The 112,783-nt window shown below is 41.2% G+C and overlaps 5 protein-coding genes, 2 long non-coding RNA genes and 2 other non-coding genes across 20 annotated transcripts; 5 read left to right on the plus strand and 4 right to left on the minus strand.

Moving 5' to 3' along the window:
* Positions 1 to 3,915: 3,915 nt before the first annotated feature.
* LOC115783907 (flocculation protein FLO11-like) lies at positions 3,916 to 18,465 on the plus strand. Of its 2 annotated transcripts, XM_030734897.1 has the most exons (6): positions 3,916 to 4,720; positions 5,731 to 5,898; positions 11,359 to 11,483; positions 11,786 to 14,180; positions 14,220 to 15,062; positions 17,011 to 18,465. In XM_030734897.1, exons 1-6 carry the CDS (start codon positions 4,268 to 4,270, stop codon positions 17,491 to 17,493), a joined length of 4,467 nt encoding a protein of 1,488 aa, XP_030590757.1. In that variant the 5' UTR covers positions 3,916 to 4,267; the 3' UTR covers positions 17,494 to 18,465. The 2 variants fall into 2 exon arrangements, with proteins under 2 accessions (XP_030590757.1, XP_030590756.1); XM_030734896.1 differs by having other exon boundaries at positions 11,786 to 15,062.
* Positions 18,466 to 47,562: 29,097 nt separating this feature from the next.
* Positions 47,563 to 68,069, minus strand: LOC115783890 (sphingosine kinase 1-like). Of its 2 annotated transcripts, XM_030734863.1 has the most exons (6): positions 67,592 to 68,069; positions 58,667 to 58,816; positions 55,606 to 55,700; positions 55,038 to 55,153; positions 51,937 to 52,847; positions 47,563 to 51,186 (listed from the first exon to the last, which is right to left on the minus strand). In XM_030734863.1, the coding sequence occupies exons 1-5, from the start codon at positions 68,016 to 68,018 to the stop codon at positions 51,947 to 51,949; spliced, it is 1,689 nt and encodes a 562-aa protein (XP_030590723.1). In that variant the 5' UTR covers positions 68,019 to 68,069; the 3' UTR covers positions 47,563 to 51,186; positions 51,937 to 51,946. The 2 variants fall into 2 exon arrangements, with proteins under 2 accessions (XP_030590723.1, XP_030590721.1); XM_030734861.1 differs by lacking the exon at positions 47,563 to 51,186 and having other exon boundaries at positions 51,215 to 52,847.
* A 998-nt stretch (positions 68,070 to 69,067) lies between these two features.
* Positions 69,068 to 70,919, plus strand: LOC115785204 (uncharacterized). Its single transcript, XR_004020331.1, has 5 exons — positions 69,068 to 69,316; positions 69,702 to 69,769; positions 69,946 to 70,006; positions 70,195 to 70,252; positions 70,456 to 70,919. It is a non-coding gene; the product is annotated as an uncharacterized LOC115785204 (long non-coding RNA).
* On the plus strand, positions 70,048 to 70,121 carry LOC115785311 (small nucleolar RNA SNORD49). Its single transcript, XR_004020347.1, has one exon. It is a non-coding gene; the product is annotated as a small nucleolar RNA SNORD49 (small nucleolar RNA).
* Positions 70,287 to 70,356, plus strand: LOC115785310 (small nucleolar RNA R38). The gene has a single exon (XR_004020346.1). It is a non-coding gene; the product is annotated as a small nucleolar RNA R38 (small nucleolar RNA).
* fbf1 (Fas binding factor 1) lies at positions 70,610 to 85,036 on the minus strand. Of its 10 annotated transcripts, none has more exons than XM_030736707.1 (33): positions 84,921 to 85,036; positions 84,512 to 84,566; positions 84,341 to 84,371; positions 84,175 to 84,219; positions 84,033 to 84,073; positions 83,890 to 83,932; positions 83,753 to 83,803; positions 83,530 to 83,671; positions 83,322 to 83,402; positions 83,160 to 83,207; positions 80,838 to 80,963; positions 80,613 to 80,742; positions 80,270 to 80,409; positions 80,084 to 80,177; positions 79,534 to 79,998; positions 79,375 to 79,440; positions 79,212 to 79,282; positions 78,661 to 79,002; positions 78,477 to 78,526; positions 78,348 to 78,398; positions 78,127 to 78,252; positions 77,921 to 78,021; positions 77,584 to 77,790; positions 77,329 to 77,436; positions 77,033 to 77,172; positions 76,800 to 76,918; positions 76,025 to 76,147; positions 75,753 to 75,929; positions 75,387 to 75,563; positions 75,169 to 75,306; positions 74,989 to 75,088; positions 74,788 to 74,903; positions 70,610 to 70,770 (listed from the first exon to the last, which is right to left on the minus strand). In XM_030736707.1, the coding sequence occupies exons 4-33, from the start codon at positions 84,205 to 84,207 to the stop codon at positions 70,687 to 70,689; spliced, it is 3,690 nt and encodes a 1,229-aa protein (XP_030592567.1). In that variant the 5' UTR covers positions 84,208 to 84,219; positions 84,341 to 84,371; positions 84,512 to 84,566; positions 84,921 to 85,036; the 3' UTR covers positions 70,610 to 70,686. The 10 variants fall into 10 exon arrangements, with proteins under 10 accessions (XP_030592567.1, XP_030592564.1, XP_030592559.1 ...); XM_030736704.1 differs by having other exon boundaries at positions 78,348 to 78,395; positions 84,033 to 84,078; XM_030736699.1 differs by having other exon boundaries at positions 84,033 to 84,078.
* Positions 85,037 to 87,580: 2,544 nt separating this feature from the next.
* LOC115784585 (uncharacterized) lies at positions 87,581 to 88,264 on the minus strand. Its single transcript, XR_004020282.1, has 3 exons — positions 88,242 to 88,264; positions 88,071 to 88,122; positions 87,581 to 87,909 (listed from the first exon to the last, which is right to left on the minus strand). It is a non-coding gene; the product is annotated as an uncharacterized LOC115784585 (long non-coding RNA).
* A 3,778-nt stretch (positions 88,265 to 92,042) lies between these two features.
* On the minus strand, positions 92,043 to 97,650 carry LOC115784781 (cytoglobin-1-like). Its single transcript, XM_030736126.1, has 4 exons — positions 97,527 to 97,650; positions 97,292 to 97,434; positions 93,979 to 94,210; positions 92,043 to 93,046 (listed from the first exon to the last, which is right to left on the minus strand). Exons 2-4 carry the CDS (start codon positions 97,432 to 97,434, stop codon positions 92,882 to 92,884), a joined length of 540 nt encoding a protein of 179 aa, XP_030591986.1. The 5' UTR covers positions 97,527 to 97,650; the 3' UTR covers positions 92,043 to 92,881.
* Positions 97,651 to 100,740: 3,090 nt separating this feature from the next.
* prpsap2 (phosphoribosyl pyrophosphate synthetase-associated protein 2) lies at positions 100,741 to 111,823 on the plus strand. Its single transcript, XM_030736030.1, has 10 exons — positions 100,741 to 101,176; positions 101,442 to 101,494; positions 102,704 to 102,770; positions 102,867 to 103,039; positions 103,129 to 103,244; positions 103,358 to 103,413; positions 103,647 to 103,792; positions 106,843 to 106,913; positions 108,411 to 108,557; positions 110,041 to 111,823. Exons 1-10 carry the CDS (start codon positions 101,094 to 101,096, stop codon positions 110,197 to 110,199), a joined length of 1,071 nt encoding a protein of 356 aa, XP_030591890.1. The 5' UTR covers positions 100,741 to 101,093; the 3' UTR covers positions 110,200 to 111,823.
* Positions 111,824 to 112,783: the final 960 nt, after the last annotated feature.

Raw genomic sequence — 112,783 nt, forward strand, 5'->3', positions numbered from 1 at the left:
GGATGAACCAGATTATTGATGAAAGATGAAGAGGCATTGTGAGGGAGAAGTGTGTCAGCCTTGCAGATGAGACTGGTGGCCAAAGAGCAAACGGTTGGGCAAGGTGTGTGAGCTCTGACAACAGTGCTATTCACAGGTGTGAACAGCGAAACAGGTGAACCAGTTTGACTGACTTACTGGCCTCTGGCTGGTTAGGCCATGAAGGCAGAACTGGTCAGACATCCTGCAAACCAGAAAAACTGTTGATTAAACTAATGGGTCAACTGCAGCCAGTCAGTAAGTAAAAGCTGAGATGAGTCAACATAAGTCACCTTTACACGTGTCATCCAACTGACAGTCAGGTATGATGAAAGCTTGGAATATAAAGCACATGGTTTCTTTAGTGACCCAACCGAGCCATAACAAGAAGTGTGATAATACAGCTGTTTTGCTTCAAGTTGCCTTTTTAAATCAGTGTCTAGGATTAAATCACACCTTTTAAAACAACAACAAACAAACAAACAATGCCAGCCAGCTTAATCTAGGGTAAAACTTAACACCTGTTTCAGCATTTTATTTCCAAAAGCACCTGTGTTTCTTTGCTGGAGTCCCCTGCACTGAATCCATCTTTATATGAAAACACTGTCATAGAAGTGGGAATGCAGTCTAGTATTGATATCATAAAAATAAGCAGCAGCCTGTAAGCTTCTAAGGAAGGGGGGGGAAAGGGAGCGATAAGACAGGCAAGCATTTCACAGTGAATGGCTCTAAAATGATGTATTGACTGATGAATCGGTAAGGGAGAAAGAATTATACTGCAGAATTATATGGTGAATCATGGTGTCAAAAATATTCACGTCTGCAGGCTTTTTTTTGTACTATACTCTTTGGTTTCAATCCACCACGACCCACAGGAAGTGGGGACATGCTCTAATCCTCTGGTTTGCATCCTTGTGGAGAAGGATTCATAAGCTGACTGTGACTGTCTTCCACAGTCACCTGACCTCAGCCACACTGAACAAGAAGACAGATGAGCATTTCACAGTAGGTGACTTTCTGAACACTGTCAAATCATGCAGGCGTAATATCAGGCTTTACACAAGCCTGGAGAGTCCATGTCAGTTAAAGTGCTGCAACAAGAGAAGACCAAATCAAGACTTTATGCTTCAATCGTTGACTCAGGCTGTAAAGCAGATATTATTATTTATAATAAAAGAGTTGGTATTTAATTCAGAGCAAAATCAAAACATTCAATTCAATTTAATTTATAGTGTGTCAAATCTCAACAAGCAGCTGCCTCAAGGCACTTTATACTGTAAGGTAAAGACCCTACAATAATTACAGGGAAAACCCAATGACATATAGCCACTGATCAGACTTTTAGACTTTACTGTATAGTCATGTGAAAAACTAAACTCAAACCTCCATCCATCCATCCATCCATCCATCCATCCATCCATTTTCTTCTGCTTATCCAAGGCTGGGCTGCCGGGGTAGCAGCCCAAGCAGAAAAGCTCAGACCTTGCTCTCCCCAGCCACCTCTTTCAGCTCATCTCGAGTAGCACTGAGGTGTTCACAGGCCAGAAATAATCCCTCCAGCGTGTCCTGGGTCTGTCCCGGGGCCTCCTCCCTGTAGGACGTGCCAGGGAACACCTCACCCCAGGAGGCACCCTAGTCACATGCTCGAAGATCATTTCTGTTGCTTCTATCCGCAATCTTGTTCTTTCAGTCACTACCCAAAGCAGGATTTACGTATGAGGACATAATAAAGATGTCTTAAAATGAGGTAAATGCAACTTGATGTCAAAAATGACATGACACATTACACTGTGTCATTTATTTAGAATTTTTTTTTGGTTTGGAGCATTCAGGAGTGTGTTAGCATTATGCCAAAGAGGAAAGAGATTAACAGTGATCTTAGAGAACCAATTGTTGCTGCCTATCAATCTGGGAAGGGAAGCCAATCATTCTATGGGGGGAAAACTGTTCACAAGTGGAATACATTCGAAACAGTTGCCGATCATCCCAGAAGTGGATGTCCCAGCAAATCCATCACAAGGTCAGACCGTTCACCACTCAGAGAAACTGCAAAAAGACCCAAGAGCTACATCTCTGCCTCTACAGGCCTCAGTTAGCATGTTAAATGTTAAAGTTCATGACAGCAGAATTATAAAAAGACTGAACGAGTATGACTTGTTTGGAAGGGTTGCAGGCAGAAAGCCTCTTTTCTCTAAAAAGAATGTGACAGCACGGCTTAGGCTTACAAAGCTGCATCTGAACAAACCACAAGACATGTGGAACAATGTCCTCTGGACGGATGAGACCAAAGTGGAATGTTTGGCTATAATACACAGCACCACGTTTGGAGAAAACCAAACACAGCGCATCAGCACAAACACTTCATACCAGCTGTCAGCACGGTGGTGGAGGGGGGATGATTTGGGCTTGTTATGCAGCCACACAACCTGGTCGCCTTGCAGTCATTGAGTTGTCCATGAACTCCTCTGTATACCAAATTATTCTGGAGTCAAATGTGAATGTGAGGCCATCTGTCTGACAGCCAAAACTTGGCTGAAATTGGGTCATGAAACAGGACAATGACTTCAAGCTCAGCAGCAAATCTACAGCAGAACGGCTGAGAACGAAAAGAATCAAGGTGCTGCAATGACCCAGTCAACAGTCAGACCTCAACTTCAGGTCAATGAATTGAAGCAGCATTATTGCTCCCAAAGGTGGTTTCTAGAAGCTACTAAATCATGGAGGTGCAGTTGGTTATTAGTTAATCCATCTCTCATTTTTAGCTCATCTTAGTTCATTCAAACAAAATAAAACTTTTGAGAACCAAACATTTGGACAAGTTGGAGAACTGAGAATTAGTGAATGCTGGGATAATCTTTATGGGTAGTAATGCTGCAGCTCTATCTACAAATCACTGGTGAATTCTTTACAGTACAGCCCCAATCCACCAACACTGGATCCAACTTTTGGCCTGGGAATGTTGTGATGTTGTGTTGTGTGTTGTGTGTGTGGAGATCTAGATTGAGCACCCGCATCAGCCCTTCTCTGGAGGTGAAGAAAAATGGTAATAGTGAAGTTCCTGCAGCAAACTAACACCAGGGTCAACCTTCAGCTTTGACTGCAATGTCTCTTTGTTTTCTTACACAGTAATTATATCACATGCATCTGTATAGATGAAACTAGGCTGCCCTGTCACTCTAACCTAATGACAGTAAGGTATTATCTTTCTGGTGACAGTTGAAGCTCAAGTAATTAAAATATAAAATATAAACGATATGTATCTTGAAAACCCCGAGGCAGTACATTTGATATGCTGTTTTTGTTAAGACTTGTTCTTGCGTTGTGTAATGTGTGATTAAGTATGCCATGCGTAAATCTAAATGTTTTAATTATCATATGTTGGAATTTATTTGGAACACTTATTCAACATCTTGTGCCGCTGCAACACACGACTGCAGAGGTCAGAAACATGGTGCACCAGTGAGAAGAAGCTGCACTTTGTGGTTGAAGACACATCAGCAGACTATGCTGTAGTTATTTAGAAAAGAAACAAAACACTGAAAGGTGCATGCATCTGTTCCCCCTCCAGGTAATTTTATATCTTATTAATCCCGCTTTGATCTCTCCATCTTGTTTTTGCCTTTCTTTAAAATAATTATGTGCTTCAATTTGATCTTTTCAATTCACAACTTGGGGCTTTTCCATCCTGGCAGGAAGTTTAAAAAAAAAAAAAAAAAAAAAAAAGCATGACAGAACAAGTAAAACAGCTTTGTATGACCTGCTGATGATTTTCACATGAGATGAATGATTTAATGAACAGATGATGGATGGCCTTCTTTCTGCAGGCAGCGCAAAATTTCATAAAACTGAAAAGCCTTACGCGTCACGTGACAAAGGTCTGCCCTGAGCCTGGAAGCGTGTGGGTAGGTGTGTTTTGCCTGTCAGGGTCACACCTGTCGGGCGGTGCCGCCGGCGGCGTGTCACTCATTTACTCTCGCTCCTTCTTGCCGGTTAGTGACAATGGCTCAGTGTTAACGCATTATGGCCGACCAGCGGAACTATAGAGCCGACTGGAACGGGCGACGAGATTAAAGATGTTTACCAAACCTCGAGCTAAACTGCTCAGCTCTATTGAATATACACGAGGAATTAAAACATATATGCGCGTCTTTCTTCAGCACAAAGTCTGGAGAAGTTTAGGGGAACTTTCTCGTAAAAACTTGGCGGTTTACTAAAGTTTTACTGTTGTGAAATATTTTGGTCTTGCGCTATGGCTCTGTCCCAGCTTCAGTGCCTGGATGATAACCACGTGAACCCGCGGACGCACGAGTCCAAGCCTGATTTCTTCTACTGTGAAGATCAGCGGCTCGCGCTGGAGGCTCTCATGCGGGATGGTCGCGAGGCGTTCTTGAAGTACCTGGAGGCTCGCGGCCTCCGGGGTTTCCTCTCGGATCCGGAGCTGGAAACTCTCATAGGCGCGATCGAACCTTATGACCCCGGCTCGGAGCTGTTCTCGGAGGATGTCGAAGACGAGCAGACCCCGCTGTCACTTCACTACTGGCCGGAGCTGTCGGACACATCCATCCCGCAGATGGACCTAGGCTGGCCCGACAGCGGTTCGTACCGGGGGGTGACGCGCACTACAGTGTACACGCAGCCGCCGCTGGATGGTCATGCTCACATTAAAGAGGTTGTCAGAAAAATGATTGCACAGGCGCAAAAGGTAGGTGGGCCACTGCGGAGTCATTATGCTTCAGCCACATCAGGTTCTACATCTCAAATGACACTCTTTGATTATTATATTGTGCGTTAAATACACGAAAAAGACCAGTGCATCCGAAAACCGGAGAAAAATGCACTGTGTTTAACTTAGACAACTTAATTTACTTATCAGTATTTATGTGTATGCGCTTTATGGTTTCTAGATGACTCGTGTGTTGCTTCATCCTACAAAGCTGGCCTATGTTTACCCGTCTGAGTTCATTTAATGACCGAGTAAAGATCCGAAAATGTTGGTTTCCAGCCATCGTAACGTTTTTCTTTAATCAGTCCTGAGATGAATGACCCCTAATTCTGGCATAGAGTCTAAATGAGCAGCCATGGGATTTTGTCAGTACGGTCAGAGTACAGACTGCTGACCAAATGAGACAATAAAGAGTAAAGTGCAGCTTGATTAAAGGGCATTATCAGGCGCTGGAAGAAGCGCTGTAACCATGCCAGAAGCACTGGAGTATGTGTGCTAGGCGGGGTGTTTTGCATGGGTATCCTGCAGGGTTCATGCCTATCAGTCAGTGTTTGCGTCTGTTTATGCGACTGACTCATCTGGAGCCAAAAACTTATGACATGTCTTATTTCTGGGCATCACTTCTCAGTGACGTGTTATTAGCCCGAAACGAGCTTGGATCATTTTCCTCAAGCGCTTCAGACAGAAAATGAGTTATAGGTTGTACAAGTAGCTGTGAGTGCTGGGAGAACTTTTGCTCTGCATGGGAAACAACATATTTTACTCAGACCCGAAGAACAACTCGAGTCTTATTTGTTTTGGCAGAAAATGGTAAAAACGTGTAATGTATGCACACACAAAGTATGCTCACAGTAACCTAAGGCTGAGGCTTTTATCCTGCCACACTGTAATAAGGTGCGTGTGCTCACAAATTCTTTGGCTCATTTTCATGCATGAACTATGTCGGGGTATCTGAGGCTGATCTGGGTTCTGTGTCTGTGTTTCTCCAGGTGATCGCAGTGGTGATGGATGTCTTCACTGACGTGGACATCTTCAGGGATTTGCTAGATGCTGGTTTCAAAAGGAGGGTTTCTGTCTACGTCCTGCTGGAAAGCACAACACTACCTCATTTCTTGGCCATGTGTCAGAGGGCCAACATGCATGCAGGACACCTCAAGGTGAGCCGGTACCATCCACTTCATCATTTTGCATAGAAATTTGAATCTTATCAACGATAAATTCTAACTAAAGCTAAAAACAGTCGTAAAAGTCAGTGGTTTAGTTTTCCCAAAGCACGCTGTTGGACAGGCATCACCATTCAACGCTCCAACGAGGCAATAAAAGGTGATTGTGACTTGAATGATAAGGAGATGGAAAGTGAAATTTCATTGTGGAATGTGTAAGGTCAAAGTATGACAGGATAAATGTTTCACTGATGAACTGAAACTCTTTGGCCTATGGTCAGAAGTGCACGTGTGCTGAAACCTTTGATGCAAAACAGAAACTTTGGCTGTGTTTTGAGCCTGAACTAACTCTGCACGCTGATGATGTTGAACACAAGAACAGATTATCTTGTGAAAGAAGCAATTGAAGTCAAGAGACTTTTGTTAGGCATGGATAAACAGAAGCACATGCCTGCTTTGTCCCTTTTGCCTCTCTGTCTCCCTTTCACTCTCACACACACACACACACACACACACACACACACACACACACACACTAGAGTTCACACAAACACCAGCAGATCCACCCAGCTGGTACTGTAATGCAGATAAATCCTGTTCTGCCTACCTTGATTGTTACATATCGCAACTAACTAGCTGCCATCAGAATACAGATAAAAACAGATCTTGGTCGTGTTTGGACATGTACAAAGGGAGTTGCGTGGAATATAAAAATGCATTTTCCGTGAACTGTATTCTTGGGCCTAAATCTTTTGAATAAAGCTGCCAAAACAAACTCAAGTCAACCAAAACAAACAACAGTTTCTCGTGAGGTGTGATCATTTCCCAAGAACAGTTTATGATAGATTATTGGTTAAAGTCTAGTTGTGTATGATTTGTGGTGTCACATATTACTCCACTGGGTAGTGTCTTGTAATAGCTTAGACAGTATTAGATGGTGCTATTGTTGCATTTGGACACAGTTTTTTAAGGTGGTTGACAGACAGACTGTTGCAAATATGCTTTTATTTTACATGTTTTTGTCCCCAGAGTCAGTACAGAATTAGGGGGGAACAGGGCCTGTTTCCTGTAATAATCTACAGACGGACCTGAAATAGTCAGAACTATGGCAGACTTTAAAGCCATTGTAAAGGATTGAGAAAATGGTCTCGCTCATTGTGATTGCTTTTGAAGTTGCTCTTGTTCTTGATAATGGATGCTATGAGATACGGGCCAGAGGTTTGTGCTCACTCACCTCGACTGAATGTCAGTTGTATTTGTTGCAGTTCTGCTCCCCTCTTGGCCAAGTTTCTCTTCAAAAAGAGATCTTTAATCTCAATGAGACTTTTTTTTTTTCACCTGGATAAATAAAGGATATGGATGTAGGCTGTCTTTGTTCTCTAGCTTCAGGTAATCATACCTACTCCATCACCTCTGTGGAGGCCATATCGTCTGTAGCATTAGTCATACCTTATTGACTCGGGCTGTGTCTTTGGGAATCCCTGTAATGCAGCAGAAATAATTTGGCAATGTGTTATGGATAAGAATCAAAATATCCAAAGTGGCACGCACGCATAAGGATCACGCAGATTAGGAAAGACACACACAGCCACACTTGCCACTTTATGCCTTGGAGTAACTAAAGTTAAACACAAACACTTGACAGACTTTCACAACCATCTGGATTTGAATTGCTAACACAAAGGCAAGAAAGCTCCACAGACTAGCAGCAGTGTTTGCATTATAGACATAAGCACATGACACGATAATGATAAGTGTAAGTGGCTGCCCAGTATAGTAAGGTTTTCTGTCTGTCTCATACCCATTCCATTTGCTTCCCTTTAAAATTAAATGGCATTTCATTATGTTGTACTGAGGCAGTCCTTTTTCTTTCTTTCTTTCTTTTTTTGGTTTAGGGCAAGATTTGTAAGCACTGAGAATCTCTCTTTAGCAACTACACTGCTTCACAGTACACACTTAGTCTGAAGCTGGCCTGCTAAATTAAATATTTGATAGCACACTGGCTCCGTATTAAGAAAAGACATTCAGAGCCACGGTTTCTTCTAATATTTATGGAGAGGCAAGAGCATCTCCTTCGGGTTGGTCACTCTCTGGTTTTAGCCAACAGCGCCTCAGGTATTGTACACCTGAGAGAGAGTTTTAAAATGACATGCAAAGCTGCCATTCTGTTTAATCCACAGCGACTCTGCAGCTAGTAAAAGACTGTGTTGTTCAGAGATGGATCCAATATTTTAGTAGCACACGATGATGTTTGTTTGACAGCTGGCATGCTTTTTTTTTTCTTAGTTAGGTTCTGCTGTGAAGAGCACTGGGGGGGCTCTCTCCCTGATGTGTCCTATACTGCTGCTTTTATACAGGCAGGCAGCCTTTGGAGCAGAGCTTATTACACCAAGGAAAACTACATAGCCATTTATGACATTAATGGTCCTCTGTGCACCAGTGTGTCTCGAATAGATGCTCATCTCTGTGGAAAATCTGATAGGCCAGGAGACGAGGGAAGAGCAACAATGAGCAGCTAACCCAAAATCTCCAAAAGCGACAAGTCTGTCAGGAAGAAGAGTGAGAGGGTGACTGGCAGGAAACAGGTGATAGCTTGGGAATTTACTGCAAGCTGTAAGTGACAAGATGCAGAGGGTGGAGGGGTGGATGGGCAGGATGGGAGGAGGAGCAGATGGGTGGTGCGATAAGTTGCTGTGTGAGTGAGAGTAAAAAGAATCTGGCACCTCAGTAGGCAATAAGGTAGCAAATTCTTCTTACTCATTAGTTATTCAAGGAGGTTTCTAGGAAAATCTCCAGCTGCCACTCTTCAACCTGACAGAGCTCACTTTAAGTAGTTTAACAAACTGTGCACATTCACAGTACAGAGACATTGCTGTCTGTTGAAACTACAATGCACTCTGCAGTGGTTTTATTTCCACATAAAATACATTGAATGACAGCTTAAATGCTCATCAACACAGAGTTGGGGCCAAATACACACATTAATGCATTTTGCTCATTTATTTAATCAGTTAACCACAGGAATGGACTGAGGAAAGGTGAAAGTTTAGGGTGTGCCCAAAGGAATGAGGAAAACAAGTGTTTCTACTGTGAGACAAAGCATGCCAGGAAAAAAAAAGAAGCTGCTGTATCAGGAAGAAAGTGCTTAATGTTTTGGCTGCATCGATTTTCAGACAGACTCGGCGCTCAAAAGTTGTCGAGACATCCTGAAGGCCCGGCTGAAAATCCCCAGATCAGACAGCGTAAGTCTACGCTTACATCAACCAAAGTACTGGTGTGTCAAGGTGACTCGAGGGTCTGTTACGCACCTTACTGGGCTTATAGAGCTTACATATGTTTACGACTGAGTGAGGACCAAGAAGCACCGCACACCTTTCTACCATTTTTCCAGAGCTAATCAGTACTACATCCTAATTATGTGTTACTGAAGCTCACAGTGCAAATATCAATCATCAAATACCCAACAAAAAAAAGTGTGTGTGTTGTCTATTGGATGCATGTAGCGGAGACATTGAAACAGTACATGTTTGTTGGCTTGCTAACTTCTGTATATGTGCAGCTTTTCGTACTGTGGGGTTTATATAGACTTTATTATTCAGTCCCCATAAAAATATTTGCAACATTTAACAATGTAAAGTCGGAGTGAGTCAGACTTTATGATATCAGTTTATGACTGCAAATCCTGCGTTGCACCATTCAGTTATTATCACGAACCTTATAGTTGTTAAACATAAGCATTGCAACATAATAATATAATATACAGTATGTTTGGTGTATAGTTATGAACAGGCTTTTCATAGAGGTTATATTTGCACACTTATGTGCACAGTGACTGCATAGGCTTAGGTGATATCTGTTGCTTTAGCTTCTTACTTTGCTGCACTGGGGCGTACAGTAGATGATCATGTATGTCAGGATTCATCAGTTACCGGCGTTAGCTGGAAGAAATGCTAATTTGTTTAACTCATTATTTAGCGTAAACCAGCAGTTTGCTGTTAGATTCCACACACAGACGTGTCATTATATCTGCTCGTTAAGTGATAACGTAGCAACCCTGTTTCCAGGTTGGCTCAGTGTCATAGCGTGCATTACAGCCCACGGGCTCACCGTGTCCCAGACACCAGATATTTGAACAGAAAGGAGTCTCAGATTTCAGTGTGGATGTTAAACTTAGCATGAGAACTTTTGTGTAGCGAGTAATGCAAACTATGCTGCAGCATCCCAGCAAACATGATTTACATGATGGCAAAAATGAAGCGTACACGTACAGATGTCAACATTGTTTCATGTAGAACAGAGGTCGTGTCAGACCATCTCTTACAAAGTGAGAAATATAGAATGAAGGAATTAAATGCATTTGTCTTAGTTTTTTCTTTTTAAACAAAGGCAGCTAGTATGGTTAGTACACGGTTGTGAAGAGACTTCCATGCGGCATCTTCTCCATGTGCAGAGACTAGTATCACCAAAACCTTTAGAGTTTTGTATACCTCAGTTCTGTTTAATTTGTTGCATGGACTCTTACGGTTTTCCCCTTTGGTGTCAGCAATGTCAGCATCATAAAGTCAGGAATGATATTAATTAAATGTGATGCCAATTAGCTCAGTAGGATCAGTGGTGAGCAGTTTGAGTCACCACTGAAGTGTGTGTGTATATATACACATACACTGATAAGGCATAACATTATGATCACTGACTGGTGAAGTGAATAACACTGATTAACTCTTCTTTATGGCACCTGTTAGTGGGTGGGATATATTAGGGAGCAATTGAACATTTTTTTCTCAAAGTTGACGCGTTAGAAGCAGGAAAAATGGGAGTGTAAGGAGTAATGAGTTTAGCAAAGGCCAAATTCTGATGGGCTAGACGACTGGATCAGAGCATCTCCAAAACCGCAGCTCTTGTGGGGTGTTCCCGGTGTGCAGACATCAGTATGTATCAAAAGGGCTTCGAGGAAGAAACAGAGGTGAACCAGTGATAGGGTCATGGGCAGCCAAGGCTCACTGATGCACGTGGGGAGTGAAGGCAGACAGAAAACATTTTCCAACACGGGCAGCGAATATTGGCTCTCAAATCAAGTAAAGACAAGACAGAGATTATAATGTTGGTTATGTAAGATTTAATCAGAGTGTTTACACTGGATGTAGTTTGTGTGATTGCTCAGACATTTGAGCATGTGGAGCAACTACTTTAGCTTAATCACAGTAAGTACTGCTAACACTGTACGTATGTTTTAGGGATTATTATGAAGTGCAAAAATTCCTGACAAGCAGTTGCGGGTTACAAAAAAGTCTACATTGGCTACATTTCAGCTGCAAATATTTGGCTGACATAATGTGAATCACTGTCTGGTCACACTTTTTTTGCAGCCCTTTAGTATATAATGCAGCAATAAAAGCACTTCTGGGTCTTTAATAGGGAGAAATATGATAAATTGAGTGTGTATTTGTGTTTCAGCACCTTCGTGTACGCTGCACAGGAGGAGCAGAGTTCTACACGAGGTCCTGCACCAAGGTCAGAGGGCGAATGGGTCACAAATTCATGTTCATTGATGGAGACAAAGCTGTGTCTGGCTCATACAGGTCAGTGTACATTATGCGTGTGAGAAGGAGGCAGACTGTGAAAGAAACAGATTATCGCCATGTGCCCCACCTGCTTTTGTAACTGACAACTTGGCATGAGAAATAAATAAACATTGCATTCTCTGCATAGCAGACCAACAGGTTCTAAATGTTTACGGTCTACAAGATTAATATACTCATAACGTACAGTTGCTCACTCATTACTTGGCCTCAAGTGCAGTTTGTTTTGGGGTATCGTGGTGCAGTTAAAATGAGTCTAAATTTGCATTGTTTATTTATTTATGCATTTACTTTTTGAATAGTTTTACTTGGATGGCCTCGCGTCTGGATAGGAATCTCATCACGGTGGTCACGGGCCAGGCTGTGGATGGCTTCGACCAACTGTTTCGCCTCCTCTATGTGACCTCCAGTTCTGTTGACCTCCGACAGATCGTCACAGAGCCTGAGCCTGAGCCGGAGCCCCTCCCGCAGCCAGCCACTGTGGCGCCCCTTTCTGCTGCTGTCGCGAGGAAGCTGTACAACCCCAAATATGCCCTGGTTGCTTTGACCAACCCCAGCCCCACACCCACCCCTGTTAACCAAGAAAGCCCCAAAGAACCCCAAAATCCAGAAAACTCCAAGAAGAAGAGGCGAGGTAAGGCGAGTAACGAGGCCATTCAGGAAGCTCCTCCGCTCCATCCTGGACTAACAAATCTAGAAAAAGCATGCTTAATCGCATACCTACCCACATGGCCGGAACCTGACCCCCCAAGTGATGTAATAGGGTTCATTAACATTCGGGATGCCAACAAACCGACTCAAGTCCACTTGCAGCGTTCAGAGAGGTTTGAAACCAGCCAGGCGATCAGGTTTAGCAGTCCTTTCAGCAAAGTAAAGGAAACCCAGCCAGAAGTTGCCAATCCCACACAGCTAACTCCTAAACAAGAGGAGGTGAATACTCTCCAGCCAGCACAAGATAAATCCAAGGCTGATGAGGTCACAGTCAAAGCCCAGGAAGCACAACTCAGTGATGTCAAAAGTAAAGAAGAGGCATCTGAACAGAAATCACCTGCATCTGGGCAAACGTCTGACCTGGATACAGACACAGCTAATTCTGTCAGCGTGGGGAATAAATATGATTCAGACACAGCCACTAACCCAAACACAGGCCTTGATACAGCTCCTGTTAGTGCACATGAACTTCCCCAATCCAGCAGCAACACATCCGCTCCTAAAGAGGGGAAGACTTCCCACAAGGCACAACCCGTCTCCACAAACAGTCACGCTGAGTCAGACTCGCTCCCAAATTTAAACACTGAAAAAGAAGCAGTACCTGCAAGTAGTTTAAACACACAAAGTTATGTTGTGTACAGGGCAGACACCCCGATGCTGAACGGCACACACGCCTCTCAGCTTCCTGACTCCCCGGAATTAAACACAGAACAAGACACAAAAGAAAAGACTGCACCATCACATGCAGATTCACACACACAAGCTGTTCACAAGCAACCACAAATCTCTACTGAAGTGGCTTCTAACATCCAGACTCCACCTATCCACAGCAACATTTCCACCTCCCCGGTTTCTGCCACGCAGTCTAAAAATAACCACATCCCTGTTACTACAGTGCACTCAAGCACATCTACTAGTGCTTCTGTTCCCTCCACCAGCTCATCTTCCCTTCCTCCTCTTACTTCTTCCTTTACGACACTAAATCCTCCTCTCCCTGCATCCTCTTCTTTGACCCCAGCTCCTCCCGTCCCTAAACCTCGTACTGTCCACCTAGTTATCAGTGACAGCAACATCGGCAATGGGCAGAAGCTGCCAGAGATATGTCTTGTTAAGAAGCCCAAGGCCAGCACAGGGCAACTATTGGCCCACAGTGCGCTTGATGTAGCAACTGTTGAGCAGACATTTCTGGTGAAAGAGTGCCAAACTATCCCTGAGCTGCAGGACGACAGTGCCAGTAAGACAGGGGCACAAAAGGACACTGAGAACACAGGAAATCATAAAGAAACTCCAAAGCAAGCCTCTGAATCCCAAGAGACGAGTATGGAAGCAGATGGGCGAGCTGATGATGGAGCGGGATCCCAAATGGTCACTGGAAACCAACTACAAGCGGAGTCAGATGTTTTGATTAATGATGCACCAAAGGCAGCCAGTCTGGAAATTCCAAAAGATGTTGACCTCAAGATTTCAAAAGATTGCAGGATTACTGAGAAGATGGACATAGACTGTGTAGCCGCAATACAGGCAGATACAACGGGCCCTGAAAGAACTCTGACAGGCTCTGAATTTGATGACGTTCCAAACCAGCAAGATGAAAATGTGACAAAGTGCAGAACGTTTCTCGCAAAAGCACATGAACCACAGAAGATATCATATTCTAAATTGACTCCACAGGATATGGGTCAGCTAGAGGCTCTGAAAGCTCCGGTGTTCTGTACCTCAAGCCGCCTGCACGTATCTGGCGATGGCGGACACACATCTGCTGCAGACATGCGCAGTCAGCAAGATAAACAAGCAAAATTCACACGTGAAGACTGTACAGACAGTATGCTAAATACTACAAAGCATAACACGCACGGCACCTTTCAAGAGCAAATTCCTACAGCACGAGTAGGCACGCACACGCCTGAGAAAGCCCTGCGTTTACACCTCACCGAAACACACCTGCCAGACTTCCGTTCACAAACACCTGAGTGCAAATCGCAGTTGCTCACAGTACAAACTCCCACTCCTGATGGATTTCCTCCTCTCACACCCACCCTGGATTCACCATCACACGCATCAGACTTCCGAACGCCTACCTCTGACGTTTGTGATGGTTATATCTCCTCGAGAGAGGACTCCACTCTCTCCGCCACCTCTGATGAGTATTATGAATGTAGTGATTTGCCTTTTAATGAGCCTGTTTTTGACCATATGGCTTATTGTAACCATGATACGATAGACGATCATGTTAGCTTCACACACACAAACATTCTGAATGCTCCTGCCACTGGCATCAGTCCTGCATACATAAATTACAGCTCTGGGGATCCTGCATTAGGTAGTAAACACAGTGAAACACAGACCTTAACTGGGCCTTCTAGAGTCTCCTCTTCCTCTTTACTCGGGAAGAAAGTGAAAATGAGGGAGGTGGAGAACACCACAAATGAAGAAAATGGGAGTGAAGGGGACAAACACGGGAGGAAACTGAGTGGTGCTGAGAGGAGGGAAGAGCAAGAGTCCCTGCGGAGAGGCAGCGAGGAAACTAACAGAATAGTGGACTGTTTTAAGCGAGATGCAGATTCTCCCGAAACAGGAGGAAAAGGCAGAGAGGTCCAGGCACCTGCGAGAAAGGTGACGCTGAGCCAATCAGCTGCAGACAGACTGGTTGATGGAGGAACGACTGCAGGAGAGTCAACCAAAAAGAGAAAAAAGACAAAGCAATCGTCCACAGGTGACCTTAAGCCGGCAACAGTTTCTTCTGAAGGAGGGAGACTGGACAAAGAGTCTTCAGGGATGGAGAAGGCCTCAAACCAGGTGGAAATAAGACACAGGGGTACAGACAGGAGAGAGAGCCCTCAGTCATCCAGAAAGACAGAGGGGCAGAAGGTATGAGCACCAGTCAAAATAACATTTAAAGCCACCATGTTTCTTTATTTTGCTAGTTTTCATCACAAAAAAACAAAATGCCATTTATTAATTGAAATGAAGATAACGCATTTTCTCTCCTTTAGGTGTCTCTCTGATAAACGCCATTAAAACAACATATACTAGCTCAGCTGATGACCTTGAGAAGCCCTGCTGGGCACATTTATTTATCTTTGGGCTAGTTGTAGTTGTATCACCGTGTTTCCAGTTTCTGTACTAAGCTAAGCTAAGCAGCTGAAACTATTTTGTATTCAAACATGAAAGTGGTATCAAGCTTCTCATCTGACTCTTGGTAAACAGATCTGTATCTGCCAACATCCTAAATCCCACGAAGAACCTCACCAGTGTGTATTCATGGATGCCCAAATGTATTTTATAACTAAATGAGGGCAAAATGTTTTTTTTAGTAGATCCCAAGCCTTGACTCCTTGTTAACTTCCCTGATGGAAAAACACTTTGAGAATGCCAAAAAAATGTGGGTGTGATCTTAGCTTGTAGAAGCACGTGTCCAATATCTCCAAGCCTGCCTTTTATCATCTGAAAGAAAACAAATCTGCAGTTATAGATGCTTCCTGTCTCAGACTCTGAATAGTCTTTTTTTTTTAATGCTTTTATTTTCAATAGAAAGTATTACACTTTTCCTGCTGCGATAAAGCAGGTGTTAAATAAATGTATTCACAATGCTGCAGGCAGAGTCTTAAATAAAACCAAAAGGTTTAATTTTTTTTTTTAAACATCCTTCTTATTTCTTCACCTCCAAGTCAAATAATATCTTTTGCAGTGCTTCTTGCTGCCTTTAAGTCGATGAATGAGAGCCTCTTTACACGCTGTTCACTTCTAAATTTTAAATCATCATTTGGTTTTATGGTCCCACTCTAAGCTACTACTTCTACACCAGCGTCTTCTTTTGAAAGGAGACTAAACGCATCTCTCTTTTTGTGTGATCAGTGGGCAAAACTTTTATTTCAGGATCACTGTTATTATGGTTATTCCTGTATTTTTCATCCTCTAGAGTGATACCTTCTCATGTATAATGCCCTTTTTTCCCTCCTTTTTTGAAGCACATTACTGTCTACGCCTGTCATATGAAATGTGCTATATAAAGAAGCCTGACATGAGTCGAGTTTGTAACAAGCTGAAATAGCGCATTTCTCAAAGTCTCTTTTTATCCCTTATGAGCAGTTTAAAAAAAAAAAAAAAAAATCAAGGTTCACAAAAGTTTAGTAAAATTAAATGTGAAAGTTTTCATAACACACAGTATTGTGCAAAACTCTTGAGCCACTCCTTCTTTCTTTACAGTGTTGGATTCATCACTCCCTAACACCTGTTGCCACTGATTTTCACTGTTGTGTAGTTTCTCCTTGTTTCCCTTCCTTAAGAAGGGCTCCTTGGCCTTCTCTCTCTCTCTGTTTGCATGTTGATCTGTTAGTTACGCACCAGCAGAGCAGCACTAAGCTGAAACACAACAATGCTTGTTCATTATTGAACGCTGAGTGTGAATAAAGGTGGCGTTTTTAAAAATGAAGTGCCATGCGTGTTCACACTGATACAGTATTAAAGAAGGGTTAAAAGATTAATAGTTTCACATTTATTGCTGTTTAACTCACTCTCTCTTGCCCTGAATCCACTGCCTTTCATCTCACAATAGTCAGTCTGAGTCAGAGTGGTGTTGTTTGCATGTTTTAACTCATTTCACTCATGTAATATTAATGAAAGTGAAAATAACACAGATTTGCACCCTCTCTTTTCCATTTGCAACAAAGCTTTTGTGACGCTTGCTAATGCATGTGTGAGTTTAAGAATTCTACACTGCATTATAGATAAGTTGCCCCACATATAATAGAATAAATATGAGAAACTGTTTCAGGCATCTCTTGTTTTTTATTGTTTTTTTTTTTTTTTCCTGCAGCTTTCACACTCTCCTCCCAAACCTCAGAGAGTTCAGCAGCGTAGTGGGTCCTCCTCCCCTTCCAGACCGCCAGTGTCCCCTCAAAACACATTAGACATGCAGTCTTTGGGGCCGCTTCCTTGGGGGAAATGTCAGCGGAACCAGACAGAAAGCAAAGTGCTTCAACATAGTCAAAATTTCTCGGATACTATGTCATCTCCTCACAAACCGCCAACCACACCACCCCAGCTAGGGGCTGCGGGTCCCATGGGGTTTGTAGCTGGGTGGAAGCAGGTCTCCCACAGCCAGCAAACCCAGGCTCCAGCAGCACAGACAGCATCAGCACAGGAGGCACATGGACAGGAAGGAATGAATCCATTTGGTTTCACTCTCAGCAGGCTGTACAATCTTAAGGGCATGAAGGGCAAAGTGAACAAGACTGCAGCACAAAGCAAAAGAGGAAGCGTGACCGCTCCGGTGCAGGAACGTAACAGCGCCAGCTGATGCCGTACCCTCGGTCATCGTGTCATTTTAATGTTACTGTATTAGGTCAAAGAAAAGGAAAGTTTAAGTGTGAAACCTCTCCTGTGCCAGCTTCATACCAAAAGTGTTGTTACCTCTTTCTTGACTCCTCGTTTTGCATCGCTCATTTCTAGCTCTGCTGTTTTGAAGAAAAAGTCGAGAATATCTCGCGTGATCTTATCTGCGATGTTCAAATTCACACCATAGATGTTGCTGTTCAAGCTAGAGCCATCAAACTTCACACACTTGTTCACTGACTTTACTGTAACTATAACAGCACTTTGACAACCTCTGGGCCTCACAGCTGAATGAGTGTTTTGTAAAAAAAAACAAAAACAAAAACAAAATTGTGTTTCTGACGATTGTATTTTAAAATCTGTATTTTTTTTTTTATTAACAGCATAAATTGCTGACCCTGGTCTTACATCAGGTCTTTCATTTACTGTGCTGCACATATACAGCAGATAAAGCGAAAGAAAAGCTAACTGGATGACTGTCGTGTGTTTTTCAAAACTAACATGCTGATTTAACATCATATTTTCTTTTTAAAAGCAATGGAAATTACCTCTGTGTTTGCTCTGCCAACATTCGTTTTCACTTTCACTCACTTTGGGGTGGTGCAGCGTAATTACAGCATAACCTGTGATTAAATGTTTTATAGTTTGAGTAACGGTGACTCATTAAAATGGACTTTAATAGTGTTTAAAACAGGTCCCATCACATGTTTGATGAAAGCAGACTTTTAATATTATTTAAATATGGACACTTACATCACATATATATCACAGGCTGCCGCTCCAGCTGTTCTACAGCATTACTTTACATTTTGTATGCAGAAAAGTAAATGTTTACATTTTTGTGACCAGTTTCTTTGCCTCCAGTTGGGGTAGCATTTGTCTCAAATTTGCAATATTTTTTGTTGTCCTCTGTGTGTCTGCCCATTCAAAAAGAGGATCCATGATTAAAGAAATAAAAAACAGAAACAGAATAGTAATTTTATTTGGGTCATTTGGTATTCTTGTGGTGCACGCTGAAAGGCTGAAGAGCAGAGTCAAGTTATTTCTTTTTTCCTCGATTCACACCAAACGTTTTCTTACATTCTTAAAGTTTTTGGCCTGGAAGACAAAATGACTGGAAAATGATCACAAATGGTCTTTTTTTTAAAAAATCTATTAATATTCAGATTGGCAGCAAAGAAAAGGAAGGGGAGGGGTTATGTGGCTCACATGAAAATCTGCTCCTGAGATAAAAATGTGTGGGTTTTTTTTAGTGTATGAAACATGAGGTATGCTTTATTTTAAGTCTTCTTTCTGGTATAGGCATGCAAGTGATGCATCAAACTGCTGGCTCACATGAATTTGCATGTTTTAGTGATGAAGAATGGAAAGTGAAAAGATATCTCTTTATTGCAGGTGTGCAAACACACTAACACATAACCATGCAAGGTTTCACATACTGCAAATCGCTGAGGATGTCAGCTGTGAGAAATCCAGGGTGTGGCTTGTCTCCACACATTTGTTGACTCATATTTTTGGCGAAATAAGACCAAAGCATTTGTAAAGTTTGCGGCTCAAAAAATAATGCTGTAAAAAAAGTGTCCCATAAGCAAATTCTAGCAACAGAAAGTGTTATACATTACAAAAACCGGGAGTAAAAATATATCATCATCTTGACATGCGATATGCTTTAAAAATAGTTTTCTGGGTCATGCATCTGGATGTGGAATGAGTCATACACAATCAAAAGCCATGTGACACAGGGGTGGTGGGGATTGAGATGCAGAAAGCAAAAACTGCAGGAGAGAAACAGAAATTCCATCCTTATGTGAAGTGACTGGGGGCAAATGGCAAGGAACAGAAAAAAAAACGAAAAAATCATGAAGCGGGAAGAGATCGGAAGGCTGAGATTGAAGAGGATGAGCTTCACTGCCTTCCATGTGCCACTTGTGTTGTTGTACACGTGACAGCCACACTCTTGAAAAATGACACATCTACAGTTGTGAATAAGAATGTTTTCACAGGATTTTTTGTCCTGTGAAAAAAATAAGTACACCTCATGATTCAATAGCTTGCAGGACCACCTGAAGCAGCAATAACTTTATCAGTTTCTCACATCATTGTGGACAAAATCTTGGCTCGCTCTTCATCACAAGGATGCTTCAGTTCATTGAGGTTTGCAGGCATTGATATATGGACACCTTTTTTTAAAAGTCCCACCCCAACATTTCAGTCAGGTTAAAGTCTGGACTTTGATTGGACCACTGCATCGCCGATTCTTTTCTTTTTCAGCCATTCTGTTGTAGATTAGCTGCTGTGCTTGGGATCACAGTCCTGTTGCAATACTCAATTTGGACCAAGCTTTAGCTGTAGGACAGATGGCCTCAAACTTGACTAGAATACTTTGGTATACAGAGGAGTTCATGGTCGACTCATGGACTGCAAGGTGCTTAGGTCCTGTGGCTGCATAACAAGCCCAAATCATCACCCCTCCACCACCGTGCTGACAGCTGGTATGAGCTGCAAATATGTTAATCAGAATCAGAATCAAACTTTATTGGCCAAGTATACTACGCATAAAAAGCTGCAGTATCTAGCTACAGTAGAAGATACAACTACAAAACAATGACTTTCAGTTACATTCGCCTTTCTTTGCTGCCCTCTATTCATACAGACATGCTATTTAGTTGTTGGTTCTTGCTGCACTTTGCTAAAGCAGGACTTTCATAAATTTTGTGCCAATCAAATTTCACACTTATCTGAATACAACATGAAGTCTATCTATACTTAATTTTTTCCATTTTTGCCAAACAATTCAGACACCTTTCCATTATATTTTAATATATCATTCATGTCCTCCAATTATAACTTTTTTTGTTTTATAATTTAAAAACCTTATCATTGCAAGTCCTATACTGATATCATTCTCCCTCCTGTTCCAGCCTCGACTGCCTCTCTACACGGCATCCTTTTGTATTTGGCTTTGTGAAAAAATTTTTAATTTTTTTTTTTTCACAAAACAACTTATTCACAGATAACACCTGCTGGTTCCCACACTGTAAACAAAAATACAAAAATACAATGAGAGGATTTCATGTATCAGTGACATAAAGCAAATAAGGAAATGGGTATGAGCTGCAGTGATGAGAAAATGACATCTTAAGGCGCTATCTTTCTAATTTGAGGCAAAATATGTGCAGACGTGTGTGCGTGCACTCACCCACCCACACACACACACTCACCCACCCACACACACACACACACACACGCACACACACACAGTCATACCTTATATTGTGCAAAGTACAGGTCTAAGGTTAAAATACTGAGTGCAACAGCAGTTAAAAGGTGTCTAATGGCACAGAAGGGGTCCATGAGGTAACAGTCAGATCCAATAGAATAATTATGGCAGGAGAAATAAAAATTGGTTTGAGCAGCGGATTTCAGAAGGTGGAGTTGGACTTGATACAATACTATATAAGAGAATGTGTAGAAGTGCAGTTTGAAACTGAAATGTTGTTTGTGTAGTAATTTAACTGTTCAAGAGAATGATGGCTTGTGGGAAGAAGCTGCTTTGTAGCCTGGATGTCCTGATCCTCATCTGGCTAAAACGCCGGCCTGAGGGAAGGAGCTGGAGCACATGATGTCCAGGGTGAGATGGGTCAGTGAAGATCTTCTCTGCCCGCTTCCTGGTTCTAGAGGCGTGCAGATCCAGCAGTGAAGGCAACTTAACCCCAATTGTCCTCTCTGCAGACCTGATGATGCGCTGTAGTCTATGGAGGTCATGCTTGGTGGCAGAGCTGCTCCACACTGTGATGAATGTGATGATGACAGACTCTATGATTGCTGTGTAGAACCACACCATCAGCTCCTGGGGTAGGTTGAACTTCCTCAGCTGACGCAGGAAGTGCATCCTCTGCTGGGCTCTCTTGATGACGGAGCTAATGTTGCTGTCCCACTTCAGGTCCCTGGTAATTATTGTACCCAGAAACTTACAGGACTCCACTGCCATCAGAGTTCTATTCAGGATGGTAAGTGCTGACAGGGCTGGAGGGCTCTTCCTAAAGTCCACTATCATCTCCATTGTTTTTTTTGTGTTCAGCACCAGGTTACTGTGGCTGCTCCACAGGACCACCTCATCAACCACCCGTCTGTAGGCAGACTCATCACCATCACGGATGAGACCAATGACTGTAGTGTCGTCTGCAAACTTCAAGATCTTGACCGAAGGGTCTGTGGAGGTACAGTTGTTTGTATACAGAGAAAAGAGCAGTGGTGAGAGGACACAGCCCTGCGGCGCACCTGTACTGATAGTCTGGGTGTTTGAGGTGAATTTTCCTGACCTCACCTGCTGCTCTCTGCCAGTGAGGAAGTTGGTGATCCACTGGCAGGTCGGACTTGGCACGCCGAGTTGGAGTCATTTGTTATGTAGTTGTCCTGGGATGATTGTATTAAAAGCTGAACTAAAATCTAAAAATAAAATTCTTACATATGTTCCTAAGCGCTGAAGCTGTTGAAGAATAAACTGAAATGCCATATTCACTGTGTCATCCACTGATCAGTTTGCCCAATATGCAAATTGCAGGGGGTCTAGCAGAGGTTCTGTGATGTTCTAAAAGAGGTATTAACCAGCTAAACTGGGCTGTTCCTATTCCTGTACCAAGTAATACCATTTTTTCAAAGCCATTAACGTGTCTCAGTAACACATAAGGTGTTCTTTGGTGGCAGTGACACAGTGAGTTACAGCATTAAGTGAGAAGGGGCTGTCAATCCCAGCTCTTTTTTTTTGTGCCTTTTGCAGTCTTTTCCAAGGTAGTCCTCAGTGTCGGGGTCATCTGTGCAGCCGGCAGGAGATGGACCCAAAATTCAGGACTCAGAAGACTGAGCGTGAACTCAGAAACAACTTTAATGTTGAGCTCTTGCCAAAATACAAAATAATGCAGGTCACGAACAAACAGAAAACACAGAACTAGGAGGGACACAGCCACGAGGGAGACTGAGACAACAAATACAAACACAGGATAACGAGAGGATGGGAAACAGGTGGGAGGACAACTGAAACCAGTCACAGATGGTGAGACAGGATACGCAGAACTAAACACAAAGCACTGGTGACAAAAGACTATCAAAATAAGACTCATACATACTAACTTCAAGCAGAGACAGAAGACCAACAAACACAGAGATAAGATGGGAGGAACAGAATGGGAATACAAAAAGAAATGGACAAACCTTTCCTAACCTAAGGCACGAAAGCAAACACAACACCAAACACAAAAACACACCTCAGAACAGGAGCATAAAACAAAGATAAATCAAGAATACAAAACTAGAGAAAAACTAACCTCCAAAAAACTTAGGGACCATGACATTTAGTGCCTAAACATAAACAGCAAGTGAGAAAAACAATGAAACACAAAGATCCAAACAGGATGCAAACAAAGGCCTCCCGGCTCATAAACCAAATAACTTAAAACAGGACTGTTATCTCTTGGTGACTAATATTGCTGCATGCAGCAGGTCAAAGCACCAAAGCCAAAACACAGCTTGTGCATAATGGTAAGATGCAGGTGGCATTTGATAAAACAGTATTATACAACGCTCTGGGCTGAGAATGTGTTGGCAAAACTGAAACATTAAATATTGGAGTTATGTCAATCAAATGAAAAAGTTGAACACTTTAAACTCTTAGAAGGCAGACGTGCTTAAACACGCATGAAGCATGCATGTAGCATCTGTTATGTCATCTGCTTGTAAAGTTAGGTGATCAGAGTTTGTGTTTGCTGCTTGTTGCTATCTTGACTGAAGCCAGAAAATTAGGATCTAGGCAAGTGGGTGGATCCTGGGTTTGGATGGTTCAGGCATGCAGCAACCCCCCAAGGGGAAAAAAGGGGAAGAAAAACGCACTGATGACGTAAATGTGTGTTGGGCACATAACCTATACAGTCAGCGTTAAGTGCAGCGTTACCTCGGATCAATTCAGTATTAATTATATAGCGCCAAATCACAACAAGCAGCCGCATAAATGCGCTTTTTTGTGGGTAAAGACCCTACTATAATACAGAGAAAACCCAACAGTCAAAACGACCCCCTATGAGCACTTGGCGACAGTGGGAAGGAAAAACTCCCTTTTAACAGGAAGAAACCTCCAGCAGAACCAGGCTCAGGGAGGGGCAGTCATCTGCCACGACCGGTTGGGCTGAGGGGAGAGGAAAAAAGACATGCTGTGGAAGAGAGCCAGAGATTAACAACAATTAATGATTAAATGCAGAGTGGAGTATAAACAAAGTAAATAAAGTGAATGAAAAGAAACAGTGCATTATGGGAACCCCCCAGCAGCCTAGGCCTATTGCAGCATAACTAAGGGATGGTTCAGGATCACCTGATCCAGCCCTAACTATAAGCTTGATCAAAAAGGAAAGTTTTAAGCCTAATCTTAAAAATAGAGAGGGTGTCTGTCTCCCGAATCCAAGCTGGGAGCTGGTTCCACAGAAGAGGGGCCTGAAAGCTGAAGGCTCTGCCTCCCATTCTACTCTTAAGTATCCTAGGAACCACAAGTAAGCCAGCAGTCTGAGAGCAAAGTGCTCTATTTGGGTGATATAAGACTATGAGGTCTTTAAGATATGATGGGGCCGGATTATTCAAGACCTTGTATGTGAGGAGAAGGATTTAAAATGTTATACTAGATCTAAAAGGGAGCCAATGAAGAGAAGCCAGTATGGGAAAAATCTGCTCTCTCTTTCTAGTCCCTGTCAGTACTCTAGCTGCAGCATTTTGGATCAGCTGAAGGCTTTTCAGGGAGCTTTTAGGACAGCCTGATAATAATGAATTACAATAGTCCAGCCTAGAAGTAATAAATGCATGAATTAGCTTTTCAGCATCACTCTGAGAAAGAATGTTTCTAATTTAAGAAATATTGCACAAATGCAAAAAAGCGGTCCTACATATTTGTTTAATATGTGCATTGAACCTACACATTGTAAGACTTTTTTACCTCTCTGCCCATCCTAAAGATAATGACATAATAATGATGTTAGTGACACACACACACACACACACACACACACACACACACACACACACACACACACACACACACACAACAGAGGTGTCATGATGATGGTTTTGTTTTTGTAGATGATTTTAAGATTGGGATGGCTCAGTCCCAGAATAGCACAGCATGCACAATCAAACACACAATTTAAATAGAAACCATCCTCCTGGCTATTTATATGGAGATGAGAGCCTTGGTTACACAGCAAACACACACACACACACACACACACACACACAGGCAAGAGCATAGAACTCAGTGTAACATCATCCATTCAGCTGATCACTCCAAACTCATCATAAATGATAATGCCAGCCATCCACTCAGAGGTTGCAATACAGACAACAATGACACATCAGACTCACACACACACACACACACACACACACACACACACACACACACACACACACACACACACACACACACACACACACACACACAGCACTGACTCAAAACTCTTTTGGGTCACTGCTTTGTGGCCAGCCCTTTGGGCCGTTCAACTGCCAAGCGGCTAACTCTCACACACACACGCAAATGTGAGTATTGTTTGCCCTGGCGTGCAGATGCACACGTATGAGAAAGGCTTGTGTCTGTGCTCACAGTAAGGTGAAGGTGAACTGAGTGTTTATTCAAGACATCCTCTGATGCTGACAGTTTCTGACACTTGACATGAGTAATTCTGTAATTAGTGCCTTTCTGTGCTCACCCCATCCTCTGTGTAATGAAGTGTCCCTTTAGCCGATTTGGACTCGACTGGAGACACACGTGTCATTTTATGATGTAAGATGAAGAGGTTAAGCGTCACTTCTTCCCGGTTTCTTTATTCCGGTCTGGAATCACTTGTGTAAATGAAGAGAAAAATAAAGCTCTGGTTCTTTCAAAAGCTGGAGAAAAGTTAATATTATCTTTTTGGAGCAGCAGCAGATGATGACATACCGACGTCTGATCATGAAATATGTTTGTTGAAAATGTTTCACTTGATAGGAAAGACTGAACAGACATACAGCTGTGGTCAGAAATTTCCATACACTCATCGAGGCCATGAATGTCACGGTGGAGTGAGTGTACAGCATACATCTTTAATGACTTTAAAAACATGAACTGGGTGCACATGGACTTTATTTAGGATTTTCTCTACTCCACGCAGGGTCAACAGTATACATACAGGCTCAAATAAATTATATGTGCTGCTCCAAAATAATTAAAATCAACACTTTTTAATGAGTTTCACTTGTTTTGGTATTAATGAAATTAATTAACAGCAGGTGCACAGTGCAACAAGATCAGTGACTGCGTGGTCCATCATTTTGTCCACTGCATTGAAATGCAGCGCAACACTAGTGCAACAATGAGGCAACTCCCAAAACAGGAATGGTTTCTCAGGTGGACAATTGCGTTGTCCAGGTCCACCACTGGTGCCCTGTGGTTTTCATAGATGAGAGCCCTGAGCGTGTGACAGATGTGAAAGGGTCTGGAGAAGCTGTGGAGAACGTTATGCTGCAGGGGCTTCTTTCTTGGTCGGCACCCTTTCAGTGATGAGGAGGAGAGTGATGCTGGTGCTCCAGCAGTTTCCAGTTCATGGCAGGCTTGAGCCTTGTTGGTTCCTGGGTTGTTCCTGAACATCCTGACTAATTTCCTCTCATCTGAGAGACAGTTTAGGTCGTCTTCCAGACCTTGGCAAATTGGTAACACATCTGCATAATTTGTGCTTGTGTACAATTGTTTGAACTGATGATCTTGGAATCTGCAGTTGTTTAGAAATGGCTCCAAGAGACTTTCCCAACTTGTGCAGATCTACTATTCTCCTTAGATCTTACTGAGTTCCTTGTATTGGTCAATAATGACTGCAATCAAACAAATCCTTCTTATGCTGGCAAAGAGAAACTACCAGTTAGAATAGTATGAAACTGAATAAGCTTTATTGCCATTGCACCAGAAGTACAATGAAATTGAATTTTCATCCCTGAGTATAAAAATATATAATTATATAACATAGACTTTAAAAGAAATGCAAACATGCAATCATAAGTAAAAGAAAAAGCACACACGCACACACACACACACACACACACACACACATACAATGGTAAAAGGCCCTTCAGCACTACTTTAAAAAAGATTGAAGTGAGTATATGTATACGTTTGACCCTGTGTGGATTAAAGAAATTCCCAAATAAATTTAAATTTGTGCACCCTGGAAAACAAACAGTTAAAACAAAATCATTAAAAGCCCCAAATTACCATCAAAATGCCCATGATGAGTAGATGTAAACAATTTCAGTTATTTGTTTTTTATATTTATCCGGCAAGTCATAGATTAAACCGACTAAATTATAAAGAGTTCAAATGTATCCCAAAAGAAACAGCATGCAGTGGAATATTATTCTCTGAAATTCAAATAAAACTTCACATTGTCTCTGCAGTCACAGCTAGTGAGTGTTTGTAGATTTCATGAGAAGATAGGTGTGACTGTATTTAGCTCTTTGAAGCAGCATTAAAACCACTTAAAAGCCAAGACACTAAAATGTGTGGCAGCAGCTTACACACACAATTGTTTAACTGCCCAGTAGTTTTATCACCTGACTTTAGTTTGGCTGCTTTACTTGGGGAGCAGTACATACAAAGCACCACAGACTGAGACACTGAATGCACAGCCTTCATTAAACACAACACTCTCACGTTCTCATGTATTCTGGAGGCCCTACAATTTACAATATCAGCTGACACACTGTGCAGCAGAAAGTATCTGGCACGAGATCAGACTACCTATTTGGATAGAAAAGAAAAAAAAAAAGACAATCCCTGCTCACAAAGTCCTGCACAAAATAAGATGCACCTCACCCAGATGAATTATGTGTCTGGATCCTCCGGGAGGAAGGGTGTGTTACATATTTCACAAGGTAATCAGGTGCATGGGCTTGTTTACAAAGGTTTAAAGATCACAACCTGGTTCCAGTTTTCATTGTTGGTTTAAAGCATTAAGGCTAATCAGCTGACCTGCTTCCTATTATACGCAGGAGGGGAAATACCATGAAACCACTGAATCTAAGAGCAGTACAGGAATTTACATTCATGTGGATATACAGTCCTCTGAAAAACTGCACACACCCTCATTGTTTCCATAGGAATTAAGATGGTAAGTAACAGCCAGGTGCTGCTAATCAAATAAAAGCAGAGGTTTTGGCAGTTGTCTGGTCTGGAGCATTCAAGACTGGGTTAACACAGTGCTACAATCTTTCCAGGAGTGGACACCCCAGCAAAATCACCATTAAATGTTAAAGTTCATGACAGTACAATTAAAAAAAGATTGAACAAGTATGGCTTGCTTGGAAGGAGAAAGCCTCTTCCATCTGAAAAGAAGATGGCAGCATGGCTAAAGTTTGCAAAGTTGCTTTTGAACAAACCCCAAGACTTCTGGCCATAATGCAGAGTGACAAGTTTTTACCAACCAAACAGAGCAGCTCGACACAAACAGCTCATACCAACTGTCAGCACGGTGCTGGAGGGGTGATGATTAGGGCTTGTTATGTAGCCACGAGACCTGGGGACTTTGCAGTCACTGAGTCAATCATGATCTTCAAGTATTCTAGAGCCAAATGTGAGGCCATCTGTCCAACAGCTAAAACTTGGCTGAAATTGGGTCATGCAGTATGTCAATGATCCCAAACACAGCATCATATCAAAAAGTCCAGACCTCAACCTGATTAAAATGCAGTGGCGAGACCTCAAGAGAGCTGTGGATAAACAAAGGCAATGTCACACATGACCGTGAAACTGTATTCCTCGTTAGCCAATGACATATCCTGCGTGTACCCCAAACAATCCTCCTCTCTGACTCTTAGAATGTCTACAATTTATAAAATGGACTAAATGTTTTATTCTGTGTGACCTGAAATGAGTGACTGAGCCCATAAACTCATTAGGAAAGTGTTCACAGATGTCTGGGCAGAAGGCCATTGTCCCACAGACTTCTTTAGGACCAGAGGTCTTTGGCAGCAACAGGTAATGCCCCCTGCTGGCCATTAAAGAGAATATAGGGAATATAGAGAAGGTCTTTTCAGACCCAGACGCTACATCTATTTTTCCATTCTTTACACTGCTTATGAACTTAACTGATCTGAAAGGCACTGTCTTTGTAATTTTTTTTCCCCAGGTACCATACCAAGCCAGCCAATCACAAGATGGTGCCTTCTAAGGTCTACAGAAATTGCTTGCCTGATGCATGAGGTGCAAACTTAGCTCATATTGATGAGGTAGGTTCTGGCTGAAAAACAAAAAACATGGCAGGGGCCAAAACACAAATGCTGAAGCTTGAAATTGTCCAAAATCAATTGGTGACGTCACGGAGGCTACAGCCATCGTGATATCTGTGGTTGCAATAAAACTTCTGGTCCTATCAAAGTCTTTGCTTAATTAGCTTGTTGTTCTACAACATACAATACCTAATTTTAAAAAAGGCCTTATTTGTATACTTTGAAGCTTTTATGTGCTCCATAGGAGGTATTTGCTAACAAGGGACTAAATATGACTACAGATTATGGAGCTCATCATGGTGAAAAATGGAGCTTAGTTATGGAGACAATGAAGTCAAGCATTTGTCATGTTGCGTCCCTCTTTGACATTCTTTACCAAGACTGTCTTGCTGAACAAAATGTTTAAGTATCAGAAGTTTTTATTTTCCACAAAGCTCATTTTCTGCAACAATAGAAAAGCCTATTAAAAATCCAACTGAGGTTTTTGTCGAGGGAACCGTGGCAACAAAACTAGGTCCTCCGTGCTGCACCCGAATGATTTCTTTTCTTTACTTGTTTTAATGACATCATGAAAAAAACCACAAAAAAAAAAAAAAACTAACTTCTAGGCACTGCGATGGAAATATACTGTAAAAGCTTAATGGACTAAAGTTGTATAATCCATCTGGACAAATGTGCACAGCTTTACACACCTCTCTCTTTTATTGTGCCCTACGGGGAAAAAATAGTCTTTGGGCTGCAGAGGATTTTTCACCAACAACATTTTGACTTGTTACACTAGAGAAAGCTTTAAGATGTGCAAGTGCTGGCTGCATTCCACTTAGACGAGGCCCTGACATTAACAGCTTTCATTTCTGTCCATTTGGACCACGCTGAATCGACTTCAAAAGGTAGAAGAAAAGAAAAGAAAAAGTCCCATGACACTTGCATGTAAGGTCATATTTTAGTCACAGTCTCACACTTGCTCTCCCTCTGCAACAAACCTGTGATTTTTGGATCTGTTGAGGCAGAGTAGCAGGGATGGTAAAGGTGAAAATTAAAAAATAAATAAATAAAATAAAAAGCTTAAGGTCAAACACACCCACCCACACACCATTCTCTGGCCCACTCCCTCCTCTGGCATGCAGCCGATTGTTAGAGTGACATTTAATTAATCCTGTCAGAGAAGGTTAAGAAAAAGAAGAGAGAAGGGAGGGAACAAAATTGAAGAAGGGTGGTGGTGGTGGTGTGTGTGTGTGGGGGGTGCAAAGCGCTACGTTTGCCTCTTGAAAAACAATTAATTTCTCTAAAGCGATTCATCTCAGCTTCACTCTGCAGGCAATTGGGTGTAGCTGAAATCTTACTACAATAAGTCCAGAGTGTGTTTGCATACCAAGACTGAAGGATGAAGTGTAGGGTGCTTCACCATGATGTGCATCAATCCTGTCCTCGGTCTCTGTTTTAAGTCCAGGGGGTGAAATTAACTCACTACCCTTTACAGCCTTTACCAAGCCCTGAGCAAAGTTTTTAACCTTTACCACAGGCTGCAAGAGGCAATGTGTTGTATGCACTGATGTTATGTTACAGGCTGCTGCAAGAAAAGAAAACTGCATAGGTTTCCAAGGACAGAACAACAGGAATTCATGGTCATATGAGAGTATTTTATGAGGCACTTTTTCTCAGAGGCGCTGAGGAGTAATAAGAGAGCCTTTTTTTTTTTTTTACTGCTCCACACCACAAAATGAGAGTAACACTACATCTGCAGCGGGCAATAAGGTCATTGATTAGCTCATTAGGGTCCAATTTTTCTGCCTTTAAAAGTCATTTTCCATTAATAGCTTCACCCTGTGCAGTTCAACGGTTGTACAGATTTGCATCCTTGGTGCTAGGAGCAGCCTCTGAAGACATTCAAGTGTGGAGGTCATGACAGACAAATCATTAGAAGGCTTTATTTACCTTACAGCTTTGTGCGATTGCGCATTAAAAGTTTATTTTATATACACACAGAGGTGACCTTCACAGTCATTTTTGGTGTTTGTGGCTGTCAGATTTCAGCGCATGCACAGAGCAACAAAGCTGATGCAAACACAGCAATCAGTCTGTGGCTTCCTGTGGAACAGTGTTGCTCTGTGTTCTTTGTCTCACACACACACACACACACACACACACACACACATACACACACACACACACACACACACACACACACACACACACACACACACACACACACACACACACACACACACACACACACACACGCAGGTAAAAGTCTATATTTTCCAGCCTCACAAGGAAAACTGCTAGACTACACTGCCATCTGCTGGCCTTCAAGTTTAGTAAACTCTTTGACTAATCAATTACCACGTCATTGGTTACCCTTCTAGGTGTCTTAGTACAACAGCAGTGCCACAAATCTACAGCCTTCAAAATATGCGAGCGTTTAAGTAAACCGTGTAGTGCAAATTTGCGCTAAATATGGTGTCAGAAAGTGAATAAATTGTAGTTTAAAGTAGTAACTCAGGGATTAATCACATATAGAAGCCATTAGCAGGAATTAGCAGCAGAACGTGACTGCATACTGAGGAGGTAATTCAACCATCTGATTCAGGTGTGTTGGATCAGGGACACATCTAAAACCTGCAGGACACCGGGTCTCGAGGCCTGGAGTTGGCCACCCCTGTTAACTAACAGTGATATAAGACAGCCTCTGTCGCCCTCTGGTGGAGAAAGAGATTAGGTGCAGCCTGCTCTCTGCATGAAGGGTACACCCCCTGCATTTAATACAGAGCTCATTCTAATTGTGTGATATGTAGCCATGTATATAGTAATCCTTTCAGTCAGTAGTTATCTTTAAAGATTTTTCAAATAGAGACTATAAATAAATGTTGGTATACTGTGAAAGAAAATGTTGTTTTTCAATCATTTATCAACCATTTGACAGCAGTGAAAAAAAATGAATTAATTAAAAAACTAAATGTCATTGTTTTAGTCTGAAAAAGAGCAGAGAGGCGAGAGGAGCTGTAATTTGAAGATGGACAGGTGTATCCTTAGCAAAATAGTTTTTACCTTCAAGTATAAATGAGACGTGGTACAAAACTGGAATCTACAAACCAAGGTGGGAGCAGGACTCTATAGCTCATCCCTTTCATTAGGGCCCGAGCACGAACTGTGCGAAGGCCCTATTGTAATTGCTTCGTTTATTAGGGCCCGAGCACGAACTGTGCGAAGGCCCTATTGTAATTGCTTCGTTTATTATTATTTTTTTTTTTATTATTAGGGCCCGAGCACGAACTGTGCGAAGGCCCTATTGTAATTGCTTCGTTTATTATTATTATTATTATTTTTTTTTTTTTTTTTTTTTTTATTATTATTATTATTATTATTATTATTCAGGCAAATGAATTGGCTTTTTGGGGGCTTTATCATATTCAAAAACTCATGAAACTTGGCACATGCGTCACACCTGGTGAAAATTTAAGTATTTTAATGGGCTCGGGCAAGGGCGCGCCCAAATGGCTCGCTAGCGCCCCCTAAACTGGAGCCCCACCGCTGTGTTTCACGTACATGAATGAAACTTCATACACATGTATATCATGTCCAGGCGCACAAAAAATCCTCTTGGAGCCATGCCCTAAACCCAACAGGAAGTCCGCCATTTTTAATTAATTATGCAAATTTGGCGATTTGCAGCCCTCACACTTTTTCTAATAACTCAGAGGTTTTAGACGTTATCATCTTCATATTTGGTTTGTCTAACCTACACCCCCAGGGGAATCTAAATCTCGAAAATGGTGAGTTTTTGCCAAGGGGGAGGGGTCCTTATGCCCCTTTGAACTTTGATCATTCGCCATGAAATTTTGATTGCCTCTCATTCATACCTACATGATCCAATGTGCATCAAACTTCTCCAGTAGGATGAGGGTGCCCCCCTGAACACATACATATGACAATATTTAATATCAGTCGCAGCGCCACCTAGTGGGAACAGGAAATGTCATATTTTACACTTGGAGGTCCAGCTCCAAGGTGGTTTAGCAGAACCATCTCAAATTTCACCTGGAAAGCCTTAAGAAGTTGGACTTACTGTGTTTTCAAAACTGTGAGTTTTTGACAAAAGGGCGTGACCCTTATGGGACGGCAAAGTTCGATGATTCGCCATGAACACAAAAATGGCTGTAACTCAAACCCAACTTGCCCAATCTGGCTCAAACTTCAGTGGTGTGATAAGCACCCTGTCCTGAACACACTCATATGCAAAAAGTCCATAAACGGTAGAGCGCCGCCTAGTGGCAGCTCGGAATATCTTAAAATAGCAAGTTTTTTGAGTAGCCCCGGAGCAACGTTTTATCTACATGTATGAAAATGTACAGGCTCATGTAACATCCTAAGACGTACAAAAAAGTCTCTTGGACCCATACCCCAAACCCTACAGGAAGTCGGCCATCTTCAATTGAAGGTGTCAATTTTTGCCATTTCCACGCCTGCTATTTGAACGAACTTGTCCTAGGGCATTTGACCCAGTGAGACCAAATTTGCTCCACATCATCTACACAAGTAGCCCATCAAATATTGTGGAAATCTTTACAAAATATTAAATGGCCTTATCACACCAGGCCATTGAATTTGGCCTTCGTTTTTCTCCCTCACCACCAAAATTGTTTGTGCACTTGTTCGCACATGCTTTGTCTGATCAGGCTGAAAATTTAATCACTCATGTACACACCCAGGCTGAATCCATAACTACAGATTCAAGACTGTAGGCGCAATAGCGCCCCCTACAGAAGCAAATGAAAATTTGTATGACCGTCCACAGAATTAGTTTTGCTCTGAAATACATGAAATATCTTTCACCATTCCTTACAAAATCCTCATCTATTTGATAAGCCTCCTGCCCTGAACACATTGATATGCATAAAGTCCATAAACGTTAGAGCGCCCCCTACTGGCAGCTTTAAATATCATAATATACCATGTTTTTTAGCTAGCCCCTGAGTTACATTTTATCTACAGCTCTGAAATTTTGCACACTCATGTAACATCCTAAGACATACAAAAAAGTCTCTTGGAGCCATACTCCAAACCCTACAGGAAGTCCAGCATCTTCAATTGAAAGTGTCAATTTTTGCCATTTTCAGGCCTGCTATTTGAATGAACTCCTCCTAGGGCATTTCAGCCAGTGAGACCAAATTGGCTCCAGATCATCTAGACAAACAGCCCATCAAATATTGTGGAAATCTTGACAAAATATTAAATGGTGTTGTCACACCAGGCCATTGAAGTTGGCTTTCATTTTTCTCAATGGCGACCAAAATTGTTTGGGCACGTGTTCGTACATGCTTTGCCCGATCTGCCTGAAAATGTAATCACTCATGTACACAGCCACTCTGAACCCATAACTATGGATTCAAGGCTATACGTAGCTGCAAGAGCGCCCCCTACAGAAGCAAATGAAATTTTGTATAGCATCCACAAACTTAGTTTCTCGGAAATGTATGAAAATGTGTTTCAACATTCTTGACATCATCCTGATCAAAACAGTCTATCAGACCCATGCCCTATTTTGCATGCTGGAGCCGTGACCCCACCCCCAAATATTCCATTGCGTCTATGCCGAGAGCAAAAGATATCTTTTCCTAAAAAGAATTCAACTTTCTACAGACCTTCTGTACACCATCACGATCACAAGACCTCCGAGTGCGGCACGGGTCGACGAGCGCCACGGGTCGACGCGCAGGGAGTGCGAGGGCCCGATATCACCGCTTGCGGTTTTAATTAGGGCCCGAGCACGAACTGTGCGAAGGCCCTATTGTAATTGCTTCGTTTATTATTATTATTATTATTATTTTTTTTATTATTATTCAGGCAAATGAATTGGCTTTTTGGGGGCTTTATCATATTCAAAAACTCATGAAACTTTGCACATGCGTCACACCTGGTGAAAATTTAAGTATTTTAATGGGCTCGGGCAAGGGCGCGCCCAAATGGCTCGCTAGCGCCCCCTAAACTGGAGCCCCACCGCTGTGTTTCACGTACATGAATGAAACTTCATACACATGTATATCATGTCCAGGCGCACAAAAAATCCTCTTGGAGCCATGCCCTAAACCCAACAGGAAGTCCGCCATTTTGAATTAATTATGCAAATTTGGCGATTTGCAGCCCTCACACTTTTTCTAATAACTCAGAGGTTTTAGACGTTATCATCTTCATATTTGGTTTGTCTAACCTACACCCCCAGGGGAATCTAAATCTCGAAAATGGTGAGTTTTTGCCAAGGGGGAGGGGTCCTTATGCCCCTTTGAACTTTGATCATTCGCCATGAAATTTTGATTGCCTCTCATTCATACCTACATGATCCAATGTGCATCAAACTTCTCCAGTAGGATGAGGGTGCCCCCCTGAACACATACATATGACAATATTTAATATCAGTCGCAGCGCCACCTAGTGGGAACAGGAAATGTCATATTTTACACTTGGAGGTCCAGCTCCAAGGTGGTTTAGCAGAACCATCTCAAATTTCACCTGGAAAGCCTTAAGAACTTGGACTTACTGTGTTTTCAAAACTGTGAGTTTTTGACAAAAGGGCGTGACCCTTATGGGACGGCAAAGTTCGATGATTCGCCATGAACACAAAAATGGCTGTAACTCAAAGCCAACTTGCCCAATCTGGCTCAAACTTCAGTGGTGTGATAAGCATGCTGCCCTGAACACACTCATATGCATAAAGTCCATAAACGTTAGAGCGCCGCCTAGTGGCAGCTCGGAATATCTTAAAATAGCAAGTTTTTTGAGTAGCCCCGGAGCTACGTTTTATCTACATGTATGAAAATGTACATGCTCATGTAACATACTAAGACGTACAAAAAAGTCTCTTGGACCCATACCCTAAACCCTACAGGAAGTCGGCCATCTTCAATTGAAGGTGTCAATTTTTGCGATTTCCACGCCTGCTATTTGAACGAACTTGTCCTAGGGCATTTCACCCAGTGACACCAAATTGGCTCCAGATCATCTACACAAGTAGCCCATCAAAAGTTATTCAGGGTTTTGTAGAATATTGAACGGTGTTGCCATGGCAACCCTCTGAATTTGGACTTTTTTCAATTTCAAATTCACAGAGATTCTAAACATCAGCCCCTGGGCTGTGCTTTCTCTATGTACCTGAAAATGTGCCTGCTGATGTAAGATGCTAACATCTACAAAAAACTCTCTTGGACCGATAGCCCAAACCCAACAGGAAGTCAGCCACGTTTACTTTAAAGTGTCATTTTTGCAGCATTTTTCGCCTTTTTCAGGCCTTTTTGCCTCAACTCCTCCTAGGGCATTTGACCCAGTGAGACCAAAATGGCTCCAGATCATCCACACAAGTAGCCCATCAAAAGATATTCATGGTTTTGTAGAATATTGAACGGTGTTGCCGTAGCAACCCTCTGAATTTGGACTTTTTTTCCATTTCAGGCCCAGATAGGTTCTAAACATCAGCCCCAGGGCAGTGCTTGGTCTGTGTACCTGAAATCGTGCATGCTGAAGTAACATCCTAACACGTACAAAAAAGTCTCTTGGACCGATAGCCGAAATCCAACAGGAAGCCTGACATGTTCTAATTAAGGTGTCATTTTTGCAGCATTTTTCACATTTTTCAGGCCTGCTATTTGAATCATCTTCTACTACAGCTTTTCATCCAGTCACACCAAAATGGCTCCAGATCATCTACACAAGTAGCCCATCAAAAGATATTCATGGTTTTGTAGAATATTGAACGGTGTTGCCGTAGCAACCCTCTAAATGTGGGATTTTACTCATATACCACAGTGCACCAAATTGTTACATCTCTGACATACATTGTCCGATCTGCCTCAAACTTCACAGGCTTAATGGGAGGGTAAGGGAGACCGGACACACCCCTCTATCAGCTTTGTTTCACACTCATAACGCCACCTAGTGGCAACAGGAAATCAGTAGGACACTGATACTCATCATCCTATGGTCATTACAGTTTCATTGATGGCTGCAGGCATTACATAGAGCATTGTGACATATTAATTAGTGGGCACTCACCGACGCCACCTAGTGGAAGCGGGAGACGATCGACGCGAAGTACGGCTAGCCTGCTGAGCCGTCAGCAGCCGGGTGAGCCAGCTACTCTCTCGTCTGCGAGAACCTCCGAGCGCGGTTCGGCTGGAGCGTGCCACGGGTCGACGCGCGGCTTGGCTGGAGCGCGCCAGGGGTCGACGCGCGCCGGGTGCGAGGGCCCGCTCATCGCCGCGTGCGGCTTTAATTAGGGCCCGAGCACGAACTGTGCGAAGGCCCTATTGTAATTGCTTCGTTTATTATTATTATTTTTTTTTTTTTTTTATTATTATTATTATTATTATTCAGGCAAATGAATTGGCTTTTTGGGGGCTTTATCATATTCAAAAACTCATGAAACTTTGCACATGCGTCACACCTGGTGAAAATTTAAGTATTTTAATGGGCTCGGGCAAGGGCGCGCCCAAATGGCTCGCTAGCGCCCCCTAAACTGGAGCCCCACCGCTGTGTTTCACGTACATGAATGAAACTTCATACACATGTATATCATGTCCAGGCGCACAAAAAATCCTCTTGGAGCCATGCCCTAAACCCAACAGGAAGTCCGCCATTTTGAATTAATTATGCAAATTTGGCGATTTGCAGCCCTCACACTTTTTCTAATAACTCAGAGGTTTTAGACGTTATCATCTTCATATTTGGTTTGTCTAACCTACACCCCCAGGGGAATCTAAATCTCGAAAATGGTGAGTTTTTGCCAAGGGGGAGGGGTCCTTATGCCCCTTTGAACTTTGATCATTCGCCATGAAAATTTGATTGCCTCTCATTCATACCTACATGATCCAATGTGCATCAAACTTCTCCAGTAGGATGAGGGTGCCCCCCTGAACACATACATATGACAATATTTAATATCAGTCGCAGCGCCACCTAGTGGGAACAGGAAATGTCATATTTTACACTTGGAGGTCCAGCTCCAAGGTGGTTTAGCAGAACCATCTCAAATTTCACCTGGAAAGCCTTAAGAACTTGGACTTACTGTGTTTTTAAAACTGTGACTTTTTGACAAAAGGGCGTGACCCTTATGGGACGGCAAAGTTCGATGATTCGCCATGAACACAAAAATGGCTGTAACTCAAAGCCAACTTGCTCAATCTGGCTCAAACTTCAGTGGTGTGATAAGCATGCTGCCCTGAACACATTCATATGCATAAAGTCCATAAACGTTAGAGCGCCGCCTAGTGGCAGCTCGGAATATCTTAAAATAGCATGTTTTTTGAGTAGCCCCGGAGCTACGTTTTATCTACATGTATGAAAATGTACAGGCTCATGTAACATCCTAAGACGTACAAAAAAGTCTCTTGGACCCCTACCCCAAACCCTACAGGAAGTCGGCCATCTTCAATTGAAGGTGTCAATTTTTGCGATTTCCACGCCTGCTATTTGAACGAACTCGTCCTAGGGCATTTCACCCACTGACACCAAATTGGCTCCAGATCATCTACACAAGTAGCCCATCAATTATTGTGGAAATCTTTAAAAAATATTAAACGGCCTTGTCACACCAGGCCATTAAATTTGGCCTTCGTTTTTCTCCCTCACCACCAAAATTTTTTGTGCACTTGTTCGCACATGCTTTGTCTGATCAGGCTGAAAATTTAATCACTCATGTACACACCCAGGCTGAATCCATAACTACAGATTCAAGACTGTAGGCGCAATAGCGCCCCCTACAGAAGCAAATGAAAATTTGTATGACCGTCCACAGAATTAGTTTTGCTCTGAAATACATGAAATATCTTTCACCATTCCTTACAAAATCCTCATCTATTTGATAAGCCTCCTGCCCTGAACACATTGCTATGCATAAAGTCCATAAACGTTAGAGCGCCCCCTACTGGCAGCTTTAAATATCATAATATACCATGTTTTTTAGCTAGCCCCTGAGTTACATTTTATCTACAGCTCTGAAATTTTGCACACTCATGTAACATCCTAAGACATACAAAAAAGTCTCTTGGAGCCATACTCCAAACCCTACAGGAAGTCCAGCATCTTCAATTGAAAGTGTCAATTTTTGCCATTTTCAGGCCTGCTATTTGAATGAACTCCTCCTAGGGCATTTCACCCAGTGAGACCAAATTGGCTCCACATCATCTAGACAAACAGCCCATCAAAAAAGTCAATCAGACCCATGCCCTATTTTGCATGCTGGAGCCGTGACCACACCCCCAAATATTCCATTGCGTCTATGCCGAGAGCAAAAGATACCTTTTCCTATAAAAGAATTCAACTTTCTAGAGACCCATCACGATCACAAAACCTCCGAGTGCAGCACGGGTCGACGAGCGCCACAGGTCGACGCGCGCGGAGTGCGAGGGCCCGATATCACCGCTTATTATTATTATTTTTTTTTTTTTTTTTTTATTATTAGGGCCCGAGCACGAACTGTGCGAAGGCCCTATTGTAATTGCTTCGTTTATTATTATTATTATTTTTTTTTTTTTTTTTATTATTATTATTATTATTATTATTATTCAGGCAAATGAATTGGCTTTTTGGGGGCTTTATCATATTCAAAAACTCATGAAACTTGGCACATGCGTCACACCTGGTGAAAATTTAAGTATTTTAATGGGCTCGGGCAAGGGCGCGCCCAAATGGCTCGCTAGCGCCCCCTAAACTGGAGCCCCACCGCTGTGTTTCACGTACATGAATGAAACTTCATACACATGTATATCATGTCCAGGCGCACAAAAAATCCTCTTGGAGCCATGCCCTAAACCCAACAGGAAGTCCGCCATTTTTAATTAATTATGCAAATTTGGCGATTTGCAGCCCTCACACTTTTTCTAATAACTCAGAGGTTTTAGACGTTATCATCTTCATATTTGGTTTGTCTAACCTACACCCCCAGGGGAATCTAAATCTCGAAAATGGTGAGTTTTTGCCAAGGGGGAGGGGTCCTTATGCCCCTTTGAACTTTGATCATTCGCCATGAAATTTTGATTGCCTCTCATTCATACCTACATGATCCAATGTGCATCAAACTTCTCCAGTAGGATGAGGGTGCCCCCCTGAACACATACATATGACAATATTTAATATCAGTCGCAGCGCCACCTAGTGGGAACAGGAAATGTCATATTTTACACTTGGAGGTCCAGCTCCAAGGTGGTTTAGCAGAACCATCTCAAATTTCACCTGGAAAGCCTTAAGAAGTTGGACTTACTGTGTTTTCAAAACTGTGAGTTTTTGACAAAAGGGCGTGACCCTTATGGGACGGCAAAGTTCGATGATTCGCCATGAACACAAAAATGGCTGTAACTCAAACCCAACTTGCCCAATCTGGCTCAAACTTCAGTGGTGTGATAAGCACCCTGTCCTGAACACACTCATATGCAAAAAGTCCATAAACGGTAGAGCGCCGCCTAGTGGCAGCTCGGAATATCTTAAAATAGCAAGTTTTTTGAGTAGCCCCGGAGCAACGTTTTATCTACATGTATGAAAATGTACATGCTCATGTAACATCCTAAGACGTACAAAAAAGTCTCTTGGACCCATACCCCAAACCCTACAGGAAGTCGGCCATCTTCAATTGAAGGTGTCAATTTTTGCCATTTCCACGCCTGCTATTTGAACGAACTTGTCCTAGGGCATTTGACCCAGTGAGACCAAATTTGCTCCACATCATCTACACAAGTAGCCCATCAAATATTGTGGAAATCTTTACAAAATATTAAATGGCCTTATCACACCAGGCCATTGAATTTGGCCTTCGTTTTTCTCCCTCACCACCAAAATTGTTTGTGCACTTGTTCGCACATGCTTTGTCTGATCAGGCTGAAAATTTAATCACTCATGTACACACCCAGGCTGAATCCATAACTACAGATTCAAGACTGTAGGCGCAATAGCGCCCCCTACAGAAGCAAATGAAAATTTGTATGACCGTCCACAGAATTAGTTTTGCTCTGAAATACATGAAATATCTTTCACCATTCCTTACAAAATCCTCATCTATTTGATAAGCCTCCTGCCCTGAACACATTGATATGCATAAAGTCCATAAACGTTAGAGCGCCCCCTACTGGCAGCTTTAAATATCATAATATACCATGTTTTTTAGCTAGCCCCTGAGTTACATTTTATCTACAGCTCTGAAATTTTGCACACTCATGTAACATCCTAAGACATACAAAAAAGTCTCTTGGAGCCATACTCCAAACCCTACAGGAAGTCCAGCATCTTCAATTGAAAGTGTCAATTTTTGCCATTTTCAGGCCTGCTATTTGAATGAACTCCTCCTAGGGCATTTCAGCCAGTGAGACCAAATTGGCTCCAGATCATCTAGACAAACAGCCCATCAAATATTGTGGAAATCTTGACAAAATATTAAATGGTGTTGTCACACCAGGCCATTGAAGTTGGCTTTCATTTTTCTCAATGGCGACCAAAATTGTTTGGGCACGTGTTCGTACATGCTTTGCCCGATCTGCCTGAAAATGTAATCACTCATGTACACAGCCACTCTGAACCCATAACTATGGATTCAAGGCTATACGTAGCTGCAAGAGCGCCCCCTACAGAAGCAAATGAAATTTTGTATAGCATCCACAAACTTAGTTTCTCGGAAATGTATGAAAATGTGTTTCAACATTCTTGACATCATCCTGATCAAAACAGTCTATCAGACCCATGCCCTATTTTGCATGCTGGAGCCGTGACCCCACCCCCAAATATTCCATTGCGTCTATGCCGAGAGCAAAAGATATCTTTTCCTAAAAAAGAATTCAACTTTCTACAGACCTTCTGTACACCATCACGATCACAAGACCTCCGAGTGCGGCACGGGTCGACGAGCGCCACGGGTCGACGCGCAGGGAGTGCGAGGGCCCGATATCACCGCTTGCGGTTTTAATTATTATTATTATTATTCAGGCAAATGAATTGGCTTTTTGGGGGCTTTATCATATTCAAAAACTCATGAAACTTTGCACATGCGTCACACCTGGTGAAAATTTAAGTATTTTAATGGGCTCGGGCAAGGGCGCGCCCAAATGGCTCGCTAGCGCCCCCTAAACTGGAGCCCCACCGCTGTGTTTCACGTACATGAATGAAACTTCATACACATGTATATCATGTCCAGGCGCACAAAAAATCCTCTTGGACCCATGCCCTAAACCCAACAAGAAGTCCGCCATTTTGAATTAATTATGCAAATTTGGCGATTTGCAGCCCTCACACTTTTTCTAATAACTCAGAGGTTTTAGACGTTATCATCTTCATATTTGGTTTGTCTAACCTACACCCCCAGGGGAATCTAAATCTCGAAAATGGTGAGTTTTTGCCAAGGGGGAGGGGTCCTTATGCCCCTTTGAACTTTGATCATTTGCCATGAAATTTTGATTGCCTCTCATTCATACCTACATGATCCAATGTGCATCAAACTTCTCCAGTAGGATGAGGGTGCCCCCCTGAACACATACATATGACAATATTTAATATCAGTCGCAGCGCCACCTAGTGGGAACAGGAAATGTCATATTTTACACTTGGAGGTCCAGCTCCAAGGTGGTTTAGCAGAACCATCTCAAATTTCACCTGGAAAGCCTTAAGAAGTTGGACTTACTGTGTTTTCAAAACTGTGACTTTTTGACAAAAGGGCGTGACCCTTATGGGACGGCAAAGTTCGATGATTCGCCATGAACACAAAAATGGCTGTAACTCCAAGCCAACTTGCCCAATCTGGCTCAAACTTCAGTGGTGTGATAAGCATGCTGCCCTGAACACATTCATATGCATAAAGTCCATAAACGGTAGAGCGCCGCCTAGTGGCAGCTCGGAATATCTTAAAATAGCATGTTTTTTGTGTAGCCCCGGAGCTACGTTTTATCTACATGTATGAAAATGTACAGGCTCATGTAACATACTAAGACGTACAAAAAAGTCTCTTGGACCCATACCCCAAACCCTACAGGAAGTCCGCCATCTTCAATTGAAGGTGTCAATTTTTGCGATTTCCACGCCTGCTATTTGAACGAACTCGTCCTAGGGCATTTCACCCACTGACACCAAATTGGCTCCAGATCATCTACACAAGTAGCCCATCAAATATTGTGGAAATCTTTATAAAATATTAAACGGCCTTGTCACACCAGGCCATTAAATTTGGCCTTTGTTTTTCTCCCTCACCACCAAAATTGTTTGTGCACTTGTTCGCACATGCTTTGTCTGATCAGGCTGAAAATTTAATCACTCATGTACACACCCAGGCTGAATCCATAACTACAGATTCAAGACTGTAGGCGCAATAGCGCCCCCTACAGAAGCAAATGAAAATTTGTATGACCGTCCACAGAATTAGTTTTGCTCTGAAATACATGAAATATCTTTCACCATTCCTTACAAAATCCTCATCTATTTGATAAGCCTCCTGCCCTGAACACATTGATATGCATAAAGTCCATAAACGTTAGAGCGCCCCCTACTGGCAGCTTTAAATATCATAATAAACCATGTTTTTTAGCTAGCCCCTGAGTTACATTTTATCTACAGCTCTGAAATTTTGCACACTCATGTAACATCCTAAGACATACAAAAAAGTCTCTTGGAGCCATACTCCAAACCCTACAGGAAGTCCAGCATCTTCAATTGAAAGTGTCAATTTTTGCCATTTTCAGGCCTGCTATTTGAATGAACTCCTCCTAGGGCATTTCACCCAGTGAGACCAAATTGGCTCCACATCATCTAGACAAACAGCCCATCAAAAAAGTCAATCAGACCCATGCCCTATTTTGCATGCTGGAGCCGTGACCACACCCCCAAATATTCCATTGCGTCTATGCCGAGAGCAAAAGATACCTTTTCCTATAAAAGAATTCAACTTTCTACAGACCCATCACGATCACAAAACCTCCGAGTGCGGCACGGGTCGACGAGCGCCACAGGTCGACGCGCGCGGAGTGCGAGGGCCCGATATCACCGCTTGCGGTTTTAATTATTATTATTATTATTATTATTTTTTTTTTTTTTTTTTTTTTTTTTTTTATTATTCAGGCAAATGAATTGGCTTTTTGGGGGCTTTATCATATTCAAAAACTCATGAAACTTTGCACATGCGTCACACCTGGTGAAAATTTAAGTATTTTAATGGGCTCGGGCAAGGGCGCGCCCAAATGGCTCGCTAGCGCCCCCTAAACTGGAGCCCCACCGCTGTGTTTCACGTACATGAATGAAACTTCATACACATGTATATCATGTCCAGGCGCACAAAAAATCCTCTTGGAGCCATGCCCTAAACCCAACAGGAAGTCCGCCATTTTGAATTAATTATGCAAATTTGGCGATTTGCAGCCCTCACACTTTTTCTAATAACTCAGAGGTTTTAGACGTTATCATCTTCATATTTGGTTTGTCTAACCTACACCCCCAGGGGAATCTAAATCTTGAAAATGGTGAGTTTTTGCCAAGGGGGAGGGGTCCTTATGCCCCTTTGAACTTTGATCATTCGCCATGAAATTTTGATTGCCTCTCATTCATACCTACATGATCCAATGTGCATCAAACTTCTCCAGTAGGATGAGGGTGCCCCCCTGAACACATACATATGACAATATTTAATATCAGTCGCAGCGCCACCTAGTGGGAACAGGAAATGTCATATTTTACACTTGGAGGTCCAGCTCCAAGGTGGTTTAGCAGAACCATCTCAAATTTCACCTGGAAAGCCTTAAGAAGTTCGACTTACTGTGTTTTCAAAACTGTGACTTTTTGACAAAAGGGCGTGACCCTTATGGGACGGCAAAGTTCGATGATTCGCCATGAACACAAAAATGGCTGTAACTCCAAGCCAACTTGCCCAATCTGGCTCAAACTTCTGTGGTGTGATAAGCATGCTGCCCTGAACAGACTCATATGCATAAAGTCCATAAACGGTAGAGCGCCGCCTAGTGGCAGCTCCGAATATCTTAAAATAGCATGTTTTTTGAGTAGCCCCGGAGCTACGTTTTATCTACATGTATGAAAATGTACAGGCTCATGTAACATCCTAAGACGTACAAAAAAGTCTCTTGGACCCATACCCCAAACCCTACAGGAAGTCGGCCATCTTCAATTGAAGGTGTCAATTTTTGCCATTTCCACGCCTGCTATTTGAACGAACTTGTCCTAGGGCATTTGACCCAGTGAGACCAAATTTGCTCCACATCATCTAGACAAGGAGCCCATCAAATATTGTGGAAATCTTTACAAAATATTAAATGGCCTTATCACACCAGGCCATTGAATTTGGCCTTCGTTTTTCTCCCTCACCACCAAAATTGTTTGTGCACTTGTTCGCACATGCTTTGTCTGATCAGGCTGAAAATTTAATCACTCATGTACACACCCAGGCTGAATCCATAACTACAGATTCAAGACTGTAGGCGCAATAGCGCCCCCTACAGAAGCAAATGAAAATTTGTATGACCGTCCACAGAATTAGTTTTGCTCTGAAATACATGAAATATCTTTCACCATTCCTTACAAAATCCTCATCTATTTGATAAGCCTCCTGCCCTGAACACATTGATATGCATAAAGTCCATAAACGTTAGAGCGCCCCCTACTGGCAGCTTTAAATATCATAATATACCATGTTTTTTAGCTAGCCCCTGAGTTACATTTTATCTACAGCTCTGAAATTTTGCACACTCATGTAACATCCTAAGACATACAAAAAAGTCTCTTGGAGCCATACTCCAAACCCTACAGGAAGTCCAGCATCTTCAATTGAAAGTGTCAATTTTTGCCATTTTCAGGCCTGCTATTTGAATGAACTCCTCCTAGGGCATTTCACCCAGTGAGACCAAATTGGCTCCACATCATCTAGACAAACAGCCCATCAAAAAAGTCAATCAGACCCATGCCCTATTTTGCATGCTGGAGCCGTGACCACACCCCCAAATATTCCATTGCGTCTATGCCGAGAGCAAAAGATACCTTTTCCTATAAAAGAATTCAACTTTCTAGAGACCCATCACGATCACAAAACCTCCGAGTGCGGCACGGGTCGACGAGCGCCACAGGTCGACGCGCGCGGAGTGCGAGGGCCCGATATCACCGCTTGCGGTTTTAATTTATATGTTGTTTCTGTTGAGATGACCAACAACCCTCCACCCTTCTTTGTTTGTGTGTCTATTTGATTAAGAAAAAAAAAAAGAATGACATCTTGTGACTTTGCACCATGTGTTCAAACTGAATTAAAGTAGCTCTATATGTAAAACAAATCAGGAACACTGTCACAGCTGACATAATACGTGACACAGTTGGGCCACAGGCTGTGTTAGACTGACATCACTTTCAAATGAGACTCCGTGGTGAGGATGCCTCACTTTGTTGAATGTTTTCCTCTCTTCTTCTGTCTCTTCCTCTCCACCTCCGCTGGCATCCTTGGAGGGAGGTAGATAGGAGGAGAGGAATCAGGGATGTGAAATTTGGGAAATGAGAAGGGGGTTGATTTCTCTTCTACTCAAAGTTTGCACAAAAGATTTTTTTTTGGGGGGGGGGGGGGGGGGGGGGTCAAGGACTCTAAGGTCCTTATTACCTGAGGTAGTAAAAACACCATAAACCATATTTTTGAAAAGGTTAGTGGTGCATGTCTCACTAAAGAGTTTCACTTCCTGGTTAAATAAAGGTCTCATGGATGCTCCACAGTTCTTGTGAGAAGCTGCCTTTGGGCTGTTGCAAATATTTACTATTACTAGGACCACTCACATTCACACCTTTGGGCAATTTAGATTCACCAGTTAACCTAACCCCACCAACTGCACATCTTTGAACTGTGAGAGGAAGCCGGGCCAGGCCTGATGGTGGTTTCAAACCCAGGACCTTCTTGCTTTGAGGTAACAGTGCTAACCACTGTTACGCTATGTTGCCTGCACCGCAAGCACATATTGTCTTTGGACAGTGGCTGCTTTTCACTCGTTTTCAGTCCAGTCCTCGTACCCCGACCATCTTCAGGGGAATGTTTTGTTGTTTGTGACTTGGGCTGAGAGAAAAGTGCTCTGTTAGGATAATATGATACTATGAGATTATTCACGATTTTGTACATGGGAAGAAGGATTTTTAAATTCCTGAATTTAACAAGGAGCCAAAGAAGAGAAGCCAATATGGGAGAAATATGCTCTCTCTTTCTAGCCCCCGTCAGTACTCTAGCAGCAGCATTTTGGATCACTGGAGGTTTTTCAGGGAGCTTTAGAGTGACCTGATAATAACAAATTACAACAGCCCAGCCGAGAACTAATAAATGCATGAACTAGTTTTTCAGCTTCACTCTGACACAGGATGTTTCTAATTTTAGTGATATTGCGCAAATGAAGGAATTTGTTTAATGTGCATGCTGAAAGACATATCCTGATCAAAAATGACTCCAAGATTCCTCACAGTGTTACTCGAGGCCAAGGCAGATGACTCCAAATTTGAAATTTTTGGTTCAAACTGTCATCAGTATGTATCAGTATGTCATCTGGAGAGAGATACAGCAGTGAGTGTCTGCAGCTCTGTTATGGTTTGGAGCTGCATTTCAGCCAGTGGTGTTGGCGATCTTGTCAAAACTGGTGGAATTATGAACGCAAAAATGTACCATCAGATTTTGATCCACCATGTAATCCCATGAACAGTAAATCATTTAACAGTAAAGCATTTTTCTATATGAATATGTTTATTGGTCTTTTCTTTTAAAAGAAGTTCATAAACAAAGAATGATAACAAATAAAAAGGAAATAAATGCCTGGTTGGCCTCAGCCAGTTTTAACAGCTGTAATAACACCCTTATATGCATGTATTAAACATTTACAGTCATTCAGAGCACTCCACTTGCAGCTTTTGTGATTGTATTATAACCTGTGCAGATCAGAACCTCAGTGTAACACTGACACATACCAAAAGAAAAATAAACAGTCTTTCATTGAGCAAAAATGTGATTTCATGTGGTAAAGATTTTCTTTTTTCATGTAATTATTTACTTCTTTTTATTTATTTATTTTTTTCTGTGCACCACCTAACTGCTGTCTTGGCTAAAGACTAAGGCACTTTCTAGAGAAACTTCTTTCCTTTTACCTTTACATAAAAAAGCTCTTTACATGGCACAGTTTACAAAACTGTGCCACAAAGATATATTTTTTTATTTACTAACACAAAGAGTATAACACATTCAGATGCACCACACCATTGATGTTCTGCACTAAAAGCTTATTTAGCACTTTACATCATCACATAAAACAAATCAAACATGTACTAGATATTTTCTTGTGAGGGTATCACACCAGCCATGACACGAATGACTTCTTGGACCACAACCGTCTTCAAAAGTATCCCGACTTCTCGAGCGGTGTTGTGTTGAGAAAATCTGCCTGTAGACACACAAACACCTACTCAAAGCTACCTGTGTGGTAGTTCCTGTAACAGCAGGTTTCCCCAGGACCACATTTTGCCAGGATGACACACACAGACAGAACAAGTACAGTGTACATGGCACAAAAAGGAGAACATATTCAGATTCTTAAAGGAACAAAAAAACATCATTGTTTGTATGATTTCAGTTCATATTCTATAACACAATTTTCATAAATCATTTAACAGTAACGACATAGGCAGAAATCAGCATTAGTGTACATTAAAAGGCTGCTGTTACATTATAGCAGCCAGTGGAGTACAACAGTTTAACAGTATAGTACCATAAATTAACAGCAGTGTAACAACATCCTACACTGAGATGTTTTGATTATTATTCACAGCTGTGCTTTAATGTAAGTAGATAAATAAAAATTCCCCAATATTGCATTACAATAAGCTGGATGTTGTCTTTCAGTAACAATGAAGAATGCAATGTCTTTTGCAGCTGAGCTCAGTCTACGATAATTATCGCTGTAAATATTTAAAAAAGCAGGAAACAGGTGGCAGTCTGGAGAGATTGCACTGAATAACATAAGAATAAACTATCAAGATAAAACCTTCACTCCATGTTCAGTGATGGTCCAGCAGAGGGACCCCTCACTCCAAATATCTGCAGCCATGACAAGGCATTTGCATAGGTCATCTCTACCCTTATGAGATGTACATTTAGTAATGAACAGTGGACGTGGGCAGCTGCAATGTCAGGAGTGCACCCTGGAGAGCGTGACAATGCATTCAAAGCACCTGAATAGCTTCACTGAGGATACAGTTATGGTAGAAGGTACAGCATGTCATGTATGAGCTGTAGCTATGACTGTCACACAGCATATGTCCCATTGGAAAAAAATCAAGTAATAGGCAAAACTCGGCACTGCAGTGAAGATGGAAACCAAAATATAAATGATGAGTCAAGTCAACTTCAAGTATATTACAGTTCATTAAGCATCTGTACAAGTATTACTAGGAGAGAGGGGTGTGTGGGGAAAAAGGGGGCTGATTTATGCTTTTTTTTTTCTTCCCTGAAAAGTAGGGTCATATAGTTATCTTCCTCATCCATTATATTTTAGACTGTTCTTTACTTACAGGATTTAGCATAAAAATAAATAAGAATGGCAATAAATTAATCATTTATTTGATTTGAATTCCAGCTTTTGCATTTGGTTTAAAATATGTATATTGTTTTTAAACATACATCCATCTTCTGTGTTTCACTCTTCTTTCCCCCCATAAACAATCACTGAAATATGATCAACTGTAAACATGTAAAAATCCCATCAAATTATTCTTTTTCTTGATCTGCTCAGTTTAATATTCTGAAGTCGCGTGATTGCTGTCAGTCATCTGAGGTCTGAGTCCCTCATACATTTATTTTTTTCAGTGTAAGGACCACTGTGCAGACAAATGTGTGAGGCACCATTTTGTCTGATGTACACATGCTGCAGTTTACAGCCAAGTGGTGGCCGGGGGGGGGGGGGGCTACACATACATTTAGTGAACAGGAGTTTCTCAGCAGCTGTTGATTTCTGATGGTGTACTGCTGCATGTGGGTCATCAGAAAAATAAATAGAGACATAAGTTTCTGTGCCACCCCCGTGTAACCAATGGCACACGTGTCTCTGCCAGTGTCCAAGTAGCTAGCTGCCATTGCCCAATAGTTTTCATACAATCCATAAAAAAAACAAACAAACAAAAAAACATCACGGCTATTTGCATTTTCCAAATATATATAATCTATATATATTTGTGCTCCTCGCAGTGGAGACCAGTCACTCATTGAACCTCGACAAGCAGCAGAAAATGATGTGCAGCATCAGCTCATAGCACTGACTGTATTGCACTGATGACAGTGATGTATTCATCAAACCTTAAAGCAGCTCATGTTCAGCACTTTGAACCCCATTAGTCTGTCAACATCACAGATTTTCACTTTCAGCATTAGAGGTGATTTTGTTTTTTAGCAGACGCATCAACATTCAGACAGTCCGATCTTTTCTTGTCCTGTTAACACGATTATTACTTGTTTTGTTGTTATTATTATTATTATTTTATGTCAGGAAAGATGGCTCGCTGTTGAAACGAGATATTTTCTGCTGCTCCATACCTGTGGATGAACGGGTCCTGGTGCTGCTATTGTGACCTGAAATAAACTGGTGTGAGCGTGTGTGTGTGTGTGTGCGCGCGTGTGTGTGTGTGTGTAGGGGGCACTGATTATAATGCTAACATTTGCACTCTCCTCTTCTGCAGCACACTAATGCTCATCACCACAGCGCTGACAGCCAGCAGAAAGGCCACACACAGCTTTTGACTCCCCCGAGCTAACATTGATCGCATGCCTCTCAATATTCAATGCTGACAGACACAAAATGAAATCCTACTTTCTCCATTTAAGTCTCTTTCAACCAGTCTAATATGTGTTTGAAGCATACTTAAAAGCTTTCATATGATTAAAAAAAACAGTCTCTATTTAGCATGGTTTTAAAGATGTAAAGCCTCATATTAAGGACACATTAGGTGCTGATGGCTCGTTAACTGAGGGAGGGAGAGAATGAGTACAATCTTTAAGACAGCAAGAGAAGAGGGGATCATATGCACAGCAGCAGACCATGCCCCTCCCCCTCGCTAAGTGCTGCAGAGATGTAAGGGATCGTGTGTGTATGTGTGCATCAGAGGAGGGGGAAGGGGAAAGAAAGTGAGAGTGTGTATCCGAGTGGAGGCAGATCCTACGGTTTAATGATGGTTGTAGATGGAACAGGGTGGGAGAACAAGGCAGGAAAAGGAGCGGCCGGCGGTGGAGGTGTAACCCCAGGTGGCCGGGTTTCTGTCTACCTTCCCAGCACTTAATGCATTGCCAGCTGATGGAAGTTTACACACTCAGGAAGATGGAGTGGGGTTCAGAGGGGGATGAAGCTTAATATGACAAGATCTGGTTTTGTTCATCCTTTTTCTTTTTTTTTTTTTTTACATAAAGTATGCAAAGAGTAAAGATCTGTTAATGCTAAATCCTCAATAGAGTTACATTTCCTCTTTAAGAAATCTCCCTTGTATGAAGCTGAGAGGGAGGCAATGCCCAGGCCTGGTGTGGTACAGTGGGACAAGGGTTGTATTTATTTATTTTTTTCCAGGAGCCTCCCAGGAAGAGAAAATGTGCTTCTCTTCACGCGTTCCATGCTTATGAGGTCTGACAGCAGAGAGCACAATGCACTCCTCAACCACCGCACTGCTAAAGCTTCTCATGCACAATCGCACACACAAACATACATAAAGATTTCTCTCTCTTAAGCACTTGCACACAGACACACACACACACACACACACACACACACACACACACACACACACACACACACACACACACACACACACACACACATATATATACACACACACAATCCCTCCTTATTTCCCTAAGCCTGGACTAGCCAGCAGCAAGAACAACCATCCATGGCTTTGACCCTGAATCAAACATTTGGAGAAAGAGGGGACGTGTGGTCCATAAAAATAGGACAAGTTTTTTCTGTAGAAAAATAGAGAAATTTACAGAGGCTTATAAAATGTCTTTGGCACTTCTGAAAAGAAAAAAAAAACAAAAAACAGCACACATACAGAAATTGACACTGAGTATAAAAGGCCAAACTAGAAACTTCTATAGCCAGGAAAAAGGTTATGATGCTCCAATTTCATCCGCATATAAATCTAGCTAGTCCTGGGTGGATCTGAGCCTGAACCGGCCCATACTCCACCACTTCTCCATCTACAGTGATCATGCCTTGTGGAGTGATGGGCTCCAGTCGAAGAGCCTTCACCTTCTCATACACCAGGTGTGGGCAGCCATATGCCAAGTGGGCACCCTTCTCCATGGCAAGGAAGAGACGCAAGAGGGCAGGCCGGGAGATTCCTGCTGTTACATAGAACAGATGAATCAGACCGTCGTCTGCCATTGCACCAGGGACTGTCCACAGGTCCTCAGCCAGGTGAGACTGGTAAATAGCCAGCACCAAGACAAAGTCTTCTTCCTTGACCACTGTCCAGCTCTCTGGGACAGGCTGGTCCAGGCCAGGAAGTAGAGAGTCTACATGGGTTCTGGTCTTGCTATCACTCTCGATCTGAGACCTTTTGGTGGTGATGGCATTGTTGGAAGAATTGGTTCTGGTGTTGTGGTTTGAGTTTGTGCTGTGGCAAGAGCTCTGGTTTAGAGAAGTGTTGGGGAGGAGCTTACAGGGAAGGGAAGAGCAGAGTGAGGGGTGTTGAGGTGTGGCTGGTGGGTGGTTTGTCGTGATGCTCCCTTTTGGAGGTTTTGGTGCTTCCTTCACAGGAAGGTATGCTAACTTGCCCTGATACACTCTGAGTGAGGCCAGACGCACCAGGGTGCCCATGAGGAAGCGGATAGCTCCAACATGGCGGTACTTCTCGCTCTCAATATCAACATCTGCCACAAAGCCCCAGGCCAGAGAGAGGAACGAGAAGAGGCGCTGTTTAGAGGCTAAGTGGATTGACACCAGATCCATAGGGCCAACTAGGCCTTTGCACAGCATGAAGCCACAGCTCAACAGAAGCTCCTCATTCCACGCTGGAGGTGACCTGAAAGGTTGTTAAAAAAAAAAATATCAAGAAGGAAGCCACAAACTGTTGGATTTTTTTGTGGAGATTAACTGTGTGAAGAATAAGAAAGGCTGCCTGACATAAAATGCTGTGAGGAACCAATAATGATATATCAGAAATATCAAGTGCAGCAGCCTCACTCCCAAAGTTGCTGCACATTCATAAAGTATTACCCCTTGATCGAGCACATTTTCCCCAGTGAAAGTTCAGATACAGATACAATCATAGCATGATGCAACACACTTGAGTGTCACTGATTGCTGAATCTGAGCAGTAACTACAGGAATCAGTATATTTATTTAGTTGATTAATATGTTTTTAACTATGTAAAACCAAATGTAACACAGTGCCCTCCTTTCTGTAGATTAGCTATAGTTTACCTGAGCAAAGTAAAGAGTATCTACAGCATGCTAACATGCATGTAATCAGTGCTAACAGTAATGTGTAGTTTGTGCAACCTTGTTCAACATGTTTGCTGGGCAATCTACCAAACTAAAATTTTCAAGATAGCTTTATACAGAAAAGTACGCATCCTGCTACTGATGTGAATTTAATTTAGCTGTGCAGGTATTCAATAATATAAGGTAAATAGTGACTTTATCCATTCTAAGATGCTATCTATAAGTTTAGAAAATAAACTTATAAGCATGTTTATGTCATGACTCAAAATTCTGGCATTTGAGAATAATGAATGAATAATGAATAAGAAGGCAACACTCACAGCTGTGGTCAGAAATTTGCAAAGGCATGAATGTGGTGGGAATTTGGGGTTTTCAATGATTTCTTTGAACTGTTCTTTTACTAAGGTGTAATGTTTGTGTAACATGCGACTTTAATGACTTTTAAAAAACAAGAATTGGGTGCACAAGTTTGAATTTATTTTGGATTTTTGCTCATCCACTATACATAGAGGCTCGAATATATACACACACTCACCTAAATATTTTAAGAAGTGGCGCTGAAGGTTGTATAATGTGTTTTAGCTTTAACCAAATATTATTTAACCAAATATTATTGGGGGTATATGTATATATTTGTGTTTGTATGTATACTTTTGACCCTGTATGGATTAGAGAAACTTGTGCACCCAATTCTTGTTTTTTTAAAGCCATTAAAGATGTATGCTGTATAATAATTCCAGCCCGGAAAACGAACAGTTCCAAGAAATCATTAAAAGCCCAAAGCTGCAGTGACATTCATGCCTGTGATGAGTGGAAGGAAACTTCTGAGCACAACTATATGACTTTTTACACAAACTTCTCAAAATTTGAATGTTTTTGGAGGAAGCAAGTTTTTGCAAGCTTTCAGACAACTCACAAAGATTTAGACCAATGTTATATAAACGTGAAATGGAGTGGAGCGTATTTTTCTTTGTGAAGAAAAAAGCGAAGGCTACAACTAAGTCATCTCAGTGAAGACTGACCACACTGTCAGATTCACAAACTATGGCCTCGTCCACACTTGCAGCTTGTAAAGGATAATGGTAGTGGCCCTGAGGTGAAAATGCATTAATGAGTTAAACATTATAATCACTCACAAAGGAGGTGCATAATGTTAACTACTTATAGTCAATCTTGTAGAGTTACTCCCAGTCAACAATGGTAAGTATCGACTGATGGTGAGCCAAGGAGGGAAAAAACATAAACTGGCAATATGGCATTGAAGGGTGAAGTCTGATCCCCAACTCTCAACTTACAGAATTCGAAGGATCTTCTAAAGTTTCAGGTCAGGTCAGCAGGTCAGAGCTGCACTGAAGGCCCAACAGCTTATTAGGCAGAGGTGGTCATAATTTTTGGCTCATTAGTGTATGTTCCTGTTTGCTCCTTTGATGTTGTGCTAACAACCAACCAGCAGATGGAGATGACACCCTGAGCATGTGCGGTGTCGACACGTTCCCCAGCTGCACTCTGGACTATAATCACTCATAATGTGCCAGTTTTTAAACCCATTACATCATTCCTTTGAGAGTTGGAGGAACCTGAAATGACCTTGCTGCACAACAACACAGTTGAAAGTCTCGTCTTTCTCCTAGGGAATGATGTGCCCAGTCAGCCTTTGGCATAATTACACAGACACGAGATAAATTGTCTTTTTTTTTAAGCTGAGGAAGGTTTATCTTTTGCACTGTTAGCCCATGCATTTAAATGACTCATTAATGGACCAACTCACTGTGAGTAGTGGTGGATGGACGCAGCCAGGGCATTGCCGGAGCCACCTGGTAGAATACCCAGAGGGGTCTGAATGGCCTCTTGCCAGTCCTCTCGCTCCATAAGACCATTTATCACCTGAATAAGCAAGAAAAATACAAGAACAGAATCAGACCGTGGTTCTAAATAGAAAGTAGTGACTGTGGAAGACTGCAAGTTCTGATAAAAAGTGCTTCTTTGATAGCTACAGCTGTTCTGTGTCAAGGGAACTTGGAGGGTACCAAGGTTGAAGATTTATATAATCAGTGCAAGAAAATCAAAAAGGAAAAAAAAAAAAATAGTAAAGCCTTGGCATTATTTATATTGTCCATCATAGTTCATAAAACATCTACAGAAAAAAGTAAGGCTTTTCATTTATCGTTGTAGATTTCTGGTGCTACATTCACATAATCTCAGCTCTTTTGTCGTGATTGAGAACAAATTAAATTTTTATAATCCTATTCTAAGAAGGGCTGGGAATAGAGCAGAAGCGTGGAAGTTTGTATAATTTTCATCTGCAATAGATTAGCTGTAGAAGTGGAAGTAAGCACCTCAAACAGCAGCCCGTCTCCAGACATGATGACCAGTGCATCCCACTGCGACAGGTCCGCCTTTCTCACCAGCTCCCGCGCGTGGTTCTGACGCTCTGGAGGACACAAGAGAGGAGATGGAAAACTAAAAGGCAAAGCGGAAAAATGTGGTGAAATACGGGACAAAGCAACAAAATAAAAACGAGGGCAAGGGCACAGAAAGAGACACGCTCCCTTCATCGCCAGCCTCTGGGGTAGGATCAGTGAGATTAGGCAGAAAAGAGATTCAATTTCCCCTTATCAGGGCAGACATATCACATTAGCCCATCCAGTGGCTACTCAACAGCTCCAAGGCAGCTTAGCCAGCCTGCAAACATCTGTGACTGACAAATATCTGGATGTGTGTGTTGAGAGCACAGCATGGGTGGATGTGTGTACGCGTGCGTGAGTGTTGGTTAATGCGCTGGAGGAGCAGTGAGCTATTTGTTCAGCCTAGTTTTATCGGCAGCATCCTTGAGTGGCTCCCTCTGCAGGGGGTCTCTGTGGGCTCATCCCGCCAGCATTAAATTCTCTAGTCCTGCCAGCCGAGACTCCCCAGTGAAGTCATGCATGCTAAATGAGAGAAAGAGGATGGCAGATATGAAATTAACGAGCACTGATACACTTCCGTCATGGTAAAGATACTGTTTTTTTTTATGTACTGATGGAAATAAAAACAGTGGTGCCCTCGATTCCTTTCACTTTGCTCAACTTTTACCTGCCCCCCCCTGCCTCGAAACTCTTCTGGGTCTCCCTTTCCCGGGAGGTGCTCCCCAGGTTGCTGCTGTTTGTTTGCTGTGTGCCGGAGAGGCTCGAGGCACTGATGCAGTGTTGTGTTGACAGACTGATGCAGAGGAAGTAACTGCACTGCACAGCTGATTCAGCAATTTGAGCGTGCCAAGGGGCTGATGCTTTACTTCCCAGCCACTTCCTTATTCAAGAGGTCACTGCCACGCATCGACCTAAACCTGAAGGCAGAGGCGCTTCACAGGTTTCATCTGGCATGTTCACTGTTGACTCTTCTATGATCTGCACAGACAATAACGCGTGCAAAACGCACTGGATTAAATTCCACTGGTTTCCCTTTAAATGCAGCCGTTCCCTCCTTACGTCACCTCCTTCTGAGGTTAAGCTGGGTAAAGATTAAACTTGGTACACTGGATGCTTCATACAGTATGTAAAAGGTACATGCTGACACAAGAGGTGCCTCCATTGGTACTTGTCCCTCCTCAGGCAAAGGCAGTGTGATACAGTCACCAAGGACCTGTCCTGGTAAATGGGCTGTGCCAGTTAATCCATTCAGCGTCGCATCTGACTGGCTACTGTATTGGACCACCAAAGCCATTTAGTGATCCATATTCCCACCTTCATTTCTATTTAACATTTGTAATTACTGTTTGTCTGTTTGCATCACCATCCAGCTGCCAACCTTGCTTTGAGTCCCAGAGGTATGCACAATGAGCACACATCAGCACCCTTTCTCAAATAAACAAACACAGAGCCTGCCCTCTAGTTTCTGTATTTGCTGTTACGGTCCATCTCACATTAAGCTACGCGCTATCAAGCCGAGGCTGGAAGCAACAGCTGCTTCTGTTGATTCTGTCAAATGGGTTTTGGTTGGAGGCAAGCGCTAACCTCCAGGACTGAACAAGAAGACAACACTCACAGTTGTGGTGAGAAGTTTACAGACACTCATCACAGGCATGAATGTCACAGTAATTTAGAGCTTTTAATGGTTTCTTTGAACTGTTCTTTTTTTTTTTCCAGGGTGGAATGATTGCACAGCATACACCCTGGAAAAAAAAGAGCAGTTCAAAGAAATCATTAAAAGTCTAAAATTACCAACACATTCATGTCAGTGATGAGTGAATATGAACTTCTGACCACAACTGTAAGTGCTGAAAACCCACACAAGACTGGTGCAAGTGGCAGACTCCGTATTTAATGCCCAACTTTACAGCAGAATTAAACATGTTTAAAAGTTGGTGAAAAAAAATATTTTGCTCTCTATAGGTTTGTGTAACGTGGTACAGAAGGTAAACTTTTTTCTTTTCCTTAATCATTTAAATTTGATGAAGGGTTAAATTATTCATTATTAGGCACGTCAAGTATGCTGACACAACTCTCTGCTGAGCTTCATTTCAGCTAATTCAAGCCACTGAACTAAGGATCTTTATAAACAGATATATGCATATGGAAAAGTAAAATCTGTAGCAAGGGACAAGATTTTTTTGCCATTGGAAGCTTTTTGGTTTCTGTTAGTACTCTATAGACCAGACAGTACTGACCAATCATGTTTGCACAGGCTTTGATTGCAGGCAAAATATTCTATTTATGTTACTAATTAGCAGGCATCTATGCAATGTGTCCATACAACATATGAATGCACCTTACTGACCAAGCTTGCTAGCTTGGCTGATATCTTTGTCACCTTCTTGTCCAAATATGGTCACTTCTGGCTGTAAAAACACATGACAGCGACTCAGGGCTTCAAGACACAACTTCACAAACCAATGGGTGACCTCACAGCCGATCTTTCTATAGCAAAGGTTAGAGGCAGGATGCTAAGCCTTTTTGCATTTCTTTATCAGCTTATTGGTTTCCAGAGGGAGGTCATTTGGAACTCAAAGCCTCTGACAGCAACCAACATAACGCTGTTTGAATTCACAAAAAGGCATCAGCAATTCATATGGAATATGGAGCAGCTTAAGAGAGACTTTAATGCGTATCAGTGCACATGCGCCTGAGTGCCTGCACATATTCGTGTTTGCTGTGAACATGTGGCCTGTGAATTTGTGATCACACAAGCAATGCATAATTCCTGCAGGGATTAAAAGTTGTTTCGGAGTGCAGTTATGTCAACTTATGTGAGCATGTGTGTGTGTGTGTGTGTGTAATTGGCAGGATGACCTAGTTCTTAGACTGATCATCCACAATGGGTTAAAGGTTTTAATCTGATATTTTCATATGAAAGTGACCTTGCGGACAGTGCCAGCCAACAGCAGGAGGAAAACATGTTTATGAGTGCGTGAACTCTACTGACCTGTGATGACAAGTGTGTAGGGAAGAGAGGCCTCCGTGAGCATGCCCTGTATGTGGCCAGTGAAAAGCTGGAGAGCCTGTCCGCGCCCGCTCTGAGGATTCACCAGTATCATGATTCTGCAAGGCCGACGCACCTCTGTATACACCACACCTGTGTGAGGCAGAGGGAGGTGGATGTGAGTGAAGGGGAGGATGGAGATGAAGCAGCAGGATTTTTAAAGAATGTATAAGGGCAGCCTTTTCCCTCGGGGTCTCTTTGGCACAGAAATGCACTGTGGGAAAAAAAAAAAAAGCATGAGGCAGTAAAGGCACAGGCTGTGAGAGCATTCAGGCTGACAACGCTTCATTTTAATGTGACATGCTACTTTTTTTCAAAGAGAGAGGGCTTACAGATGCTTCTCATTCGGGATCTCGTCGTGTATTATTAGCAACTCGTGACATCTTGTCGTCCCCATGAGGAAATCCTCCTGTTGCTCGTGTCTTTCAAGAGAAGACAGATTAATGGAATGAGAAAATCCATTATTCCTTGGTTTGCAGGGACTCAACCTCTTGCTCAAGGGCACGTGTGCACTATGTGTGGCAGCTGGCTTTCAGCTATCTTCATGTGGATTATGATGTAATAATTATTTATGAAACTGAAGGAAAATGGTTCAGTTAGATGGCAGTTAACTAATGACTAAATAAACTATATTATGCTGCTCCCTTACTCACAAGGGGTCACATTTTTGATTCGGAAGATGACCTTCCTCAAACAGCCCCAAAGGGATTTATGTCTTCTACTGGAATTGAACTGGCAATCTTTTACTTGTCAAGCAAATGTATAAACCGCTACACAACAGAGACACACAACTAACTAAACAAGCGTAAGAACATTTTGGAAAGTAATTTATAGCATCTTCCTAGCGTCCTCCTCACACCGACCCTCTGCATGTCCTCCTTCACTCCATGAATCTTCTCTTCTTCTTCTCTTCCTCTTTGCCTCCTGACTGGCGGCTCCATCTCCAGCATCCTTTTCCCCACTATCTCCGTTATCAGGCAAGTAGAATGATTGATAATAATAATAACTGAGTATTAATTTAAAGTAGAATGCCTACATGTCAGTGCATCCTTTAGACAGACAATCAATCCCCACATTGCTTCTGATGCCAAAAATAAACTGCCAAATGTGAAGTAATGATCATGACAAAGGCTACTGCAGGACTTTGGGATATTTGAACAATGACAATGAACATTCTGAGGGGGAAGTAGACAGCTACACATCCTCTGGGCTTGACAAATTATGCCAAAGACAGGAATAATATAAAGTTGTAGAAACAAACATAGAGGCTGCAAGTGAAATGATGTGGTAGTGCAGTGGGTTAGAGCAAATGACTTTCACCTAGGAGAGTGGGGTTTAAATCTCAGGGGTAGCCAATTATTTTTAGCCCACACTCGTTTGTTTGGAGGCTTAAAACAGAGAAGAGAGAGCTGCGGGAGGACGAGTGTCTAATTTTAAATCTGCAGAAGGCAGAAATCTGGAAAAGATTTCTGCCTTCTGCAGCTTTAATTGTAAAATACTTGTTGGCTGCAAGTAAAAGGATTTGCAGCTTTTACAGAGTAGTTTCCCCCTCTGGAGTTGAATTTTGCAGCAGGCGCTCTTGACCTTTAGAGCACACACAGACTCGCCAGAGACCATATCAAATGAATCAGAAAGGACAAAAACCATCATCTCATTCTAGGGCACGGAGGACAGAAACTGTATTGATTTCTACCATAAATACATGGATGCAGATGATGCTGACTTTGGTATCAGGCACACAAAGTTTCCCAGAATTGTATGACGGGTGTTGAAACTGAAACTCGCCATTCAGTAATTTCAGCTGTCGTCTTTAAGCTTAGCACTGGCAGAGCAAATGCTGTAGGCGTCTTTGTTTTGACTCACTATCTGTCTGCTCAGTCTGAGCTGTCAGAGTAGTTTTCCTCTTGATAGTTTGCAGCCTCAATTTCCAGGTCTGTGCCCTGTGATGTGCTGCTGCCATCCTCATATGGCTTGTGATGATAAGAAACAGCGAAGGTATAAAAATATCTCAGAGAAAGAGGTGTGAACCCGCCAGAAAGGGTGAGGCGAGAGGGCAAAAACACACAGGCACATGCCAAACTGTGCCTCCATTCAGTCACACGGGGTTACCATTGTTTTTTACTTGAATCTGAGCACAATGTGGCATTCAGACACAAAGGTCCTCTCTACACTTCCAGAATGCAGTGGAAAACTGGCTATTGATAGTGAAAGGGCTTTAGAATCAGATTTTGCCCTCAAGTATCCCATCACAGACACCCTTGAAAAGGTCAAATCCAAAAGCTGGCATTCTTGTTGGTTAACAGCAAAAACCTTTGGCAAATTTCACACTGGGATACATGAGCTCTGAGCCCCTTAATACACCTCTGATTTTTTTTTTTTTCTTCATTGATTCAAAGAGAATAATGAATAGCAAAGTGAGAAAGAAACAGCTGTTCAATCTCTCGTGCTGCTCATCCAAATCCATGCAGCTCCACTCTGAAATGAAATCACTTGTCATACAAGGGAATACTTATCAACTTTGCTGCATTAATTTACAGCACGGATTCTGTTCTGATCTCCATGAATACATTCGAATTGAGAATTAGTGCAAGCACAGAGATAATGTAACCTAGTGTGGCTAATAAATGTTCTTTGCGCTAAATGCTGTCATCGGCATCCTAAAATGCCTGAAATAATAATGCCAAGGTGCAGATGTTTAGCAGCTACACTGGTGCGTGCATGCTGTGGGAATCTTATGAGACTGGGCTCGGTTAAGCAGGAAGGACTCTAAGGAGACTCAGGTGCCTTGTGCAGAAACATTTAATGTAGCATACTTGATAGCAAGGAGAACAAAGATGAACACGTGAGTTCTCATGATGTGGAGTCACTGAGTTCCTGAGTTTATTTACACTGAGTCATTCAGTCTTCATAAGTTGATGAAAAACAGTGCTATAGGCAGGTGTGGGAAGCAAGAAAGTCTTAACTAAACTGCACACAATCCAGGTGTTAGAATCCAGTTGAGATCGAAATATGCTTCATCCCACGGGGACCAATGACAGCAGTCTGAGAGCTGAGTGTTATGATATGGTACTATGAGGTCTTTAAGATAAGATGGGACCTGATTATTCAAGACCTTGTACAGTACCAGTCAAAAGTTTGGACACACTCAAATGTGTCCAAACTTTTGACTAGTATTGTATGTAAGAAGAAAGATTTTAAATTCAATTTTGGATCTAACAGGGAGCCAATGAAGAGAAGCCAATATGGGAGAAATCTGCTCTCTCTTTCTAGTCCCTGTCAGTACTCTAGCTGCAGCATTTTGGATCAGCTGAAGGCTTTTCAGGGAGCTTTTAGGACACCCTGATAATAATGACTTACAATAGTCCAGGCTTGAAGTAATGGATTAACTAGCTTTTCAATATCACTCAGACAGGATGTTTCTAATTGTAAAGATATTGCACGAATGCAAGAAAGCAGTTCTACATATCTGTTTAATATGTGCATTGAAGGACATATCCTGGTCAAAAATGACTCCAAGATTTCTCACACTGTTACTGGAGGCCAAGATAATGCCATCCAGAGTAAATGCTGTACCTGGTTGGACACCATGATTGGTGCCATACCACCCTGTGCACGACTCATCTCATCTGATCCCAGAAATTAAGCAGGGTCAGGCCTGGTTAGTAATCCGATGGAAAACCACCTGGAAATACCAGGTGGTGTTTTATCCTCTTTGATGCCATGTGCCAACACAGTGCAGAGCAGCTACCTTAACTCTACCCCACAGAGGTTGATTATCTCGTCAGTAGTTTTACATCCTCACTGCGTACGACTCTGGATACTGTGGCTCCACAGAGTTCTATGCTAGGACCAATTCTATTTACACTATACATGCTTCCCTTAGACAGTATTATGAGAAATCACTGCATACATTTTCATTGCTATGTAGATGACACCCAGCTTTATTATCTATCCATGAAGCCAGATGACACACATCAATTAGTTAAACTGCAGGAATGTCTTAAAGATACAAAGGCCTGGATGACCTCTAATTTCCTGAATCCAAATCTAGAAAAATTATTGTAATTCAATTCAATTCAATTCAAATACTTTATTATCCCAGAGGGGCAATTTGTTTTGCAGCCAACAGCAAGAATAAATAAATCTATAAAAACAATCAAACATACAACACAACCAGGGACACAATCATCTAAAAGAGTTCAAAAAGTTAATAGTATTAGAAATAAAAGAGAATTTAAATCTGTTCTGCACTGTGGCAGAGAGTACCTCCTTCCTGAAGGCAATAACTGATACTTTGAGGACAGGGGTTGAGTGCTATCACCCCAAATATCACCCCTTGACCCTGCAAACCTTAATTAATTTCAATTCAACTCTATTTCTATAGGACTAGATTGCAACAAACAGTCGCCACAAGACGCTTTATATTGTAAGGTAAAGACTATACAATAATTACAGAGAAAACCCAACAATCAAAACGACCCCCCTGCGAGCTAACATTTGGCAACAGTGAGAAGGAAAAACTCCCTTTTAACAGGAAGAAACCTCCGGCAGAACCAGGCTCAGGGAGGGGCAGTGATCTGACGCAAGCAATGACAGCAGTCTGAGAGCAAAGTGTTATGATATGGTATTATGAGGTCTTTAAGATAAGATGGGACCTGATTATTCAAGACCGTGTACAGTACCAGTCAAAAGTTTGGACACACTCGACTGTGTCCAAACTTTTGACTGGTATTGTATGTAAGAAGAAAGATTTTAAATTCAATTTTGGATTTAACAGAGAGCCAGTGAAGAGAAGCCAATATGGGAGAAATCTGCTCTCTCTTTCTAGTCCCTGTCAGTACTCTAGCTGCAGCCTTTTGGATCAGCTGAAGGCTTTTCAGGGAGCTTTTAGGACATCCTGGCATTCCCTCATATTATTGAGTGACTCAGATTAGACATAGACATAGACAGACTTTATTGTCATTCAAAATTACACCATACAGTGTACATTAGAAAGAAATTACATTGCTATAGGCTCGGATTAGATTTGAAGGAACAGCAGCAGTCATACAGTGTAGTGCAGAGTACAAATAAGCCTACAAGAAACAAATACAAATAAAGATACAAAAATAAAGTATGTGTGGATGTACACACACAAACACATTGGCTGATAAGATATTTGCATTAACAGGCAGTTGAACGGGTATACCTAATGAAGTGGCCGTGAGTGTATATCAACTGAGACTCTAACAAAATGGTGAGATTATGATGGGAGATAGAAATGTGCACACGCAGCTTATCAGATTAAAATGAAAAAAGAAAGATCTTTTTCCTCTTTCTGTGCTTTGATGTATCAGACTGAACTCAGCACAGCGGCGCTGTGATCAGGCTGCCCTGATAGAATAGATGAGGATCTTTATTGTCATTGTACACATAAGTTACACAACACAATTTAAATGACACAAGATAGCACTGATCAGTAGTATTTGGAGGTCTAAAGTTATGAAAGAATTTGTGTTTCTCCTTTCTTGTCAAATATCGGGGGGGGGGGGGGGGGGGGGGGGGGTGTGTGCACTACTTACAAAATAACTTCAAGTACATTTTTTTTTCATTAAAAACTGCAGATCTGTTGCTGTTATTGTATTTTAATTATCAGTAAAAACTGGTAAGCTATTCATAAGTGGTGAGAAATTACACTCTAATTTTAGAATAATTGCATGCTACACAGTATTTTGGGAAATTATTCCATAAAGTATTTAACTGCATTAAGTAGTGATGCCCAAACAGTATATACAGGCCATATTAGAAAAGAAATCTTCCCACACATTCCTCCTGACCTGCCCTGTGTGTCACCTGTGTATGTGGCAGGAACATATAGGCAGTATATGAATGTGAATTCCGTCTGAGATGGAAACTCAGATACCTGCAGGCACATCCTGCCGATCCCACCGGAGGGCAAATTTTCATCCACAGTGTGTGTATTTCACAGACGCAAGTGGGTAAACACACACAGGCAGCTTGGTGACAGGCAGACAGGAAATGACAATGTGTCATAACTAACAAGTGCTGAGCTGACAGAGAGGATCTACCACCTCGTTTCCAGAAGCTGTATGTCTATACAGAAAAAGAAAAAAAAAATCTAAATAAAGATGAAGTTCGCCTTCAGTTTCGCAAGCTTGCAGCACAGGTGGGATTTGTTAAACATGAAAACATTCACCGAAAACTCTTGGAACAAAAACAAATATGTGGGTTATTTACTGACAGCGTTCCTGTTCAGGAGCGGCACTAAATTCAGGCTGCAAAGAAGCGTCTGCAAACACACATACTGCATTCCAAGGTTGGTCGAGCGTTTGCTGGAAAGGAGGCGAGGACATCCAGAGAGTACAAACACCAGTGCCCGCCGTGGCAGCGGCTGACAGGCCATCACGGCCATGTGTCACAGAGCAGAAGACAGAATGTCCGTGGGGACCGAGATGCTGGCCGGGGTGAGAGGTCTTGTTGTGACGCATTTTTAGCTCTCGACTCCTTCAATGAGAAAGCCATGACTGCTTCAGCAGAGCCCCGTGGGAGATCACACAATGACAGACGCACCTGACCCCAAGGCTGCCAGAAAACAGTTGCTTTTGAGGGAGCTGAGCATACCCAAGCTCCTACCCTCCTCTCCTTCTCTTTTGCACTCTTCAACTCAATAACAGTCACAGTCAGTGCCAGGTTCACACACACACACACACACACATCTGCACTGGAATAGCTTATTTGCAAATTTTAAAGGGCGTGGATGCAAATTTTGGGGAAATTTGAGACAATCCTCGTTGCTGATGTAACACTGTCACAGAAAAGGAAGAAAACATGTGAATCTATGATGTAAAAAAATGTGGAATTTTAAATCTGTCTCCTATCAGATATCCGAACAGCCAGAAAGGATGCCACTAGTAGCCAAAGAAAAGCAGACGCTTGTGAGATGAGTCAAATCAAGTAACCATCATCTCATTCTTTTGCATGCAAACTCCCAGTGGATCTTCTAAGCAGCAGGACTGTATCATAGTGTGTGCACTTCATTATTTACAGCGCATTCATTCCAGTGAACCCACAGTGAGGATAAAAACCCAGTGAGACTCCCACTGTGATGGACTTCACCACGCTGGCTAAATTAGTAGAGTTAGAACCTGATCGTAAACTACACCTTCACGTATTAGATTACATGTTTAATCACTTTATATCTGAGTGTACGTGTGTCACCACGATAACTCTGCCTAAATACCAGTCCTGTGCTGCAGTTGCACTTTTAATCCAACCTTTCCATCTGCAATCCCGGATGAGATGACATGCAATTAACTCAGGGGGTAAATACACTATAAGGGATTAGTGAGTCATTCTGACTTCCCCGCTTCCTCTATGACAAGCAGCGATTCTGCCACATTATTAGTACAACATTACTCACTTAAAGCACATAATATATTCGGTTAAATGCTGTATTATTGGCTGGATCTGGAATGCTAAAACAAGCTTATAAATTAATGATATGATCTCATCATCACTGAGACGCTGCTTTCAAAAGAAGCAAACAGGCAAGGAAATCTGGGGATAAGAGGCTACAAACTGTTAGAGGCCTGAGCTGGTTTCATTAGTATGTGTGACTGAAATGCTCCCAGGCTGGAGCCCTTTGATGAGTCCAGTGAGCGCCCAGTCACCTCTCAGCATACCATCTGCCTGCCTGCCTCACATACAGGCCAGAAACAGAGCAGAGGGAGGCTGGATGTTCCTCGTCACACAGCGTCCAGTCTGTGTGTGTGTGTGTGTGTGTGTGTTTGCTGTGTACACCTGGAGGCTGCTAGCAGGAGGGTGACCTCATTCCATATCCCTCTCCTTAACAACTTGCCTCCATCTTTGGCAACCAACATTCCAAATTAGTCACTGCCAAGTCAAATATCCGCTTCTTCTTTTAACTGTGCTGGCTGCCCAGCAGTACATGCCTGCCTTATGTTTTAAACAGTTTTAATATTTCTGTATGAAGAGGCAGATATTGCCTGACCTGACAGTGAGGATTCAGAACTGGCACCCTGATGATAAACAGAATCACGCTGAGACCAAAACTGTTCTGTTTCATACTCAGCGAGTATCACCGACCAGTCCCAAATGAGTGATAGTGGTAATTAGGTGCATAAACACTTCTCGTATAGTATTCGTGTTAATTATCCTGTTGTTGTATACCAGGATGGAGCACAGAGGAGATAATGAGATCGGAAGACAAAGGAACTTGAGGACAGTCTGCATTTTAAACAGAGAGAGACATGACGAGACCTAATTACAAGAGGCTGCTGCAAAGGAGGCTGAAAAACAGACGTTGTTTTGATGTGATTTTTTTTTTCCACCCATCAACAATAAACTCTCAGAGGGAATTTACTGAGCACAAATAGGCTGAACAGCAGCTACACCCTCTGCTGACAGAGGATCAGTTGAAAATCTAACTACTTAAGTGATCATTTTCAGGTGTGCGCGCGCACGCGTGCGAGTGCGCGTTTTTACAAGAAGCTTCAGATCCAAAATCACCACCAGCATGGGCTCCATGCACAAATGGGACAGCAGTTAACTGCTAACCGTTCACAGCAGGTAGAACAGGTTACTGAAAGCGGGTGGAATGCGTTTCCCGTCTGCCAAACCTGTTTTCTGGCGACTTGGAGATCTATGCTGTGGATATCGGAGGCTCTTTCTAAGTGTCACGTCAGCTTATCTTGGCCTGCTCCCATCCCTGACCTTATTGAATACTTTAACATCTGCACATCAAATTTGAAAGCCTTCTCCTTTTGCTGCAATATAGAACCATGTTTTGTTTTATTTTAATTTTTAAATATAAAGTTGAATTTCAAGCTTCAGACTGTGTTTGCTCACCGTCTCTCCGGGGCGCCTGAAGCACTGAGGCATCTCTGATGGCATGAGCCCACCTCTCAGCCTCCTGCAGGTTGGCGAGCGGGTCCTGGACCAGCGCGACCCGAAAGCACTGCTCCACTCTTTGCCGGGTGACTCCGGCGCTCATCCAGCGCCTCTTGAACGGGTAGAAATAGGCTGTAAAGTAAGCGCCGACGTCCGCGCGGTCCGGCCCTCTATACGCCCGACAGCCGATACAGTCGGTCAAGTTAAAAACCACCTTAGTCCGGCCGGGTGAAGAGGAGATTCTTTGGATGGTCAGGGCGCTCTCCGTCAAGCTCACCGAGTAGCGGACCCTGTCGTTGAGCATGTCGGTGAACTCCCCGTACAGTACGCCCACGAACCCGTTCCGCTGGTGGGATGGGTCCGGATCAGAGGCGTCTTTCTCCATCCCGGACGGAGAGTGCGGCGCGTCCCGGAGGCCGGTGAGCGGATGGCGGTGCGGTGCAGACTCTGATCCTATCAGCCTGCTGTGGGACCCTTTAAGCGTAATAACAGCAGCTTCCTTAGTTCAGAGTCTCTCCCTAGTGACTGGGAAGGGGAATGGCAGTGATGGAGCTGGAGGAGAGCGCAGCCGACTGTCCCAACCGCGTCTCCTTCAGACTTTATGAAACACTTTGCGCCTTATCTGTGCAGCAGATTTGATCTAGCGAAACAGCTCTTATACAACGATTTAAAACTAGTTTGTCAATTTAAGTCGCTGACTACTTGCTGGTAGACCCAACATATATCACTGAATACATCATAAGATTTCATTTTAAAAAACGATAGGCTGTGGCTCCTATTTATTTATTTTTTCCCTGCTTGAATAGTGTGCTGTTGGATCACACACCGGAATTACAGAGCAAATATCCCAGAAAAAAACAGACTGTGCTCTGATAGTAGACTGTTACAATAGCCCTACACAAGCGAAACTGAATACGTGTGCGCACAGTTTTGCAAGAAGTATTTAAAATAAATGAATAAATGCTACAGTCTAGAAATACTCTATTACAAGTAAAAATCCTGCATCATAACAAAAACGTACAGCATAAGTAAACTAAAAGTACCCTATTTATGATGCAGAGTCTTGTGAATTATGAAATACTTTATGAGTAATTCACTCATACTGCTGGTCAGCTTAATCTATAACATAGCATTTATTATTTATATTATTAATATGATTCTGCGACAGTAATTTAGCAAATGCTTTGAAATAAATGGAAAATTAAAGTTGCGTTCAAAAACATAGTGAATTAGAAAATTTGATCATAAACTGTTTAGGTCGGGTTCACAGTAATGAACACGTAGTTATCTTAAAATAATAACATAATATTTTCAAAAGGTCCTATTCCCTTTTAGATTGACTGCGTAATGAACGAATGCCATATTACCGACTAGTTTTGTGGGATGTTACTTTTTTCATAATCATGCCCGGTTATTGTGTACTTACACAGTTTCGGGGTGCATTTATGGAAACTGCAAAAATATTTGTATAAGTTTTAACTTTTTCAACCACACCCAATCACGATCACGTGGGACGTGACGTGTACGACACATAAAAACGTTATCACGCGAGATTTCCTTCCTTCTTCTCTGGGAGGTAGCGAAAGGCAGACAGGAATTTTCCTGTAACCATGCAGTTTAAGTTTGTCTTGTTATATTTATGTATAAATCCTGAGTTTGCTGCAGATGACCCGCCATGAGCAGGTAAGACTTTGAGGAGCAGTTAATGAGACTTCACATGTGCGGAAGTTTGAACTGTGCGAGTGCGCTAGCCGTTAGCTGTCCTTTAGCCGGGCGAACACGTGCAGGGAGTCCACGCTGCTGAGGAAGTAGAAAATTGGTTGAGTAGGTGTTTTATTTAAGTCAGAATAGAATGCCTTTATTTGTCAGGCATGTACATTGAGATTGGAGGGCCACTCTTGTTCAGTGCTATACATTAGAATGCATTAAAACATGCATTAAGCTCCCTGGGATGTAGAATAGAAGCACGGCGAGTTTGATTGAAAGTTTGCGTGTTAAAGTTGACTTGCTACACCAAGCTGTTTATGTCCTGTTGGAGCATCGCTAATTAATGGTTTAACTTACACAGGTTCGGATGATGCAGAGGGACGCCCATCTTCCCGCAGGCCACACGGCGAAGTTTTTTCTTGATGAAAGGTAAAGCTGCTGAACACTTGCCCGTATTTGTGTCAGTGCAGTGCAAATGATGAGCTTGTTATCCCTGTCCGAGAAAACAAACCCGTGTGGAAATCCATAGTATCTGAGCTGCTGCAGGTTTATTAGTGAAACCGCACATTGCTGATGAATTGTCATTAATTGACCTGTTTTTGCAGATTCGTGGTTCGTCTGTTCTCCTTCCCGCTGAGGGCCAAAAGGAGGATCCACAGTGTAAAGGTTCGTACTGCACTATTTCTTGTGATCACTGTTGCTATTTGTTCAGTGATGAAAACTGCTGCATAGGAAGTGCCGTCTGATGCGATAACTGACGATAACAAGAGCTGTTCTGAGAATGTGTGAAACTCTTTTGTTTCAGCCTGTGTGATCTGAGCACTCTGTGATATAGATGTGGTTTCTTGATACAGATGCTGCAGTAACAAATAAGATTGATGGATGGTTCTGAAGACGGCAGGTCCTGAACAGGTAAATGCTGCGAGATTTGAGTAGTTTATATAGTGAAAGCCAGTGATGATACAAGTTATCCCTGTCTGAACTCAAGTGTGGAGTCATGGTAACCTGAGGCTTGACTGCAGATGAATTGCTAGCAAATCTGTGCCTGAATGTTGTATTGATCTTGTTGTATTGTAATAACTTTTTTTTTTTTTTTTAATTTTGTAACTTAACAGATGGAGGCGGCGTGGACGCAGAATCAGCGGACACAGCATTGTGGCATATTGCTCACGTGACAGTTTGGACCCAGAAACTTAACCACTTAACCGGATATTAAAGATGAATGCCATGTTAAACCTAAAACATGTTTTTAATAAAACTAAGATTTGGTATAAAATGTAATTCCACATTCAAATATAGAAAATAACAACTCCAGATATGCTGGGAGAAGGCCCAGCATGTGTTGGTCAATCTGTGTTGAACGATGTTCTGTAAGATTTCTTTTTCAGATTTTCTAGAAAGAACTGCTCCTCTTGGAGATATTCACGGTCCTGTGGGCAGAAAAAGATGGACAGTCACAAATTTGAACGCTTAAATACTTCATAAATAATTGCAGTCATTGCTGGCCAAAGTGTGACTATATTTAAAAGCTGTGTGAATTGAATCGAGTTTCCAAATCACAATAAAAGCCTATATTCTACTCATGTTTATCTGAAATAATTTCTTTTGGATTATTTGCTGTGGTTTCATTTTTCCAACAGTTGAGGGATGGAGATTTCTTTATTAAAAAAAAAAAAAAACTGCATTAAAAGTGACTTTAATGCAAAGTTAAATGAACTGAGTTTGCACTGGTTTATTCGTTCTAGGATAAATGCAAAACTAAATTTACAGGTTTACTGAATGTAAACTGCTCACAGTTTGCATTTTTCCAGCTTTCCTCCCTGCCTTCAAATATGCTAGACTTCAATAATATAGTAACTCTCCAGTCTTACTGACCAAAACACTGGTGATTTCTGCTTCCTGTTATGTTGTAACTGGAAACCCTCTGAACCCTACGCTCTAACCTGATGTGCACCCCCCCACAACAATTGTGATTGGCCTGTTCAGTACAGTGGATTCCTCCTGTACACTGGACTGGCTACTTTTTACTGCGGTTGTCTCAGTATAAGGAATAACGATCTCAGCACCAATAAAAGGACTCAAATGTCAGCAAATTCCTGGAGGGCGATGAGAGAAAGGAAAACTAGAGGGTCAAATAAGTTTGCACCTCAAAAAAGGAAAAAAAAAAAAAAAAAAAATCGACCACAACAGAGTGAGGACAAAGGAAGGAGAAAGTCCCAGCATTTAATTTTTTTCCTATGAGCTGGCATCACATGCAAAACTCCAGGACACAACCACACAGTAATTAACACGTCATCTTCTACCAAAATAAATGTCAGTATTGTGCCAAAAAGTGACATTTTTATGTGTAATATCTGTTTATATTGGTAAATAGACTAGTTGATAGGATTTATGAAGGGCTTGTATATAAAATGAAGAAATGACCTGTTTTGCAAGCATCTTTATGACTGTTATTGTATCTACATTATAATCAATCCAGTCATTTTTGACCACTTCAAATATCTTTGCAGAACTGTAATGTTATATTTGTTGCAATTTCTGCAGCCCTCTTGGCCAGATCTCTCTTAAAAAAGACATTTTTAATGTCAATGGCAGTTTTTACCCTGATAAAGAATATATACAGGTCACTTTGCCGCAAAGTGTTTGCAGCTTCTACCTTGTGACAGGAATGACTTGATCTTCATGTGAGACATGTTTGACCTACGTTTCACAGATTATAGGCCAAAAAAGTCATTTACAACTGTTTAAATACAGCCAGTCATTTTTGACAAATACAGGAAATCACCTTTTGGGAGACAATCACTTTTTGGCACAACTTCGGCTGCTTATGTAGGGCTCTGGTACACACACACACAAACACATACACAGCCCGCTGCTTTATCTGCAGCAACTGTTACTTTCAGATTGTATTATGTGTTTAACCTCTTCATATTTTTTAAATTAAAGTGTTATCTCCCTTTGTAAAGTCAGTTGCTCTGCTGCCATTAGACTAATTGTGATGGTCAGATGCTCTTTCATGTCAACACACATGGGAAACCCTGGGTTAACTTAGTGAGCTGATAACCAGCTTTGTGTGACCTCTTCTCTTGACTACCCAGTCTTTTAACATTTTTTTTTTCAAATTCTAAGTTGGTAGACCTATAAATATCCTATCCTATCCTACAACCTATCATTGTAAGTCGCTTTGGATAAAGGCGTCTGCTAAATGTAATAAAGTAAAGTAAATATGGCAATAGGGCAGTGTTGGACTATATTCACCATGCAAATCTTGGGCCCCAATTCTAATTTTGTTTGGCCATTTACATTGTTGTTTTTACCCCATGTAGATAATATGAGATTCCTGTTTGAACCAGGGCTGGACTGGGACAAAAAAAAAATGGGCCCTGGCATTTTTGGCTTAGACCGGCCCCTCATAATTAGCGGAGCACAGCTGACTAGTAATTTATGTATGTGGGGTTACAGAGCAGTGCGACATGGAAAAAAATTTAATTCATAAATTACTGGTTAAAGTCATTGGATTCAATCTTGGCATTATTATATAACAATCACAAATAATATTCTTACCATGTCAATATCCAAGACACTGAATACCAAATATCTCTTTAATCTTTAATCATTGCAACTTAAACAGTAACAGAAATTAAAAATAACTATTTCAAACTAAACAGCTAAATAAATTTTCAAACTTATATTGCTTACTTTGTAAAAACATACAGTGAACAAAACCTGAGAGTCAAGAACTTCCTAAGAGGAAAAAAGAAGGATCCATGAAAGGGAGCTGTTTCGTGAGTCCTATCATTGATTTTATGTAATTTGGAATACTACATTTAACTGAATAATATAACTGATGTTAATATTAAAAATATCCTCTCACCTTAATGTAGTAGGAGCTTCTGAAGCAATTCACTATTCTCTGCAACTCTGTCAATGACAATATCTGTGAGGATGTCCTTTTCTGTGGCCATTAACATAAAAGCCTCTAACTTGTTTGCAGATAAGCTGGTCCTCAGTCTGCTTTTAATGAATTTAAGGGTTGAAAATGAACATTCACAGGCTACCTGGGTCACCGAGAGGGTCAGTAAATACTTGTATGCAAGACCAAGAAGATGATATGCATCTGCGAGCAAGTTGAATCTGAGGAGAATTTGGTGACAACACGGGCAGTTTTTGCAGGAGACACAGCTTTTGTTAATTTTCATCTCCTCCTTGTTTCCATCAGGTCCATCCTCCACAGTCCTGGATGCATATTCTTCCAGTGGTGATTGTTTGAGCCTTTCCCACTGGCTTGCCAAGCTTTCCAGTTCTGACTGCAGGTTGTCAACTGTTGCTGAACTGTCAAATTTAATCAGGCACCTGCTGAGATCTTGGAGTGCAGAATCAGGAAGAGCACTTGGTTTGATTTGTGGAAAGTTTTTGGGGTCCAGAAATGATAAGTCGGCATATAGACTGCCATGTGCCAGGAATCTTCTCTGAATGGCCTCAATAACTGTGTCCATTATTGGGTTGTGGACTTTTACTTTATAGGTTTCCAATGCATCACTGGATGTCTCATCCTGGGACATCTCTCCGGGCATAGAGGATGTCCATTCCTTCTGTTTGCAGGTACTTTGACAATGGTGTTGTCTCCTCAAATATTCTCATGAATAATTGAGCTGTAAGGATCGCCTCATAAGAAGCGCACAACAGTTGTTGAACGCAGTTTTTTTAAACGGTATTTTTTGTTGAGTTATTACTACACAACAGTCACTCTTGCACCTGACAGTAAAAACCTGACAGTTTTTCATACCTTTAGTATGAAAAACTAAAACTAATATTAAAACTAATGAAAACTAAACTGAGTTTAGTCCACTGTCTATATTGAATATGAGCCAATGGGCTGCTCCCTCTAAATTGTGGGCCGGTCTCTTAGAAGAAAAAAAAAAAAAATCAGCATCGGCTCCTGAGGGCTGTCGGCCCACTGGGCAAATGCCCATTACGCCCGATTACCAGTCCAGCCCTGAACTGACCTCTGTACTCAAGAGAACAATTAAAAATATCACACACAGAATGCTGCTGTATAGAAGAAACACAGATGCCATGAGTCTATGATGTGCAGTGGAAGTGAGCTATTTTTCTGGGCAGGTTGATGACTAATTACTAAATCATACACATTGGCTGCTACTTCTGCACAGAGGTGGATGTGGATTTGGATGCCAGGGGTGGTGGGATGAGGATGTGATTAGTTTCACTGAAACAGATTTCATCTAAAAACAATCACTGTCTTAATTTAGGATCACATGGAAGTGGTCCAAATCAGAGGTAAAACCTTGTTTGTGCAGTTCATACAGTCAAAAAAAATAGATTTGAGTCACATGTGAGAGAGAGAAAAACTGAGCTTGTGAACTGTTGCTTCTGTTTTGGGGATTTCTGACATCTGCAACTAAAAATGTGCGATCTTAGGTGCTCACCTTTTCTGCAGCATATTTCCACAGAGCCAGATTGGCCTGAAGTTCCATGGACTGAGAGCTGGTAAATGAAACTGGAGGAGGAATATTCAGGGTTGGAGGCAACTCTGAAACCGAGTCTACAGGGAGAATAACAAAGGCCAATTAGAGATCACAGAAAATGTATGACTTTAACTAGTAGAGAAGATAGATTGTCAGCCTCACCTGGTAAAACTGGGGTGACGATTTGTGGTAGAGGTGCAAGAGAAGGATTTTGTCTCAGCCTTTCTGTGTCTTTCTGCAGATGATTTAATCGTATTTGCTCCTATAACAAGTGTTAAATTAGCACCACAGAGTCACCATTTATGTGCTTCATAAAGCAGAAGCCCAACGTGACACACATACCTTCAGCATTCGCTGTTCCTGCTGCCTCAGGTGCTCGGTTCGGGTGTGAATATTTCTCAGTCGCGCCTCGTGCTCGGCCTCCACAAGTTTTGCGTCGTGCAGCGCTCGTTCCCCCTCCTCATACTTCTCTGTCGCAAGCTGCGAAAAACATAGTGTAGGGCAAATATCACACGCTGGATACTAAACAACATGCAGGGATCAGTGTAGTGTGAAATTACCTTGCTGAAGGCCTCGACCTCCTGGGCTCGTGTTTTGAGTCTCAGGGCTGTGCTACTTAGTCGTTCTTTCTCTCTGTCCAGCTCTTCTCTTAGTCGTTCCAGAGTCTCTCGCTCCTGTGCCAAGGCCAGCTCCTTCTGTTTCAGCTCTGATGTGCGAAGCTTCAAGTCAGCTTGCTCCTACAAATAAATAAATAAATCAATCAGAGAAAATTGCATTTTCTGTGTCCTTTGAGGGCTAAAGGGCTTACCTAGATTTAGTTGAAAAAGTGCTATAAACAGTTTTAAGCTAATTATTTCTCTGAATCTGTTTTTTTACCCCAAGTTAGAGAAGCAAAATTGATCTGAAGGCACCACTGAGAAGCTCACCTGCGCCAGACTTATGATAGAGCCTTCCCTCTTCTCCAGGAGACTGCTGACCTCACGCTCAGCCCTTTCATGCCTCTGCTTCTCCTGGGCGTGGAAGTGGGCCCACTCAGCTGCCAATTTCCTCCTCTCATCTGCGCAGTGCTGCATCACTGACTTCTGCTCCTCCAGTAACACACTCTAAAATGCAGAGAAGGTCAAAGAGGCGAGCCAAGGTGAAGCCGAGTGAAGTCGGCGCAAATATCTGCACTGCTGCGGACGTTTGTCAGCCTCACCTTGGCTCTTTCCAGCTCCTCTCTCTCCATGCTGATCTGCGTAGTGAGGACACGCCGCTCTTCTTCCAGGGTTCTTTGGGTTGACTCCGCTTTGGCTTGCTCTGCTGTCATCTTCCAGCGCTCCTAAAGCATGCAAAAATAAATGGCATCTTCAGTCTTTAAGAAGACGAGTGTCGGTATATATTTTAGTTGTTTCAGTTAATCAGGCCAGAAGAAAGTTCTTTTAACTGCAGTTGTATGTTTTTGGTTATTGTGCAGCAAAATGAGTTTTTGGCTTTATTTTGTCAGCATAAAAACTGTTTTTGTGGGTGCAAGCGGACCACTTCAAACCAGACTTCTTTACACTCCTAGCTGTGCATACTTTCTATCTGTGTGAGACTTTGCTGATGCAGGATGACCATCTTGTGTCTTGTTATTCTGCTCAGTTTGCACAGCTTGTTTCTCTTGTTATGATTCTTGTTAAACATGAACCATATTTCTGTTAATTCATCCATGTTTGGTCTTATTGGTTAATCATACACTCAGCCATATATCTATAGAATCCAAATGTTTATCTGAAACGTCGGCTCTTGCTTTGGTACTTGCTGTGTGGTAAAAATATCTCTCTCCAATATTTCTTAATACACAAGGGGAATGTTTGGAAATCAAAAGTATACTGCGCATTTTCTGTTGACACACTATTGCAGCAGGTTAATAATTGCTATTTCTAAGCAAATGCCAGCTCCTATAAAAGCAGTGCATGACCTTGGTTTATGCTGTTATTTCTCATAATCACCTTCTCAAGCTGTCTCTGCTGCTCTTTAAGCTGAGCGTCCATCCTGGAAATTATTTCCTTCAGGTAAGCTTTCTCCTCTGCCATGGCTTTCTGCTGCTGGGTCAGATGACCCTGCATTGCTGAAACAGACACGCACAGAATGACCTTAACTCACTCGCACCGTGAGGCCATCATGTTCTTAGACAATTTGCATTTTGACCCATTTGTACAAAGTGTGTATCTGTGTAAAGTACTTCGAAGTTGCTCGTCTCTGTGCCGTGCCTCCTGCTCCAGGCCGTGAGCGGTGTGTTCGTGTGTGCTCTCCACCCGAGAGGAAAGCTCTCCAAGACGAGAGGAGACCTGCTCCATTTTTTCAATCACCCCTGCGACAGACCTGGACAAAGGCAGTGGAATTAAAAAGTTTTTGTATAGGAAAAGGTTGCAAATAACATTCTGGTGTTCATCTATCTGCACTGAACACACAGAAAAGAAGACAAACAAAAAATTAAATGTGTCATTTTAAACTGGACTCGTCATTTTCATGACTTACCTGGTCTGAGACGTTGCACTTGTAACAGCATCAATCTCCTCATCCTTGAGCCTCTTCAGCCTCTGGATCTGATCTTCATAGTCTCTTTTCATCTCCAAGATAGATTTTCTGAACAGCAATGTGACAAATATCATATATCCATAACTTTACAGCCAGTAAATGTGTTGCAAACTGTAGAAAAATAAAAAACATGTAAAGCTGAATTTGCTATTGCTTTCATTTAATACTCAATCTCTGGCCATAAAACAGGTTTACCTCTGAAGATCTCTGAGTCTCTCCACCTCACAATCTCTTTCCTGCTGCGCTTGGGCCAGTTTGCGCTGGTACTGAGCCTGGAGCTCGGAGCGTTCCTTCTCAGCCGTTCGCGTTACCGTTGCCAGGCGTTCCATTAGGTCTTCACACTCGTGCCGCGCTTGAGTCTCCCTCTGGGTTACCGAATCCTCGAGCAGTTTCATACGAGCCCTGAGAATGCACAGAAAGATTTGCAGTACAGACATAAGGTGCTATGAATGATATAGTGTATGTTAAAGATTTTGAATTTCATGTGCTAAAAAACCATATAGTGAATTTATGTGGTCTAAAAATGAACTACTTGTGTGTGTTCTCCAGGAGCTCCATGTCCTGTTTGTGCCGCTGCTGGATGCTCTCCAGAATCATTTGGCTTTGGTCTCGCTCCAGCTGCAGCGTCTTGACCTGGATGATAACACGATTAACTTTAATGCAAGGTGAGTTCACTGCAGTCACCCACCCCCCAAAATTACGGTAACAATGCCACCCCCCCACCCCATCAGCATATACCTGTCCCTCCAACTGGATGATGCGGGCCTGTAAAGCCTGATAGTCTGCTGGATGTTCTTTTTCTTTAAGTCTCTGCAGGAGTCCTGCATCAACACTGCCTAGGCCCAGCAACTGAGTCTGCATCAACTTTGGAAGAAGAGTGGACAAATTAAGAACAAACCCAGCAATAAATCTGATGATTACGTCTATAAGTAGGTCTTCATAGGTGAGTAGAGCGTTACCTGGTTTTGCAGGAGTAGCTGCTGCAGACTGTCTGCTGAAAATGATGCCTGCTCCAAAGAAAAAAATAATTTTTTTAAACGTTACACATTCAATTTGAGTTGTGACCCCCTTGAAGAAGGTAACAATACCTGTTGTTGGAAAGCAGCTGATGTGTTTTGCATTGGATTTTGCTGTGGGACTGCAGGAAAGAAAAGAAAACATGAGAGACAACCACACCGAGCTGCTTACATTTGATATCAAAGCGCTGGAGTGAAATGATCCTGTGTCTGACAGTACTTCACTGAACTCAGCCATTTCCCTGAGATCACCTACACCACAGTGTGCCAGGCAGTGAAGTAGACCGGGGGCTGGGCAAAGGCAGTTGTTGCAGGGTTTCATTTGAAGCCTGAACGGGCTCCCTTAGCACCTGGGATCCCTTACTGGAGCAGTGGGGTTTGGACTGTGGCTGGGGGTGGCTAATGCTAACAGCAGAGGCTGGGAAGGGATCAGTAATAGAGTAATTTGAAGCATGAGGTGAACTAAGAGTTGGTCCAAAGTCTACTTCAGTATGGAGTGGGTTTGTTGAGGACGATGTTAAGGTGGAGGGGTAATACTGGCCTTTGGGTGTATACTCATTAACTATAGAAGGAGAGTGTAAGGGAGAGTGAGTTTTATCTGTACGAGAAGAGGAAGACAGAGTTTAGTGAAATATTAGCTCATTATTAGCAGAAATTTAAGCATGACACAATACAAGGTAGGATCAGGTATTAGATTTTTTTTTTTTAATCATAGAGGTGATTAAAATTAATTAACAAAATTGCAACGATCGAAGGGGCAGAGAGCTATAAGAATGTGTGATTTTAATAAAATGCAATAATAAATACCTTGCTTAGGCCTTTCTTCTCTGACAGGGGTGGAATAAGCAACAGGGCTGGAGCTTTCAGGCAAAATGTTACTACAAAAAAATATAAGAAAATTAAAAAAAATAATTAAAAAAGACCAAATCACTAACATGGATTTAATTGACTTACACAACAAACGCCTCACCTTGTTTCCTTGATTAATGAAAGAATGTCTTCTTTGCCTTTGGGAGTTTGTGACATTACTTGTTTACTAAATATGAGATGAGGTTATCAATCATTACTGAGGAACACATTCTTACTGTCAGTGTAGCATTTCTGTTATTGTCTTCTAATTGTACAGTACCTCACAGTCAAGCCAGGATCCATTTTTTCTCCATGGCCAAAAGAGTCTTCCTGCTTGGAAGCTTTTGCTTTTGTGCTTGACGCTGACATAGCTTTCTTCCTGCTCAGTACCCCAGCTAACGAGTCATCCTCATCATCCTCTTCTTCCCTCTGGGTTCTGGAAACCTCAGGCTTGGCCTGTTTCATGGTATTGTCAGTTGGGGCTGCACTTTCTTCTGGTGTTTTTTCAACAGATGTGGGATGGCTACTGGTGAATGAGGGCTTTCTCTCCAGTAAAGGAGATGAAGGGGTCTTTGAAGACCTTGCTGGAGTCTTTGTCTTACTGGTGCCCTCCTCTAAATACTCGGGCTCATCATCTGTCTTGAGGCCGAGCCAGTCGGCTGAGTTGCGGTGGCGTGAGGATGTGGGGGTGGTAGGCTTTGGTTTCTTTTCTGGTGTGGAGGCACTGATGTCCTCAGTAGAAAATCTGATCATAAGACAAAAAGGTTAATTCTGTGCTGCTGAAAGTGGCAGGTACAAGGCAAACTCTAAATAATAAAATTTGGGCACACCTGACAGACTGTCTGCGAGATTGACGCCCTTCAGAAGCAGACCCCAGCGTCGGCTGATAGGATCCAAATGTGAGGTTGTCTTCTAAATGTGACTCTGATAATTGGTAATATGAGTAACCACTTCATTGTTTTAAAACGGTATTTAATTACAGCTCAGTTAAGGAGAAAACTGTGGTGATCCATCACCTTTCCCGGCAGACGTCTTCTCCTGAGACTGAAACTCGTTCTTCCCCTCACCCGTTGGTGGTCGCTCGAGAAGACGCGGTGGCGTGAAACTCTCCAGAATCTCATCGATTCTAGTACGAGTTCTCTGAGGGGCATCGACTCTGAGAGCAACAGGGAACAGAGATGACGCACAAAAGCAGTTATGCAAAACAAACTAGGATGAGGTTGGTTTGCAAAGTCAGGGTTTGGTTATGTTTTTAGCTGCAGCCCAAAGCACTACCACAGTAATTATTCATCATTTGAGTACTATAAATAAGGACAGCAATGAGAGCGAGAAAAAAAAAAGTAAAAACATAGCTGTTACCTTTCCTTGGCAGACCAAAGCGGTGTCTCTTTTTTCTTGGGATTGTTTTTATCACTGTCAAATCCGAGTGCATCCATTAGGTCGTCCTTATCATCCTCAAATGTAAGCTCCCCTTTCTTTGCTGCCTTAACTGATTAACAACGAATAAACACACATTCAGCAATTGATGATTATTTGAAGAAAAAAAAAAGGAACCTGAAGAATCCTGGTACATTTAAGGCTTACTTGTTTCATTCTTTAGCATGGGAGATGCTGAGGGAGATGGCACTGATTTTTCAGGTTTGGTGAGGCTAGATTTCAAGTCAGGCTTTGATTCCTCTGGAAGCAAATCATTCAGGGGGTCGTCGAGATCTGCAGAGGAAATAAGAGTCTTTACTCTTTTTTGTAATCTGGGCCCCAAAGTGTAAAAACAAACAGGAAAACATTTTAGATCTATACACAACATATTTTTAAAATATCATTTACAAAAATATACACAATTCTGAGTGCATATACTTGTATACTTACTTAAAAAAATTTTTTTCACCTATTACACCAATGTAACTCATAACTGTGTTTTGTTGGAGTGGATCCATTAACTGACAATTCACAGTTGTAAAATGTACCCTCATGGCCACTTTAATAGGTTACCTCTAATCAGCCAATCACATGGCAGCAACTCAGTGTGTTTACGTATATAGGCATGGTCAAGACGACCTGCTGAAGTCCAAACTGAGCATCAGAATGGGGAAGAAAGGTGATTTAAGTAAGTTTGAACGTGGCATGGTTGTTGGTGCCAGATAGGCTGGTCTGAGTATTTTACAAACTGGGATTTTCCCACACAACCATCTCTAAGCGTTACAGAGAATGGTCTGTAAAAGAGAAAATATCCAGTGAGCTGCAGTTCTCTGGGAGAAAAAGCCACAGGTTAGAGGACAATGGCCAGACTGCTTTGAGCTGATAAGAAGGCAACAGTAACTCAAATAATCACTCATTACAACCAAGGTATGCAGAAGAGCATCTCTGAATGAACACGTAAAACTCTGAAGCAGATGAGTTACACCAGCAGACGACCACTCCTGACAGCTAAGAACAGGAAATTGAGGCTACAATACACACAGGCTCACCAATAACTGGACAACAGAAGATGGGAAAAACATTGCCTGATCTGATGAGTCTGTGACATTCGAATGGTAGGACCAGAACTTGGTGTAAACAACATGAAAGCATGGATCCATTCTGCCTTGTATCAACAGCTCAGGCTGCTGGTGGCGTAATGCTGTGGGGGATATATTTTTGGCACACTTTGGGCCCCTCAGTACCAACTAAGCATTGTTTAAATACCACAATCTACCCGAGTATTGTTGCTAACAATGTCCATCCCTTTATGAGTACAGTGTACCTGTCTTCCGATGTCACAAAGCTCAGATCATGTTAAACTGGTTTCTTGAACATGGCTGCGAGTTCACTGTACTCAAATGACCTCCACAATCACCAGATCTCAATCTAGCAGAACATCTTTGGGATGTGGTGGAGTGGGAGATTCACATCATGGATGTGCAGCTGATAAATCTGCAGCAACAGTGGGATGCTATCATGTCAATATGGAGCAAAACCTCCGTTGAACGTCTCCAGCACCTTGTTAGATCTGTGCCATGAAGAATTAAAGCAGTTCTGCAGGCAAAAGGGGGTCCAGCATGGTGTACTTAATATATACTTACTTTGTTAAGTACAGTATATAAGAACACAGCAAAGCATTTTCTTTGTGCGTACATATGCACTGCAAATTAATGAGGATTCTTGAACACCATCATGAAAATGATCCTTTTCAATCATTTACTGAACAAAATATCAGCATAAACATTCGGCTGTGGAAAAAAAAAAAAAAAAAAAAAGGGCATCACAAGCTAGTATTCCCACCTTTAGCAGAAATTAATTATTTTAGGTGTTTTGCTTGTCTGTCAACAATCCCTGACATTTGCTTGCTCAAATAATGTCTCAGCTTTCTTGATTGCACGGCCCAATTCCAATTCTCCTGCAACATCTTAATAGGATTAAAATGTGCCTCAGCGCTTTGACTAAATACTTTTGAGCCATTCCTTTGTGCTTCAATCCACTTTAAGTCTAAACTTCAACTTCACTCTTTAACATAATGCAGAATTCATTCACCTGACTTAATAACTGCAAGCCAGTCAAACAATTAGCTGCAGATCCTGTGATGAGGTTTCAGGGTTCCTGGGGACTTTTTTGTATTAATTAAATAAAAAAAAAAAAAAATTGCTTTTAGATTGACTTGGCTGTGATGCTGTTCCTCTAAAAAATGTAGCTGATTTCCTTACAGTGGAACAGTTCATTTCAAATAATTTGGAGATCTTTAAGTCTTTTGTCCAAAGTCACTGCCATAAAAATGTGACTCCAATTTCTCCAGAATACCTCCAGATTTGTTCATTGGTGTGGGATAGCAAACTTTTTATAGTGTGCACCTCCACTGTTGAAACTACCCATAAACACCCACTGATATTACTGAACTGCAAGTACAGGGCTAAACACATATCAATACTAATGTACCTTTAGTGTAAGGAGTCTGATCAACACCTTCATCCTCACCACCACTGTCTGAGTAAAAGCAGCATTTCGAGGGAAACAAAGCAAAGCTACAAGTCAACAAGACATCCCACCTTTTTCATATATATATGAAGCGCAGGCACAGACATGGTTGGACTAACTCACCAGAGAAAGTGAACTTCTTATAACTCCGTGATGTGGTCACAGGTGCAGAGTTCGGCTTCTTCCCCCCTCTGGCGGGTTCATCTGAGTGAAGCGAGGCAGACAAAGCCTTTTCTGATTGCTGCTATTAATGTAAAACTTCAAAGCTGATAATAATGTGCAGCTAATAATGAGAAAGTAATTTATGCAAGAACACTCTGTACTGAATTACCTGCTCCCTCTGGTTTTCCATTACTCTCGAGCACAGCAGAGTATTTCTTTGGTCCTTCATTAACAAGTGGCTTTGTTTGTGCAGGAGCTGAACTGGGCTTTTTCTTTGATGCAAAGAGGTCAGCATCCATATCATCTATGTCCTGTACAAGGACGGAGAAGAAAAATGAAAAGCGCACCAAGTGAACTTTGCTTCTGCTATTGCACCTCAGTTAACAGCCTACCTTCATGCTCTTGAGTATGTCACCAGGATCAGCCGCTGACACATCTGAGTCCTTGGACAAAGAAGAACAAGACAAAATAAATGCCAAAAGCAAAAAACACACTGTAAAAATTACCTTTCACATATTTTCCTACATACCTCAGTGTCCACACCATCCATCTTTACCTCCTCTGCTAGCATGCTGAAGATATAATTAGTAGCAGATGAGCAAGAAAACACACATCAAGAGTTGTAACAATTTATAACCGGCACAATGTAGCTCCCAAATTCTTCAAACTTACCTATACATAGGTCCATCACGCGTTGCTTTCCCCCTTACTGGCTGTTCTGGTCAGCAAATTATTACAAGAAAGCATTATGCCACACTTTTATATAATGATAGACATTAATGCTGATAAACCTGCAGAAACTGTTCTCACTTACTGTCATCATTAAGCAAGCTGTCAAGCAAATCATCTTTGAATGAACCTTGGGAAAGCAACAAAGGCATACACTTAAGATGTACTGCTGCTGGCTATATTTTTATCTGTGCTGTTAGACACATTCTGCAGAGTTCTTTCAATAATTTAGAAAGAAAAAGAAAACTTACTTTTAGAGGCTTTGCTCTTCGGCTTTGTAGCCTGCGAACAGCAATGAATATAAGTTTACAAAGCGCACAGCAGAAAGTCATTAAAAAAAAAAAAGAAAAACCCTCACATTATTTTAATGAAACCCGCCACCCCCTGATAAAAACGGCGAGTGAAGACACAGTTTGACTCACCATGTTCAATCTGTGCTGGCTGCGTTACAATCTGGGAGCAGCCATCGAGCTAACGCTGCAACAGAACAGAATACATCTTTATTGCCATTTTTTTAAGTTTATTTGTCATTTTACCGTCACTGTTAGCACCTCTAGGTTTGACAGCAGCATAAAATGAACACAGATAAGCGCCTCCTGTCTCCACTGGGAACCACTCCTGTGACTGGTTTACGTGGTCGCGCATTTATACGGCTAGTTGAATTTAGCGTTTAGCATCTTTAAAGTTGACCAGAAGACTAACGGTAAAAATCACACCGCCATCACACACACCATGTTTTAACAGAAGGTTGCACCTTAGCCACACTGCAAGCCAAAGCTAATTCGTGTTCCAGTGGAAAGCCTGTGATTGCAATTAAATGCAGCTACGTACAAAATAAGTAGAAAACCACGAGCTTCAGTGTTAGGACGATTTAGTGTAAGAGTAGCGGTTGCCACAATCGTACCGACCGGCATAACATACATTTCCTGTTTACTGTTGGAGGTGCATTGTGGGTAGAGTAGTTTTAATGCAGCGTTTGGGGAAAAGATGTTTCAGAAAAAGGCGTTTGTTTTGGGCTGTGCTTAAAAATGAAGATACGTAGTCGTTTTGAATGTGTGCTGACATTTTTAACCAAGGTGCTAAGGCCTGCTTAGTGAGGTCTGCCAAAGCAGTTTACCAGCAGGTGGCACCACAGCTTAGAAAATGACTCAAAGCAAATCAATTACCATAAAATTAAAGAGCAAAGCAATATTTTAAAATAATTTTACTACTGCTACTGCTCTACTACTACACCAACTACTACGCCCACTAATACTACCACTAATAATAACAATAATAAACTGCTAAAGGTTTTCTCACTTTTTTTGTTACCAGAGTCTATCTCTGTGTTGGTGACAGTTTGGCAACCTGTCCAGGGTGTACCCTGCCTCTCGCCCTCTGTGATCCTGAATTGGATAAGTGGAAAAAGATGGATGGATGTAAGCTTTATATCCATATGGCATTTTCTAACATAGGTCCAATGCTTAACATTTGATTTAACTGTAAAAAAAAAAAAAAAAAATGTGATGATTTGTGTGGACTGAGGTTTAGCCTGCATGCCTATTCAGGAAGACAACCTGTGCTTTAGGGAACAGTTAAAAACAATGAATAAACAAAGATTAAAAAAAAAAAAAAGGGCAAATCACCCTTTAGTAAACACATTCCTCAAAGCCAACAACTCGACTTGATTTCATATTTATTATAGTATCAAAACATGGATAGAACATGAGGTCTGTACATGCCTGATATTGTTTCCTCTTTGCTGAATTGGTGAATCAGACGGGAGCAGTTAACAGAGGTGTTTCCTTCCTCTGCTGACAATGTTATATTATGTTGAGTGTTTAAAAAGCACAAATCCAGCATTGTCAAACTAACAAGTGATAGTTTGTGCAGTTTGCCTGTCACAAAGTTACGAGAATGTGCATGTCACATTTTATTCATTTTGTAAATGTTTTGCTGTCCACATCAGCTGATCGGTATACTTTGCAGGAGTTCTCTGTTTATTGTAATATCAGCTGACATTTTAAAAGTTGGTGGGAGGCAAAAAAAAAAAAAAACACACACACACACACACACACTGAGTATTTCACACTTTGGTAATCTGTGTTGGAGTGGAAAATAAATACTTAACTGATCTGAAAATCCCTTTATTAAATCACCAAGGTATGAAGCAGTTACTATTATTAGTGCATTTGAGGGACAAACTTTACTGATGTTCAGTAGCACACAGCAGAGCATAAATGCCTTTTAATGGTTTATTCAGTCACTGGGTTTCCTCTGGGAGAACAGCATAAAGCTTTAATGTTCACATGCCATATACAGTGCAATTATATGACATCAGCCCCATATTTTAGAAGAAATGAGGCCACTTGTGAAATGCTGAGATGCATCCTGTTTATGGTCTAGCTCTCTGCATGCAAACATTTAACACAACCCACATGCAAAAAAGGCAGGAAAACAGTTCCTGTGAATTTTACTTTTACATGTTTTGTATGGCTCAAAAGATTTATATCTCATACTGTGATTTACTCGTGAAAGAGGCAACACTTGCAGTGGAGCAAAATTATAAGAACTGACTGTCAATCAAATAAACATTCTGTTGGATTCAAAATGTGAAAGGAGCCATTTTCATGAGAAAATCACAAGTGGCAACTTGGGGGGCTCAAAAATGAAGCCAAGGAAGTGCCACTCACTGCAGTTCCTCAAATGACCAGTAGAGGCTGACTCCAAAGGTGAGTCAATCCACAGACATTGCCATGTTAAAATATTCAATTTTACCGCAGATATAAATATGTTTACAGCCTTTTGCAAAAAAGTTTTGGCCTCTGTAGCTAATTTCTGCATTTGTGACATCTGTACAGGGATTGAATTTTGCTCTAACTCGCCCATTTCAATTTGGCTGAGGCTATCCAAAATTAGCATCTCATTGAATAACAATTTGGCACAAGTTTGCAAATAATTGTCATCTAATTTATAAATGAGTCTGAACCGGTCTGTGCCGAAGACCGGAACTAGTCTGTCAGCTATCTTCAAATCAGCTGGTTGCCAGCTGGTTGGATTCTTGTTATATTCCTATTTGAAAGCACAGGTTGCTGAGCATCTATGTTATTTTGCAGTTAAATCACCATTTTGGAACAACTATGTCACTATTTATGGAGGAATTTCTGTTTCAAATCAATGAAGTTCTGACTAAACTCTGAATGTCAGTAGACTACAAGAGATTTGCAACAGAAGGCAAAAGTTTTTGACTGCGAGTAGTCGCAGACCCGGCCCCCGCCTTCAAAGCAACTATTTCAAAGGCAATGACAATTAAGTTCATTGCACACCATTGCAACAATTTTGGTTGTGCCGTTTTGTCCAACCATTAATGTGATGGAAGCATAACAAGAAGTCTTTTTGCAGTCACTGGAGTCACCCCCCCCTGCTGGTCATTAGAAAGAATACAAGTTTGGATTCACTTTCCAGATCTGGAAGCTATGTGCACTGTGAATGAATGAGACATAAGCTTTGTAAGATTTAGTAAAACATACATTTATTTGCTATTGGAGGGATGTTTTTAATCTATTTCTTTAACTAATGGGAAATATTTGTATTTGTCAAAGCAAAAATACCCGACAATCAAAGAACACATTGTGGCATTGTATCATGTAGAGGCACATTTTTGTCACGTTAAAACCTGAAAAACCTGATCATATGTCACAAGCTGAAGATACAGTTTGACTCTAAAGCAGACAGCAATATCAGTGATGTCGTAAATTAAGCCTTTGTCCAGTTTCCTCTTCCGAGCTGAAATGTATCCATGTTCACTCAGTTGCTGTTTCCTTTCCAGTAAAGAGAACATCTGCTGGACAGATAGGGGGAAGCCATGATCAAAACAAGCCTCATTGTTTTTGTAGCCCTCTATTTTTCTTTGTTTTTTCACTCCCGGTGGGAGCCTTACTGTGAGCTGCCAAATGCAGATGAATTAGAATCAGATCACTGAGAGAATACAAAGAAGATTACATGAAGTCTCTCCTGTAGTATCCGTGGAACAAGTCTTGACATCAAGAGGCCACTGGAAAAACAAACAAACAAACAAAAAAAGAACACAGAACAAATTAAAACTTGTTTTCTGGCTTATTCTATTTAAAATTGAAAAAAAAAAAAAAAAGATAAAAATCAGCTCAGGCTCACCAGGTTTGTGATAACAGACTGGCTACAGGGGAGGATGAGCAAGTGATTAGAAAACGAATACTGAAATATCAGATGCAAAGTGAAGAATGATGGAGGGGAAACAAAATAAACAACACACCCTGACTCAGCTGAATACACCTGTCTCCAGAAAATGATTCACGAAGCCAACACGCTGTGGTTGAGTACGCTGGTCAGCTACTTTATTAAGATCCTTTACACCGGTATTTAACAGTGTGGTTCCAGGAAGGTGATGTATTTATACTACCCCTCCAAAGAGACGATGGATTGCTGTTCTGCCCATGAATCATTTAGCAGTGTAACAGTGAGTACTCAAAAGCCAAATGTGGGGCAGGCATCGCTGGTCCTTATGCATCTTTCTAAGATTTATAAAAGTGATGGAAACTCCTCCAGTTTCCTCACAACAAGATTTTATTTGCAGGTGTTTTAGAGATAACAGAGGATTTGGCGTGATCTTTGAATCTCTGTTTGAAATATGGAGCCTGGAATTTCAGATATGTTGGAATGATTTTTTTTTTTTTTTTCCTTTTTATTGCGGAATTGATTTAACAGTGGGGTGTTTCCTTCCTCTGTCATAACAGACTGAACAGCACAAATCCAGCACCCGTTAGATTATATCTGTTCAGGAATGTGTCAAAATACATGTAAGTTATGATTTTTACAAATTCTCCTTTGATAAAGCTAACCGAGGGTGCGTGCCGCATGTCACTTTTGCTGGAAATGATTTTGTAATGATTTTGAAATGCGCAGCGTTGCCACAAAGTGTGATGTTTACATTTTTATTACTTTATAGGCAATAATTCACTGTTAAAGCAAATGCTACATGATGTGTCTAACTCACATAAGCAAACTAAATGAATTCATCTAAACTAAGGAGGGGTTCTCCACTTAAAATTTCGGTTTGCAATGGCTGATGACATTTTAAATGATGGGTGGAAGTTGGAAAAACAACATCAACATTTCAGACTTTGGTCATCTGCATTGGAGAGGGAAAAAAATTCCCTCACTTATGCAATTTCCAGTAAAAAAAAAAAATGGAATTATAAACACTGTGAAGCACACAGTTTGGTCCTGACATGGTGCAAGTTGCAAAGTCATGAATATTATTGGCTAATAACAATTCAGAAGAAATAAAGTCATCCTGACTCAGCTAAAGTCAGGATGCAGCCCTCATAAAACAACTCTGCTAAGGCGGCCTGTGACCTACATGAAACCTCCACCCTGTGCTTGGGTACAGGTTTAGTCTTTTACACAGCGATCTTTTACATTTGCATTTAACAGTGTGGTTCCAGGAAGGCAATGTATTTATAATAACCCTCCGAGGAGACGGTGCATTGTTTCTTCTGCCTCTGAATCATTTAGTGTTAGCAGTGTAGCAGGGAGTACTTAAAAGCCAAATGTGGGGCAGGCGTCTTGGCTCTTTATGCATCTGTGTCTCTGCAGCATGCTCCACTGCTCCACTTTCTCCACTTGTCTGAAGCCCCTTTGTAAACCCCTCAACCCACACACACACACACACACACTGGTGTATTAGCTTTAAGTATATTGTAATATTTATACTTTTGTCTGCATTTACTTTTTGATTTACAACATTTTGTATATGTCAAGTTCTGTAGTGTGGATTGCATTTGGATCCGTTAACACTGACCATATAAATACTGCCAAATCCTAGATCTAAAAATACTGGGTAATCTTCACCGCAAACTCCTGAAGGTTAAAGACAGAAGTTTTCAAAATCTAGATTTTTAATGATTCCTCATTAAAAGCAGGATTTTAATGAGCGATGGAGGTGTGCAGTAATTTATCAGCCTGTAAACAGAGGACATTTTTCAAGGCTGCACTAATAACACCCAATCAAGCTTCTCTCATGTCAGGACAGCAGAAGAACGACATGCATGTCTGACGGTTAAGTTAAATTATGGGAGCTGTTAATGCTGAAACTTTGGAACTTGGCCAACGCCAAGCACTAAAGAAGCTGTCAGATCTTGCTATATGCTGCTTTTTAATCTGTCATTTGTAAGTTCTCAAACTTCATGAAAAGGCAGTGCATTGCACATTTCCTCAGTCTGTTTTCCTCGAGGTCATTTCCTTATGTTTTCTTACCCTGTCATTTTTCTGCTTCGGTTCCTCCATCGCTCTTCATGTATGGCACGTCTCTCTCAAATTCCTCTCTCTGCCTGTGGGAGGTGATACATAACAAGTGCACAATGTACACCTTTATCATCACAAATTCATAAATGGTTAGGAAAGATCTGCAGGATGAAGAACGTGCATACGTTCAAATAAAAACAAAAAAAAAACAAAGATGCTTTTTTTCCTGTTTGTTTGCTCTCAATTGTAAGCTTAGATGCTGCCGTGCTCCATGGTGCTGTAGCCACATGGTGTTTGCTATTGCAGTGTGAGTGGGTAAGCTGGGCCAGGGGGCTGAGATGATTGCACTTTGAGTCAATTAGTAGCCATGAACTCGAGAGCTCTGATGTTTTTTCTCCTCCTTTCATGTCTCCATTAAAAAAGCTGGAATACACTGTCGTTACGTAGCCAGCCACTTAATCCACCACGCTGTTGCTCAAGGCAAACCCTAAAATAATCACATGGCTGATTTCAAATCAATGAAAATCAGTCTCTCCCGCTCTCAACTGTCTCTCTCATATGAAACAGATAGATTTTTGTGTTTTTTATGTGCTGAAAGTAGGCATTTTGTGTTTCTGTCATGGCTCTGGGTAACACCCCCCCCTCCCTTTGGTCTCAAACAAAATCTAAAAACCAAATATTGACAATAAAAGGAGTATGAATGCAAAAATAAAGCACAAAATTTCTAGTGAGCACTATTCAGTGGTGTCAAAATTCAAGCGGTGGTTTACGACGTTATACTCACGGTTTGATTTTGTTGGAGAACCTCTGTCGCAGGATGAGAGCGATGGTGGTGAGGACCATCATAGTCGTACACATGGCTCTGTCCCAAGGATCTCCTGCCTTGGGAAAGCTGGTGGTTCAGAGCACTGAACCGTCTTCCGCCATTGAAAGGCTTGAATGGTAAAAGGCAGAGTTTGTGGTGTAACAATCTGACTATTCCTGCCTTGGCTCTCACACATGATTGGGGAGATTACCATGGAGGATTAGCTTGGATCAAGGAGGGGGGTTAGATCTCGCTGGCAGGACTATGAGGTAAACAGAGCATGCTGTGAGTTGTCTAAAAACAGCCCACACTTACCACCATGTCATTAGCACAGCAAGCTAAATCCATCTCTACAGTATATTGTCTTTTTTGTTTGGTTAAGGAAGGGCTTAATTTTTTAAGGGGGGGGGCAATAGGGTAGCTTCACAACGTGCACCTAAAGATCAACATTCCAATCAGCTTACAATACTTTATAACTGGATTATCTAGTTCAATATTATTGTCCTCAAACTTACCTTAGGAATCATTGGATGTTTACAAGATAGCATGGGACTGATTCTAAATATACCAAAACCAGACCCTCTAATGACTTCCCTGCAGGCCAAGTGCAGTGTTCCTACAATATATTATGAAAAGAGAGCGCATAGTGGGATAAATGGGGTATAAATAGGGAATGTCAGCAGCTAAGCCACTTATACTTAGCACTGCTGACTCAAGCACAGAATAAGGGAGCAGTAGGGCAAGGAAAAAGAAAAGAAAGGTGTAATTTTGTCAACACGTCCATGAGTGGAATTATGAGGGAATCACATTATAGCAGATTGAGATGTAAAAGAATGGGGGGGGGGAGAAAAAAAGTTCAGAGGTTTTTCTTTTTTATTTCAAAATTTAGTCAATGACAGATACAAACGTGAGTCATAATGAAAAACGTACAATCATCACATTTAAATGTAAAAATGTCTCGGTATACGTAAGAGCTAATAAAGTGTACACGAGTGGATACAGAATGATAAGATTAAACATCTGAAATACATCATACTGTTTAAAAAGAATGCTGTTTACATTTCTGTTTCTAGATATACACATTCGGTAGAAGGCACATCCAAGTCAAATGTGACCTCTAGTCCACTGGTGGGTCTATGTTTGCATTTTCTTCCTCTTTGCTCTCTCCTTTTAATGGTTTAGCCTTTTACAAGAGTATAAAGGAGGTGAGCTTTTTTTTTTTTTTTAATTCCTCCCTCTCTTTCTTTCGGTCTCTCCCTCTCTTATACAGACAGAAACACACTAACCATACATAAGAGTGCACGTCCCATGATTATCTTAGATTACATCAAACTCTATCTCAGATTAGAGCCGACTGATTGATGTCCTGTGAAGCCTGAAATTAGAAAGTTCCCTGCATGCCTACCTATGTGGAAAAGAAATAGAAAAACAAACAAACAAACAAAAACACAAGTAAATGTTTGTTTTATATGTGTATATCTCAAGGCTTATGTCTCATACCATTATTTTACCTATGAAAGTGGCCATTCCACATTTTTCTCATGCAAGATAATCATAAAAAATATGCAGGCTATTATACAAGTACAAGAAAAACACAAAATGGACACGTTCATGAGTAAATCATAGTATTACAATATATAAAACTAACCTTTACTATTAGAGAGTGGATAATTCTAAGAAAATTTTACTACTTCTTTTCCATATGGGTAGCCCAAGATTAAAACCTTCAACCAGTGGAGGTTGAGAGTTTGTCCCAGCCCAGTTCCTTATAGATGGCAGTGATACTGCAGTGTACCGTAGCCAAGAGGTTTGTCCACGCTGCGCCCACCTCTGGTGTGACAACCTCTGGATACTCTTCACCCAGGACTTCTAGAATCACACCACTCAGAATCTGAGTAAGAAACACAAACAAATATGCTTAGGACAGCTTGGACTTCAACTAATGGAGCAGTTTGACTTGTTTTTGCCTGAAAACACTGATGTCAGTCTGAGGTTTTTGTGCAGATGAAACAAAGAAAGCATAACATATAAAACATGCAGATTTGGAGCGATTTTGTTGTACTTGTTATCTGTGGTCAGAGCTGTGCAACTGTTCCCCCAATTTGCGAATCCACTAGCTGTCGCTGTCTTCTTATTTAGTCTAAAAAGTGTCAGTCTTTTCATCTAACTCCGTGTTTCAATACTGAATCAAAGGAATCTCTGATGTAAGGGTTGCTAATACTGCCAGTCACATTGAGGATCCGGCGCTTTTAGCTAATTAATCTGCTTTCCTGGTCCAAACAGCTGTGTTGTGCATCATATTGAACAGTATGCAGCTGGTTTCTGTTCACAGGCTCACAACAATTGACCGTACAGTACATATCTGCTTAAAATGACATGCTGGAGAAACAAAATAAAGGGCATGGAAGCAAAACTAGGCCACAAAATTATGGATTGTGGAATATTAGAGGTGGCAAGAAGGAGGACTCACAAGGATTTATTGAAAAACATAAAATAAAAAGCAAGCTACTCTGCAATATTAATGTAGAATACATTTTTTTCAGTTAGGTCAAGTACGAGTTGAATGCTTGAGTCCTACCATCACCTAAGTAAAATCATTTGGTTTGATTGAGGCTGACAGTTCACATATTGTATAATTTCCTGTGAATGCAAAACAATATATTGATCATTTTATACAAACTGATTAAATGGTATGATTGTAAATATGTGACTCTTTGGGAGCATATAGTGCAGAATGGAAGACAGCTCTTTTTACACTTGTGTATCTTGGAGCGTGCTTTCTATACAGTTGTTCAGACAGTGTTTTGTTTTTGCACACTTTACCTTGAAGTACACAGGCTCCACCTTGTGTTGGAGTGCATGGGCCTTGGCCACCAGCTTCAGCACCGACGCCACCTTATCTGAGTTGTCAAGGTTCTCCACCAGTGTATTGATGGCATTCATGACTCTCCGAGCATGTTTCCTGAGCTGGGAACTCTGCTCCAGCTCCTCCGCATCCTCAATGTGCTTGAACTGGCTGAAAAACTGCTTGGAGGAGGGGAAGTTGACAAAGAATCTGCAAAGAAGGAAAGCTAAGTAAAAGATATGACAAGTAAGTGTGTAATTCTTGAAGCTGTACTATTCTCATCCTCTGTCTGCCTGCAGTTTCATCCTATAAACCCATGTTCACTTTTCAAGCTGGCAAGATAACATGAGTAAACACTGGCACATGCATAAAGGTGCTGCATTTCACTGTGAAAATAACTGGTTTTAATTGATACTGTGTGGTATGGGTTTACAACATAAAGGAAAACAGCCAGCTGCAGAGGTCTGATCATGCCAAGGAGCTGAAAAAAATAAATGCCTCATACAGTTATTTTACAAGTTATTTTATAAGTTATGTTTAGTTATGCAAAACAATAGCTGTGGTAACATTTATGAAATGAAAAATAATAAATAGCTACATGGCTAAATATAAAATAGTTATCTGTGTAGCTAACAGTGGATTTGAAGCAAAGCAGTAAATAAAGTTTATTTTCCAAACCAAAAAAACATTTTTCACTGGAGAAGTAAAGTAAATCTTGCAGGAACAGATAAAAATTCCCAAAGCTTGATCTAACTCTGATATTCTGGGAGATAGTTTGTTTCATAGCTGTTTTAGCTTCGGCTTTGATAAATGCATGTATGGGCTTGTTCTGCGTAACGTTTTAGTTTCAGACTTCTTTCTGTATTAGCACTAAAGCATCCTTGGCCACTCCACTTATAAGGCATTATTTGCGTGTGGTTATACTTAATATAAACTGTTCCTGTCTGGTTATTAACGCTGTTATTTGTCGTTTTAATCATTCCCCAGAATGGAAACTGACAAAAGTCACATCAAGAACAGTGAAGCTAGCCTCTTATTCATATTGTCTTCCAGCTAAGTAACCCAACTTCGCCACTCCCTGCACTGTGAACCTGCTGGCTGAGGTTTCTGGTTCTGCTCTGGTTCCTGTCAGGACTTAATAAAAACATAATCCTGCATACTTTCCAAAAAAAAAAAAAAAGAGAAAAAAGGTGTAATATACTTAAGAGAGGCCAAGATGAAGGCGTGAATATCACTACTTACTAAGGCTACTATGAGCACACCTGATGCGTCCTTTTCTTTATGAGTGACATTGCAATTATAATTCCTGCAAAGACAGATGCAAAGTCATGTTTCTGTTGGAATATGCATAGTTTCTCACCTCAGTTCAAGCTCCAGGTCTAGATTTTAATATTGCTGTGCTCTTTCTGAAAAAAACAAATGGTGTTTGTTTGGTTTTTTTAAGATGATTTCTTTGATTTTATTCTTTCCTGACCCTCACAAGTATCACAGTGAATTAGCAAAGACGAACCTAAAAACTCACCCCCTCCCACAGTCTGGGAAGAGGGCCAACGCATCTGGTTTCTGGCTATCAGATCGAGATATCCCGTCTCCCCTGTCTGTACGACAACCACCACAAAAAGGAAGTGAAATTTTACACTGTCAGATCCGAAACGTACGGTTAGATATTAAAGTTTTACTTGTGAATTTAAATGTCTGAAAAAGGGAGGTTAGAAGGTGATGCATTAGGTTTTCAGTTCTGAGTGGAGGGCTTCTGCTGGTGTCAGAGCAAAAATAATGAACTGTGGTGTTCAATCTTTCTGTCTTTGTAATTGCATGTGACCTGTGGTTGCATATAAATAGCCTCATTAGTTTTTCATATGGTCATTGGTTCTTAATCCTTCCTTATCTTATTTTGAGAATAAGAGAAGAGCTGAATTGAGAGAAAGTTTTTCATTTTAGAGACAGAGCACTGTGATTTGCTACTTTAGATCCTATCTGACGACCACAAAGAGCATAAAGAGTTTGAAGGATTAGCGTTAGACTTGAAGTTCAACACAGTGGTGGGATCTTTTCTTACTGGCTGAAAGGAGGATTTGCCGGGGTCACACTTATCAGTCTTCATTAATCAAATTCCTGATAGTCATAGGAAATTAGTGATGGGATGTAAGTGCGAAAATATGGAGGAAAATGCTGGTTATATATATTTTGTGTCATTTTGTTGTTGTTTTTGTTGTTTTGTTTGAAAGTGCTGCAGCTAAATCCATCTATTCAACAATCTGTGAAAAATGCATTAACGGTCATGACTGCCAAGTACAGTGATAACCTCCCTCTCAACATTCCTGCAGTCAGAAAGGATTATAAAGGCATGTTCTGTCATGCATCGAATCTCGTCACACATGAATTATTGTCAAAGCCGTCACACGTCTGCCAAATCCCTGCTGGAGGATGCTTTTTGCAACATTTTCTTTGTTTGACTTTCAATATATATATATATATATATATATATATATATATATATATATATATATATATATATATATATATATATATATATATATATATATATATATATAAAGACAATGGTAAGTGCAGGAATCAACATTGAATGACTGATGAAAAATATTTCATATAAAATGAAGACGTGCTGTATATATACATTGGAATAGAGAAAAAAAGGAGACATGCTACTATAGGTTACTCAGCCCTCTATACAGGCATTTGTAACATGGCCTGTTCTATAAGGCAGTATGCCCTTTGAAAGCCAAAGCCTTCTGATGGATTTTAATCTTTGCCTCAAAAACTTGACTAACAAGATTAAGACAATCCTATCAAAATTGCATCACAATGAAAGCGATGACTGGAAACTTGTGAAAGTCAACAAGCCTCATTAAAGTTTAGCGTATCCTGGATTTTGAGGAAGCGTTTCTTAAAAAGTCTGGACTCTGCAACAGAAGCACATCAGCTGGTTTTCACTGGCTCCTGGTGCACTCCTGGGTAAAAGAGGTCAAAGGCAAATCTTAGCTCGTGTACGATGAATTCAATAATGGAGATGGGGAGAACTTTCATAACTACATCTCAAAATAAGAGATATTAGGCTGTTTGTGGCATGTAAAAAACAAGGCTGTGTGTAAATAGATGCACAGCCGTAATAAAGGATGATAAATATCAAAATAGCTCAAATGTAACATGTCCTCCCTGCTAATTATAGACAGCATTTTTCATTTGGTCACCCCTCTGCTAATATTGTGTGGCACGAATTAGATATCTTCTCAAACCTAAACCAAGAGAATAAACTACAGGAGGAAATACCTGACTAGAATGGCCACCCCGACATCATCACAGTTCTGGTAGACTTTTCCCCAGGAGTCCTGGATCATCACCCTCTCCTTGTCAGTCAGTGGGCTTGGCCGCTCCAGGTGGTCCACCTCTCCGTCTCCCTGCGTCCTCTCCATCTGGAAACACAGTGTGTAGTGAGCTGAGCACATGCAGAAGGCAGGGCTGATGAGAATACCCCTCCCCCCTCCAAAATAAACACAATTTCTACCTTTTCTCTTGTTTGTGTCTCCTTCGTGGTGACAGAAGGGGAAAACTGTTTCCTTTTTCCACCCTCTCCCTGTGTGAATCTTTGCTCCCGACCTCTGAATCTGTGCTGAGCGAGAGTGTGAGTGAAGAACAGGCTGGGAAAAAAAAAACAAAAAAAAACACACACACGCGCACACACACACACACACACACACACACACACAAGAAACACACGCAGCAGCAAATGAGGAGGAGCCTCTGTACTCTCTCTTTTACACTCTCCCTTCCCTGCCTCCCTCCCTGCCTCCCTCCTTCTCTTCCCTTTTTCTCCCTCTACCCGCCTCACCTTTCTAGGTGGTGTTTAATGAAAATATGATGAGATCAGAAACAAATCCCGAATACGAGAGCCAGCTATGTCATGCACGCAAAGCATGAGCGTGGTTGCAATGTAATATCAGGATGTTAGAAGAAGATAAAGGAGCACAGTCTGACCTTTTTCTCCAGAGTTCCCCATGCAGAATGCCCAGGAGATTAACCTGTAATGATATTGAATTTCTCACAAAGCCCTCTCGACGTAAATGTTAATAAAAAAAGAAAAAAGAAATTGCTGAGAATGATGTCTATCAGAAATAGGGGAGACATCCAATTTATTGTGGCCCTTTCAATCCAGTGCATTTATGCTTTAACTTTTTCATTCTATGTTTGCAACCTCAGGAGACCCTCATGTCTTGCTGTGTATGTGTTTTTCAGCAACATACATATCTAGCGGTTTGGTGTTATCAGTAGGAGGATATGTCTCCCTTGTGTTGAAACAGCTTAAAAAAAAATAGATTTAGTTAGTTGTTATTGCTGTTTCATAATGAACTGGGCAAACAGAATCCATATAACCTGGAATCTGGAAAATTAACTGTTGAAGGAGAGCAAATTAGGAGCAGTGGAAAGACATTACACCAAACACTGTGACTTAGGTGTTATCAGCTGTCTTACAGGGGAGGTTACAATGTACAACGCTTCGTTAAACATTGACAGAGTTATTAGTGTGCCATTCAAGTTGGTGAAAAAAGCAGGCTTAAGGTAGATATATCTTATATAACCTTTCAAAACAGTTGTCACTTTCCACATCTGGAGAGCTAGTGCCAGGTAGTTTACCAACTAACCATTGTAAATAAGGGAATACTGTAACATGGAAGACAGGGAATTATTTCACCTGAGGTATGCAGCGAGATACATTAAAATGAGATCCGAATCTTATGATCAAAAGCAGAGCACGCAGGACACAAGTTGACAGGCAGTGAGGCGGGCAGGCAGCAGAGTGGAGCTGAAGGCAATCAGAGGAACCAAACAGAGCCGGGCAGGTAGACAACAAGGTGATGGATAACAGCTTCAAGCAGAACGGTCTGTCAGAGAGAGAGAGAGACTGGAGAGAGATGCTGTCGGTGATGAGATGATGAGCCACAGGTGTGCATGCTGATTGGGGCCAGGGGGGGTGCAAAAAGGAAACAACATAGGGAATGAAGAGGTGCTGGAGCCCAGGCCATGACACATCCACCATCAGTTTATGTGTGAAGCTCATTGTAACGCAGGCATATGATTTTCAAGCTGGCTTGTTAAGATCATGAATATGCACTTGAACCTAAAACACACATCATAAAAGCCTTGTAGGCTACTTGTCGACCTTATATAACATGTACAAGTAAGCCTACTTACTGGTTTGTTATGTTTTTATATTTGTTCCTTTAAATGTTCTAAAAATCAACACCACCATGGCTGCCGCTGAAACTGTCTTGCAAGTTATAAGAATATCTCTAAGCAGCACATGAGTCCAATGGGATACAATATTATAATTACACAGCTGTAAAGCTTAGATGAAGCCAAATAATTAAAGGCCTGTGGCCCCAGGTCATACTAGGTTGTGGTGGATATGCTCTTGGATAAAAGAGTCCTTGAATAAAAGAGAGGTTTATGTTCCTGTTGGGAAAATGATCAAAGTCCAGGAAACACACAGCACTCAGAACAAAGAATTATGAAGGATTTATTTGCTTGCAAGGGAGCTAATACATTTCATTGAGACATCATGCAAAAGGCTTATTGGGGTAGTGTCTTGAGCGATCTTTAATAGGTGCATTTCAAACAGTATACTTTGCAAACAAGATAAGGAAGGGGTGCCTCTGCAGCTTCTCACAGCACTGGAATGTGATAACACTACCTCTCTGACTTTACTTCTCAGCATCAAACACAGTGTTCAAGGTTAAAGTGCATTCCTTCGCTGCGACTCATTGCCACACACTAATTAGCTGTATAACTTCTATGAAAAGCAAGCAGAATAAGACAGAAAAAAATGCTCTAAATGATTATCTTTTCGGGCCTGTTGCTCTCTCGCAAAATACTGTGCTCCTTCCATTGAGGTCAGGACACAGGGGAGAGTTACACATTCTTTCAGACAAACAACCTGACACAGCACATGAGTTTCTACTGGAAGTTAAGCATGAAAAAACATTATAACGACTTTTACCTTAATTGGTTACACTGACACTTTATGATTACTTGTGTCTGTAGTGATGTCCACACCCACAGTAAACCCCGAGCCTTGTTCACATACCTTTAACCTACTCTCTTAAGAAAAAGAAAGATATTATGGTATCATCTACAAGAATAATAATTGCAAGAACGACAGTCAGTATAGTGCTACCGACATCTATTGGACAGTTGTGGGAACACAGCCTTTTTAGGTACTTTCACACAGTTAGGTTTTATATATATATATATATATATATATATATATATATATATATATATATATATATATATATATATGACTTTTTTAGCTTTAACCAACTTCGCTTAGTAAAACAATAAAATGTTTATTTTTTGTAACTGTTTAGTATTTTTTTAAATAAAGTTTACTGTTTACTATTATATAAAAGAAAGTTCCACTTTTGCTTTCTTAAAGGGATACAGATTTTAATGCATAAACAATTAGAATCGTATAGCCAACGACGTGCCATATTAAAATGATGAGTTCATCCGGTTACTTTATTTTACTATGCGGACATTTTGCTGGTCTATATTTTGGCTCTTAACAAATGACTTAAACTTTTAACAGACTGTTTTCTCAATGTGATATTAAACTATTACTTAATAAACGTAATCACTTCATCAAACAAATCATTAATAAATTATTTATATCTCTAAAGAAACTCGCCGTCTGACTGTGAATCAGAACAACAGACTGTATGTCTACGATTCACTCTGATTGACCCAGCGGGGATCCCGTAGCTAACATTTGTTAGGCTATACTGCTCCTTGAGCGAGGCAGGTGTCAGGCGTCTGCACGCCAGCAATTGCAACAGTTATTTGGCACACAAATACAAGTAATGCTTATTTTGAAGCTATGTTTTAGCTAACTTTGTGCTGCACTCTGAAGATCATTCCGGGTAAATCAGCTCCCCCTTAGCAGGCTAATTTGAGCCAGCTAGCGAGCAAGCTAACGACAACCTCATAAAAAAGGGGATAAAAAAGAACACGAAACGCGGTGGTTAGAGGGAATAAGGTTGCGCTACTGACCGGGACTGCCAAGTTAAACATCAGTATGAATGTCGCTAAAAGTGCTTATCGAGTGTTTTCCGCAAACTCCTCTGCAGCATGCACAGAATTAGCCAAGAAGATAACAGAGTAAGTACTGCTTTGAACGGTTACTGTTATGACTGACCGCAAGTTCATGTCGTGTCACTCACGGCGCAATTTTGGGACTGGTGATAAATGGTAATTGTGGAAAAACGTAACTGCTGACACTCTTTAGCATGCACATCAGGCTTTAGTATGTGTGGTCTTAAAGGCACGGACGAACGAGTTGTGTATTGAATGCCTGATACTGGTCTGTGTATGAAACTGCAGCTGGCAGATGACTCAGGTTGCCATGTTGTCTTCTGTTTCACAGGCGGCTGGGTGTTGAGCTGGGGAAGTCTGTGGTCTTTCAAGAGTCTAACAGAGGTGAGGAGGGTGTTATGACTTTATATACGTAATTTTATCGCAACTTCTTTTTGGGCCAGGTCTCATCTGACATGTAGGCTTGTGATCTGATAAATATTTAGTTCAGGTTAGAGTTTGTGTATTAGTGTTATTATAGGTTGGTGTTTATTCGTGATTTTTTTATTGTTTGAAAATTGTTAGTTTCAGTTTTTGTATTTGCTAGTTTTACTTTTTTTTTTTTTTTTTAATTCTTTGTCAGGGGAATATTTAAGAAGTTCAGACTTGTTATAACAATACAAAAACAGCACTTTATGTCACTTAGACTTCCCAGCCACAAATAACGTGCACCAAAGCCTCCTGGAGCTTGTGGACAGACAAATTTGACCACACTGACAAAGTCTTAACACTAAGGACATTTCTTGTATATTTTTCTTGTATTTTAGTCAGGTTTGTAAGTATGGTTTCAGTTTGTTTTCTTCTTTTTCAACTAAGATAAGGTTTTCTCACGTAGTTTTATTTAATTGTAACAACCACAGCGTGAACCCAACAATGTGAAATGTAAAGTGTGTTTGTGCTGCTTGATAAGCTGAGACAGTTTCTCACCAGAAGCAGAGTTTAAGCACAGACCTGACTTTTTCCTGCTCATTTTTTTGCATTTCTCAATGCAAAGAGTTCCAAGAACTGATTTAAATCTCCTGCATGATTTAATGAATTAAACATAAAGAGAAATCTTTTTTTTTTATGACTGTCACAAAGAAACTTTAAAATGGATTGATGATGTAGTGGCTCATATTTTCAGTATCTGTGCCACTATCTGTTTCATTAGGGGAAAGCAGTGCTTCCTTGGTCATCACATTAAAAGCTGATTGCTGTAGAATAGAGAGTAGAGTAGGGCATGGGTATTAATACAAGCAGAAATTAATGGGATTCATCAAAAGTAGCACATGGCTCATTGAACAGTTACAAAGTTTTATCAGTTATTAGGTCATGAGGTGTAAATGTATCAAAAATATGTTCCTTGAGACAACAACTCTCAACTCAACTTTATTTATAATGCACTTTAAAATCAACACTTTTGGCCAAGGTGCCTTACACAAGTAAAAATAAAAAGTTTATAATACATAGAACAATAAAACACATAAAATCCTGACATATAACTTGTGCATTAGAAAGTACTGATGCAGATTTTAAATTTAACTAATCATCTTATTTTATTTTTTCTCTGTTCAGAGACTAGAGTGGATGTAAAAGAATCTGTTCGTGGGCAAACCATCTTCATTATCCAAACCATACCAAGGTGAGTATAGCAAGATATGCTGGGGAAATAAAGTTCATACCATGTGTTAGATTATCACCAGACAAAAAAACTATTTTATCTTTGTTCTGCAATCAGGGATGTGAACACAGCCATCATGGAGCTGCTAGTCATGGCTTATGCCCTCAAGACGTCTTGTGCAAAGAACATCATTGGAGTTATTCCATACTTCCCCTACAGCAAGCAGTGCAAGATGAGAAAGAGGGGCTCAATAGTGTGCAAGTTGTTGGCTTCCATGTTAGCTAAAGCAGGTAAAGACAGCAAAAAGAAAAACTCAAGCTGTGATCTGTTAAAACCGCCTTTATTTGAGTGTAACTATTGCATGTCTTTTACTCTGAAGGATTAACGCACATCATCACAATGGACTTACATCAGAAGGAGATCCAGGGCTTCTTCAGCTTTCCAGTGGACAACTTGCGTGCCTCCCCCTTTTTGATTCAGTACATCCAAGAAGAGGTGACGATTCCTTTCACACGTCTTCTGTGTGTATTGTAGTGTAGCTGTGGATAACTCCACCCATAAATCCGTCAGTAAGTCTGATTGATCTCTGTTCACCTCTTTGCTGTCAGATCCCTGATTACAGAAATGCCATCATTGTGGCAAAGTCCCCTGCTGCAGCTAAAAGGTAATTGATGATTTTAAAATAAGACATGCAAAATACACCTCTGTCTCCCCATCTCTGGGGAATTTTTATATTGAATTTATATATTATTGCAAAAAGAATTCATACATATTTACATACACATGTATACCCAGTGTGTATCTATAGAAATGTGTGTACATACAACTAACTTTCACCACTGCATTTAGGCTTTTTCCCTATTATTTTTAATATTATTACTTTTTTTTTTCTTATAGGGCTCAGTCCTATGCAGAACGCCTGCGTCTCGGTCTGGCTGTGATTCACGGCGAGGCTCAGTGTTCAGAGTCTGACATGGCCGATGGAAGACACTCCCCGCCGTGCGTACGCAACACCACAGGACACACAGGCCTGGAGCTGCCTTGTAAGAAAACCCATATGAAATGTATTTGTGTTTACTTTGTAGCTCAAGTGCTTCATCGATATGACCAGCGCTGATGATTTGACACTATTTATTGTTGCTTTTAGAATTTTCTACTAGTAGCTCTTCAATGAGTTGAAGTTTTGATATCTCAACACTTCACTGTATTTTTTACTTTAACAGACCTTTTTCACAGCAGACATTTAGGAGCAGAAAAAGCACAGGTGACATGGATTTTATTAATGACGGCTGGGTTCTTTTAAGCATCCCAGGAAGCTATGACAATGATCCAACATGCATAACAGCGTCTGTATCAGTGGCCGTAATAAAATACACCTGTGTTTTTGCTACTGTAACAGGTTAAAATGTCTTCTGTGGGAATAAGAAGTCTCTAAATACAGCTCTTATTTATGCTAACCTTTTTTTTTGAGCTGACGATTCAGCAGTTTCTCACTCATACCATCAGCCATGCTGCAAGTAACTGATTTTATTTATTTATTTTTTGTTACTGCATGATTTAATTCCACAGATGAACTACTTTGACTCATGCTGCATCATCAGCAAGCTGCAGTTCCTAACCTACAGTGAGAGAACTACTAAATAGTCATAGAAGCGTAGTCCTCTGCTTGTTTCTTGGCACGTTCCTTTTTTTTTTGGTGAGAATTTGTCTGTGGTGTAAAAAACTTTTAGTCATGAATCTGAAATAATATTAAATGAGTGTGTCGTTGGCAAATGACTCCGAATTTGTGTCCAACATTTAGTTCATTTGCTGCTTAAAAAAACAGAAAACAACAACTTTATTCTCTCTTGTGCTTTTTAACCTCGACTTAAAAAATCCTCCTTTGGAACTGCAACTCACACGTGGCTTCATCCTCACAAAGACCTTATTAGAATTCGTCTGATTCGTTGTGTCATTTTTAAAAAATTCCCACCAGGCCGAGCAGAGGATTTTTCAAGTCTTGGCGTCATGTGTTGTGTCGTGTCAAATATTTGTACATTTGTGTTAACGTGGTGTTTATTTGTTGACAATAGCAGGCAAACAACAAGCTCCGTTCCCTGGCATAGAACTTCCAAGTACGACCATAAAATTAATTTCCATCTGACTATGAAATTGTTCCTCTTCAAATGGTTCCTCAATTTGTGCATGTGTAGACAAAGGGTTTGTGTTGCATCTTGTGAAAATACAGTCTGGATTCAGGTGGGGTGTGGGTGGGGTCAAAGCAAAAAAAAATATGGATTATTAGTACCCAAACTAATGATAAAAACTTTTTAAGGCCAACCAGCTTCAATATAGCATTTGTGTTACTGTACATTTCTGGGACTCCAGACAGCTAGTTCTACAAGATGGTTAAAACCCTCTTTGTTTAGTTGTGTTCTGATTTTTATTTCCAGATCCATAAATCAAACCCGAACCATGCCAAACATTCTTTCTGTTTTTATTTTGTAGTTGAATATTTGGACTCATCTTGCCAATCAACACATTGTGCACCCATATAAAACCCGCTCTTAAAAACCTGATTAACATTTGGTCATTACTGCATGTCATGAAACGATAACGCATGCGTTTTAAACCTAACATCCAGCAAAGGGAACAAGAAATGTTGCAGATGGGATGGCTGGTGAATTCTAGAAGTTTTAATATGCTGGCTTAGATAACTTATTTTATTAATGATTAGTCATATGTAGTATGGTGCAAAGCTTACCTCTATTAAGACTTTTGGACAGGTTGGACATGCCAACCTCTTGATTGAAAATTTCTATAGAGCACTCAAAGTAATGATTATTTTATACATCTTAAAGTAATAGTAATAATTAAAAAAAAAAATCTGACCAGACATTTGTCAGGTAGATGTTGTCGAGACAATGTATTTTAAATGTGTGTACCGCTAACAACATGGCTCTTGTTGTTTTTAGTTGATAGCGATAAAAGACTGAATGTGACACTGCCAGGTTTTCTGATGCTGTGGGACTCACGGTATTCAGCAAAATGTTCTGCAAGGCATGTTCCTCCTTTCTCTGCTTCTTTATACTTTTCCTGCACAATCGGCTTGGCTGGCTGATTGTTTATCAGTTGATTGTTTCCTCAAAACCCTCCGAATGACTGCATTTACATGCACACCTGTAATCAGAAAACAGCTGGTTTTTGATTTTTGGGTTATAGGCCAAAACCTTGTTGGTGGTTTTCCACTTTTAATCCACTACATCAATCCTTATTCAAGTCTCCTTTTTTTACGCATCAGTTGAGAGTTAGACACATGATAAGATCTGTCACAAGATGAAGCACTTTCATGTTATGTTGACACAGAGTAGAATCAATTTGCATGAGACCAGAACTTTGTTTACTTTCATGTTCCGTAGTGTCTTAATCAACACTGATGCCGTGACAGTGTTGATAACAAGCAGAACTTGTCCTAATATAAGTAAATCATATTCAAGTCATCGTGTATGTTTTTAAAGAAGTGGGAAGTTATGGTGTGCATGTAAAAGTAGTTGCTGGCAGCACCGATGTTCCACTGAAGACTGATCCCAGAACATTGGCAAGTGTGTATGAAGAAACCCTCACTGGTGCTTGCCACTGTTGTCCCATGTGAAATAAGTCAGTCTGGTGCTTATTTGGTTCATATGCAGAGTGCTGCCATATGCCTGCCACAGCCTGGTAACCTGACAACTTGTGTGTCCAGGCAGTTATATACATTGTCTTCTGATTGGGTATCCTGGGCAGAAAACCCTTTGGTCATTTGATCTTTGCATGGCATGTTCTGTACTATGTTTGGCATTTGAGTTTAATCTTTTAGGGGTAGGAGGGGTAAGAATGGGGGGAAAGTGTAATTTAATGCCTTTGATATTTAAATTTTAATACAGTGTTTCTACGAATCATTCATATATTCAACGAGAAAAGCCATGATTTGGAGTGAAAATGTGCTTAAATCGCAAAACAATTTTCTCAACCCATTTTACCCAATCTACTGAGATTTATTTTGGATTAGGTGAGAAGCTGTACGCATAACTTACTGGAATTGCTCTCATGGGCAAACTGTTGATTTCCTTTCCAGTAATGATGGCCAAAGAGAAACCTCCCATCACTGTGGTTGGAGATGTGGGTGGGCGAATCGCCATCATTGTGGTAAGTAATTTCTGCTTCTCTTACATCTTTTAATTTTTCCTCTTTCCTTAGTTATCATTTACATTGTTTCAAAGCATTTCAAGTATTCTGGTGTGCTTTGGCAATGATAACATGGACATCTGTCAACATAACTTTTCTTTTCTTTGCATGTGGAAAGTTAAACTCACAAGCACTAAAACATATCAGTGATCAGTTCATTACCTTCAGGGGGTTTTGCTGCCGTCCCCCTGTTTGAGATCGTGGGAGATCCCTTGTAACGATTCAGCCTTCTTCCTTCATAAATCTGCTGGTGCTTTGATTAAAAAGATTTCCTAGTTTGTAGTGTACTATGCTTACTCTCTGCCACTTATTTTAAATGTGTGTATTTATCTACTGCATTCTGCCCTTAATGATTCTATGATAGGACACAGTTACAGCTCTACAGTTGACAGGGATGATGAAAATATTGTCATTAATCATTACAGAATAAATATGGGAGTCTAAATAAGTGACTGAGACGACACTGTGTGTTATCACATGGTTTGTACTTGTGGGCAGGTGTGCTGTTCATCACATGCTACATATTCTTGTGTTTATTTTTCCTTCATTATTGTAAGCTATCAAATTATATTTTAAAGGATGGAAAAGGACCTGAAAAAAGGCCTTTTTTTAAAATTAAATCTCCTGTTAATCCTAACAGGAATCAAGAAGAAGTAATAGAATCAAGTAAAATATCCAACAAGATGATCAAAAGTGCTCTTTGAGCGTGATTATTATGGGTGTTACGGATCATGTCTTCCTCCTGAACCGTTTGGTACCCAACGCTCTTGGCTTCAGCTTCTCATTATTCCTTGTGAACCAAGCAGTTACTTTGAGAAGTCCCATCAGATACAGCTATAACTACAGGGTCAGCTTTTACAGCTAGACAGAGAGACACTGTTCATTCAGGGCAAAAATAGAACCACGAACAAAGTGTTAACTCCCACAATAATGAGGCTTCTTCCAATCACAACCTACAACATGCTCACATTGTACAGGTCAGGTGATTAACCTCTCTGTGTGGACCTCACGTTGAATATAATTATCAACCCCCGCCCACCCCCATTTAATTTTTTAATTCTCAATTTCAGTAACATTTTTATTAGACTAGAATTTTGTGTCCTCTCTTTCTAGATGAAAAATAGGAAGTTAGTTTAATCGCAAGTCTGATTCATTTGCCTTTTTGACCAGTGAACACTTCCCTGTCTCTGCTTGTTGACTGTGCCACATTAGAGTGACATATGAGGGCTGAAATGCTATTTTATGCATTTCTTTTGCTTTCCCTGCTGTTCCAAACCCAAATAAATCTCAGACCCCAAAACCCAGGTTTAATAGAGAATTGTGAATTTTTGTGTACCATTACACCCCTAGTGAGCAGTGCTGCAGGTAGGTCAGTGTCTAATCGGAGAAAAAAAAAAATGCAAGAGAGATGTAAAGTTTTAGCTACAGGTTGTATTTGATTTTCTTTTTTTCTGACAGGATGACATCATAGATGATGTAGGAGACTTTGTTGCCGCTGCAGAGATCCTGAAAGAGAGAGGAGCTTATAAAATTTATATTATGGCCACGCACGGTTTACTTTCTGCTGACGCTCCACGCCTCATAGAGGAATCAGCCATTGATGAGGTGAGGACTGATAATCTGGTGAAATAGTGACTGTTGCGTTTTAATGAAATTGTCCTTTCTCTCACACAAGCTAAAGGAGAAGTGGTTAAAAAAAATGTCTTTTTTCATAGGCTGTCATTTGTTCGTTTAAAATGAGAGACTTCCTCGTAGTGACCTTTTTTTTTTTTTTTCTGTCAACGTGTTATACTGTGGAATGAGTTTTGTGGTGTCCTGAATCAAAGTTTGCGTTTTCACTTCTTCTGAACTATCCTGCAAACAGTAGTTACAGTTTACTCTAAATTTAGCACTTATTTAAATTTATTCATTTGTAACTCTGCCACTGATTTTTATTTATTTCTTTATTTAAGGACTTTTAAACACATTACTTGCAATCCCAGTTTGTTACTTATAATTTCTAGGTAGATACTGCTCAGCTGATCTCAGCTCCTCCTGGCAAGTTTTGATCTACAGACCAGTGAAAGGTTAAAGAACAAAAAACACAAAGTCCCACCAGAACAGCTTTAATAATTTTTGTGCTGTCTTACATATCAGTCCAAAATCTGAATTGTGTTCATCTGGCATGAGGTCTGGTAACTGTGTATGCCACAGCATGTGACTCACATCACTTTCATACACGTCAAGCCATTCAGTTACTTCTCGTATCATACACGTGAAAACACGATCATTCTCATCAGGGTAGAAATATAATGGCAAAGGTGGCTCAAGTCATGTCCTCATCAGCGTGACAGAGCCACCAAATCCTCTCACTACAGGGTTCTGCTTTAATTTGAAACTAATATCCATCCATCCATTATCTTCCACTGATCCAATTCAGGGTCACAGAGAGGCTGTAGCCTATCCCAGCTGCCATAGGGTGAGAGGCAGGGTACACTTTGTCGCCAGCCTGTCGCAGGGCTAACGCAGAAAGACAGGCGACCATTCACACTCCCGGCCAATTTAGAATCACCAATTGACCTAACCCCACTAACTTCATGTCTTTGGACTGTGGGAGGAAGCTAGAGTACACGGAGAAAATCCACACAGACACGGGGAGAACACGCAAACTCCACACAGAAAGACCTCGGTTCGATGGTAAATTTGAATCTTGCTGTGAGGGAACACTGCAAACCACCGCGTCACCCTGAAACTAACATCTACATTTGAGACCTGTATTGATTGTACAGATACTCTTTTGTCTTCTTTTTGAACTTGGGCTGTCTTTCTTTAACAGAATATTATTTCTTTGGACATTTTTAGATCTGATCTGATCGCATTTCTAAGTGTTACCCAAAGTGTTTAAATATGTTTTGGGTTTTTTTTGGTTTTTTAAAATAAATAAATAAATAAATAATGTATGACTATGTTTGGCCACTTGGGCACTTGTGTTTCAAGTGTCCATATCACAAAATTCTGGTATCTTTTTAAAGAAACCTTGTCAATTATTCATTCACTTAGAATGTCATTAAATATAAAACCAATCTCTGTGTTCACTGTGGGTCCTCAGGTGGTGGTGACCAACACAGTGCCCCATGAAGTACAGAAGCTGCAGTGTCCAAAGATCAAAACTGTGGATGTCAGCATGATATTGGCTGAGGCTATCCGCAGGATCCACAATGGCGAGTCCATGGCCTACTTGTTCCGCAACATCACTGTGGATGACTAGAGCGTGTTAGTGATAGAGACCAAGGGCAGCACTGCCCCTTCCTGCCCAATACTGTAACATGTTAAAATCATAATTTCATGTCTTGTATATGTAAAAAAAAAAAAGAAGTGTAATTAATTTAAAGAGCTTCTATAAATTGCCCAAAGTTATTTATCTTCTTACCAAATGCTATTAAAATAGATCTCTCTCGTTAATAACTGAAAAAAAAAAAAAGCGTCTGCAGGCGTATTGAGGATAATATAACAGGCAAGACCTTTTGCAGTTTTTAAAGCCACGTCTTGCTGCTCTCATCCATTTCACTTGAACAAAAGATGCTTTGTATTGATATTATTTTGTCATACTCTACAGTACCTCCTATCTAGTGACTGAGCTTAATCTGCAAAGGAGAAGAGTTTGCAAGAATTTGTTGCTTGAACAGCCAACACTTTTGTTGGCTCTTGTGGTCAGAGCTGCTCAGGCACTGTGATTTCTTTGCACTTAATGAGGCATGTTGCATCTAACTAGTAAGAACAAGTATAGAAACTGTAGTTCTCAAATTATAATTTTATGCAGCTTTTCTTTGCATCTTTTGCAGAAGTACTTGGGGAAATACAAGTTTTTTGTGTAGTCACCACAGATGAAGTTCCACTCACTTTCATTGTATTGCACTGACAGCAAGAGTCTAAGAGTGAATGGCTGCACACCACTGGCAGTAAGCATGAAATGCTGCAAGTTGCTGTGGGCAAAATGAGCCTTTATTGTATTATCACTTTAATATTTGACTGAAATTCCGTTAATATTATCTGATTGTGACAATACACTACATATGACATAGGTAAAGGGAGGTCTGCAGTACATTGTTGATATGTTGGTGCAGAAAGCTACTCTGGTTTGGTTGACTGAGTGCTTTTGTCAAAAGTAAATATTGTCTGCTATCTGTAATTAAAAGTAGAGCTGATTTGTGCTGCCTACTTAATATAGTCTATATTGAAACGATGACTTACCTAGACAGTTCTGCAAACATACTAACCTCTTTGTAAGGTGTCCCATGTTTGCTTATTTTTCGCCTTCTGATTCTTAAGAGCGTTATTTGCAAAATCCATAATGATGTTGCCAGAAACAGCAAGGCTGTTCTGACGTTAGTCTCCAAGTGGCTGTGGTATCTTCCTTACAGAAGAGCTAGTGTTGTTCAGCCCTCCATGTTTTTTTTTTTTTGCCCTCTGAGTGAATCTTGAGTGCAAATGACTTTATTTTCTATGCTGTTTGAGCCTTTTGCTCAGGGATATGTACTTTATAAGCCAATGCACAATTATTTGCTGTATCCTGTGCTTATGAAGGTGTATTACTGTTGTGTGCGCACACACTAATACTTTGAGAATGTCTTCCATACAGCAGTACTGTACACCTGCGCTCATTTTATTTTCTAATTTAGTTTTGCTATCGATGCTGGATGTTGTTTGACAAAGGTGGGCGCTCTCTTGTGCACACAGTTGGGTAAAAATGCTATTATGTCAGCTCAAATTTCTTCTGTCCACAACGTGTTTCAGAAATCCGTCTCTGTATTTACTGTTTGCCCGACCCCACCCTCCCAGGATTCTGTCGGACTGTATTGTGTTTGTCACTGTCCATCAAAATAAAACAGTTGCCTCTGGTTCTGCCTCATCAAATAAGGAATTTTATTATTGTTCTTTTACCACAATTAAAAAAATGTACATGCAAAATAAATTTTATTAGAACACCTTTTCCCACTAAATCACAAGTGGACCCTAAACCACCGTCTTTCTGTACAGTGTGTATTTGGTGGGTCAGATTACATTTCAGTAAAGGCCGCACTGCAATGAAAATCACATCTGGGGCCAGACGTAGATAGTTTGTTGATGTGTTTTATTAAAAAATACATGCCCCCCCCCCCCCCCCCCCCCTTATAACACTTAGTCAAGTAAAATAAGTGCATCCAGATTACATTTCTATTGAAGTCTTCCATAAAACCAACTCCCATCCTGCAGTTTCACAAGCTGGAATTGGACATCAATTGGGATAGTGGGGAATTCATTAAACATAAATAAATGCTAATAAAACATCAGATTAATTAAGCTTTAACTGTGTTCATGAGATACAGTATATGAGTCTTACATTTATGAGCCTGTTTAGCTGTGCAGTAAGTTTAATTGCCTTTACCAAACGGCCTAGCCTTTACATTTTTAAGTAATTTTGGTCTATTACTCCATATCGACACCTGTATTTGGATTCAGACATCAAAATGACACAAATTTGATTCTTTGAAACCCATCGTGAGCCTTGATTTTGACACGTGCTCTAAGGAACTTTGTGTTTGGTCGATTATTTCTTTGTTCTAACACTGCTTCATGGCAATAAATCTTTTACTGTTGGAAAGTCTGTTTATTGCCCCTTAAATGTTGCCATGTTTGTAAGGAAAATGCATTTTTGGGTTGAGCAGCAGAGTTGAATATGTGGGTTGTGCCCATGAAAAAACTTGTCAGATCTTCTCTGCCAATGCCAAACAGCTTATCCTGCTATTGACTCTTGTTTTGAGCTTCTGGTACCCCAGGTGCTGACAGTCAGGCTTGTTATCATTGGAGGCAAT

The sequence above is a fragment of the Archocentrus centrarchus genome, chromosome 8 (genome assembly GCF_007364275.1).
Source record: "Archocentrus centrarchus isolate MPI-CPG fArcCen1 chromosome 8, fArcCen1, whole genome shotgun sequence".
NCBI lineage: Eukaryota > Metazoa > Chordata > Actinopteri > Cichliformes > Cichlidae > Archocentrus > Archocentrus centrarchus.

What these genes read in the sequence shown, in the direction of transcription:
- LOC115783907 (XM_030734896.1), top strand. Translation starts at nt 4,268, where the DNA reads ATGGCTCTGTCCCAGCTTCAGTGCCTGGATGATAACCACGTGAACCCG. An exon ending in TGATTGCACAGGCGCAAAAG is followed by an intron (nt 4,721 to 5,730) that starts GTAGGTGGGCCA and finishes GTGTTTCTCCAG; the next exon opens with GTGATCGCAGTGGTGATGGA. An exon ending in TGCATGCAGGACACCTCAAG is followed by an intron (nt 5,899 to 11,358) that starts GTGAGCCGGTAC and finishes TTTGTGTTTCAG; the next exon opens with CACCTTCGTGTACGCTGCAC.
- LOC115783890 (XM_030734863.1), bottom strand. Translation starts at nt 68,018, where the DNA reads ATGGAGAAAGACGCCTCTGATCCGGACCCATCCCACCAGCGGAACGGG. An exon ending in CTACACACTTGTCATCACAG is followed by an intron (nt 55,701 to 58,666) that starts GTCAGTAGAGTT and finishes TGTGTCCTCCAG; the next exon opens with AGCGTCAGAACCACGCGCGG. An exon ending in TCCATCCACCACTACTCACA is followed by an intron (nt 52,848 to 55,037) that starts GTGAGTTGGTCC and finishes ACAACCTTTCAG; the next exon opens with GTCACCTCCAGCGTGGAATG.
- fbf1 (XM_030736699.1), bottom strand. An exon ending in CTTTGGTCTGCCAAGGAAAG is followed by an intron (nt 80,410 to 80,612) that starts GTAACAGCTATG and finishes TGTTGCTCTCAG; the next exon opens with AGTCGATGCCCCTCAGAGAA. An exon ending in CTCCTGGAGAACACACACAA is followed by an intron (nt 77,791 to 77,920) that starts GTAGTTCATTTT and finishes GTGCATTCTCAG; the next exon opens with GGCTCGTATGAAACTGCTCG.
- LOC115784781 (XM_030736126.1), bottom strand. Translation starts at nt 97,434, where the DNA reads ATGGAGAGGACGCAGGGAGACGGAGAGGTGGACCACCTGGAGCGGCCA. An exon ending in GGGGTGGCCATTCTAGTCAG is followed by an intron (nt 94,211 to 97,291) that starts GTATTTCCTCCT and finishes CCTTCTTTGCAG; the next exon opens with ATTCTTTGTCAACTTCCCCT. An exon ending in TGGAGCCTGTGTACTTCAAG is followed by an intron (nt 93,047 to 93,978) that starts GTAAAGTGTGCA and finishes TTTCTTACTCAG; the next exon opens with ATTCTGAGTGGTGTGATTCT.
- prpsap2 (XM_030736030.1), top strand. Translation starts at nt 101,094, where the DNA reads ATGAATGTCGCTAAAAGTGCTTATCGAGTGTTTTCCGCAAACTCCTCT. An exon ending in TTAGCCAAGAAGATAACAGA is followed by an intron (nt 101,177 to 101,441) that starts GTAAGTACTGCT and finishes TCTGTTTCACAG; the next exon opens with GCGGCTGGGTGTTGAGCTGG. An exon ending in ATTATCCAAACCATACCAAG is followed by an intron (nt 102,771 to 102,866) that starts GTGAGTATAGCA and finishes TTCTGCAATCAG; the next exon opens with GGATGTGAACACAGCCATCA.